General features: G+C 38.0%; 1 protein-coding gene and 2 non-coding genes across 3 annotated transcripts; 1 reads left to right on the top strand and 2 right to left on the bottom strand.

The window, feature by feature from the left end:
* Positions 580-84,695, bottom strand: GPR149 (G protein-coupled receptor 149). The gene is made up of 4 exons (XM_005675569.3): positions 83,578-84,695; positions 82,426-82,618; positions 76,643-77,097; positions 580-1,602 (listed from the first exon to the last, which is right to left on the bottom strand). The coding sequence occupies exons 1-4, from the start codon at positions 84,595-84,597 to the stop codon at positions 1,030-1,032; spliced, it is 2,241 nt and encodes a 746-aa protein (XP_005675626.2). The 5' UTR covers positions 84,598-84,695; the 3' UTR covers positions 580-1,029.
* Positions 11,986-12,058, top strand: TRNAE-UUC. The gene has a single exon. It is a non-coding gene; the product is annotated as a tRNA-Glu (tRNA).
* Positions 53,047-53,118, bottom strand: TRNAC-GCA. The gene has a single exon. It is a non-coding gene; the product is annotated as a tRNA-Cys (tRNA).

Here is a 121,896-nt window from a genome sequence, read left to right as displayed (position 1 = left end):
TGGACTTAGAGGATTTTTCCTCTGCTCTATCCAGAATTGTGTTACTCTACTTGGGTGTACCTCACAGAACAATCTTGGAGTGTTTTTTTCCTAGTTTCTGTTCAAATAAACAAAACACTTCTAGAAATGAGAAGTATATATTTACAACCTTTTCCAATATGTTTAAGAGCTACTTCCAATTCTACTTCTAACATACAATATATTTAAGAGCAGTCAACATACTGAAAAGATGAAAGGAGAACACTCATATTTAAGAGAGAAATAAAAAAGTCAGTAAACAATTTGTACTTTATAGAAATGAAGGGAACAACTAGGTATAGACTAGGGACATGCATGTTTCAGAGTTGGAAGCTTATTTGCTATTTTATGCAGGAATGTATTTCCTAGATATCAGTATGAAGCTAAAGCAGTAACTGTAATAAGCTTGCTTTGCTAGCCACATTTAGGCAAGCCTCTTCACATATAACCCACTCCAGTACTCTTACCTGGAAAATCCCATGCACGGAGGAGCCTGGTAGGCTACAGTCTACAGGGTCACAAAGAGTCGGACACGATGGAGCAACTTCTTTTTCATTCTTTCTTTCTTCACATACAACTCAGAGTTTTGCTATATTTCTTCCATTCCCCAAATGCCATTTTCCCCCTTGCAGTAAGGGCCAACATTATGTGTCAAGACACATGCATGAGAACAATATTTTCAATGACTTTCTACAATTTTCTGTTTACTCTGAGGTTGACAGATATAGGTGAAAACATTAGTAAACTATACCAGGGTTTTGATTTAGAAAAGATTTTTAGAAATCGTATAAGAAACAGAACCTTTTAATTGCCACAGTGAGTGATCTATAAGTAACACATCAAAAGCACTTAAGTGTTTGCACTAGTTTCAGCTGTTTGTGCTAAAAATAATTAACTGTTAAGTGTAAACCAACAAATAAAAAAGAAAATCAATAAGCCTCAGAATAAAGGTGTTGGTTTAGTCATTTGAAGTTGCAGAGCCATTCTTGCCTTTATCAGGCTAAATGATCACTAGTCACCCTTGCTTTCTTCTTCTCTTTTCCGGTAAGCTTTATTTAACAGCTGGATTTCCTCCTGGTAGCCAACAGTCTCGTGGCTCTGCCTTTTGCTGTTCTGCCTGTGTGCCTCCACAGTGTCTGGAATGGAGATGTTGATATCACCATCGGGATTAGTTGTGGGTAAAAAGAGAGAATATGAGGCTGTTTCCCCTAAATCACAGGAAACGAATCTGTTCTCCTTCCGTGAGTAGCGTAAGGAGGGCGATCTGACCTGCGTGGAGGACTGGCTGATGTTGCTAATGATTGACACTGTGTCCAGGGCCTCTTCATTATCACAAATTTCAAGAACCTCCAAGTGGATTTTCACACTGGTGTCCGCAAATGTGGAGGCAGAATCTTCTGAGTTTGGTTCATGGCCAACACTTTTGGATCGGTAGACTTCTATTTTCTTAGAGGCTGGGGTTATTTTTTGCCCTTCTGCGCTCACCTCATAGGTAGACAGAGATAGGGTTTTCCCGGTCGGGGCTTGGAGAGACACGGTCCCCTGGAATGCACACAAAGGAATGGCCAGAGCACCTCCGGAACGCTGGGGACAAAGACAAAAATGGTTATTATTGAAAACTAGTGTCTGCGAGGGGGCCATTTCATTTTTTCCTCTTTTTTTTTTTTTTTCATGATAATGGTAATGTTATTCTGGTTCAGACTCATTTCCATGGAAACCTTTTACAGATACGTGATTGAAATTCTGCCATCAAAGCTCTGTACTTAGTTTCTTCTAGGTCAAATACGACATCGAAATGAGGGCAGTCAGAAACCTACCTTTGAGGATATTTCTCAGTTGAAAGCAAGGTGTGTGTACTGTGGTCAGCAGGAGTTGGGCAGAATATAAGGATAAAATCAAATGTGTAGCTTTTATATTTTTGTTACATGTTCAGTTACATTAAAAACTTTTCATAGGTTGAGAGAAGTGCAGACTGTGATCTGAATGCACTTTCCCTCCCTTTGTATGCCAGTAATTAAGTGAAGTCACTCAGTCGTGTCCGACTATTTGCGACCCCATGGACTGTTTGTTAGCCTACCAGGCTCCTCTGTCCCTGGGATTTTCCAAGCAAGAGTACTGGAGTGGGTTGCCATTTCCTTCTCCAGGGGATCTTCCAAACTCAGGGATCGAGCCCGGGTCTCCCTCATTGCAGGCAGATGCTTTAGCCTCTGAGCCACCAGGGGAGCAGAGACAGTGACAATTGTGAAACTGTGGTTCAGATTAAATATAAAGAGTATTTCAACTGTAGATTTGAGCACACAGTAAAGGAACCAAATGTCATCAGAACTGTGTGGTACAGTGTGCTTACTTTTCCACAGAGAAATCACGGTCATTAAAGTAAACCTGGTAACAGAGAACTCCCTCACACCCCTACAAAAATTTATATTACATTTTTAAGTATTAAAATTTTGATTTTAAACTGTATTCACCACTGAGAACTGCATAAGAAATAAAGATTAATTCTTCCAATAGTGTGTACTTTATATTGTTGATTCATGCCTTCATACTTTTAATTGACTTTTTTGATTACATGTTCGTTTCAGACAGTAACAGTGTTAGTCACTCAGTTGTGTCCAACTCTTTGCAACCCTAAGGACTGTAGCCCATCAGGCTCTTCTGTCCATGGAATTCTCCCGGCAAGAATACTGAGCTGGGTTGTCATTCCCTTCTCCAGGGGATCTTCTCAACCCAAACTTGGTCTCCTGCATTGCAAGCAGATTCTTGACCATCTGAGCCACGAGGGAAGCCCAGTTAGTTTCAGAAGAAGACAGTAAGATGCAAACTTTTAGAGCATCGGTTCTAAAAGCTAGATCTCCAGAGCAGCATTATCAGTATCAGCTCATAACTTACAAGAAAAGCTATTTTTGTGTCTGACTCCAGGCCTACTGAAATAAACGCTCTAGGGGTGAGGTTCAATAATCTGTATTTAGCAAGCCCTCCAGGTGATTCTATCATTTGGGTAAGATTCACAACCCATTGCTGTAACTAAAGAAATGTTGCTAGTCCAGAAGAAGGTGGGGTAGGGGATGGTTAAGCAGACACTTTATATATATGTATGTCTGCATCTGTAGAGATTGGAATTACTCACTGGACTGGCTTAAATGTTTCTGTCACCAGGGGAATGGGCATGAGGGCTCACAACATTTTGTCAATTTAGGATGATTGCCCTTCCCAGTTTGCCTGTGGCTGTCTCAGTTCCAGCACTGAAATTCCTGCATCTGGAAGCCTCTCAGTCCGAGGGAAACAAGGACAGTTGGTCACCCTATTTGCCATGGACCTATGAGTGGCTAGGGGAAGCCTAGAACCAGGGTCCTCTATTAAGGAACAGTGTGGATTCTTATCTACTTAGGTAAAATTTTTAAGGGAGGATGCATCATGATCTTCATTCAGGGTAACTTCATGTCACACCCATTGAATTTAGGGACCAAGAAAAATACAGTCTAGCACACATGAGACACATCACTAGTCTTTCCCAGTTAAATACTAAAGAGAAGGCTTCAATTCTGTTTATCCATAAGGGAACCTGGGGACCTATATTTAAGGCCTTGTACCCTGAAGGACCATAAACTTTGAAAATTTACACCATAAAGTTAAGTTTGCTCTTCTACTGAGGCAAAGAAAAAACTTTTTCAATTTTACTTGTATGACTGAAACACGAGAAACAGAGAGACAATACCTAAGTTCAGTACTGCAGCAGAGCATCGTTAAGAGTGGTGGCCACTTTGGGTAACTTTTATTTATTATGTATTCATCATTCATTAAACATTTCTGAATACTCTCTGTAAGATTCTGAATTTTCACTACGTGCATCCAAAGACCTCACAGATGACTGAGTGGGAAAGATGTGTAAAAAATAAAAACTTCAGCTCTGTCTATCCTAATAGAGCAAGGAGGTGGAGATCAAGACCATCCCCAAGAAAAAGAAATGCAAAAAGGCAAAATGTTTGTCTGAGGAGGCCTTACAAATAGCTGAGAAAAGAAGAGAAGCTAAAGGCAAAGGAGAAAAGAAAAGATATCCCCATCTGAATGCAGAGTTTCAAAGAATAGCAAGGAGAGATAAGAAAGCCTTCCTCAGTGATCAATACAAAGAAATAGAGGAAAACAATAGAACGGGAAAGACTCAAGATCTCTTCAAGAAAATTAGAGACACCAAGGGAACATTTCTTGCAAAGATGGGCACAATAATGGACAGGAACAGTATCAACCTAACAGAAGCAGAAGATATTAAGAAATGGTGGCAACAATACACAGAAGAACTATAGAAAACAGATCCTAATGACCCAGATAACCACAATGGTGTGCTCATGATCACTCACCTAGCACCAGACATCTTGGAGTGCGAAGTCAAATGGGCCTTAGGAAGCATCACTACGAACAAAGCTCCTGGAGGTAATGGAATTCCAGGGGAGCTATTTAATCCCCAAAGATAAAATCCCCAAAGATAAAATCCCAAAAGATTATGCTGTTAAAGTGCTGCACTCAATATGCCAGTAAATTTGGAATACTCAGCAGTAACCACAGGACTGGAAATGGTCAGTTTTCATTCCAATCCCAAAGAAAGGCAATGCCAAAGAATGTTCAAACTACCACACAATTGCACTCATCTCACACGCTAGCAAAGTAATGCTCAAAATTTTCCAAGCCAGGCTTCAACTGTATGCGAACTGTGAACTTCCAGATGTTCAAGCTGGATTTAGAAAAGGTAGAGGAGCCAGAGTTCAAGTTGCCAACATCTGTTAGATCATCAGAAAAGGAAGAGAATTCCAGATAAACATCTACTTCTGCTTCATTGACTGCACTAAAGCCTTTGACTGTGTGGATCACAACAAACTAGAAAATTCTGAAAGAGACGGGAATACCAAACCATCTTATTTGCCTCCTGAGAAATCTACATGTATGTCAAGAAGCAACAGTTAGAACTGGACGTGGAACAATGGACTGATTCAAAACTGGGAAAGGAATATGTCAAGGCTGTATATTGTCACCCTGCTTATTTAACTTCTATGCAGAGTACATCATGTTAAATGCCGGGCTGGATGAAGCACAAGCTGGAATCAAGATTGCTGGGAGAAATATTAATAACCTCAGGTAAGCAGGTGACACCACTCTAATGGCAGAAAGCAAAGAAGAACTAAAGAGCCTCTTGATGAAAGTGAAAGAGGAGAGTGAAAAATTTGGCTTAAAACTCAACATTCAAAAAACAAAGATCATGGACCATGAGATCACGGGTCCCATCACTTTATGGCAAATAGATGGAGAAACAATGGAAACAATGACAGACTCTATTTTCTTGGGCTTCAAAATCACTGCAGATGGTGACTGCAGCCATGAAATAAAAAGACGACTGCTCCTTGGAAGAAAAGTTATGACAAACCTAGACAGCATAATAAAAAGCAGAGACATTACCTTGCCAACAAAGGTCTGTCTAGTCAAAGCTATGGTTTTTCCAGTAGTCATGTATGGATGTGAGAGCTGGATCATAAAGAAGGCTGTGAAGAATTGATGCTTCTGAACTGTGGTGTTGAAGAAGACTCTTGAGAGTCCCTTGGACTGCAAGGAGATCAAACCAGTCCATTCTAAAGGAAATCAATCCTGAATACTCATTGGAAGGACTGACGTGGAAGCTGAAGCTCTAATACTTTGGCCACCTGATGTGAAGAGCTGACTTATTAGAAAAGACCGTAATGCTGGGAAAGATTGAAGGCAGGAGGAGGGGATCACAGAGGATGAGATGGTTGGATGGCATTACTGACTCGATGGACATGAGGTTGAGCAAACTCCAGGAGATGGTGAAGGACAAGGGGGCCTGGCATGCTTCAGTCCATAGGGTTGCAAAGAATTGGACACAACTGAGCAACTGAACAACAATAGAGCTAGGACCTCTGATAGGTTTTATGTAGGGGTGTCATTTGAAATTGATCTTAAGAATCAAGAAAAGATTGACAGTTTTTAAAGCCTTGCTCTCTGAGTAATAAGTTGTGAGTTTAAGGTCCAAACTAAAAACTTTCCATCGTGAGAAAAATCCAGAAACTTCTTTTTCTTTTCTAAATCAAAATTGACTAACACATTATTTAATCAGAAAATTTGGCTGTCATTTAATAATGTGAATTGTATGTGCAGCCTTCTTTATTCTGAGAGCTAGTTAATACGAAAGCGACCCTTCTTACATTATACTTTATCGCAAGGAAAAAAAATCCCTACATCAGTACTCTAAAAATTGTTCCCAAGTTTTCTTATTAGCATGGTACATTCTATAAACAAACTCCTATGGAGCATGCTAGTTTAAAAAAGATGGGCTGAGAAAACTAAGTTTTCAGTGCCCAGAAGCACTGGCATGTCTCTTAAAAAGCATTTTCACTGTGTAATCAACAGTGTAACTCTATTTTTATATGTAACCAACTTGCATCACTGATGAGCAGTTACTACCAAAGCAAAAGCAAATATGATATTTTTTTTTGTATCTGATTGTATACATCTAAATACTGCAGATTTCAATAGCTCCTCCATGTTAACCTTATTTTCAAATGAGAAAACAAGCTTTACTGAGTTATCAAATGACAACTCATTAAAACTGGCATTTGAGAGCTGCATAGTGCCAGAGTTTAGCTAAGTATGAAGACTGGTTATCCTGAAATAGTACAGAGTCCCCAGTTATCGAAATTATTTTGTGAAATATTCCAAAGACCATGATTGAGAGTCACAGAAGTAAAAACACAGAGGCAGAGTATAAAGAAATATATCTGAGCATACTTTATACTCATAATTCAAAGTTGGAAGGTTAGTTTCAGGAAGATCGTACTGTTACTTTAAGCTAATTCAGTAATTTAAATTTTACCTGTTATGAAAGTAATGTATAAGTTGTTTAGAGTTTTATATGAAGTACAAGAGTAAGGAGTTTATACCAAATTTTGTTTGCATGTCTTTAAGCAAAATCATGAGGTTTATATAATTTTTTTCTTTTGTCTTTTATTTAAGTTAGAGAAACATTGCTCTAAGTGAGGGAAAATGGAACTTGAACTAATGGAGCAATAATAAAGATTCAAGGAGGGAGCTGAAAGAATTTGAATAGAACAGCAGGATTTTCCACCTCTTTTAGGATATGGAAAGTGAAAAGTGAAAGTGAAAGTCGCTCGGTCATGTCCGACTCTTTGCAACCCCATGGACTATACAGTCCATGGAATTCTCCAGGCCAGAATACTGGAGTGGGTAGCCTTTCCCTTCTGCAGGGGATCTTCCCAATCCAGGGATTGGTCCCAGGTCTCCCACATTGCAGGCAGATTCTTTACCAGCTGAGTCACAAGGGAAGCCCAAGGATGTGGAAGGAGGACTATGGTTTAGGAACAAGGACTCAGATGGAGACAGACTAGAAGTAGGAGAACAGACGGATTTGTATACTAGGACTTGATTAGTTAGTAGGTCTATAGTAATGGAATGAAGAGACTCTCTTAAGAGTCCACAGAATGCAGAGTACTGAAGCTTATAAACAACTGGATTTCCCTGTGATTAGCTCTACAGTAGACCCAGGCTGGAGTATTATGAAAATATGGGGAAAAAGCACCTAACCTGGGTGAAGTGAGGGAAAAGGAGGCCTGAAAAAAAAGTTCAAAATAAATAGGAGAGAGAAGAAACAATGTTTCCATATGGGAAAACTTTATGTTTAAATATGACAATTTTCTTTTACTTTATTGATTTAATACACTTTAATAAAAATTCCAATGGAATACCAATGGACTTTTATTTTAGAGTATGAAAAATTTCTTCTAAGATTTATTTCAAAGAGTAAATGCTTATGGATAACCAAGAAATTTGAGAGCAGATTAATGAGGGGACTTTGCAAACATAATATGAAGCTATGTAATTAATACAAGGTGTTAATGGCAAGATTTGATCTAGCAAGTCTGAATCAAGAAACCAGGCATAGTATGTCATGAAGATGGCATTTCAAAATAAGGATTCAAGTGGGCCTTTACATATTATTGGCTATTCACTACAAAATGAAATCAGACTCCCTTTTCAATATGCAAAAATTATTTCTTAAATCTTAGTAATTCTTTGAAAATCTGAGTGAAGAAGATCTTTCCAAATCTGGAATGAAAATTAGAAATGACAAAGTCCAAGATGGGCAGATTTGATTGCAGAATAATTAAAAATGGGTAGGGGGCCTCCCTCATGGTCCAGTCACTAAGACTCCAGACTCCCAATGCAGGGGGCTGAAGTTTGATCCCTGGTCAGAGAACTAGATCCCACATGCTGCAATTAGAACCCAATGCAGCCAAATAAATAATAAATATATATATTTCAAAATGTCTGTGTAGAAGTATATGCTGAAAGCAATGGTAAAGACAATTGGTAATCTTGGTGATAATATTTTTGTAGCACATTTAAGATAAAATTTGATAGTCATAAATATGACCTTATTTGGAAATAGAATCTTTGTTGTTGTTGTTGTTTAGTTGTTAAGTCCTGTCTGACTCTTTTGTGACCCCATAGACTGTAGCCAGCCAAGCTCCTCTGTCCATGGGATTCCCCAAGCAAGAATACTGGGGTGGGTGGCCATTCCCTTCTCCAGGGGATCTTCCCCACCCAGCGATTGAACCTATGCCTCCTGCATCTCAGGCGGACCCTTTACCACTGAGCCACCAGGGAAGCCTAGCATCACTGTAGATGTTCTCAAATTAGGATGAAGTCATACTGGATTGGAGTAAACCTTAATCCCAAGATTCTGGATATAGATTCACAGAGAGAAGGTGAACATGTAACGCATACAGCATTTGGAGTGATGCTGTCATAAACCAAGACAGAATCCTCCTCTAGAGCCTCAGAGGAGCATAGAGATATGAGTCAATAGATTTCTGTTGTTTTAAGCTATCTAAGTTTGTGATAACTTGTTACAGCTGCCCTAGAAAACTAATACAATATTTTATGCAAAGAGGCACAAAAATAAATATGCGTATAAACGTTTTGCAAAGTTGTATAACTGCCTATTTGCCTGTGGAGACTGGAACTGTAACAAGTCTGTCAAATGCACATAGAATGTAATCTCCTCAAGGGAAAGGAACATTTCCTTGTTGATCTTGATTTTCTCTGCTATCTCTAACAGTGGCCAGCACACGACAACCCCTCAAAAAATATTTGTTGTGTGAATAAATGTTTCTATGAATGAATGAATCCACAGCATTGACTTTGTAGAGTTTTTAGATTCCATATCTTTTCTTTCTTTTTATTAATTTGAAGTGTGGTTGATTTACAATGTTGTGTTAATTTCTGCTGCACAGCAAAGTGGTTCAGATATATATACATAACATTCTTTTAAAAATTCTTTCCTATTATGGCTTATCATAGCATATTGAATATAATTCCTGTCCTATACAATGGTGCTTTGTTTATCTTGACTTTCTAAAGCACAAAACATAAGATCAACTTTTAAAAATTCAGGTTTCCTTTGCTATCTGAAAGTAGAGCATTCCTATGAACCCTTTCATAAGCTGAAGTGGTGTAAAGTGAAGAAGCAGTTCCTCTAGGACACATCTTACCAATAGATATACAAAATAAACTGAGATAAAGCACAGATGCTCACAGATACAGTTCAAAGCTATGGCAGCTTGATGCTGAGATGCTGAGTATATTTTCCAGAGAAGGAGCTGAGTGGTGCCATTCCTGCAGCTCTGGGTGTGTGCTGCTTCTATAAAGGCTTGTTGCAAAACAAACACTGAATGTTATTTTCATTTTTTGCCTTTCTTATGAAAATAAAAAATCCTCTTCAGATTTCTTTCTGTTAGTGAAAAGAGGTACTCATGTAGGTCTTTCATAAAAGTGAAGTGGAATACAGTGAATTTTTGAAAAGCAGGGGATAACTGTATTGCTGTTTACAATATCTATTTTTATTTTAACAGTCGTATACAATAAATTATGATAGTTAAAGTGCATCAGAAGGTCATGTTAGACCATACTCTTTTTAAAAATCAAATAAAATATTGAGGGACTGAATTGTATGTGAAAGTTTATTGCATGATAAAAAATGATAGATTCAGAGAACATAAACCTACTCATTTCATAGTCTCTGCTTTCTTTTCATTTAAAAGTCTATGAATTAGCATATGCTGTCAGGATTAATGATCATCCATTATTTCTGTATTCCTGAGCGTAGGTGGCTGGGAGCTCTTTTATCTGAAAATGAAAAGCAGTCTCCTCAGAAATGCTTTAGGAGGAGCCAGCAAGTCATGTAAACACATTAGCACAAATAATCTGCTGTGATAATTGATTCAGACTAACTGACCTTGAGCATAGAGAACTTTTTATTTCTTCACTGTAAGCCTCTAGGTGAATCCAGGGTGAAATTATAATATAAAAGAGTTGCTCTAAAACATCCCTCCTAACAGGTGAAGTTTCTGATGATTATCTGAGTTGTTCAATTTATGAAAGCAGTATTTCAACACATCGGATCATAGGGCTCATAAGAGACCATTTTATAAAAGGAGAGCTGGCAGCCGGAGCAGGGAATCTGCCCAGGGCCACACAGGTAATAGTAGGAGGACTGGCACCAGGACTTGGGTGGTTTAACTCTGAGTTACATGCTCTTTCCACTCCACCATGTTGCCACTTTAAAAGAAATCTGCTTTAGCCGGAAGTGGTGGATCACAGATTTTCTGCCTTGGAAGATAGAATTCTATCACTAACTCATAAATAATCCAAGTGACTGACAATTTTAATCCAAATTAAAATTATGTAGATGGTCTTGAGGGGATTTAGGTGAATTTTAGGCATTTCAAAGCATAGACACTGAGGAATTAAGCAGTGTATCAGAGATTGGAGGAGAAGATACAGGGACACTTAAATAAATAGCAGGGAGAGTGAAAACTTTGTAAGAAAAATGACAAGCTATACTATTAATAATTTACATCTGGAAATTTATTTAAAACTATGTGATTGATATATTTTCATATATTTAAGTTGCCAAATATTCCTCGTGTCATCTCGTCACCTTCATTTAAATCTTTAGTAAGCCGAAATGAAGGAGACACATAATTGCTCGAAGAAAAGAGTAAGAGTGAGAAAGCAGGGCCTCTATGCTCCTACTATGTGGCACAGAAAGTGTTAGGTATTTTAGCATATTCCACTTTCAATTCTCACAGACCTTTGAGGTATAAATTAAGATTTGTCTTTATAGTGATGAAGAGTCTCATAACTGAGTAGCAAATTTGGGATTGATAATCACCATAACAAATATTTACTGATCTGCCAAACATCTATTAGACTTCTTACTAAAATACTTTATATATATTTTCTTATTTAATTTTCACATCAACCTTTTTAAATAAAGACATTCATCATCCTAATTTTATAGATGACATAACTGGCTCATGGGGCAATAACTCTAGTTAGGAAATATGTGTGTGTGTTAATCACTCAGTCGTGTCTGACTCTTTGTGACCCCATGGACTACAGCCCGCCAGGCTCCTCTGTCCATGGGATTCTTCAGGCAAGAATACTGGAGTTGGTTGCCATGTCCTTCTCCAGTGGGTCTTCTCTGACCCAGGGATTGAACCTGGGTCTCCTGCATTGCAGGCAGATTCTTTATTGTCTAAACCACCAGGGAAGTACCTGTTAGGAAATGGCATAGTCAAATTCAGATCCAGGACTATCTGTCTCAAACACTCTGTTTTTAGCCCTTTTGCTACTTCAAGGAGTAGAGTTAGGGATTAAAATATGAGTAACACTTTACTCTCCTAATCCAGCTGGAGCCTGTGATGTCTCATGGGAACAAGGGAGATGGAGGGATTTATGCACTGTAGGAAGAGAAGGGAGTATTTAGAGATCTTTTAGAAAATTGTTTCTACACTTTACTGTAAAAGTCCATTAAACTTTATAAACATTTTTCAAATAGAATCTATGCTACAATAAAAGAATTAACATTTTTTAAATGGAAATTCCCTGGTGGTCCAGTGGGTAGGACTTGGTGCTTTCACCACCATGGTTCCAGGTTCAATCTCTGGTCAGGGAACTAAGATCCTGCAAGCCACATGGTGTGACAAGTAAATATATAAATAAATAAAACCCCCTAATTATTTACATGTAATACTGACACATTTTGGCACTTACTGAAAAGAAACATACAAAACACTTGGTTTAAAAAGAAATTTAAACTTAGAAAACTCAGACCATTACTATTGTGCACTTTGCACATACCTCACAAGCACTTATGGCATAAGTAATTTTTAATGTGCTTCCAAAAGTTTATTGTAAACCCACCCAAACATTGTCAAGTATAAAGTCAAATGCCATTTTCCAAACTGGAAAAAAAAGGGAGAGAGAGAGAGTGATTTCTAAGTAGGACAAGTTAGCAGGAAAGTAGGAAAAATGTACTCCAGGATGAGGGAAGGCAAATTGGAATTTGGAGGAAATGACATTGCAGAGGGAAATAAGACTGAAAACAGAGGTTGGGCTTAGGGTCAAGAGCCCTGTCCATCAGGATAACGAGTTCTGACCGCATCTCATAACCAAGAGGGTACCACTCATTTTTGTTTGCAAAAAGGAAGGGAATTAAGATGTATGAAGGGCCTACTATGTAGAGGCCCTGCATTTTATACAGGCACTTTACATGCGAAATGTAATATAATGATCCATAAGGAAGGTAAAATTATTTTCATTTTATAGATAAATGAAATGAGAAGAAGTTAATTGACTTAGGTTAGATAGAAAGTTAAGTTTTGAGTTGTGGTTTAAACTCATCTCAGAGTTCATATGCTTTCTGCTATGCTTCTTCTGATCTAACATGATAACTGGGTAGCCTGTGAAAGGCAGATTGGAGGAAGAAGAGTGTGGTTTTAGGGAAACCAATTAGGAAGTTTTTTAACTCATTGTGACTGAGCATGCAGATGTACAAAAGAAAAAGAGATCTGAACTTCAGTACAGATAGTAGAAAATGCATATGTGGGATGGACTACAGGGGAATTGCAGAGGCAAAACTCTTGTGATTGAGGATGGTCCTGGGCAAATACAGCTGTGGAGTCATGTATACCTGCCTTTGAAATCAGCTGAGTCAGTATCTTTGTCTCATTTGCAAAATATGAAGAATAAATTAGTTAATGAATGTAAAATGATTAGCTGAGTGCCTCACACAAACTAAGTGCTCCATAACTATTAGCTGTTTTGGGAGGCAAGTAAAAGGGAGGTAACCACGATGTTTTTGAGTGCTAATATCGAGTACTAAAAGTTGAGATAAGGGGCTTAGGAGGATGTTGATAATTTAATGCTATTTTAACAATCTTTATTTCCTAATCATTTTATAAATGCTAATTTTGCTCTGAAACTAAAACTAAACAGAGACAATCCCTAAAAAGAAAACTCCAGAAGATATAACATTAATGTAAATGCAAACATTTTAACAAATATTAGTAAATGGAATTAAGCAAACAATAAAAAGAATTAAACTTCATGACTAAGTGGGGTTTATTTCAAATATGAAGCTAGTTTCACTACTCAGGAACAGGTTAATGTGACCCACCATATTAATAGGTTAAAGAAGAAAAGTCATATAATTAAATGAGTTGATGCAGAAAAACTATTTGGTTTAGGCAGAAAATCCCAAAGAATCTACAAAAACTCCTAGAACTAATAAATAAGCTAATCAAAGTTGCCTTCAAGTTAAACACGCAAAATCATTCTATTTCTATATACAAGCAAATGACTGTATAGACATCAAAATTGGAAATTACAATTGCTCAAAAAATGAAATACTTAACTGTTAGTCTAACAAAGCCTATATAGAATTTATATGGTGGAAAACTATATGATGCATGAAAAAAAATTAAAGAAGCTCCAAATAAATGGACAGACATATCATGTACATGGGTTGAAAGATTCATTACATTAAATATTTCAGTTTTCCACAAATAGATATATAGATTTAATGTGCTGCTGCTGCTAAGTCGCTTCAGTCATGTCCGACTCTGTGCGACCCCATAGACGGCAGCCCACCAGGCTTCCCCATCGCTGGGATTCTCCAGGCAAGAACACTGGAGTGGGTTGCCATTTCCTTCTCCAGTGCATGAAAGTGAAGAGTCAAAGTGAAGTCGCTCAGTCGTGTCTGATTCTTAGCGAACCCATGGACTGCAGCCTACCAGGCTCCTCCATCCATGGGATTTTCCAGGCAAGAGTACTAGAGTGGGGTGCCATTGCCTTCTCCAATAGATTTAATGTAATTCCTAATAAAATATCAAGTTTTTTTTGCAGATACAGACATGTTTATTCTAAAATTAATATGAAAAGACAAATGAACAGAAATATTAACTTATTCTGAAAAAAAGTTAATATAGTGAGAGCAGTCAGTCTACCTAATTTCAATGTAGCTGCAAAAATCAAGACTGTGTTATTGGTGCAGGGATAGACGTGTAGATCAATGGAATAGAATAGAGAACCCAGGAGTAGTAGACCCACACAAATATGCCCAACTGCTTTTTGACAAAGGTGCAAAACCAATTCCATAGACTTTTCAGCAAGTGATGCAGAAACAACTGACATCCATAGGTAAAAAAATTAACCTAGAACTAAGTTTCATATATTATCCAAAAATTGAATCAAAATGGATCACAGACTTAATGTAAAATGTAAAACTATAAATATTTTAGTACAAACATAGGTGAAAATCTTTGAGACCTAAGGCTAGGCAAAGAGCTCTTAGATGTGGTATCAAAGCACAACTTGTAATAGGAAAATTAATAAATTAGACCATCAAAATTAAGAACATTTGTTCTGTTCAAATGCAGGTTCTGATTCAGTAGGTCTGTGGAGGTCTGAGATTCTGTACTTAAAAAGATTTCTCAGATGATGCTGATGCTGCTGGTCCATGGGCCACATTTTAAGTAGCAAAGGACATACCCCTGTAAGCCTTATGGTTCTAAAATTATATGATTTCACAAGTGAACACATTTTGTTATTTTCTAGTATTAGCAGTTAAGAGAAGTAGAGGAGAGAATTCAATTTCAGTTGACAGGTTAATAGAAAGGCCCCAAGAGCCAATTTATAGCTGAATGTGATGAGAAACAAACTCTTATCTTTTCACATGCCTTTTATCTATTCTAATAATTATTCAAATGACATCTATTATAAATGAGTAACCATCTAATGAAAAATGATCATGTTTCAGCATGAATCTTAATTTTACATTGATCTTATGACCAAAACATAAGCTTCTGAAATGAATATATCTTTGCATTTAAACTGCTTTATTTTTTATTTATGGTAATTATTATTCTCATATTTTCAGTTCATACTTTGGGACTTTATCTGAACCCATTAGCACAATCATCACAGGCTATAAGAAATCCTGTGGGTATTCTGAATTTAACTGTGTTGTAGCTCTTGGGATTGTTGGATAGGTTTTCCATTCTCTAGTCTAATAGAAACTGAATTTCTTGTTGTATCTCTAATAATGACATTTTGGTTTAGACATGGTGTTGCAGTCCTTTAATGGACTGGAACCTGGTGGTCTGGAGTTGATGGTAAGAAGATGAAAGAGAGAGACAGAGAGAGAAAGACACAGGGACACAAGCTCTGATGGAGCAAAGGTGCTTTAATGATCTTTCTGTGAGTATATATAGGCTGTTGTACAAGGAATTTCTTTTGACAATGATAAAGATCAGAATATCAAACATACAACAACTGTTACCAAGGGAACAAGGGATTAACAATGGTCATAAGGTCAAGAGACAATTCATATCTCAAGACAGAGGATCGAGACTAAGCAGTTTTGTTGTAAGGAGAATGTTTACTGAAGGAGATTCATTTAATTCTCATGCTATGACCTCAGTCCTGGGAGTGGCGTGCTGTTCCACTTGTTTCTGTTGCCAGGAACTGATAAGGAGCAGAGGTTTTATGAGAAACAGCACATAGGAATCCTCCTGTTAAACATTCCCTGACAACATGGTATGTATCCAAATTTATTTCCATGTGCTACCAGCGCTTTCTGTTCTTCTAACAAATAGAGAATAGACTGTAATTTGAAAGAAAACATCATGATTCTAAAAGAATCAACATGCATTGATTCTATTTAGAATATACAATTTTATCAGGATTAATGAATTATAAGAAAAGAAATGGTTTTTCTCATCTAAATGCTAAACACCATTCAACTGGGTGTTGTATCACTTAGGGATATCCTACTAAAAACTGTTGCACAAATTTCTTTTCTCATACTTCATGAACCTGAATTAGGTCAAGAATGAATGTATATTTTCATTCGTAAGATAATTCCAAAGGATAAATACATTTTTTTAAATAAGATGACTATACTTTAGAAAATGTGTTAAAATTCATGTTGATGATATTCATAAAAATTTAGTAGACAAAATATTTTTATCAGACTGCATAATATAGGAAAAAGAACCAAGAAACACATGGAGATAGATAGCAGATTAGAGGTATCCTGGGACAAGGATGGTTATATGTTAAGCATAAATGGGCACAGGGGATCTAACCAGTGTGATGAAAATGTTTGAAACAGATTTACTATAAATCATTGAATTGTACATTTGAGATAATTATATATTATATAAAATGTTCCTCAATTAAATTTATTTAATTAAACTATTTCATTGGAGTATGATTGCTTTACAAAGTTGTGTTAGTTTCTCCTGTACAACAAAGTGAATCAGCTACATGTATACATATATCCTCTCCCTCATAAGCCTTCCTCTTACCACCTCCCCATCCCACCCCTCAAGGTTATCACAGAGCACCATGCTGAGTTCCCTGTGCTATATAGCAGATTCCTTGTATCTATCTATTTTACTCATATATGTCAATGCTATTTTCTCAGTTCATCCTACCTTCTCTTTCCTCCCCCACTCAAGACACAGAGATGGCCAACAGACACTTGAAAAATTGGTCAACATCAATCATCATCAAAGAAATGCAAATCAGCACTACAATGAGGTATCATTTCTCATGGTCAGAATGGCCACCATCAAAAAATCTATGAACAGTAAATGCTGGAGAGGGTGTGGAGAAAAGGGAACCCTCCTGCATTGTTGGTAGGAATGTAAATTGATACAGCCAATGTGGAGAACAGTATGGAAGTTCCTTAAAAAAACTGAAGTATTTTTATTTTTTATTTTTTTAATTTGTATTTTTACTTTATTTTACTTTACAATACTGTATTGGTTTTGCCATACATTGACATGAATCCACCACGGGAACGCATGAAGTATTTTTAAAAGAGCATTTTCAGGAGACCCTGAAATAAGCCACTGTTCTCCAATAAATAATGACTATGTGACTCTAGACAAGTAGCATATTCACTCTAGGCCTTTATTTCATTATCCATATAAAGAGGGGGTCAAGGATATGACCCCCAAAGTATATTTTGGTTCTTGCATTTCTATATTCTTTGACTCTACTTTGGCAAAGCTAACCTCAAAGATGGAGAAGGCAGTGGCACCCCACTCCAGTCCTCTTGCCTGGAAAATCCCATGGATGGAGGAGCCTGGTAGGCTGCAGTCCATGGGGTCGCTAAGAGTCGGACATGACTGAGCGACTTCACTTTGACTTTTCACTTTCATGCACTGGAGAAGGAAATGGCAACCCACTCCAGTGTTTTTGCCTGGAGACTCCCAAGGACGGGGGAGCCTGGTGGGCTGCTGTCTATGGGGTCGCACAGAGTCGGACACGACTGAAGCGACTTAGCAGCAGCAGCAACAACCTCAAAGAAAGCATTTTGTTCCTTGAAAAATATCTAAGCAGAGATGTTCTTCTGAAAGGAATTAAAATATAAAAATTTCCTTTAAAAATGTGCCCCCCAAATTAGGGATCTAAGACCCTTCAAAGACACCCCCCCTCCTTTATTAATACGACATTGCTATTGATGGAACATTTTTTATGCTTTCAAAGTATATTCAATCTAGGCTGCCATGCTTTCTCTTCATTGAAAATGCCTGTGGTGGGAAAATAAAACAGCAAGGAAGAAAATGAAGCAGATTATAAACCATTGTTTAGAAATAAACCTGTAAGGAGAGTTACATGATGCTTATATAGTTCCAATTTAAATCTTCAACCATAGGAAATAGCTATTGAACACTAGATATAGTTAAAAGACCATGTAGAATCCTACATATATGAGTATATATGTGTTTGTGTATGTGTGTATTATATATGTATGTATAATAATTTATCAGAGAAGGCAATGGCACCCCACTCCAGTACCCTTGCTTGGAAAATCCCATGGATGGAGGAGCCTGGTGGGCTGCAATCCATGGGGTCGCTAAGAGTCAGGTACGACTGAGCGACTTCACTTTCACTTTTCACTTTGATGCACTGGACAAGGAAATGGCAACCCACTTCAGTGTTCTTGCCTGGAGAATCCCAGAGACGGGGGAGCCTGGTGGGCTGCCGTCTATGGGGTCGCACAGAGTCGGACACGACTGAAGCGACTTAGCAGCAGCAGCAGCAGCAGCAGCAGCAGAATAATTTATAGTTAACTTTTTTCAATGATAAGAATAATACATTACTGTAAATTTTTACAATTATCTTAAGAATATGCACCAAATAGCCCTCGGGTCATAGAAAATTAAGGATGACTTCCATGTGACTATAATTTTAAGAATTTTAATCCTTTTGAATAAAAGAATCATTCAACTCTACAGCCTATGTAGATATTATGAGCTACCTAAATTAATGGGAATTTCTCCTAATATTTTGCAAAATTATATTTTTGTAAAACAGTGGCAAAATTCTCTGGAAAGTTTTCTATACATCTTTATCTAGATAATCATTTGATAAATCTAATATTTATACCTTAACAAAAGACAGTGTATGTCATCAAACTCTGCTCTATCTGTGTAGCTAACTTTAGAATTACCTTCTCTGTATCTTCCTTGTATGCTTCCAGGTTAGAACTGACCAAGACAGGGCTTGCTCAATATTTGGAAGGTAGAGAAAAGGTAGTGGCCACAATCATCTGGAACTCCTTTCACAAGCAGGCACAGAGACAGACAGAAGCAGAGATACATAGTATGTGCCACCATGTCATCTGACTCCCTTGCTCCACATCTAACTTTGCTTCCTGATTCCTGGCAGTAGCTTCTGACACCAACAGTGGCTCAGATACACCCTTGGATACTTGGCTGTGGACCCACAGAAGCTGTGGCTTATTCATAGGAGCAGTTTTTCTTAGTGAAAAGTGAAAGAGTTTAGTTGCTCAGCCGTGTCTGACTCTGGAGCCCCATGGACTCCTGGCCCTGCCAGGCTCCTCTGCCCTTGGGATTCTCCAGGCAAGAATACTGGAATGAGTTGCTATTTCCTCCTCCAAGGAATCTTCCTGAGACAGGGATTGAACCCAGTTCTCCTGCATTGCAGGCAGATTCTTTACAGTCTAACCCAGATCTTTCACAGGCAACAGTTTTTCATAGAACTCTGCACAAATTCCCCATTCCTGTTCCTACTTGGGGACAAGACATACGTGGCTTCTTAAACTGACTGATTGTTAACTCTGGATCTGAGCCTCCAGCTTCTCTTCTAAACTCTTCTCTTCCCCAGATTTCCCACAATTCTAAATAAGTCTCTTATCCAATAACTATTGTGCTTCTGCTCCCCTGACTAAACCTTATCTGATCAAAATCCCATTCAATGGAAGAGAAACTCCAACCTTAATAGTTAAAAGAATACAATTATTTATAATTAACTCAAAAACCAAAATATATTTATGGATGAAGGTGGTCGAATGCAGTCCAATCACAGAATCTGTCTCATCCAGTAATAAAATGAGGTGAAAAAATAACATCCATGAGTTTAGGCAACAACCAAATGAAGGGATCGGCCTCATGAATAGTAGTGACCCCAAAAAGAAACAAAGGAGATACCCACTTCCAAAAGCAGTTGTACAGAAAGAAGATGACTTGAAAATATCCTGAGAATTCTGGCTGTAAATTTTATTTTGGCAAGAAGTAGTTATTGAAATGAGGGAGATCTGTATAGTCAAAACTAATTTTTATAATAATATGAAAGCTTTGTTTGCTATTTTCATTGTGCTGACATGTTCATTGCTGGTACAAAAACAATGATTGGTAAAACTGCTTGCACTTTAACAAGTTTCATGGCAGTCGGCCCCAAATCTACTAGTAGGCATGGTGCCTTCCACCACCGTACATGTAATTATATGCACACACACACACACACACACGCACACACACACACACATGCACACACACACGCAATCCAGTATCACTTAAGAATGTCATTGATTAAGGTGAGTAGTATTATTATCCCCACTTTACAGATGAATTAACTGAGTCGCAGAGATGTTAAGTGTCTTTTTCAAGGCCAAACTATATTAAGTGGTAGAAGTGAGATTCTAATTTGGGCAGTATGGTTCCAGAAGAAAAGCTAATTTATTTTATTCTATTATTCAATACAATTCATTCACTTACTGTGTTTTTACTGAGTATCTACTATAAGCTAGATAGTATTCCAGGGAGGGTATAAAATGATTTTCCACCCACCCACCACCCATCCATCCATCCATCTTTCCCTCTGTATATGTGCATGGAAAACAATGGTTCTTCCTTGGTTGCATAATTTAAGGTTAGTTGTCTTTCTCTTTTTGATACTTTTCTGTATTGCTTGAATTTATAAAATAGAATCATATGTTATTTTTATTAAAACAATAAGGTCATTATTCTTAAGAGAAAACCTAATGTGACTCATTTCTCTTTTGAAGAAAACACAAAGAAAATTTTCAAATCTTAAATTCAAAGGAGTATGAAAAGACTGCTTCATTCTTTCTTTTCACTCCATGCAAAGCAATAGAATATGACATGTGGAAATTGTTTTCTCAGTCTGATTTAGAAGTCAAGGTCTCCAAATCCTTTCTATTCCACACAGAAAATACTAAAGCAATTCTTTTTAAAAACATTATTACAAAGGATCTTTAGAAAATATTAACTAAAAAGCCTTAGTGATATTATTAGATCTCAAAGAGGAGAACGCTAATGATGCAGTTATACATCACCCATTTGAACACTTCTCAGAAATTAACCACTTGCTTTCAGAGGACATGAGTCTTGTGAAAGTGGAAAGGGCATATCTGACACAGTGTTTTTATTTCTGGGAGAGAATAACATACACATATATAACAACATCAGGAATAGATTAAAGTCTTTGTGTTAATAAAATCTACATGTTTTAGCCAGACACTATTCCAGGGAGGATATAAAATGATGGAATTACTCAGATACTTAAGTTTAAACTTTTCCTGAATTTTTGTTTTATGTGAGTTATTTGTGTAGTGGGCGATAAGACAGCCATATGCACTAATGCATGTTTTTGACTTCACAGGGTGAAAATTGATGATGTTCCAAAGTCTTTAAAAAAATTTTAGGCCAATTGATAGTGTTTTTTCTCTCCTCACAATCAATTAAGGTTTCAGAATAAGTTGGCTATCCTAATGTGGCAGTCCTAGAAATCTGCAGTAGAGCATCTAGGTTCTGAAAACCGATGATTCTCTGTATTATGAAAGTGTTTGAAGAAAATTTAATTTACTGATTGGCCCTATTGTTCTTCAGTGAGTCAGGCCTTCCACTTGCCTTCTTCAGTTCTTTAGACCAGTGGTTTTCAAATGCCAAGACTGGTGCTGAACTGACTACACAAGAATTGCCAGCATATTTTGTTAAAAAATATAGATATTTGGTCTCACTGTGGGAGAATCTAACTAAGTAGGTTTACAATCAGAACCAAGAATTTAATTTATAAAGAGCTCTCCCAGTGATTCCTATATAAAGCCTGATTTGGGAACCAGAGATACAAGAAAATGAAGATAAAGCTATGATGTGACACAAAGTAAATAATTCCTGGTTAATCTACTGAACACTTCAGAAGAGGATGCTAAGAAATATCTTGCTACAAGCCCCTAGTCTCTGATTTTAAAGCTTTAGTCAGAATTACAAATTTTTTAAAAAGCAAACGAGTATGTGCGTTGGTTGTGACATGTAAAAACCTATTAAAAATATCAAAACTTCAGGGAGGAGACGAATCTATCATAAACTTAATGTTCCAGAGCCACTCACAAGAAGTGGGCTACTCTGAGAACTGATTTTTGTTGGAAGTACCCAGAGTGGGGAATGAGAAATGAGGTTACAATTAGAAAGCATTTCTAGGTAAGTGTGCCTGGGAAATGGCCTAAAAGAGATCTCAGAAAAAAAGATGCCTGAATCTCCAGGGTAATGATACATTTGTTGTGATTTCTTCTCTTATTCTAAATAAATATTAATTTTCATGCCTTATTTTTATTCATGATTTGAATACTTAAAAATATATCTCCTCCAAATATGTAATAGTCAAGTCCCACATAACCTGTATACATGTCTTAAGTGACAGTAGTGAGAAATCATAGAATGAAGATCAGGCTTACTTAGTGGCTCAGTGGTACAGAACTTGCCTGCAGTGTAGGAGATGCATGCTAGATCTCTGGGTCGGGAAGATCCCCTGGGGAAGAAAATGGTATCTCTCTTGAATATTCTTGCCTGAGGAAGTCCATGGACAAAGAAGTCTGGCAGGCTAGAGTCCATGGGGTGGCAAGAGTTGCACATGACTTAGTGACTAAAGCACCACCACCGGTGAAGCATTAGACGTGAGATCACATACTAGCATGCAGTACTAGGTCATCTTTAAAGGATCCTCTAAAAACACTTCTTAGAGGGAACACTTGACTAGGGGGTTCAAAGGTCTGGTGGAAAGAAAAAGCATGGACACATTCAAAACGTAAAATGATTAATAGTCAGAAAAACTGGAGCAAGGAGTTTAAGAGAGGATTGAGGAGAGATGAAAACACAGTAACCGATCACTTGAGCCACATTAAGAAACACTGTTCTGAATGATAAAGGAACCATAAAGTGTTCTAAACAAATGGTTGATATGATGAAAATTGCATTTTTGCAAATTTATTCTGTTCCATGGTCAGTAAAATATACTGGAAGGGTTCAGGCTTTGCAGGAGGGCCAGAAAAGAGGCCATCAAAGGAGAGAGAATAGTGATCTAAATCAGGGGAGAAACAATGGCTATGGTAAGACATGGAAATAGCAAGATATATTTATGATGAAGGGCTTAGAGACTGCTTTCATAGGAGTTGTGACACAGAAATAAGAATCAAGAAGGTATCTGGCTTAGTCAACTAGATGGATGGTAGTTTTATTTCCAGAGAAGGAACACAGAGGAGAAGCAAGTTTGGAGGGATGGGATGTAAGGGTCAGGAGAAAATTAAGAATTCAGTGTTGGAAAGCTGGAATTGAGGTTCTTGATGAGTGTCCAACTGGGGAAATTCAGGAGGAAGTTGGATATTGGGACTTGGGGTTCAGGAGAGATTTGACCTGAAAAATACATTTGTTTGGGCTTCCCTTGTGGCTCAGCTGGTAAAGAATCCACCTGTTTATATATTTGGATGAGACTGAATCAGGAGAGTATGTGAAATGAGAAGAGGAATCTGAAGAACATGAACATTTAAGGAATGGGCAGAGATAAGAGAGATCATAAAGGACTCCATGAAGGGGAAGCCAAAGAGCGAGGAGAATAATCAGAAATGTAGAATGTAATGGGAACCAAGGGAAGAGTTCAGTTCAGTTCAGTTCAGTTGCTCAGTCGTGTCCAGCTCTTTGTAACCCCATGGACTGCAGCACACAAGGACTCCCTGTCCATTACCAACACCCGGAGTCTACCCAAACTCATGTCCATTGAGATGGTGATGCCATCCAACCATCTCATCTTCTGTCGTCCCCTTCTCCTCCTGCCCTCAATCTTTCCCAGCATCAGGGTCTTTGCCAATGAGTCATCTCTTCACATCAGTTGGCCAAAGTATTGGAGTTTCAGCTTCAACATCAGTCCTTCCAGTGAACACTCAGGATTGATTTCCGTTAGGATTGACTGGTTGGATCTCCTTGTTCTCCAAGGGACTCTCAAGAGTCTTCTCCAACACCACAGTTCAAAAGCATCAATTCTTCAGCTTTCTTTATAGCCCAACTCTCACATCCATACATGACTACTGGAAAAACCATAGCCTTGACTAGACGGACCTTTGTTGGCAAAGTACTGTCTCTGCTTTTTAATATGCTGTCTAGGTTGGTCATAACTTTTCTTCCAAGGAGCAAGTGTCTCAATATCATGGCTGCAGTCATCATCTACAGTGATTCTGGAGCCCCCCAAAATAAAGTCTGCCATTTTCCCCCATCTATTTTCCATGAAGTGATGGGACCAGACGCAATGATCTTAGTTTTCTGAATGTTGAGCTTTAAGTCAACTTTACACTCTCCTCTTTTACTTTCATCAAGAAGCCCTTTAGTTCTTCTTCACTTTCTGGAATAGAGATATAATAATGTCAAATGCTGCTGAGATGCCAGCTAGGATAAAGACCCAAAAGTCCATTGATCCAGGGACAGGTAAGAAATGAGATGGGGAATCAGGTCAATCCAGATGGAATCAATGCAAAGAGGCACACATATACTCTTCCTACTCAGGGCCCAAGGTGGGGACAGCAGCTTATGGAATCCATTTTGAGGAGCTCTTGGGAATTTCTTCCTCTTGAGCAATCTGTATGCAGGTCAGGAAGCAACAGTTAGAACTGGACATGGAACAACAGACTGGTTCCAAATAGGAAAATGAGTACATCAAGGCTGTATATTGTCACCCTGCTTATTTAACTTCTATGCAGAGTACATCATGAGAAATGCTGGGCTGGATGAAGCAAAAGCTGGAATCAATATTGCCGGGAGAAATATCAATAACTTCAGATGTGCAGATGACACCACCCTTACGGCAGAAAGCAAAGAAGAACTAAAAAGCCTCTTGATGAAAGTGAAAGAGGAGACTGAAAAAGTTGACTTAAAGCCCAACTTTCAGGAAACAAAGATCATGGCATCTGGTCCCATCACTTCGTGGCAAATAGACGGAGAAATAGTGGAAACAGTGGCAGACATTATTTTTTTGAGCTCCAAAATCACTGCAGATGGTGACTGCAGCCATGAAATTAAAAGATGCTTACTCCTTGGAAGAAAAGTTATGACCACCCTAGATAGCACAATAAAAAGCAGAGACATTACTTTGTCGACAAAGGTCTGTCTAGTCAGACTATGGTTTTTCCAGTAGTCATGTATGGATGTAAGAGTTGGACTATATAGAAAGATGAGCACTGAAGAATTAATGCTTTTGAACTGTGGTGTTGGAGAAGACTCTTGAGAGTCCTTTGGACTGCAAGGAGATCCAACCCGTCAATCCTAAAGGAAATCAGTCCTGAATATTCATTGGAAGGTCTGATGTTGACACTGAAACTCCAATACTTTGGCCACCTGATGCGAAGAACTGATTCATTGGAAAAGACCCTGATGCTGGAAAAGACTGAAGGCAGGAGAAGGGGACGACAGAGGATGAGATGGTTAGATGCATCACTGGCTCGACAGACATAAGTTTGAACAAGCTCTGGGAGCTGGTGATGGACAGGGAAGCCTAGCATGCTGCAGTCCATGGGGTCGCAAAGAGTCAGACACAACTAAGACAGTGAACTGAACTGATGTAGGAAATGTTTCCTGAAAAAATTTTAAATGGTTTGAGAACATTTTATCCTCAGCAGTTGCATGCCAAAATATTACATTGTGTAAATATTGTATTTTTTCAAGTGACTTTCATCTCTTTCAACAGTTTTTTTTTTCTCCCCAGTGAACTCTCTTCAATACTATCATCAAAGCTTGCCACAGGGCATCTTTGTTGGTATTAAACATGTATAAATTCCTGTCCAAAACACCTTTAGGCTATTTTGTCAACTTGAAACTGGGACATTATTTTCACCAGAGGACTAGATGTGCCAGAATGTTAATTTTTTAACATGCTGAACAGACCCTACTAGTGAAAATTTTCATGAACCAAATTATATTTTGTCATAACTCATAACCCATTGTGGCAGTCAATCTTAAAAAAGTTATAAAAGATGAGCTATACTGGAACTAAGTGTATGTACATATCCCTGATTAAAAGTATAAAACAATTCCCTTGTTTTCATCATTAGTACTTTAATTATTCAAATTTTAGTTGCTAAAAGAGGCTTTTTTTTTTTTTTTTTTTTTTTTTTTTAGCACTACCCATCAAATTGTTTAAAAAGAAGACTTAGAATCAGGGCTTTGATTTTCTTAAAGATACTCATTTCTTCTGCTACAACTAAAGTTTCTAAAACTGCATCTATAGTAGCTTTGTTCTTTTATAAGCCAGTTCTCTCTGTGCAAGTTATTCCTTGTTATGTACATTGTACATTTCAGGATGAAGCAATGTGTACAAAGAGATTAGTTACTGGGATTAAATTCAAAGTTCTACCAGAAAGTCAAATAATGTGTGTATATTCACAACATATATATGCATGTGTATACTTCTTCCCAATTACTAATTCCAAACAGATGCTATTTCAGCAGTGAGTGTGTGTGTGTGTGTGCTAGTTGCTCAGTCGTGTCTGACTCTTTGCAACCCCGTGGACTTCAGCCCGCCAGGCTCCTCTATATATGGATTTCCCAGGCAAGAACACTGGAGTGGGTTGCCATTTCCTTCTCCAGGGCATCTTCCTGAGCCAGGGATCGAACCTGGGTCTCCTGCACTGGCAGGCTGATTCTTAACTGTCTGAGTCTCCAGGGAAGCCCATTTTGGAAGAGTGGACAACAAATTCCCTAACCCACACACTGTTTGTCTTAGGGAAACAGGAAGAAAGGAGCAGCATACACTCAGGACATTCCTGTCTTAGAGAGTTTTATATAAAAATACTCAAGAAAACAAGGCCATTATAACAGAGGTGCATGCATAAGCAGCTGCTCAGTCGTGTTCCACTCTTTGTGATTCCATGAACTATGGTCTGCCAGGCTCCTCTGTTCATGAAATCTTTCAGATAAAAATATTGGAGTAGGTTGCCATTTCCCACTCCAGGGTATCTTCCTGACCCAGGGATCAAACTTGTGCCTCTTGTGTCTCCTGCATTGGTAGGAGGATTCTTTACCACTGTGCTATCTGGGAAGTCCATTGTAACAGAAATGGAGACTGTAAAACACTCCCTACCTGGCAACGCTCTTGAGAGACATTCAGCTCAGTGGTTAAGAGGCTGGACTCTGAGTCATATCTGGCTCTATCACTTTAAACAGGGGTAACACTGGGGGATTTCCCTGTGCTTCCCTCTCCTTTAACATATTATAAAGGGATTTACAATAATGTCTGTTTCATAGGAATACTTTGAGAATTAAATGAAGTAAGGTAAGAAGTCTGACTCTTTGTGACTCCACGGACTATTCAGTCCATGGAATTCTCCAGGCCAGAATACTGGAGTGGGTAGCCGCTCCCTTCTCCAGGGGATCTTCCCAACCCAGGGATTGAACCCAGGTCTCCCGAATTGCAGGCGGATTCTTTACCAGCTGAGCCACAAGGGGAGCCCAAGAATACTGGAGTGGGTAGCCTATCCCTCCTCCAGCGGATCTTCCCAACCCAGGAATCGAACCAGGGTTTCCTGCATTGCAGGTGGATTCTTTATTAACTGAGCAATCAGGGAAGCCATAAAGCATGTAGAAGAGGCTATATTTCCAAAAACGTTAACTATTTTTGTAAGCACCAGATGTACAAGCTGGATTTAGAAAAGGCAGAGGAACCCAGAGATCAAATTGCAAACATCTGTTGGGTCATTGAAAAAGTGAGAGTATTCCAGAAAACCATTTACTTCTGTTTCATTGACTACACTAAAGAGATGGGAATACCAGACTCCCTTTACCTGCCTCCTCTGAAACCCGTATGCAGGTCAAGAAGCAACAGTTGGAACTAGACATGGAACAACAGACTGGTTCAAAATCAAGAATGGAGTATGTCAAGGCTGTATATTGTCACCCTGTTTATTTAACTTATATGCAGAGTACATCATGTGAAATGCCAGGCTGAATTAATTCCAGGCTGGAATCAAGATTGCTGGGAGAAATATCAACAACCTCAGGTATGCAGATGACACCACTCTAATGGCAGAAAGTGAAGAGGAACTAAAAAGCCTCTTAATGAAGATGAAAGAGGAGAGTGAAAAAGCTGACTTAAAACTCAACATTCAAAAAACAAAGATCATGGCATCTGGTCCCATCACTTTATGGCAAATAGATGCTGAAACAATGGAAACAGCGACAAACTTTCTATTCTTTGGCTCCAAAATCACTGTGGACAGTGACTGCAGCCATGAAATTAAAAGATGCTTGCTCCTTGGAAGAAAAGTTGACAAAACTAGACAGTATATTAAAAAGCAGAGACATTACTTCGCCCACAAAGGTCCATATAGTCTAAGCTATGGTTTTTCCAGTAGTCATGTATGGATGTGAGAGTTGGACCATAAAGAAGGCTGAGCAGTAAAGAACTGATGCTTTTGAACTGTGGTGTTGGAGAAGACTCTTGAGAGTCCCTTGGAGAACAAGGAGATCAAATCAGTCAATCTAAAAGGAAATCAACCCTGAATATTCTTTGGAAGGACTGATGCTGAAGCTGAAGCTCCAATACTTTGGCCACCTGATGTGAAGAGCCAAATCACTGGAAAAGACCCTGATGCTGGGAAAGATTGCAGGCAGGAGGATAAGGGGATGACTCAATGGACATGAGTTTGAGCAAACTCCAGGAGATGGTTAAGGACAGGGAGGCCTGCTACAGTCCATGGGGGTACAAAGAGTCAGACACGACTTCGTGACTGAACAGCAAGGAGAAAGCACCACTAGCCCTGAATTTTAAAACAGAAGATAATAATAAAATACAGAGGGTAAATGGGGATGGTAGATCATGGCTGGTATTTAGAAAGTAAAAAGATATGAAATGGCAGTGAAACAAAATAATTCTAAAGTGTGTGGGAAGAAAATATGCTGTATTGTTGTTGCTGTTTAGATGCTGAGTCATATCCGACTCTTTGGGACCCCTTGGACTGTAGCCTGCCAGGTTCCTCTATCCATGGGATTTCATAGGCAAGAATACTAGAATAGGCTGCTATTATGTTTCTCCAATGTTGTATCATTACTTACTGAATATTTGATAGTATGGTCCTTGAGCGAGAATAAAATATTAAAAGGAAAGAAAGGTTTAAGGTAAAGGGTGTTTTGGTTTTAAATCTATAAAACATATTTGTGTAAGCCAGTATGAGCAATGTGCTCTGGGGTAGAACATCTTGCTCTACAATTATTTTTTGCTTTTACAAACAGCTCTAGTAAGGTATAATTTGCATACTGCTAAAGTCACCCATTGTATATGCACCATGCAATGATTCTAGTAAACTGAGTTGTACAACCATCACCGCAATCTAGTTTTATAACATTTCCATCACTCCTCCTACCACAAGATGTTTTCTCATGACCATTTGCAGATAATCCCTATTCTGGCTTTCAGCCCCTGGCAACCACTAATTTGCTATTTACATAGATTTAAATCTTATGGATATTCCATATAAACGGAATTATACAGTATATAGTCTTTTGGGTCTGGCTTCTCTCACTTTGCATACTTTTTTGAATTGGTTTCATGTATCTATCGGTAGTTCATTCCTTTTCATTGCTGAATAGAATCTTGTTTTGCTTGAGTATATCACAACTTTTATTCATTCTCTACTTGATGGATATTTGGATTGCAGTTTGGGGCTCTCATAAATAGCGCTGCTATAAACATTCATGTACATGTCTTCGGGTATATGTTTTCAGTTCTCTTGTGTTATAATCCTAGGATTGCTGGATTGTATAAATTTATGTTTACCTTTTTTGGAAACCATTGAACTTTTTTCCAGAGTGGGAATACTATTTTACATTCCTACCAGCAATGTGGAACGTGCCATTTTCTTTACATCCTCACCAACTTTTATTATTATTTTGTTTAAATTGCAGCAATTTTAGTGAATGTGTAGTGGTATCTGATTGTGGCTTTAATTTGCATTTCTCTATAATGTTAAGGATCATTGCTTATTAATCATTCTGTATCTTATTTAGTTAAGTATCTTTTCAAATATTATGCTCATTTAAAAAATTTAGTTGTTTTTATCTTCATAATGGTTTGTGAGAGTTCTTTGTATATCATGGATGCAAGTTTCTTAATCAGAAGAATAATTTGCAAATATTTTCTCCCAGTCTGTGGCTGTTTTACTAATTTTCTTAGTCTTGGCTTTTGGAGCACATGGTTATCTATTTACTTTCTTTTATAAATTTCAGTTCAGTTCAGTCATTCAGTCGTGTCTGACTCTTTGTGACCCCAGGGACTGTAGCACACCAGGCTTCTCTGTCCATCACCAACTCCTGGGCTTACTCAAACTCATGTCCATTGAGTTGGTGATGCTTTCCAATCATCTCATCCTCTGTCATCCTCTTCTCCTCCTGCCTTCAATCTTTCCCAGCATCAGGGTCTTTTCAAATGTGTCAGTTCTTCACATCAGGTGGCCAAAGTATTGGAGTTTCTGCTTCAGCATCAGTACTTACTATGAATATTCAGGACTGATTTCCTTTAGGATGGACTGGTTGGATTCCTTGCTGTCCAAGAGATCTCAAGAGTTTTCTCCAACACTACAGTTCAAAAGCATCAATTCTTCAGTACTCAGCTTTCTTTATAGTCCAATTCTCACATCCATACACGACTACTGGAAAAATCACAGCTTTGACTAGATGGAAAAGTACTTTGTTGGCAAAGTAATGTCTCCGCTTTTTATTTATTTATTTTTTCAGTTCCATTCAATTTATTTATTTATTTATTTTTTATTTTTTAATTTTAAAATCTTTAATTCTTACATGCGTTCCCAAACATGAACCCCCCTCCCACCTCCCTCCCCACAAGATCTCTCTGGGTCATCCCCATGCACCAGCCCCAAGCATGCTGCACCCTGCGTCAGACATAGACTGGCAATTCAATTCTTACATGATAGTATACATGTTAGAATGCCATTCTCCCAAATCATCCCACCCTCTCCCTCTCCCTCTGAGTCCAAAAGTCTGTTATACACATCTGTGTCCTTTTTCCTGTCTTGCATACAGGGTCGTCATTGCCATCTTCCTAAATTCCATATATATGTGTTAGTATACTGTATTGGTGTTTTTCTTTCTGGCTTACTTCACTCTGTATAATTGGCTCCAGTTTCATCCATCTCATCAGAACTGATTCAAATGAATTCTTTTTAACGGCTGAGTAATACTCCATTGTGTATATGTACCACAGCTTTCTTATCCATTCATCTGCTGATGGACATCTAGGTTGTTTCCATGTCCTGGCTATTATAAACAGTGCTGCGATGAACATTGGGGTACATATGTCTCTGCTTTTTAATATGCTATCTAGGTTGATCATAACTTTTCTTCCAAGGAGCAAGTGTATTTTAATTTCAAACCTATTTAATTATTTATTTTCATGTTCAATTTTATCAATTTTTTCATTTATGAATTATGCTTTTGATATCATGGCTAAGAACTCTTTCCCTAATCAAAGGTTCAGTTCAGTTCAGTTCAGTTCAGTCGCTCAGTCGTGTCTGACTCTTTGCGAACCCATGAATCGCAGCAAGCCAGGCCTCCCTCTCCATCACCAACTCCCGGAGTTCACTTAGAGTCACGCCCATTGAATCAGTAATGCCATCCAGCCATCTCATCCGCAGTCGTCCCCTTCTCCTCCTGCCCCCAATCCCTCCCAGCATCAGAGTCTTTTCCAATGAGTCAATTCTTCGCATGAGGTGGCCAAAGTACTGGAGTTTCAGCTTTAGCATCATTCCCTCCAAAGAAATCCCAGGGTTGATCTCCTTCAGAATGGACTGGTTAGACCTCCTTGCAGTCCAAGGGACTCTCAAGAGTCTTCTCCAACACCACAGTTCAAAAGCATCAATTCTTCAGTGCTAAGCCTTCTTCACAGTCCAACTCTCACATCCATACATGACTACTGGAAAAACCATAGCCTTCGCTAGACGGACCTTAGTCGGCAAAGTAATGTCTCTGCTTTTGAATATACTATCTAGGTTGGTCATAACTTTTCTTCCAAGGAGTAAGCATCTTTTAATTTCATGGCTTCAGTCACCATCTGCAGTGATTTTGGAGCCCCCCAAAAATAAAATCTGACACTGTTTCCACTGTTTCCCCGTCTATTTGCCATGAAGTGATGGGACCAGATGCCATGATCTTAGTTTCCTGAATGTTGAGCTTTAAGCCAACATTTTCCCTCTTCTCTTTTACTTTCATCAGGAGGCTTTTGAATTCCTCTTCACTTTCTGCCATAAGGATGGTGTCATCTGCATATCTGAGGTTATTGATATTTCTCCTGGCAATCTTGATTGCAGCTTGTGTTTCTTCCAGTCTAGCGTTTCTCATGATGTACTCTGCATAGAAGTTAAATAAGCAGGGAGACAATATACAGCCTTGACGTACTCCTTTTCCTATTTGGAACCAGTCTGTTGTTCCATGTCCAGTTCTAACTGCTGCTTCCTGATCTGCATACAGATTTCTCAAGAGGCAGGTCAGGTGGTCTGCTATTCCCATCTCTCTCAGAATTTCCCACAGTTTCTTGTGACCACATAGTCAAAGGCTTTAGTATAGTCAATAAAGCAGAAATAGATGTTTTTCTGGAACTCTCTTGCTTTTTCCATGATCCAGCGGATGTTGGCAATTTGATCTCTGGTTCCTCTGCCTTTTCTAAAACCAGCTTGAACATCAGGAAGTTCATGGTTCACGTATTGCTGAAGCCTAGCTTGGAGAATTTTTTGCATTACTTTACTAGCATGTGAGATGAGTGCAATTGTGTGGTAGTTTGAGCATTCTTTGGCATCGCCTTTCTTTGGGATTAGAATGAAAACTGACCCTTTCCAGTCCTGTGGCCACTGCTGAGTTTTCCAAATTTGCTGGCATATTGAGTGCAGCACTTTCACAGCATCATTTTTCAGGATTTGAAATAGCTCAACTGGAATGCCATCACCTCCACTAGCTTTGTTCATAGTGATGCTTTCCAAGGCCCACTTGACTTCACATTGCAGGATGTCTGGCTCTAGATGAGTGATCACACCATTGTGATTATCTGGGTCATGAAGATCTTTTTTGTACAGTTCCTCTATGTATTCTTGCCACCTCTTCTTAATATCTTCTGCTTCTGTTAGGTCCATTCCATTTCTGTCCTTTGTCGAGCCCATCTTTGCATGAAATGTTCCCTTGGTATCTCTAATTTTCTTGACAAGATCTCTGGTCTTTCCCATTCTGTTCTTTTCCTCTATTTCTTTGCATTGATTGCTGAAGAAGGCTTTCTTATCTCTTCTTGCTGTTCTTTGGAACTCTGCATTTAGATGCTTATATCTTTCCTTTTCTCCTTTGCTTTTTGCTTCTCTTCTTTTCACAGCTATTTGTAAGGCCTCCCCAGACAACCATTTTGCTTTTTTGCATTTCTTTTCCATGGGGATGGTCTTGATCCCTGTCTCCTGTACAGTGTTACGAACCTCATTCCATAGTTCATCAGGCACTCTATCTATCAGGTCTAGGCCCTTAAATCTATTTCTCACTTCCACTGTATAATCATAAGGGATTTGATTTAGGTCATACCTGGATGGTCTAGTGGTTTTCCCTACTTTCTTCAATTTCAGTCTGAATTTGGTAATAAAGAGTTCATGATCTGAGCCACAGTCAGCTCCTTGTCTTGTTTTTGTTGACTGTATAGAGCTTCTCCATCTTTGGCTGAAAAGAATAGAATCAATCTGAATTCGATGTTGACCATCTGGTGATGTCCATGTGTAGAGTCTTCTCTTGTGTTGTTGGAAGAGGGTGTTTGCTATGACCAGTGCATTTTCTTGGCAAACTCTATTAGTCTTTGCCCTGCTTCATTCCGCATTCCAAGGCCAAATTTGCCTGTTACTCCAGGAGTTTCTTGACTTCCTTACTTTGCATTCCAGTCCCCTATAATGAAAAGGACATCTTTCTTGGGTGTTAGTTCTAGAAGGTCTTGTAGGTCTTCATAGAACTGTTCAACTTCAGCTTCTTCAGCGTTACTGGTTGGGGCATAGACTTGGATTACCGTGATATTGAATGGTTTGCGTTGCGATCGCATCCAAGTACTGCATTTCGGACTCTTTTGTTGACCATGATGGCTACTCCATTTCTTCTGAGGGATTCCTGCCTGCAGTAGTAGATATGATGGTCATCTGAGGTATAAGATTTTTTTCCCGTGTTTTCCTTTACAAGTTTTGTAGTTTAAGTGAAGTGAAGTCGCTCAGTCGTGTCCGACTCTTTGCGACCCGCGGACTGTAGCCCACCAAGCTTCTCTGTCCATGGGATTCTCCAGGCAAGAATACTGGAGTGGGTTGCCATTTAAGTTCATTTATATCGTTGACCTGTTTTAACTTGTGTATATGGTATAAAGTAAGGGTCTAAGCTTTTTTTTTTTTTTTTTTAACATATTGATATCCAACTCTTAGCACCATTTGGTGAAAAGTCTATCTTTTCCCTATTGAATTGTTTGGTTTCTTTGTCAAGAATCAATTGTCCATTAATGTGAAGATTTTTTTTTCCTTGACTCAACTCTGTTTCATTTAACTATATTTTTATCCTTATGCTAGCACCACACTGTATTGACTACTGTGCCTTTATAGTAAGTTTTGAAATCAGTGAGTGTATGACTTATGACTCGGTTGCTCATCCTTTAACACCATCATAGCATTCTTTATATTTAAAAATCTAAGATGTAAATGTGGGGTGTGTATTTTCTATTCATCTTTTTGGTTGAAACACTGAAACAAACAAACAAACAAAAACAACAAAATACTCCCAACCTTCACATATATCCTATAAAATCAAAGGTTTAAGATTGTATGGTAAATGAATATAAATATTTTTGTTGTGGCACACAGTTTTTACATTAGCTAGTCCTTGTTCATTAACTCCTCTGATAAAGTGAGTGTGTGTTTTCCTATTGGTTAAACTTGTAAGCATCAGTGATATACCATTCCTCATGGGGCTGAAATTTTATTCTGAAAATCCACTGCCAGGGAGTTAACTGCATGCATTATTTTGTACCAGAAAAATCCACATAATTATTGCTTGGCGGAAAGACTTTTTTCCTACTGTTTGAACTGATGCTCATTTCCCAAACCCCCACTGTTGCCATTTAACACAAACATGGCACAAAACAAAACTAGGTAAGCTGGAAAACTGTCCTTTCTGCAAGAGAATTGTTTCTACATTATTTATTCCTACATTTATGTAACTACATTAAATTATTATTCACATAATTTATAGAAATAAATCAATATTACTCCATGTAATGCCCCATTTAAATTTCCTTTTACATGAAGAATAATTGAGATTACTATGACACGTTCTTTGACTTAGCTGTTGTCCTTTCTTCCACACCTCACCTTAGGGCTCCATCTGCATACAAGACGCCATGCTCAGTTTACTGTTACAGGATCACACCAGCATGGTGCTGACTGCTCTCGCAGAAGGGAAATATTAAAAAAGATAATTCACAAAGGTAGTGATTTTTATTATCTAGATGTCTGATTTCATTAATATCAGGTGTGTTCAAGGAACCACCTTGAAGTGTCACTTAAGTGACAAATATATTTGCTGAATCTTCTTAAAGCATTTCGTGATTCTCTTTGTATCTGATTTCACTAAATGTAGAGATAATTGCTCATTAATGATTAATCTTTATACTGATGAGAATTATGTGAGCCTTACTATGACTAAGAAAAATGGAGATCATTCTTTCATCAGGTGTTCATCAAATAGGCTCTTTTATTCTGCAAATAACCCTTTAATACCACCCCAAATTAATCTCTCTCTTTCCCATCTTTCTTTTAGAAATTACCATGCTTCAAATTTAATATTTAAATTAATAATTAACACTAAATTTTGACTATTTCAAGGTCAAAACTGTTGTGCCTAAATAAATTAAATCCAAACTGTCAATATCCAATTTTGAGGCCTGGCGTGCTGCAATTCATGGGGTTGCAAAGAGTCAGACACGACTGAGCGACTGAACTGAACTGAAAGCACTTAAGGCTAAGATTATTCACATAGAGTAAAAAAGAAAAGGACACTTGTTAGCTTAACTACATGCTATTAGGTCATATGTCCAAATAAATTCTGAGCAAACCCAAGCACACCACCTATTGAGCTACTCTAATGTCATATACAGGATTTTAAAAGCAGGACCTTGAAAGCTAACAACCAAGCCCAAGGGCTGAAAAAGCAGGTGGAAAAAATCCTATAACTAATTTACTGTTTGCATTTAGCAGATATTATACTCTAAACCAGTGGTTCCCAAATCTAGATAGGCACCAGCAGTTCAGGAAAATAAAAAAAAAATACAAATACCAGGATATCACACTCAGAAAATTTTAATTAATTAGCCTAGTAGGGACTGGGCATTATTAGGTAATTCTAATGGTCAGTTAGGCTTAAGAATCACTGTTCTAGGCAAAACCTCAAAGAGGCAGTTAAGTGCAACAACATAATGGATGCAAGAGAGATTTTTTTTCCCTGGTTAAAATATACTGAAAACAACCTGGATGCCCTTGGGAGATGGTCTCTGCAGACTATCCAGGTGCATTCACTAGACCTCAAGGGATGTTGCTATTCATGTGAGCTTGTCTCTTCCACTCATGTGGCCACAGTGTGACAGATAATACTCTAAAGAACTGGTGTTCTTGTTGCTCAGTGTATACTTGCTTTTCAGATAACTGTACATTATAAATGTTGCAAATCAACAATCACTACAAATTTTGATTTGAGAAATAAAGATTTTTCAAGTAGCATTTTTCAAGAGTGCTGACAAAATAAAGTTTTATTGTTTGAATTGCAGTATTTTTAAATTCAGTTCTGTTGGTCTCCAAATATTTAGAATTTCATTTTTCTTATAACTAATGTGTGGATCACAATAAACTGTGGAAAATTCTGAAAGAGATGGAAATACCAAACCACCTGACCTGCCTCTTGAGAAATCTATATGCAGGTCAGGAAGCAACAGTTAAAACTGGACATGGAACAACAGACTGGTTCCAAATAGGAAAAGGAGTACGTCACCCTGCTTATTTAAACTTCTATGCAGAGTACATCATGAGAAACGCTGGGCTGGAAGAAGCACAAACTGGAATCAAGATTGCCGGGAGAAATATCAATCACCTCAGATATGCAGATGACACCACCCTTATGGCAGAAAGTGAAGAGGAACTAAAATGCCTCTTGATGAAAGTGAAAGAGGAGAGTGGAAACGTTGGCTTAAAGCTCAACATTCAGAAAACGAAGATCATGGCATCTGGTCCCATCACTTCATGGTAAATTGATGGGCAAACAGTGGAAACAGTGTCAGACTTTATTTTTGGGGGCTCCAAAATCACTGCAGATAGTGACTGCAGCCATGAAATTAAAAGACGCTTACTCCTTGGAAGAAAAGTTATGACCAACCTAGATAGCATATTGAAAAGCAGAGACATTACTTTGCCAGCAAAGGTCTGTCTAGTCAAGGCTATGGTTTTCCCAGTAGTCATGTATGGATGTGAGAGTTGGACTGTGAAGAAAGCTGAGCACCGAAGAATTGATGCTTTTCAACTGTGGTGTTGGAGAAGACTCGTGAGAGTCCCTTGGACTGCAAGGAAATCGAACCAGTCCGTCCTGAAAGAGATCAGCCCTGGGATTTCTTTGGAAGGAATGATGCTAAAGCTGCAACTCCAGTACTTTGGCCACCTCATGCAAAGAGTTGACTCATTGGAAAAGACTCTGATGCTGGGAGGGATTGGGGGCAGGAGGAGAAGGGGACGACTGAGGATGAGATGGCTGGATGGCATCACTGACTTGATGGACGTGAGTCTGAGTGAACTCCAGGAGTTGGTGATGGACAGGGAGGCCTGGCGTGCTGCGATTCATGGGGTCTCAAAGAGTCGGACATGATTGAGCGACTGAACTGATCTGAACTGAACTGAATGACTGTTTTGAAATTTTCCCTACCATACCAGAAATCTCTAGTTGCTGTAAGATTTTTAATATAAAGTCAATATATTTGGTGTTAGTGGGAGTGAGAAGCTTCAAGATTAAAACAGACTTTTTTGTTTTAAGAGTTTTGATGTGGGAGTTTCCTGGTGGTCCAGTGGCTAAGACTCTGTGTTCCCAATGTAAGAGGCCTGGGTTTTATCCCTGGTCAGGAAACTAGACCCCACATGCTGCAACTAAGAGTCTGCAAGCCACAACTCAGGCTCTGCACAGCTGGAAAAAAATAAAATAAGATATTTGATGTGGGACTAACACCTTAACTAAGAGCTAATCAGAGAAATAAAGATAATGATTTGATGATCTGAAGTCCTTTTATGGAAGAGCGTGGAGTCATATGTTATTGTGATAGCACTTAAAATTGAATGTCGTGATATGTACTATGTTTTAAAAGATGTGATTACTTCCTAGCACAAGTTTCTTAGAAATACTCATTTGTCTTTAGAAGAGAGTAAGGAGTAATTCTCAACCTGAATGAGTCCAATTGATGTTACAATTACCTATTTTCCTGCCCAACTACTTCCATCATACTCCAAACAACAAGACACCTTCCAACAGAGCTTATTCTGTTAAATGCAGGAAAGTTTTTTTCAACACAGGAAGTTATTTCCTTTTGGGTTTCAAGATTTCTTAGGACTCTGGCATAACTATGAGAGACAAGGTAACATTTAAAAACTTCAAGTTTGAAAGAAAAAGAGGACAGATCTTTGGCTCTGTTGCATCTTGAAATTTGCCAGTTAGGCTGAGCAGGAGGGAGTGAAGAGAAAGGGAGTTGAGTACATTGATGATATAAGATAGCCAGCAAAGGCATTTCAGTCACATGAGTAAATCTCAGCTATTCAGGAAGTGGCATCCGTTCTCCCATCAACACCTGGGGCCAGATGTAGCTGAGTTCAGCCACAGGTGGGTGGTGAAGGAAATGGAAATCCAGGAAGGTTAGTTATCAGTCTGTCCGTGGAAACACAGACACAGCGCAGTGGTCAATCTAGATTCTTTTACCAAAATTTATTTTGCAGAAAGCCAGTTTACTAAAAGATCAATTTGTCAAATTTAACCATTTAATCAAGCTGCTGATTATCAAAAGCTCAGACAGATTAACAGTTTTTTTGAATTTATTAATGTTTCACTATAGCTTTATTTTAAATAATGCTCAATTTATTAAATGGTGGGAGTCATATGGGTCATTCATTTTTCTTATGAATATTTTTATGAAGAATAAGTTTATAAGAAATATATTCCATGGGGTCACAAAAAATGTTGGACATGACTTAGCAACTAAACAACATATGCTTGATCATATTCAACTAAAATATATTTTCAAATATATATTCAAAAAGAATATATCCAAATTCATTTAATATACTCAAAAGGAAGTTTCTCTAAAAAAATTGTTGGTATGTTGATAAATGTATTAAATTCAGTGAATTAGTCATTCAGAAAATTGCTTCTTCAGAGAATTGATTTTTGATAAATTGCTGCTAGCTGGAATTTGGGGTAGGATTAAGGCTGAGATAAGGAAGTCAAGATCTGGAAATAGTAAAAATGGCTCTGGTTTAGATCATAGCAGGGGTAGCCCAGGACATACCGCCTATGCCCCATATCTGAAAAGGGCTGTTATAATAATCCTGGATGAATGGAGGCATTGGGCCAGAGGCCACTTATTTATAGCCTCTAAAACTCAAATTGCTCTGAAAATAAATAGGCTGGATCTGCAGAAGATGAAATTAGTTGACCCAGCTGTGGGAGGACTGGGGAAAGAGGAAACTCAGAAAACAGGCTTGGGGCTGAGAATCTTTACTGAGCAGGTCACAGTTAAACCATCTTAGAGCACACACTCATCTCTGCTTCCTTTAAGTCATGGGTAGTCCCAAGATAGGAGATAATTTAAATAGGGTTTGGCTGAGTCTGTAGGCACCTACTTCTATGTGGATTTCTCTCCTTAAAAAGAAGCAGTATTTGAAAAAAGATTTTTTTGCTGTTGAATGATGATGTTGAGACTTTTTTAAAAAATCATTTATATATTTTATTATTGGCTGTGCTGGGTCTTCTTTTTTATCCGGGGGCTTTCTCTAGTTGTGGCGAGTGGGGGCTCTAGAGTACAGGCTTCTGTAGTTATGCTGCCTAGTTGTCCCACAGCATGTGGAATCCTCCCTGACAAGGAATCAAACCTATGTCCCATGGATTGGCAGGTGGATGCTCAATCACCGGGTCACCAGCGAAGTCCAAGAACCAGTATTTTCAGTTCTTATGTTGTTTCAGTCCCCAGCAGTGAATATGAAAGGCAGTATTGGCCCACTGAAATGGGTTAAAAAGTGCTTGTTGACTTGATATAGTTATATATAGACTCTTGAAAACTCAAGTCAAATCATTTATGGGTTTTCTCCTGACAAAGTTCTAATTTATGCCTTGTTTGGCAAATTTCCCAGCAGGAAGAGTCCCATATTTCACAGGCATATGCTTGAGACACAGTGATGCTACAGTTTTACTTTGACCTTTGAGGAAGAAAGTTACATACAGATGCTGAATTGAAACCAAGCCCTCTGCACTTGAAAGTTCAGAGGAGATTTAGAAAACTGAAGATTTTAAAGCTCCGGGCATTTTCCTGAAGCCTCAGATGAGACTTTTTTCCGGTAAACCAAACTTAAAAGAATAAAAGTTATAAACAGCTATTACTAGTAAAGCAAAGGTCTAGTCATTTTCTCATGTAGAAACATTTCCAGACCCTTTTATCACATAAAGTAATTAGGAACTGCTCAAACATGGACAGATTTATTCAAAACGGAAGTCTGTTTGCTTCGCCAATCACTGCCTCAAGGTGCACAGCTCAATAGTATTAATAGATACAAGCACCTTCAATAAGAAATATCAAGGCAATAATTCAGTTGCCATGTGCGTGTGTACTATACTGTGTCCAACTCTTTGTGACCTCATGAACTGTAGCCCGCCAGGCTCCTTTGTCCACAGTATTCTCTAGGCAAGTATACTGGAGTGGGTTGCCATTTCCCTCTCCAAGAGATCTTCCTGACCCAGGGATTGAACCTTGTGTCTCTTATGTCTCCTGTATTGGTAGGTGGGTTCTTTACCATTACTGCCACCTAGCCTAGTGGTACCTTCCATAGTAAGCTGAGAAAGCCTAAAATTTGAGCTTACATAACTGGGATAGAGAAGCCCTACTACCTTGGGGAGAAGCTTTTTTAAGTGAACTCTGGGGACAGTGCAATGTGTGAAAGAATTATATACAATAGCATTCTAGGGCTGGGAGAGACCTGAGTTTACCTAGTTCCAATCTTTTCATTTTCTCAGACATCTCATTTTTCAGGTGTGATAAAAAGGCAAAGAGTTTGCCCCATGTCACACAATCAGTCCCCATGCCAGAGACAGAATCCAAATTCTGCCTAGCAACAAGAAAGCCAACCAATATCCTGGGACTTATGTGACTTTATGTGTAATTACTTTGTGTCAGGGTAGAGCATCACCGACTCAATGGACATGAGTTTGATCAAATTCTGGGAGATAGTAGTGAAGGACAGGGAAGCCTGGAGTGCTGCAGTCCATGGGGTAGCAAAGAGTCAGATACAACTTAGTGACTGAACAGCAACAACAGAGCTAACTTGGGGATCATGGTTGAAATTCCATCATCAGGATGACTACTCCTTTTTGGTCATTGAATAACTATAGAATATCTATTAGTACTTCTATGCAGAAGAGGATGATGTATGAGTCACTGCTGATTCTTCTTCACCTTCTCTTCTACCACTTATCTGATGGACTTCCCCCAAATGGATATGTAAGTAAGCTATAGCTGTGAATGCGTATTATTTGCTTTGTGAGTATGATTACATGTATGCCTATGTTTTGAGAAATACTATTTCTTTAATTATTTGAGTTTATAGTGCATATCTGAGCTTATGGATTGTATATGAATCAATCTATGTTTGAGGTCCATCTAGTCAAGGCTATAGTTTTGCCAGTGGTCGTTTATGGATGTGAGAGTTGGACTGTGAAGAAAGCTGAGCACCAAAGAATTGATGCTTTTGAACTGTGGTGTTGGAGAAGACTCTTGAGAGTCCCTTGGACTGCAAGGAGATCCAACCAGTCCATCCTAAAGGAGATCAGTCCTGGGTGTTCATTGGAAGGACTGATGCTGAAGCTGAAACTCCAGTACTTTGGCCACCTCATGCAAGGAGTTGACTCATTGGCAAAGACCCTGATGCTATGACGGATTGGGGGCAGGAGGAGAAGGGGACAAACAGAGGATGAGATGGCTGGATGGCATCACCAACTCGATGGATATGAGTTTGGGTAAACTCGGAGAGTTGGTGATGGACAGGAAGGCCTGGCATGCTGTGATTCATGGGGTTATAAAGAGTTAGACATGACTGAGCAACTGAACTGAACTGAACTGATGTTTGAGGTCTTGGGTTTTTAGATGTTAGGCGGAAAACTTGTTCACTGCAAAGAAACTTGAAGTATGCCTGCTATAGGGCAAGCAAGGACAGTGAGTTTGGAGGTTATTCAAACCCTGTGTACCTTTTGGAGTTGGAAAATCCAGAGTAGACACTCAAACATTTCTTTGGACTGGTGGTAAGTGCAGTGTGTGAATGAATTATATAACATAGCATTTTAGGGCTGGAAGACACCTGAGTTTACCTAGTTAAACTTAAGAAGCTTAAATTCAGAAGAGGAACTCTTACCATAGGCATGACAGCCCTGGGTACAAATTTCTCGTAAAATTTCAATAAACCAATCACTGTCCTCATTTTGAGCAACTGTCTAGTCCTCTCGAGGCTACTTATGGAGCAGAGTAGGACAAGAAGAGAGGTAAAAGAGAACCCTGGAGTCTGACACTATGATTACAATCTTGTCCAGGTACCTACCAGCTATGTGATTTTAGGGAACCTCCTTTTGGTCTGTTTACCATCAAGTCTACAGATGAACTATATACCCTTAAGAACTTGTTGAGAGACAGGCATAAATCCAAAGTTCTCTGATGTGATAACTTGCAAATTTCTGTAACCTTCTGACTCTTTGGTACAGATTAGGGGACTGACTAATGGCTCACAACAAATATTAGTTAGGTGAATACATGAATAAGTAGATATTTAATCAACAATAAACACCTAGTATTTGAAAGATGCATCACACTTTTAGCTTATTTCACATCAATACCCTGTGAGGTGAATGTTTTTATCTCCCTTCACAGTTAGAGGAATTGTGTCAAGTCAAGGTTGAAAATGGTCATAAATCAGAACTAGAAAGTGTCAGCTTTTGTGCTTCTGAGACCACAATTATAACTTACACACCTGCAAAGAACTAGACATTGTTCCTTATGACTAAGAGTGCCTCTCTACCTTTGTCTGCACCGTATAGAATCAGCCTGACAGGTGACTTTCCCATGCCCAAATTCAAGTGAGTGAAAGTCTCTCAGTCATGTCTGACTCTTTACGATCCCATGGACAATACAGTCCATGCAGTTCTTAGGCCAGAATACTGGAGTAGGTAGCCTTTTCCTTCTCCAGAGGGTCTTCCCAACCCAGGGATTGAACCCAGGTCTCCCGCATTGCAGGCAGATTCTTTATCAGCTGAACCACAAGGGAAGCCCAAATTCAAACATGACCTTAACAGAATAGTCTACTGAGGTAGAAGGATGATGATGTCTCATGGTGTGACTCTGTGATCATAGGAAAGGGCTGTATGTACAGATGTTTTAAAAGAGGTCATATTTCCACAGTGGAGCCTGTATCCATCTACCTGACTGAATAGGAAGCCCTTTGTAGTATAAACCAGTTCCTTAAAGCCACATTCGTCACACCTTCAGAAGAGACCATCTCTCACTCTTTGAGTCCACCCAGCCACTTGCCTTAGACAGACTGTTCATTCTCTATAGGCAAGAGACTCCTGTGAAAGATGCTGCTGAAAAAAACACAGGACTGGGGACAAAAAAGAAACACAGCCACTGCAGATTTAATTCTTGCAGAGCTGACACTAAGATTTGGTCATCTAAAAACTATCTTTTTCTTGTAAAGACATATCTAATTAATAAAGTTAGGAATGTCTAAATAGGAGAGTCAATATTTTACAAATATTACAATATTTTAAAATATTGCATTATTTAATATGTTAAATAATATATTAAGCATGTATTTCCTTTCTATTCATCTGTGGTGAATTCAGCTTTTCTCTCTGGAAGAAGGGTTGAAGTATATTTTTCTTCTCTTTCCCCCTTTAAAAGAAATATCCAAGAAAATCTCAGAATTATGGCCACCACATGCTCAATTTTAAAATGCATAATTGAATATATATAAACAATACCTATCAGTGCAATTTTTTAGTAGCAATTTTGTACTGAAACAAAAATGTGGAAAGTTCCTGGACTTTTCATGCCTCTGCGTGCTCTCTTCTTCCCACTCTTTCTTCAGGATGAATTATTATTCCTTTCAAAGCTGACAGAAAGCTGTGATTATTTTAGTTTTCTCTTCAGTAGAATTAAGTGTGCCTGTAGCAGTTTTGCCCAAACGATAGTAATCAATTATCTTGAATCATTATCTGTGCCCTCCTCCCTTCCTGATCCCTTTTGAGAGCAAGGGCTCTATTTTATTGCCTTTGAATAATAATACCTAAGTCCTGGACTCAATGATTTTTCTTTTGAGTGAATAATATAGTCCCAATCGAATGTACCTTGACATTCTCCCCATAAGGTCAAGATGCAGTGACCTGACATAAACTCAAACCTGACTGGACCCAAGCATACATCAGGGTTCATTGTCTTCTTTACTTTTGGTAGAGCAGGAGTCAGTGAGCCCAAACGATTTTCCTTTCAATTATATTCTATATCTGGATGTCTTATTAAACCTCAGAAAGCTGTACCTTCTCCTACCTCACAGGAATGGTGGAAAATAAATAAAACCACATTTAGAGAACCAGGATTTCTTATTATAGAGTCTATTATCGCCACATCAAGCAAGCCCCTGGCACTCTCCAGAGTGCTGAAAAATTTACCCTGAGAAGAGAAAAGAACCTGGAAACATTTTCACTATACTTGTGCTTTCTATTATTAAACAGTACACATCCTGTGAACCCCTATGGTATGGCTCTAGAAATATGAAGCAAAAAATAAGACAGTGAGAAAAATAAGCCTGAGCATTACTTTTGTGGAAGACCAATGATTATTTATAATTTGCCTCAAGAGGCAAAGGCTTTTAAAAGAAATAATATTATTTTGCCTACTTTGAGTTAGAGGAAAGCACACTGATGTGTGAACCATACACAGTTTCTAATAACATCTACTTTGAAAACAATACCACTGTTTTTTCAGGTTGTTTTGGAAAATTAAGTTTTAGTTAATAACTTATTTGGAAAATACCAATGATTCTGTTACCTTACATTTTAAGTACATTTACATTTAGATTTTCTCATCTACAAAATGAACTGTGGAAAATAGCAGCATTTCAAAGTCTATGGACTGTTATGAACTGTAATTTGTGGGAAAAGTACCAATTTGATATTAAATTTTCCTTTTGTTTTTTCTGTGTGTATTAGGAGGACTTCAAACATCTGTCTGTCTTTGTCCCTCTATCTCCCACCCCCCATTTTGCCATGCATCTAAACTCTTATTTTGAGTCTATAAATACTTGAAAGTGAACCTGAAAGTCGCTCAGTCATGTTCAACTCTGCGACCCCAAGAATTCTCCAGGCCAGAATACTGCAGTAGGTAGCCCTTCCCCTCTCCAGGGGATATTCCCAACCCAGGGATTGAACCCAGGTCTCCTGTTTGCAGGTGAATTTTTTACCAGCTAAGCCACAAGGGAAGCCCAATACTTCAGCTTTTAACTATATGCGCTTACCCGAGGACTGACTAAGCAATGGCTTTTTGGTTCCTTGAAAGCAGTATCCAGAAAATATATGGGACTTCCCTGGTGGTCCAGTAGTTAGGACTCTGTACTTCCAAAGAAAATACGACTATAGCAAGGTCTGTAGAGCTAAAAGGCAGGAACAGGGCAGGCAGGCTATAATTACTTAAGCATCCTGTGACTCTATTCCATTCAACTCTATTGCTCTGAAGACTCCAATCCACGAGACCTGCAGGTGGACTACAAGAGCACAGAACCATATTGTTCATGGCACAGGCAGAGGAAGAGCAGAACTCTGACTCACGAATTGGCCGCTGTCAGGAGAACCAGGATCCCACTGTTATGCTAAACACTTCACGAATGCAAATCCATATTCAAATAAAGCAAAGAACCACTTTGTCTGTATGAGGACACTTCCTAGTGACTGTGAGCGGGAACTAACACAGGAGAGGAGAAGGAACGAATGGATTACCTCAGAGTTTTGAGAAAAGGTAACCACTTGTAGAAAATCTGGGAGCGGTTGAGTCCCAGATAATTTATTCATCCATTTTTTTCATCATTATGGAATTCATGCCAGGCTTATGCCAGGCACCATATAAAGACTCTAGGAGGCACAAAGATTCCATCACCATCTGGTGGAGGCAGCAGACACGCAAATACATAATTACAAAAGCACATGTTTAAAGACAGGTTAGATGCACCTGGGCTTTATAATTGATGCTAGTGGTAAAGAACCTGCCTGCCAATGCAGGAGACAGAGATGTGGGTTTGATCCTTGGGTCGGGAAGATCCCCTGAAGAAGGAAATGGCAACCCACTCCAGTATTCTTGCTTGGAGAATTTCATGGACAGAGGAACTTAGTAGGCTACAGTCATGTGATCACGAAGAGTTGGACACGACTGAAGCAACTGAGCGCAGCTGCATTTAGGCTTCCTAGGGGGGCAGGAGGAGAAGGGGACGACAGAGGATGAGATAGCTGGGTGGCATCACTGACTCGATGGACGCGAGTCTGAGTGAACTCCGGGAGTTGGTGATGGACAGGGAGGCCTGGCGTGCTGCAATTCATGGGGTCGCAAAGAGTCGGACACTACTGAGTGACTGAACTGAACTGAGGTGGTTCAGTGGCAAAGAATCCACCTGCCAATGCAGGAGACACAGGTTCTGTCTCAGGGTTGGGAAGATCCCCTGGAGTCGGAAATGGCAACCAAGTCCAGTATTGTTGCCTGGAAAATCCAATGGACAGAAAAGCCTGGTGGGCTGCAGTTCATGGGATCGCAAATGAGTCGGACCCAACTTAGCAACTGAACACAAGCACAAGATGCATTTACAAAGGCACAGAGGAAAGAACCATTGCTTAGGCTGGGGGCGGAGTCCATCCGAATTACTGAAGCCACCTGGGAGATAGGTCCAAATCATCGCTGAACATGACCTTATCTCCTATGAGACTTCCAGATCAGAGAGAGCAAGGGAAACATATGTCTCCTGGGATTAGTATTGTTGTTGTTCAGTTGCTAAGTTGTGTCTGACTGTTTGTGATTAGTATATACAAAATCAACTGTTTTGTAGGTGTTTTAGTGCAGACTGAAGCCTCCTGAGTTTGGGCTGGCAAATTTGTGCCAACTCAAATAGCTAAATGCACTGCAGCTATTTAAATAAGCTTTAAAACATGGAAGTTGTAGAGGAGTTCCATCCAGTAGAACTTTCTGCAATGATAGAAATGTTCTGACTTCACTCTCCGCCAGTGAAGTAGCCATAGACACATGAAGTACTGAGCACTTGGAATGTGACTAATGATACTGACAAAACGACTTTTTAAATTTTCTCTAATTTTAATTAATGTAAGCTTACTCCTTGGAAGAAAAGTTATGACCAATCTAGACAGCATATTCAAAAGCAGAGACATTACTTTGCCGACTAAGGTCCGTCTAGTCAAGGCTATGGTTTTTCCAGTGGTCATGTATGGATGTGAGAGTTGGACTGTGAAGAAGGCTGAGCACCGAAGAATTGATGCTTTTGAACTGTGGCTTTGGAGAAGACTCTTGAGAGTCCCTTGGACTGCAAGGAGATCCAACCAGTCCATTCTAAAGGAGATCAACCCTGGGATTTCTTTGGAAGGAATGATGCTAAAGCTGAAGCTCCAGTACTTTGGCCACCTCATGTGAAGAGTTGACTCATTGGAAAAGACTCTGATGCTTGGAGGGATTGGTGGCAGGAGGAGAAGGGGACAACAGAGGATGAGATGGCTGGATGGCATCACGGACTCGATGAATGTGAGTCTGGGTTAACTCTGGGAGTTGGTGAAGGACAGGGAGGCCTGGCGTGCTGCAATTCATGGGGTCACAAAGAGTCGGACACGACTGAGCGACTGCACTGAACTGAACTGAACTGTGTCTTGTCTATAGCCAATTACATTATGAAAAGCACAGAAAATTAAAAAGTGTTATCTGATTCAATGAAGTTTTTCTTATATCATTGACAAACAAAGGACAACACATCTTTGTTGTTTTACTTTACTCATTAACATATGAGAATGCTAACCAACATTCCTATTAGAAATACAATTGAGACTTAAGTATGAATTCAAAATTTTGGCAGAAATCAATGAAAGTATTCTCTGAGAATCAAGTGGCTATATGGAATGTACAATTAAGAGTAGCATCTGTTTTATTTGTTAAAGAATTGTTTGCCATATATGCTTTATATCAGCAAAATTTATAATCTCATGTACTTATAGTGGAATCTTTACCATCTGAGACACCAGGGAAGCCCACTTATATCCCTAGGTATATATTTGCACCACTGAAATATTAATCTCACTTCAATTTATTTATTCCTCAAACAGATGAAAACATTTGTTACTGTCTAGGGGAAAGATAAAATTAGGCAACATATGTGAAAGTTCTTTGTACACTGTGAAGTGCTATACAAATTCCCATTAAGATTATGATTAGAGAAGGTAAAGCACCCTTTTTTCTTTTCATCCAGATTTTCTCAAAGGCTTTAAAAGGAAAGAAACTTTATGAAATAAAGACTCACTGGGGAAGAAAATTGCTTTATTGATTAGATGAAATGTCAATTTCATCCATCTCTGATATTTTTCTTGCTTATTTTTATAGTCTTTTATCCTAAATTAAAAATTAGACCATTTAGAATGATTATTTCTAGCTGAATTGAAACCATTATAGTTTCTCCATATATGCAACTGAGAATAGGAAGCTTTGGGTGTAATTTTAAAGAGAAAAGACCAGAAGAAAGAAGAAAGAAAGAAACAATAACCTTGAAAAATCATGGGGAAATGATGTAAGCAGAATATAGTTACTATAATTGAAATTTGGGTAAAATGACAAGTTCAAAGTTCATTTCCATATATGCTCTTGGATCTTAAAATAATTAAAAGTGGCCATGATTCACTTCATCAATGTAGGAACTGATTCAGAGGAAGCAATGTCATTTGTTCAGTGACATAGTTACTAACACCTGATTGACTTGGCCGATTGAAGAATGACTGGATCAAGTCAACCTTGTTTAGTTTTCACCACTGAAGTATGATGGCTCATCCCATTCATAGAGCTGAACATGATCCAGTAAAAATAAGGGGCAGAGGAAAGGATTAATTACAACTGGGGCAGTTTTTCCTTTACTTTGTAACTTTGGTTTATAAAGTACAGACTAGTCGTACTAAATCTAAGCTATTCATTGAAATCAACAGCCTAAAAAACATTGAATACTAGAGCTAACTGGTTGAGATTCTCAATCGATTGGTTGGAAGTGGGGACTGAGTATTGGTATCTCTTGAAAACACCTCATATAATTTATCAGCTCAGACAGAGTTGAGAACCACTGGATTTAGGGTGCTTTTCTTTATTAAGTATTTCTCCAGAGATTAGGCTCATTAAACATAAAGCAAAGTTTGTATTCATAACATGAATATCTTTTCAAATATTCAGACTGCAATGATTTTTTTCTAATTTTTGTATAAAACTATACTTTTCATGTAAAAGTTGATCTTAAACAGCATTCAAAAGTGAATAAATGCTACTAAAAAGTTAATATTTTGAGAATAAGAAAAGCAAGTTGTAACCTATATTTTTCCATAAATGTTTAAAAATTGTCAAATATTATTTTGTGTAATAAATATCACCTTTATCCTTTGACTGGTTTTGGACTCCTCCTTTCTGTTCACTTCTATCTTTAAAACCCAAATCTATCTCAGAACTTGAAACAAAAATTCCCATAGAGTGTTTCAAGAGTTGTTGGCAGCTTTCCTCTGGCCCAAAGACAGATGGTCCGTTTACCTGGACAGGACTGTTAGAAGTATCTGAAGATATTACCTGAGGTATATTTGTGGCACTATTATTCAAAAGTCTTTGTCATTTGACATCCTGAGTTCTCCTTACCAGAGAGCAGGAAAATAATTCTTTAACAAACACGTAAGTCATCTTCATCATCCAGCTTGAAATACATAATTACTTTCACTGACATTTATCCATTAACTCAATAGCATAATATACTATTATTATCCTATCTATATTATTCAGTTCAGTTCAGTTGCTCAGTCATGTCTGACTCTTTGCAACCCCATGAATCTCAGCACTCCAGGCCTCCCTGTCCATCACCAACGCCCGGAGTGCACCCAAACTCATGTGCACTGAGTCAGTGATGCCATCCAGCCATCTCATCTTCTGTCGTCCCCTTCTCCTCCTGCCCCCAATCCCTCCCAGCATCAGGGTCTTTTTCAATGAATCAACTCTTCACATGAGGTGGCCAAAGTATTGGAGTTTCAGCCTTAACATCAGGCCTTCCAAAGAACACCCAGGACTGGTCTCCTTTAGGATGGACTGATTGGATCTCCTTGCAGTCCAAGGGACTCTCAAGAGTCTTCTCCAACACACTTCAAAAGCATCAATTCTTCAGTGCTCAGCTTTCTTCACAGTCCAACTCTCACATCCATACATGACCACAGGAAAAACCGTAGCCTTGACTAGACGGACCTTTGTGGGCAAAGTAATGTCTCTGCTTTGGAATATGCTATCTAGGTTGGTCATAACTTTCCTTCCAAGGAGTGAGTGTCTTTTAATTTCATGGCTGCAGTCACCATCTGTAGTGACAAAATAAAGTCTGACACTGTTTCCACTGTTTCCCCATCTAGTTCCCATGAAGTGATGGGACCAGATGCCATGATCTTAGTTTTCTGAATGTTGAGCTTTAAGCCAACGTTTTCACTCTCTCACTTTTTCAAGAGGCTTTATAGTTCCTCTTCATTTCTGCCATAAGGGTGGTGTCATCTGCATATCTGAGGTTATTGATATTTCCCCTGGCAACCTTGATTCCAACATGTGCTTCATCCAGCCAGCATTTTGCATGGTGTACTCTGAATTAAAGTTAAATACAATACACAGCCTTGTCATGCTCCTTTCCCAGTTTTGAACCAGTCTGTTGTTCCATGTCCAGTTCTAACTGTTACTTGATGCTGTGCATACAGGTTTCTCAGGAGACAAGTAAGGTGGTATGGTGTTCCCATCCTTTTAAGAATTTTCACAGTTTGTTGGGATCCACAGAGTCAAAGACTCTAGTGTAGTCAATGAACTGGAAGTAGATATTTTGCTGGAATTCCCTTGCTTTCTCCATGATCCAATGTATGTTGGCAATTTGATCTCTGATTCCTCTGCCTCTTCAAAACCCAGCTGTACACTTGAAAGTTCATGTAATAGCTTGAAGGATTTTGAGCATAACTTTGCTAGCATGTGAAATAAGCATTGCCCTTCTTTGGGAAGGCATATATATGTAATATCTTAATCATATACATGTGTAAAAGGTTTCATGTATTTGAAATCATTTTATATTACAGTAGTAAATCCTCATAGCGGTAATCTCCTTGGTGGTCCAGTGGCTAAAACTCCATGCTCCCAATGCAGGGGGCGAGGGTTTGATTGCTGGTAGGACAACAGAGATCACACATGCTATGGAGCAACTAAGACCATGTGTGCACATGCCGCTAGTAAAGCCTGCAGACCACAATTACCACAGTCCATGCACTGCAACAACTAAGACCCAATGTAACTAACTAACTACTACTGAGGATTAAAAAATCCTTGTAGTAGTCCTATGAGTTTACTAATGGCCAGAGATTACATTACTTGTCTTGTACAATACTTCTTATAGCATATAGTATTTGTGCCAATGGACAATCTAGGGGAAGTTCTTCCTATCCTCCTCAATATTCTTCAATGATGCTCCCAAAGTTACTTCAATATATTTGCTCTCCAATGGAAAACAGTGAGCTTACTACCACTTAACATAATCAGTGAGTTAAATACCACTTTAATATAAGTCCCTTCTACAAGGAGATTGTCATTTTGATGCTCTGCTTATATAAAAATCCCAAAGCCTCCCCTCGTAATATAATACTATATTCTATTGAATTAGGTGATATCATTTCTGGAGTGATTCCTGCTTCATTGTTACTGCAATGAAACAGAAGTTGTAAAACTATCTTCCTCAGTTCTTGGAATTAAGTTGATAAGCATTTTATAGGTAACCTTGAATATCTTCATAGGAAATTTAAAACTACTCAGTAGACCTGGGGAAATGTATCTAGAATGTATATCTTCTACTTTTATTTGTTATGAAGTGAAGTCGCTTAGTCATGTCTGACTCTGTGACCCCATGGACTGTAGCCTACCAGGCTTCTCTGTCCATGGGATTTTCCAGGAAAGAATACTGGAGTGTGTTGCCATTTCCTTCTCCAAGAGCTCTTCCTCTCCCAGGGATTGAACCTGGGTCTCCCGTGTTGTAGGAGATGCTTTACCATCTCAGCCACCAAGGAAGTCCTTCATTTGTTATAGGATTGTAGAAATGAGGAAATTTTCAAAGAAGATAAGCTTTCAAGCCTGACAGATCTTTTCCTGGATGTGTTCTCTCCCATTTTGTATGGCTAAATTCTACTTGTCACTGGGTCTCTGTTTAAGCAAGAGCCTTATGTTTTGGCAAGTCTTTCCTAGATTTTCAGTTAGACACTCTTATTATACCCAAAAGTGAAGTTGCTCAGTTGTGTCCAACTCTTTGGGACCCCATGGACTGTAGCCTATCAGGCTCCTCCATCCATGAGATTTTCCAGGCAAGAGTGCTGGAGTGGATTCCTTCTCCAGGGGATCTTCCCGACCCAGGAATCGAACCTGGGTCTCCTGCATTGCAGGCAGATGCTTTACCATCTGAGCCACCAGGGAGGAAGCCCTTATTATGCCCTCTACTTATTAAATAGTCATTAATTTAATTTTTCTCTTGTATATTAAGAACTACCCCACAATGAAAGAGAGGATTCTGTTTTGTTGATTATTCTACCATCAGCACCAAGCATAGTGCCTGGCACCTAGTACACATTCATTGACCAGCTGCTAAATGAAAGAATGAATAATATAATAGCATCAAACATTCTTATATTATTATGCATTAAACACTGCCTGGCACTTAGTATGTATTCATTGACCAGCTGCTGAATGAAAGAATGAATAGTATAACAGCATCAAACATTCTTATTATATTATTATGCATTAAACACTGAAATAAATATTTAATATGATTATCTAATTTTTTCAACATCTGTTTTATTATTTGCCTGTATTATCTGTGAAGATACAGGAGTACAGGGAGGTGGAGGCAAGACAACTCAGGCCTGCCCATTTTCAAAGCTCATGCTCTATCTGCAATAGTCCATCAAAGACTAGTCACTGCTAGAGTGAAAATACATTATAACCCATGATTACAACCTAGTATTAAATTTCATTTTGCTTAGAGTAATGTTTGCTCCAAAATGAATGGATGTTCATAAGATGCTTGCTGGACTTTTACACTAAAATATGACTGAATTGTTTCACAGGATGACCTATGTGTTTGAGCCTTTGTTTTACCACTTCTTGCTATAGGATTCATGGGAGGAGGGGATTAGTTCAAAAGTTATCTTTCTTTGAAAGATGAAAGGCAAAACACAATTAGCTATTTTCTTAAATTCTTAAAAGTTTTTCCCCCTTTTATTCCTGTAGCTGCTTAAAATCACTTGTTACCATGAATTGGCCATAAGTGGAATTAGTTTAGTGGTTATTTCAAAACTGTTCTGGCTTTGCAGATGGTGTCCATGAACTGAATTTACATTTCTAGATCATAGCTAAAGATACAGGAAAGATGGCTCTTGAACCAGAGATATGTTCAGGAAGGCGGAGTGTATATGTTCGCCCAGAGGCAAGGCAATGTTTTCCAAAGATTTGGCTTGAAGGTATTTTTAAACATAAAGTAGGCCACCTAGCGTGCTTTTGCCTTGATTTGCTCATGGTTTCACCTCAAAGAGATTATAGGCAGTAATAGGGTACAGTATCTTCGACTCTAATTCTGACCAATAAGGGAAGTGATTGGCAAATTGGAAGAGTTGGACATGTAAGGAGAAAAATGTTTATTTCTAGAATACATGATAACTGGGAGGGAAAGCTTGGATGTAGCTTGTACGTTGGATGTAGCTTTAAACTTTCATAAGCCAACTTTGAAACGAAAAACTGAGACGCAAACATAGATATGAGCATCAAGATTACAATTCTGGCTATGTAGTCATAAGTGATCTAGTTGAGGAAGAAGAGAAGATTGCATATTAAAAATTCAGTGCAGGTCAGGCTTAAAGGACCTCTAGAATAAATGATTCATCACCAAAGATGGGAAGATTGGTCTTTGGAAGGATAAATGAAGAAAATTATCTGTGGCTTGTGAAAATATTGAGGGCAACAAACTATGGAAATATGTTCAGATCAAAAGATCAAAGAAAGGGGTAGGCCACTGCTTGCAGTCAATGTCATCAAGTGAAGGATGATACAAGAAAAGAAGATATCCCCAGATCCTAATTTGCTTATGTGTCCTTTGTAAAGGAATTTTAAAATGTAAAGCAAACACCTGTGAGAATAAAGTAAGTACAACTTGAAATAAGGACTAATAGGGGAGAATCTTGCAACTGCAAGGGTATAAGATATATCCCTGAAAATAATCATATTCAAAGGTACCAGGAAAAGTTGCTGTATAAACATGGTTGATGACCTTTAAGCAAATGAGAATTTGAGCATTGGAAATGTGCAAATGTTTCTCCTTTGTCAAATGGAAAAAAGTGATACTAATAAACTAGACCGGTGATATTTCATTAACTCCGCGAAAATTTCAAAGATTTACTTGATGAAAAAATAAAGTTTGAAAGTCAAGAAAAAAGATTTAAGATAATGACACAGTATGAGTTTACCAACACTATGTCTCACTAGACCAATTCATTTCTTCTTCAGCATTACTGGACCTAATCATGGCATCCTCTATGGTCTAAAAATGTCTGTGCTCTGTCCATTCTTTTCTCACTGAGGTGCAGTTATTTGCTCGAAAGTCTATTTCCTAACTTGAAGGCAAGAAGCTTACATGTTCATATCCATGTTTGTGTGGATGCTCCGTCATTTCCAACTCTTTGTGACCCCTTAAACTGACTGTATGGACTGTGGCCCACCAGGCACCTCTGTCCATGGAATTTTCCAGGCAAGAATATTGGAGTGGCTTGCCATTTCCTACTCCAGGGGATCTTCCCAACCCAGGGATTGAACCCATGTCTCCTTAGTCTCCTGCATTGGCAGGTGAATTCGTTATCAGTGCACAACCTGGGAAGCTCTTTTATATCCATAGTGTTTCTATTAATACTAATTGTTGAATAAACAAACTAACTAATGGCAGATAAAAGAGATGCAATAGAAAATTTTATATTTGTATTTCATTATAGCATCATACAATATCCTAATGACACTCGTGAAAAAGAGGGAGTAAAAATATATTCATTGCAAGGGTAATGAAGGAGATAAATACCTATTAGAACCACAGTACCAAAGGTATTTTTAAATAAACCAGACCAAAGGAGGGACTTGTTTCTGGTAGTATACATTAGGCCTCTTTCTTTAGCTCTGCCTTGCTCCACAGTTTTAATCAACAGTTTAATGAAAAATATGAAGGGTGATTTATTAAATTCATGGGTGGTACAAATTTTGGAATTATAGTATAGAAGTAAGGTCTTAGAATCGGCATCTGAAAGCATTTTGATAGCATTAGAAAAGATTGCTGAAAAAATGGAAGAGTGAACTAAATGGAACTAGATGAACTTGAACAGTTCAGATAAGATATGAGTCTTAACAATAGACTACAAAGGTACAAGATGGCTAAGCAGCAGCATGAGCAAAAAGGGCTTAACAGTGTCAGCTGATGTTAAACATACCAGCAGTGTGATATGGCTGCCGAATAATTGAATGTGACCTTAAGATGCATTAAGAGAGGTATAGCTCATAGAGTGAAGAAGACAGCCTGAACATTCTGTTTGATTCTATATGCTTAGTCGCTTAGCTGGCTATGGGCTAATTTAAGTGAATTTGTCACACAAAAAAAGATTGAGCAAAGTAATTATATTTAGATGAGAAAGGACAGCAATGTGAAGAATAAGGTAACCATATTTCATTAACTTAACAGCAAGTCACAGGGACAGGGGAGCCTGGTGGGCTGCTGTCTATAGGGTTGCACAGAGTCGGACACGACTGAAGTGACTTAGCAGCAGCAACAGCAAGTCAGAGAGGTACCAGAATGGTTCTGGGTGGCCCAAGCAGCAGAAGCAAAGCAGGATGAGAGGCCTAGGGCAATGGGTGCTCATCAGAATCATCTAGACAAACTGTATTTATTTTTAACTTTAAAATTGTGAAATATAACACATGATCTAAAGAGCATTAAAGATTAATACACAGTATAAAATAGTATAATCATCACTCCCCAATATTAGAAATAGAGCCTTTTCAGCACCCACAGGGACCATGTGTACTTTCCAGTTTATTTTCTTTCTAATGACAAACATTGTTCAGATTTCTGTGATAACTGCTTCTAAACTCTTCTCTATGGTTTTACCATTTTTGTGCATATCCCTAAATCACTTAGCTGTGTCTACTTTCAAACTTTATTAAACACAATCATAAGTTACATGCTCCTGAAATTGAAACTGTGATCAAAACTCTCCCCCCAACTCCTAAGAAAGCCCAGGGCCAGATGGCTTCACAGATGAATTCTATCAGCCATTTAGAGAAGAGCTAATGCCTATCCTTCTAAAACTGTTTCAAAAATTTGCAGAGGAAAGAATACTTCCAAACTTATCCTAGGAGGCCACCATCACCCTGATACCAAAACCAGACAAAAACAACACACACAAAAAGAAAATTACCAGCCAATATCACTAATGAACATAGATGCAAAAATCTTTAACAAAATTCTAGCAAACAGAACTCAACAACACATCAAAAAGATCATAAATCATGATCAAGTCAAGTTTGCACCAGGGATGCAAGGATTCTTCAATATACGCAAATTAATTAATGTGATATACCATATTAAGAGACTGAAAGATAAAAACCATATGAAAATCTCAATAGATGCAGAAAAAGCCTTTGATAAAATTCAGCACCTGTTTATGATAAAAACTCTTCAAAAAATGGGCATAGAAGGAATCTACCTCAATATGATAAAGGCCATATATGATTAATCCACAGCAAACATTATTCTCAATGGTATAAAACTGAAAGCATTCCCTCTAAGATCAGGAATAAGACAAGGGTGCCCTCTCTCACCACTGTTATTCAACATAGTTTTGGAAGTCCTAGCTATGGCAATCAGAGAAGAAAAAGAAATAAAAGGAATCAAGATCAGAAAAATAGTAGTAAAACTCACTATTTGCAGATAACATGATATTATACATAGTAAACCTCAAAGATACTATCAGGAAACTAGTAGAGCTAATCAGTGAATTTAGCAGTCACAGGATACAAAATCACACAGAAATCACTTACATTCCTATATACTAACACTGAAAATTCAGAAAAAGAAATTAAGGAATCAATCTCATTCACCATTGCAACAAAAAGAATAAAATATCCAGGAATAAACCTACCTAAGGAGACAAAAGAGCTGCATACAGAAAACTATAAGACACTGATGAAATGAATCAAAGACGGCATAATCAGATGGAGAGATATTCCATGTTCCTGTGATGGAAGAATCAATATTGTGAAAATGACTAAACTACCAAATGAAACCTACAGATTCAGTGCAATCCCTATCAAATTACCAATGGTATTTTTCACAGAACTAGAACAAAAAATTTCACAATTCATGTGGAAACACAAAAGACCCCAAACAGCCAAAGAAATCTTGAGAAAGAAGAATGGAGCTAGAGGAATCAACCTTCCTGACTTCAGACTATAAAGCTACAGTCATCAAGACAGTATGGTACTGGCACAAAAACAGAAATATAGACCAATGGAACAAGATAGAGAGCCCAGAGATGAACCCACATACCTACAGGTACCTTATCTTTAACAAAGGATGCAAGAATAAACAACGAGGCAAAGATAGCCTCTTCAGTAAGTGGTGTGGCAAAACTGGACAGCTACATGTAAAAAAGAACAAAATTAGAACACTTCCTAACACCATACACAAAGATAAACTCAAAATGGATTAATGACCTAAATGTAATACCAGAAGCTATAAAACTCTTAGAGGAAAACACAGGCTTAAGATCCTCTACTACCCACCTGCTAGAGTGGTGGAAATAAAAACAGAAATAAATAAGTGGTACCAAATTAAACTTCAAAGTTTTTGCACAGCAAAGGAAACTATAAAGAAGGTGAAAAGACAACTCTCAGAATGGGAGGAAATAATAGAAAGTGAAACAACTGACAAACGATTAATTTCCAAAACATGCAAACAACTCATATAAGTCAATATCAGAAAAACAAATAACCCAATCAAAAAGTGGGAGAGACCTAAACAGGCATTTCTCCAAAGACATACAGATGGCTAATAAACACATGAAAAGATGCTCAACAACTCTCATTATTAGAGAAATGCAAATCAAAACTACAACGAGATATCACCTCACTAGAGTCAGAAAGGCTATTATTAAAACATCTACAAACAATAAGTGCTGGAGAGGGTGTGGAGAAAAGGGAACCCTTTTCACTGTTGGTGGGAATGTAGACTGATACAGCCACTATGGAAGACAGTATGGAGATTCCTTTAAAAACTAGGAATAAAACCACCATATGACCCTGCAATCCCACTCTTCAGCATATACCTTGAGGAAACCAAAACTGAAAAGGACACATGTAACCCAATGTTCACTGCAGCACTATTTACAATAGCTAGAAAATGGAAGCAACCTAGATGTCCACTGACAGATGAATGGATAAAGAAGCTGTGGTACATATATACAATGGAATATTACTCAGCCACAAAAGGAATGCGTTTGAGTCAGTTCTAATGAGGTGGATGAACATACAGCTTATCATACAGAGTGAAGTAAGTCAGAAAGAAAAAAACAAATATTGTATACTAACACACATATATGGAATCTAGAAAGATAATACTGATGAAATTATTTACAACCATGGAGACCCAGACATAGAGAACAGACTTATGAAGATGGAGGAGGAGGAGAGGAGAGGGTAGGATACATGGAGAAAATAACATGAAAACATTCATTATTACCATATGTAAAATTGATGGCCAATGGGAATTTGCTGTATGACTCAGGGAACTCAAACCAGGGCTCTGAAACAACCTGGAGAGGTGGGATGTGGAGGGAGGTGGGAAGGACATTCAACAGGGAGAGGACATATGTATAGCTATGGCTGATTCATGATGATGTTTTGAAGAAACCAACACAATACCGTAAAGCAATTATCTTTCAATCCAAAATAAATAAATAAATAAATTACATGCTCCTTTTCTGTTATGTTTCTTTCATTATATCTGCAAAATTCATTCACATTATGTGTTAGTTCAGTTCAGTTCTGTTCAGTCGCTCAGTTGTGTCTGACTCTGTGACCCCCATGGACTACACATGCCAGGTTTCTCTGTCCATCACAACTCCTATAGCTTACTTAAATTCATGTCCACTGAGTCAGTGATGCCATCCAACCAACTCATTCTCTGTCATCGTCTTCTCCTCCTGCCTTCAATCTTACCCAGCATAAGTGTCTTTTCAAATGAGTTGGTTCTTTGCATCAGGTGGCCAAAGTATTGGAGTTTCAGCTTCAGCATCAATACTGTCAACGAATAATCAGGACTGATTTCCTTTCAGATGGACTAGTTGGATCTCCTTCAGGCCAAGGGACTCTCAAGAGTCTTATCCAATACCACAGTTCAAAAGCATCAATTCTTCTGAACTCAGCTTTCTGTATATTCCAACTCACACATTCATACATGACAAAGGGAAAAACCATAGCTTTGATTAGATGGAACTTTGTTGGCAAAGTAAGGTCTCTGCTTTTTATTATGCTGTCCAGGTTGGTCATAAATTTTCTTCCAAGAAGTAACCATTTTCAAATTTCATGGCAGCTGTCACCATCTGCAGTGATTTTGGAGCCCCCCAAATAAAGTCTCTCACTGTTTCCATGTTTCCCCATCTATTTGCCATGAAGTGATGGGACTGGATGCCATGATCTTAGTCTTCAGAAGCTGTAAGTCAACTTTTTCACTCTCCGCTTTCACTTTCATCAAGAGGCTTTTGAGTTCCTCTTTACTTTCTGCTGTAAGTGTGGTGTCACCTGCATATCTGAGATTATTGATATTTCTCCCAGCAATCTTGTTTCCAGCTTGTGTTTCATCCAGCCCAGCATTTCTCATGATGTACTCTGCATATAAGTTAGATAAGCAGGGTGACAATATACAGACTTGATGTACTCCTTTCCTGATTTGGAACCAGTCTGTTGTTCCATGTCCAGTTCCAACTGTTGCTCCTTGACCTGCATACAGATTTCTCAGGAGGCAGAGAAATCTGGTAATCCCATCTCTTTCAGAATTTTCCACAGTTCATGGTGATCCACACAGTCAAAGGCTTTGGCATAGCCAATAAAGGAGAAATAGATGTTTTTCTGGAACTCTCTTGCTTTTTTGATGATCCAACTGATGTTGGCAATTTGATCTCTTGTTCCGCTGCCTTTTCTAAATCCAGATTGAACATCTGGAAGTTCACGGTTCACATACTGTTGAAGCCTGCCTTGGAGAATTTTGAGCATTACTTTGCTAGCATGTGAGATGAGTGCAATCATGGGCTAGTTTGAGCATTCTTTGACATTGCCTTTCTTTGGGAGACATTATGTGTCACTCTAGTTTATTAAATTACATGTTATTTTGGTTAGGGGTTGAAACAGATTTTGAGGGACTTGAAGCTAGTATTGGTGTTCATTAAGAGAAAAGACAAGAAAAGTTGTTTTTCTTAATTTAATAAAATGTATGTCCATATGAACACATTGCTAAGGCTACTGCCAGCCTAGGAAGAGATCAGGGCAAGTCAAGGACTTAAAGTTTAGCTTCTTTGGCTTTATGAAAAATATACTCTGGTTGTGGTATTTTATTGTAAAAAATTCAACAACTTATTTACCTATTCTGATGTTGATGGACTTTTGGTTATCCCTAAACACTGTGGTTATTATGAACTGATTTTCCAAAAACACAAATGTGTTCTAAGGTAGCATTTGAATGCAGAGTTACAAAGAATAGTAAAGAGAGATAAGAAAGCCTTCCTCAGTGATCAGTGCAAAGTAATAGAGGGAAACAATAGAAAGGTAAAGACTAGAGATCTCTTCAAGAAAATTAGAGATACCAAGGGAACATTTCATGCAAAGATGGGGTCAATAATGGACAGAAATGGTATGGACCTAACAGAAGCAGACGATATTAAAAGAGGTGGCAAGAATACACAGAAGAACTGTACAAAAAAGATCTTCATGACCCAGATAATCATGATGATGTGATCACTCACCTAAAGCTAAACATCCTGGAATGTGAAGTCAAGCAGGCCTTAGGAAGCATCACTATGAACAAAGCTAGTGGAGGTGATGGAATTCCAGTAGAGCTATTTCAAGTCCTAAAAGATGATGCTGTGAAAGTGCTGTACTCAACATGCCAGCAAATTTGGAAAACTCAGCAGTGGCCACAGGACTAGAATAGGTCAGTTTTCATTCCAATCCTAAAGAAAATCAATGTCAAAGAATGCTCAAGCTACCACACAGTTGCACTCATCTCACATGGGAAAGGAAATGGCAACCCACTCCAGTATTCTTGTGAAGAGAATCCCATGGACAGAGGAGCCTGATGGGCTGCTGTCCATACGGTTGAGCGGAGTCAGACACAACTGAAGCGACTTAGCATGCATGCATGCAGTGGAGAAGGAAATGACAACACACTCCAGTATTCTTGCCTAGAGAATCCTAGGGACAGAGGATCCTGGTGGGCTGCCATCTATGGGATCTCACAGAGTAGGACATCACTGAAGTGACTTAGCAGCAGCAGCAGCAGCAGCAGCAGCAGCAGCAGCAGCAGCAGCACATGCTAGTAAAGTAATACTCAAAAAAATTCTCCAAACCAGGCTTCAACAGATGTGAACCATGAACTTCCAGATGTTCAAGCTGGATTTAGAAAAGGCAGAGGAGCCAGAGATCAAATACCAACATCCATTGGATCATCAAAAAAGCAAGAGAGTTCCAGAAAAACGTCTATTTCTGCTTTATTGACTATGTCAAAGCCTTTGACTGTGTGGATCACAATAAACTGTGGAGAATTCAGAAAGAGATGGGAATACCAGACCACCTGACCTGCCTCCTGAGAAATCTGTATGCAGGTCAACAAGCAACAGTTGGAACTGGACATGAAACAACAGACTGGTTCCAAATCAGGAAAGGAGTACGTCAAGTCTGTATATTGTCACTCTGCTTATTTTAACTTGTATGCAGAGTACATCATGAGAAACGCTGGGCTGGATGAAGCACAAGCTGGAATCAAGATTGCTGGGAGAAATATCAATAACCTCAGATATGCAGATGACACCACCCTTATGGCAGAAAGCAAAGAAGCGCTAAAGAGCCTCTTGATGAAAGTGAAAGAGGACAGTGAAAAAGTTGACTTAAAGCTCAACATTCAGAAGACTAAGATCATGGTATCCAGTCCCATCACTTCACAGCAAATAGATGGGGAAACAGTGGAAACAGTTACAGATTTATTTTTTTGGTCTCCAAAATCACTTCAGTTGGTGACTGTAGCCATGAAATTAAAAGACACTTATTCCTTGAAAGAAAAGTTATGACCAACCTAGACAGCATATTCAAAAGCAGAGACATTACTTTGCCAACAAAGTTCCATCTAGTCAAGGATATGGTTTTTCCAGTAGTCATGTATGGATGTGAGAGTCGGACTATAAAAAAAGCTGAATCCCAAAGAATTGAAGCTTTTGAACTGTGGTGTTGGAGAAGACTCTTGAGAGTCCCTTGGACTTCATGGAGATCCCACCTGTCAATCCTAAAGGAAATCAGTCCTGTACATTCAGTGGAAGGACTGATGTTGAAGCTGAAGCGCCAATACTTTGGCCACCTAATGTGAAGAACTGACTCACTGAAAAAGACCGTGATGCTGGGCAAGATTGAAGGTGGGAAGAGAAGGGGACGACAGATGATGAGATGGTTGGATGGCATCACTGACTCAATGAACATGAGTTTGAGTAATCTCCAGGAGTTGGTGATGGACATTGAGGCCTGGTGTGCTGCCATCCATGTGGTCTCAAAGAGTTGGACACAACTGAGCGTCTGAACTAAACTGAGGGTAGAATTGTCTAATATATCTGCAGTCAAGGAAATGTTTTATATTTGTGCTGTTCAATACAGTAGCCACTAGTCACGTTTAGACACTGAGGACTTTGAATGGTGGTCAGTACAAATGGACAACTGAATTTTAAATTTAAAAAAATTATATAAATTTAGATTTAAATGGTTACATGTGGCTAGTGACTACTGTGTTGGACAGTGCATTCTAGAGTGTATATCCAAGAGTGGAATTGCTGGGTCGTAAGGCTTGTACATATTTAACTTTTGTAGCTATTATCTGTTTTATAGAGTGATTTTAACAATTTACTCCACAGGCAGTTCATATGATTTACTGTTTTTCTACATTTCCAAACTCTTGGCATTGTCAGATTGTTTAATTTTAGCTATTCTTGTGGGTGTGCAGTGGTATCTCATTGCTTTTTTAAATGAGATTTCCATATTATTCATGATGTGGTATACCTTTGTATATGCATATGGCTATTTGAATTTCTCTTAGGAGAAGTATCAGTTTAAATCTTTGGCTTATATGCTACTGTGTTATCTGTCATGTTCTTATCAATTTATTGGTGTTCTTTATGAATTATATATTCCAAATACAAGTTCTTTGTTGATTATATATTTTGCAAATATCCACCCACAGAAAGGTTTACACAATGCTGATATCCAAATCTGATTCCAGATCAATTAAATCAAAATTTCTGTGGGTAGAGTCAAGACACTTTAAAAAGTGTCCCAGGTGATATTAATCTGACTATGTGAGAGGAATAGATTAGAGTTTAGTGTAAGAAATGATGTGTTAACTGTCAAATCGATCTCTCTGGAGCAGTTATGTTAATGGATATGTGGACCATCTCTGGAGTCACATGGTCTGAGTTTGCACCCAGGCTCTGATGGACTTTAGACTTAACTTACTTCAGTTTTTTTCATTTATAAAATTGAGTAATGATATCTACCAGATACCACCCTTATGACACCACTCTTACGGCAGAAAGTGAAGAAGATCTAGAAAGCCGCTTGATGAAAGTGAAAAAGAAGAGTTAAAAAGTTGGCTTAAATCTCAACATTCATAAAACTAAGATTACGGCATCTTGTCCCATCACTTCATGGCAAATAGATGGGGAAACAGTGGAAACAGTGAGAGACTATTTGGGGGGACTTCAAAATCACTGCAGATGGTGACTGCAGCCATGAAATTAAAAGATGCTTACTCTTTGGAAGGAAAGCTATTAAGCAGAGACATTACTTTGCCAAACAAAGCCTGTCTGGTCAAGGCTATGGTTTTTCCAGTAGTCATGTATGGATATGAGAGATGGACTATAAAGAAAGCTGAGCAGTGAAGAATTCATGCTTTTGAAGTGCAGTGTTGGAGAAGACTCTTGAGAGTCTCTTGGACTGCAAGGAGATCCAACCAGTCCATCCTAAAGGATATCAGCCTTGAATATTCATTGGAAGGACTGATGTTGAAGCTGAAACTCTAATACTTTCACCTCATGGGAAGAGCTGACTCATTTGAAAAGACCCTGATACTGGGAAAGATTGAAGGTGGGAGGAGAAGGGGACGACAGAGGATGAGATGGTTGGATGGCATCACTGACTCAATGGACATGAGTTTGAGTAAACTCCAGGAATTGGTGATGGACAGGGAGGCCTGGTGTGCTGCAGTCCATGAGGTCTCAGAGTCAGACATGACTGATCTGAATTGAACTGATCTACCTGATAATCCTTATGAATTCTAAATAAACAATTATATGTACTGTGTATGACACATAGCAAGTGCTCCATAAGTGTTAATCATAGTCGTCATCATCATCACCAAAGATTAAATTAACTGCCTTAGAGAAAGTAACAAGAGCCAGTATTTTCCTCAATGGGACAAAATCAGTAATCTTTCACTAAGACCAGAAACAAGGCAAGATTGATTTCCCTGTCTCTTTCCCTATTCAATATTATTCTAGAAGGATCAGCAAATACAACTAGAGAGAAGAAATTAAACAGAGGCATAAGTATTGATAAAGAAGAAGTAAAACTATTCTATTTGTTGATGGTATGATGGTACACTGAGAAAATCCTAAATAATTAATGATAACCAATTATTTTATTTAAACAATAAAATAATGTAGTATAACAGATATAGTACTAAGGGGCAGGAATCAATATCTTTAATACACACAGACAATAACCAGTTAGAGTACCAGATATTAGAGAAAAACCTCATTTACAATTAAAAAATATCAAATATTCAAGAATAAACCTAACTAAAACGTGTAAAGGTTATAGGAAGAACATTTTAAAATCTTTTATAGGAATGATACAAGTGTGACCTAGAACAAATGAAAAGGATAGGACAACTTAACATGATAACATTTTCTTTGGACCAACATAAACTTAACAATATCCTGATAAAGCTTTTTTAAAGGACGTAAACAAGTTGAAATCAAAGTTGTAATGGAAAAGCAAACATACGAGAATAGCAAGAAAAATACTGAGAAAGAAAAAAAATAAGGGGAATGGGGAGGTCGGGACTACTAGACATTAAAATTTATTATAATCTAAATCTCTCTAATTGAAACAGTGAGATGCCAGTGCATGAACAGACAAATAGTGAATAGAACAGAAAGACCTGAGGTAGACCCAAGTAAATATGGAAATTTAGTGTAAGATAAAGATAATGTCTCAAAACACTGTGGATAATATTTGAGTTTTAAATAAATGACTCCCTTTAGTAAATAATGAGTCAGTGCAGTTCAGTTCAGTCGCTCAGTTGTGTCTGACTCTGCGACCCCATGAATCGCAGCACGCCAGGCCTCCCTGTCCATCACCATCTCCCGGAGTTCACTCAGACTCACGTCCATCGAGTCAGTGATGCCATCCAGCCATCTCATCCTCTGTCGTCCCCTTCTCCTCCTGCCCCCAATCCCTCCCAGCATCAGAGTCTTTTCCAATGAGTCAACTCTTCGCATGAGGTGGCCAAAGTACTGGAGCTTCAGCTTTACCATCATTCCTTCCAAAGAAATCCCAGGGCTGATCTCCTTCAGAATGGACTGGTTGGATCTCCTTGCAGTCCAAGGGACTCTCAAGAGTCTTCTCCAACACCACAGTTCAAAAGCATCAATTCTTCGGTGCTCAGCCTTCTTCACAGTCCAACTCTCACATCCATACATGACTAATGGAAAAACCATAGCCTTGACTAGCTGGACCTTAGTCGGCAAAGTAATGTCTCTGCTTTTGAATATACTAACTAGGTTGGTCATAACTTTTCTTCCAAGGAGTAAGCGTCTAAAATATTCACATGTTATACCAAACACAAAAATAAATTCCAATAGACTGGAGATAAAAATGTAAAACTAAAACCATACAAGTAAGAAAACTCAAGTGAACTCCATTTAAAATTGGCTTTCTACTCTGGTCATCACGGTCATCATCAAAAAGTCTACAAACAACAAATGCTGAGGAGAGTGTAGAGAAGAAGGAACCCTCCTACACTGTTGGTGGGAATGTATACTGAAGCCACTATATACAGCCATTATGGAGAATAGTGTGGAGATCCCCTAAAAACTAAAAATAGGGTTACTGTTCAATCCTGCAATCCCACTCCTAGGCATATATCCAGATATAACTATAATTTGAAAATATGCACCCCAATGTTCACTGCAGCACTGTTCTCAGTAGCCAAGACATGGAAGCAACTTAAATGTCCACTGACAGATGAATGAATAAAGATGTGAGATATACATGTGTATGTGTATACACACACACATATACATACACACAATGGAATATTACTTAGCTATAAAAAGAATGAAATTATGCTATTTATAGCAACATGGATGGACCTGGAGATTATCATACTAAATGAAGTAAGGCAGACAGAGAAAGACAAATAAAAATTACACAAATGAACTTATTTACAAAACAGAAATACACACACAGACATAGAAATCACACTTATGGTTACCAAAGTGGAAAGCCAGGGAGGGATAAATTAGGAGGTTGGGATTAACATATTTATACTATATAAAACAGATAACCAACAAGCACCTACTGTATAGCATAGGGATTCATACTCAACATACTCTGCTGCTGCTGTTGCTGCTGCTAAGTCGCTTCAGTCGTGTCCGACTCTGTGCGACCCCATAGACGGCAGCCCAGCAGGCTCCTGTCCCTGGGATTCTCCAGGCAAGAACACTGGAGAGGGTTGCCATTTCCTTCTCCAATGCATGAAAGCGAAAAGTGAAAGTGAAGTCGCTCAGTCGTGTCCGACTCTCAGCGACCCCATGGACTGCAGCCTAACAGGCTCCTCTGTCCATGGGGAAGAAAAGAATCTGAAAAAGAACATATAACTGAACCACTGAGTTGTGCATCTGAAACTAACACAACATTGTAAAACAACTATACTTCAACAAAATAAAATAAAAACCTGACTTTCTAAATCCAGAGACAAGTAAATAAAAGTTGATATTTTTACTATAAAAATATTAAAAATCATACATACTAAAGACAGAGTAAGTAAAGTTAAAAGACAAATGGAAAACTTGGGGAAATATTTACAACATATGTCACAAAGAACTGATATTCACAACATGTAAGGAACCTTTAAAAATTAAAGGCTAAAGGGACAAAAATCCAATAGAAAAATGGGAAAAGATAAAAACAATTTACAAAAAACAAAAAAGATAAAGTGAAGTCGCTCAGTTGTGTCCGACTCTTGGCGACCCCGTGGACTGTAGCCTACCAGGCTCCTCTGTCCATGGGATTTTTCAGGCAATAGTGCTCGAGTGGATTGCCGTTTCCTTCTCCAGGGGATCTTCCCAACCCAGGGATCAAACCCGGGTCTCCTACATTGTAGACAGACGCTTTACCGTCTGAGCCACCAGGGAAAGGCTCTTAAATGAAAACAATTTAAACTCATTTACAATTATATAACTATAATTTGAAACAACCCTGAGATAGCATTTCTCTACTATCAGGCTGGCAAGAACTAAAAAGCATGATAATATATTCTATTATTGAGGAGGTGGTGGAAAGGGTCTTCTGTTACACACTGCTGGTGGCAGTGCAAACTTGTATGACCATTTCTAACAAAATTACACTTAATTTTTGACCTAGAAATTCTAATTCTAGGCATTTATCCTAAAGATACGCTTCCAACAATATGAAAATGCATTTGCATAAGGTTATTCACTGCAATATTATTTTTAATTGCAAAGTATCAGAAATAATCTAAGGTGCATGTAAGAGAGCAGTGGAATTAACTATAGTATATCTACACTATAGATTATTATGTAGTTATATAAAGAATGAGAAATATCTCTATGACTGATATATAGAAACTTCTAGGACATATTACTTAATGAAAACAGCAAAGTATGAAAGAATATATGTAAGGAAGAAGAAGATGTAAGAACATGTGCATGTATCTTCTCTTTGCACAAAAAGAAATACAGGCTGATTAAACTAGAAAGTATGATACTGATTATTCACAGGGGATAGGTGGGAACAGGAGGTAAGAACGGGAAAATGAGAGTAGGAAAAAGGAATGCAGGCAGATGGTCTACCTTTTCAATAGTTCTGACTCTTGTTAACATGGTAATAATTTCACATGCTGCTGCTGCTGCTGTTTAGTTTCTAAGTTATATTGAACTCTTTGCGACCCCATGGACTATAGTCTGCCAGGCTCCTTTGTCTGTGGGATTTCCCAGGCAAGAATATGGGAGTGGGTTGCCATTTCCTCTTTCATGGGGTCATCCTGACCCAGGGATTGAACCTTCATCTCATGTCTCCTGCATTGGCAGGCAGGATGTTTACTACTACTGAGTGACCGGGGAAACCCAGTAATTTCACATACTTAAACATAAATAATCAAAATCAAAAAGAATGTGAGAGAAACTCAATATGTAATACAAAATGAAGGGAATGGAAATGAAAATAACTAACCTAATTAAAAGTGGACAACTGTGTCAACTCTAAGGTTTAAAATAAAAAACAATATACACAACTATTATATTCTAGTTAATGTTTTTTCCCACACTAGTATGGGCTAGGGGAGAAGGCAATGGCAACCGACTCCAGTACTCTCCCCTGGAAAATCCCATGGACGGAGGAGCCTGGTAGGCTGCAGTCCATGGGGTCACACAGAGTTGGACACGACTGTAGTGATTTAGCAGTAGCAGCAGCAGCAGTATGGGTTAGTAGTTCTTTCTCAAATATTTATTTATGCAGTTGGCTGTATTGGATCTTAGTTGCAGCACATAGGATCTTCAGTCTTCACTGCAGTATGTGTTTTCTTTTAGTTGCAACATGGGGGTTCTTCAGTTGAGGCGTGTCAACTCTCAGTTGCAGCATGCGGGATCTAGTTCCCTGACCAGTGATCAAACATGGACCCCCTGCGTTGGGAGCCCTGGATCTTAGGCACTGGGCCACTAGGGTTAGCATTTCTAAAACTACTTTATGTGTATATCAGGATTGAGCAGATAAGTAAATAAATCTGTGGAGAATGAGAACCAGTTTTCTCACTATCAGAAAAAGAAAAAGGAAGGGTTTGAATAAATGCTGGGATATTCGATTGGACTTGGAGCTGTCAGTTTAAACTCATAGTTATAAATGATTTTTAAAGAGAAATTGATATTAAAAATATATATACACATACACACATGAGCATACATACATATATTAATGATCTGTCCAATGGTAGAGTCTAGAAGCATGACATCTCAGTAACAATAACTAGTAACAATAAATAGAACCCAGATGTTGGTTTCTAAATCCCATTCTTTAACAGAAGGAACTAGAACTCCTCAGGAAAATGATTGATTCTAGGAATGGGTCAGGAAAAATACAAGATGATACTGACTAATACCTTGTATTGTTAGAAAGTAAGGAAGTGCTAAAAAGAGATGAGAATGGCATGTTGAATGGATAAAGGCATCAACCTGAATACCTCAGAATAGCCCAATGGCCAAATGTAGGCTAACTGGAGTGATAAAATAAATAATAGTATTGCTAATAACATATAGATTAAAATAAGTATCTATGATCTCATCCTAACACAAATAACAGGAGAAGAGATCACTTTTTTCTTGCAGGATAATTCCAATAATAAATATAGAAGAATTTATAGAAATAGAAAATCACTTTCACATAATAATTGTTACAGACAAGATTCATAAATTAATGCTAAAATTAGTGGGCAAAAGTATGATAGGAAACAGAATATTTGCATAGCATGGCCTCAAAAATATCTCCCTACAAAATAGTTATAATTTACAAAGGGAAACATAGTAACTTTACATAAAGAGATCTGTCAGACACCACCAAGTGATCAAAGTTTATATCATTGTCATAGACATATCAATATTATGAACCTCTTGATATGGTGTGTTGGGGAAGGCAAACAGCACTTCTGTGTTATTCTTGTCAAAAATTTACAACTTCAATTTGATTAATAGAAAACGTGTTAATTACAAACTCAAGGATATTCTAGAAACAGGCAAAATGAAACACTGGCTGGTTGTCTTCGGAAGTGTCAAAGTCATCTGTAATAAGACAAAAAGACTGTGGAATTGCTAGAGACTGAAGACTCTGAGGAGGCATGACAGTAACTGCAGTAATGAATTGAGGAACAGGTTCTGGACCAGAAAAGAGGACATAAACAGGACACGAGTAAAACTGAAATAAGGTCTATAAATTAGTTATTAATTCCCTAATAATTATATTATCATCATGTAACATGTTAACATTAATAGAAGTGGATGAAGGATATATTAGAACTCTCATACTATTTTAAAAACTGTTTTGTAACTCTAAAGTGAATTCATAATAAAAAGATTTTAAAATATAGTGTTTCCAGCTACTTGAGTTCAAATAAGGGATAACAATTGGAGCTGTAGAAGAGATCTAAGCCATAACTGGGCCGTTCCAACACAAAGCCTTTAAGGTTTATACCATAGCATTTTTTGAGGATATTAACACAACCCTTAGCTTAAAAAGTGAATAAGATTCTACATAAGCTTTGAGCCAATGCTAATCCTCTTGAATCCATAGAAATTGAACAGTTCGCTCAATTTTATTTCGTTTCAGCAAATGGTACATGCTGTGAGGATCACAAAATAAGTTTTGAAATATTCAAATTAGTTTACAATGAAATTTCCTTAGTTTCAACTTTCAAGACTTTAAATACTTGAGATCAAATTTACATTTGTGAACAAGTTTTTAAACCACACTCTAAACAGCCATTCTAAACTATACCAGATAATCACACAAATGGCTCAAACAATTTAAATCAGGTGAAAATTATACTCTTACGTGGAAAAAAGCAGATTTCAAAACAATATGTGCACTACAATCCTATTTCTGTCAAAAGTGAAACTATATGCTTAGGAAAGAGCCTAAAGTTTTATATGATAAAATGTAAACAGTGATTAACTCTGGGTGGTTAAAAGTGAGTGTTTTTCTTCACTTAGCAGCAAACTCTAAACTTTTTCTACAATAATTATATTACCTTGTAATCATAAAACAAAAGAGATTATAAATGTTTTGAAAAAAGAAAGCAGTGTAACAATTTTCAGATCTCTGAATAGTGAGTGGAGTTAACCACTCCAAACAAACAGATGTAGCTAAATATAAAAAAAAATCTATATTCCAAACACTCATTTTGTGTTCAGATGAGGCTACATCTTTGCCTTGAAGCTACAAACAGGAGGTGATATGTGAGTTTTCCCCTTATGTCACTTCAGTTTAAAAATGTCAAAAATTACTCAGAGAACAAGTTTAAGCATTTGCAATTATCAAGGTGACCGTGTCAGAGGAACACTAACATCTTATGCTTGATTTAAATTTTTAATAGTTTATTTTTTAAAATGAAAAGAGAAGATGCACTTTTTTAGGGAGAGGAAAGAGATATGTATACTGGGATATTCAAGTCTTATTTCACTTTCGGGGCATATATTAAGTGACAAGGATTGATTTTGCCCCATCCTATTTTTTTTGCAGTGTATTTCTTTATTAGAGTTTTGATATTACATCACTCAAATGTTTTATCTCCACATTCTTTTTTCACTTTTAGAAAATTAATTAATTTGTTTTAACTGAAGGCTAATTACTTTACAACATCGTGGTAGCTCTTGCTATACATTGATATGAACGACTTTGCCCCATTCTTTAAACTAATATCCATCTCTTGGTGATTAGATATTAAAGCTCTACTTAAATATTACAAAGAAGTACTTAACTTTGATTTGTAAAACTATTTTTAGATAGTTAAAACATTTTCTTTAAAATTAAAATTTCTTTGATTTCCCCAGTGAGTTTAAGTTAGTTCTTGCTGGTTTATTCTTCATTATTCCAAATGGATGGTATGGCTAATTCAAAAAGCAGTCACTTCCAGCACTTTTGAGGATTGTTTCAGAATCTATTTTTCTATATTCTACTGGCGTAGTAGAGGACCTTTCATGTTTTAAATGCTATGATGATATAGAATTGTAAGTGGGACTAAGTGCATGATAACAGCATATCTTTGTTGCTAATTCATAGTAATAAATGAATTTCTAGGGCTCTAAGACAACAAATTAAAAGAAAAGAAAATGAAATCCATGGATAACCTGATGAGATTAGTATTAAAAGAGAAAAAGTGAAAGTGAAGTCGCTCAGTCACGTTTGACTCTTTGCGACCCTATGGACTGTATCGCCTACCAGGCTTCTCCGTCCACGGGATTTTCCAGGCAAGAGTACCAGAGTGCATTGCCTTTTCCTTCTCCAGGGGATCTTCCTGACGGAGGGATCAAACCCAGGTCTCCCGCATTGTGGGCAGACGCTTTACCCTCTGAGCCACCAGGAAAGCCCAAAGTGATCTCCAGTAAGCTACCAAGTTATTTTATAAGTACAATTTTCTTCATTCAAAGATGACAAAACTTTGAGGTTCTAGAAAACTGTTATTTCATTTGAGGGACAGTCATACCATGGCAACCACATTAAAACTTTGTAACTGAATACCTCTGATATTTCCACTTTTTTTCCTGAACTTTAAAACGATAAACTGCTTAAGATTCAACCTACAAGGGGTTCAAAAAGAAGCAATTGTGTGGCTCAGTATAACACTGAAGTTTAGTCTTACAAACGCTCTCACCTCTGATACATTTTATGGGACAGCATTTAAACCTACTCAAGTCATCCTACTACCATTTTCTTTGTAACTTAACTTTGATCTGACACTCTCACGCCTACCAGAATTTCCAACAGGATATACTGAGAACTTGTTTACTTGCATAAATGCTAAAAAAAAAAAAAAAAAAAAAAAGCAACGTTTATTGTATTCTAAAAAAAAGGGAGGGGGGTTGCTGCCCAGGTGGTGAAGTGATAAAGAATCCGCCTGCCAGTGCAGAGTGCAGGAGACACGGGTTCGATTCCTGGGTTGGGAAGATCCCTTGGAGTAGGAAATGGCAACCCATTCCAGTATTCTTGCCTGGAGAACCCCATGGACAGAGGAGCCTGGCGGGCAACAGTCCATCAGGTTGCAAAGACTCAGCCACAACTGACTGATTGAGCACATTGTAAAAAATACGGTAGGGACAGTTAAATACGTTTTAAATCAAACCTGTGTTTTTTATATCCCCATAACAAAGAACATGGATAATTCAATAAACTGATAAATTGAACCTAAATATTAGAAAATACAACCATAGAAGATAAAAAGATAATGTTTTCATAACTACTATAATATCTACCAAAGTTTAATGTATCACTATAATATATGTAAGTTAAGTTGATTTCAGAGCGAAGAAAGAACTTGGAAGGAGAGAATGAAAAGAAAGTGCTTTTCAAGTCATTACCTTTTCCCATGAAACATCTGCTGGTGAAGAATAGGTTAAGAGTTAAAACCAATCTTTGGTCAGAGGAAAAGCTTTTCAACCCTAAAACACATTTTGGTTATAATGTTAACCTTAAAGTCCATAGGTGATATGCTAAGGAAAAGTCATACCAATAACATCAGCCTGTAGCTTAAGGATTTCTTGCTGTTGTTTTAAAATTTATGATAGTATTTCATTTAATTTTAATTAGTCTCTTAAAATATAAATTTACCTTCCCTAAGCATTGTATTATCTATTTTACCACTAAATATTTTTAAAGGATCATTTAAAATCAGTTTCCTGAACTATTTGCTCTTCACAGATGTTACAATATTAATACTTAATAAGAAATCTTTGTAGTTGAAAGATACCTAGATTGATCAGCATTTTGTGCTTTCCATATATCATTTTGGTTTTTGATTTACAGAGGTTTGTAAGTTGCACATCACTATTCTCATAAGACAATATACTTAGATGTAAGCAGTGTCTGATCCTTTTACATATTCCCCCAATTCTAGGAGAACGGATTATATTCTTCAAAAATATGACTAAAGGCTTTTAAATAACAGCTGTAAGTTCTGATAATTGAGGCAGCATTTCCCATTGTTTTGACAAAATAAATTAGAAAATGAAGTCATTTAAAGTAAGGTAGTATGGAAAAAAACACAAGTCCCACCCAGATATGTTGCTATCTTTAGGAAACTCAAAACAAACAAAACTAAGGAATATATTATGCTAGAAATACACTCAGTTGTGATAATACAGTAAAACCAAAAAGCATGAGCAAGAGTCAAGGTAGCTGTAACCGATAAGAGGTAAGCATGAGGATGGGACAGACGAATAGCACAGGGTACTGTAGCTCCAAGGTACTGGGGTGAACATGGGTGCACACTGACACATATACATACTCACTTCATCATGAATATTACTTAATTTTTAAGTGCAAGAAAACCAGGAGGTTTAGATTATTTAGGAGCAAATTGATGATGATATTATAGGGAAGCCCCTTTTAGCTGGGATACCACATTGTTTTTAAAATGTGTGTGTCCTGTCAGTGTGTCCACACTGACAGAACAATGTGTCCTATTAGTAATATACTTTTTATTATATTTGTCAATTTACAGTAAATATTTAGTGATTTTTTTGAGATATCCAATCACTGAACACTATGTGTAATTATTTTTAATCATATGTTTTGTATGCTTTGTTTTATTATCCAACTTTTAAAACTGATGATATCAAAGTAAAACTAGTAGTTTTAATTAATTAGAAGAATAAAGGAAATCTCAGATTATTCTGTTCATATTCATACTTGGTGCTTTATGGTCATATTTTTGATCAATGATTACATTATTACTAGTAGATATTTGAAGAATTGTATTTTTAATTTCAGAGACTATGGGCAAGTGGATTTTGATCTATACGGTCAGGTAGAAGAAGGTATCTTTTCCTAGTAAATCAATTGTGTGGAAAGCAAGGCAACTTTAATTATCATATATGAGCATTTAGAGGAAAGAACAATCTTATATCAATATCACACTATGATTTTAATAGAATAAGTACTCCTCACCATTATAGGCCGGCTGAAATCTAGGAAAGAATGAGATGAGCTTAAGGTACAAATTCTTCCATTAAAAACATTATATAAACATTCTTCAATCCTTAAAAAGATGGAACATTATGCAGGGTTTTTGTAAAGGTTCACTTGGGTATATTCTGAAATAGATCTTTTTTTCCTTGCTGAGTATTAGAAGGACTAATTTCAGCAAGGTTAACAGGTGAGCTATTTAATACAGTTGCAATAGGACTATTTCTTCATCACTAGTTGTATAAACTTTTGCCCCCAAGCCTCTTTCAGGGACTTGTGTAAAGTTTTCAGGTGAAGAAAAATAAACCTGTAAGTTAATTAACTTGAAATAAGTTTCAAGGGTCTAGTCTGAATTTATGCAGATTACATGAAGTTAGAATGCTCTACTCTTCTCAAAAAGCATATTTAACTCTGCTAATCCCCAAATATATAGAATTTGAATGAAAGTATAGAACTAACTAAAAACATTTAGAAGTCCTTCAAAAGACACTTTGAAATAAATCTAATATTATGGAAATTAACTGAGGAAAGTGAATACTATCTTGAATGAAATAAACAACTGATAATTTTTTTGCATGCTGTCATACTTGGTCTTATTTTTACTTTACAATAATAGCAATCTTTACTGTACCTGACGAGGGGTTCTTTCTGATTTACTCCTACACCATTCCCAGTCTGAAAGGTCTGGTTTCTGACTCTCTTCATGAGAAAGTCTTCTTTCTGGCCCTTCCAAAAAGGTGGTTTCATCGTATTTAATATCACCTTCTGCTTTTTCAGAGAGTAGTGGATCAACACCTCTTTCATTGTGGGACTCCTCTTCAGCTTCTATAATGTCAGTGTTTGTGCATTTGTTGATGCTTGTTAGTGTGGAGCTGTCCAGAGAGGGTGTGGTGCTGATTTCCACCTTTATGGCACTGAAGATATGAGTGTCTCTCTGAGAGTCTTTTGTAGTTGTGCACTCATAATTCATGAGATTGTGACAGGCTGTAGAATTTTCATCATCATCATAGTAATCTTCATGTGCTATTTTATAAATTCCATAACTTTGCTGAAATGATAGATTGAATTCAAAGCATCTCCTCTTGGCTATGTAAAAGCAAAAACAAAATTCCATGATTAGGAAGGTAGATGTAAACAGCATTTGAATATACAAAGTGAGTAAAAATAAGAAAGTGAGTTAAACCTGATTAGTATGAAATCTTAAAATGATCTTGTCAATTATGCAAAAAAAATAGTCCTTACAAGTTCAAGACATCATATCATTCTGGGCCTAACTGTTGTCACTTACACAATGAAAGCCTTGACATACATACAGCTCCAGAATCCTGAAGTCTTTTAACAAATTTTATTTAAACCTTTAACTATAAATTTAAAAAGTGTCATATACTTTCAGTTTTAGGGTAGCTATATTGGTCTACCAATTGTGCATTTCTTATTTTAGGATAAAATACATAGTTTATAAATTTAATTTTACTAGATATTAACTAAGAAGCTCTTAATAGAGGCTTCCCTGGTGGTCCAGTGGTTAAGAATCTGCCTTTCAGTGCAGGGGATGTGAGTTCTATCCCTGGTCTGGGAACTAAGACCCCACATGCATCAAGGTCACTAAACTTGCACACCACAAGTAGATTGTCCACGCTGCCACAACTACTACTGAACCCATGTGCCACAACTAGAGAAAGTCTGTGTGTTCAACAAAAGATCTGCATGATACAGTGAGGTTCCCGCGTGCCACAACTATAAACGAATACAGCCAAATAAATAAATAAACATAACAAAAGCAATTTATCCTTAAAATAAAAAACTCAAAAAGGAAGCTTTTAATATACTTTGAGCTATTCAGCTGACAATACCAACAATAGATATAACTGCTTTCAATATTTTAATGTATATCATTGCTGACATTTATGTTTATAAATGAATACATTAAAAATTAGATAATGCTGAAATAGTTTTTAAATGCTTAAAAATAGCATGAATAATTTGAAATGAATTGTAAAAATGTGCATATATTTATATTTCTGTGAAATGAAGCATTTTACAACATGTTTATACCTTATTAATTACAAGATGAGTTTGGCAGGAATGCATAAAACTTTCGATGGTTTTGAAATATGATGATATCCTATATACACTACTACTATTTGGTGAATACAGTATAAAGTTTTAGTAAAATAACAAATAAGAATGTGATGAAGTGATATAATTGTTTTGTGTGAATGTCATTAAATACTAGATAATTTTTGAGTATTAAGAATGAAGCTATATCAAGATGGTAGACAAAATACCATGTAATATTTTGGTTTTCATCTTTCAAATATCGCTCATTTCAAAACTTTTTTCTACTTGGATAGCTCTGTGTTTTATAGCACACACTTAGCACACATTGAGAGATCCTTGGGGGAAAAGTTTATTAGAAACTATAAACTTTCTATGAAAACAACAGGTAAAGTTTGATTTATTTCATAGTACATCCTTGTGTCATTCATATGCTGATTCTATTACTGAAACTGTCTCAGAACTGAAGATTTACAAACCAATTTCACTGACTGAAAGATAGAATTTATAGTCATCATTCATTATTTGAGCCAAAAACACTCTTTGTTTGAACCAGGACACAAACAAAAATTTCTATTCAAAGAAAATAGAAAAGTAGAAACAGATGATAACACTATCCACTGTCTCATTTACAGTACTACTTAAGTTTTTCTAATAATATAGTTCAGTAAAATTAAATTAGAATTTTTAGTTTGTTTTAATAGTGTGAAAGCTGAATAAAGGGATGTTTCAATTATTGATAGGTTTTCTTTTTCTCTAAAATAAGATACAAAGTGACAAGTGGTCAATTCAAGGATATCAAGCAAACAAAAACTGTCATAAAACCCCAATTTTATCATGTAAATTGATATCTGTAGCTATATATCTTATTAGCTACACATCACAACTATGAAGTATAGAAAGCAAAAATGAGCAAGATTTTTAAAGAAATAGTTCAATGGACAATCTACCTGCATGTTGTGAGGTGCAAGAGGCAATCTGAGGTAAGCTTCAAGAAGGAAGTCTGATTGTGAAAGACACAATGGGGAACTAGAACATTCCAGGGCCAGTTAGGCACATGGGTCATGTCATTTAACAAAACAACAACCCTACATAATAATAGGCAAATTGGTTCTATTTTGCATTTGAGAAAACTGAGGCTGATAAAGGAAACATTAGATTACTTACTTAAAGAGATTTTAATTTAAACCTGACTCCAGAATTGGAGTTATTAGCCTCTATGGGAAATTGCTGTACTGCTAATCAGACCATTGAGAGAAATATGTTAATAAAAGCAGAATGTCTCCAATATGCTATCTTTAAGTTAACGGAAGTATGTTAATTATAAAATGTAACCAATAGAAATAGTTCTCGTTAGTTACTTTTCCTTAACACTAGAGGTAAATTCTGACTAACTAATGAAGATAATAGGCTATAACAATATAACAGGGTGGACAATAACTGACTGGTAACTTACAAGAAGCTTAAGGACCATCTGGATAGAGTCAGGATCTTTTGGAAATCAATACTACACTTATGAGAAATAAGTACACTGTTACATTTGTTCTGGGGCTTCCCAGGTGGCACAATGGTAAAGAATCCGTCTGCCAATGCAGAAGACGTGAGTTCAGTCCCTGGTGGGGAAGATCCCCTGGAGGTGGATAGGTTTGCCTGGAATATTCCACAGACAGAGGAGCCTGGTGGGCTTACAGTCCATGGGGTCACAAAGAATTGGACACAACTGAGCACACACACTCATTTGTTCTGAAAAGCAAACTCCTATTTAGGACGTGAATTAGCTCTAGTCTTCTGATTTTAATCACATCTTGCCAATGACAATTTTAGACATAAAATAAGTAATTTTATAAGTCAGCTTATAAATACAATTCTTCAGCGTAATATGCCACCAGATACTTTGACTTCATCAAAAAAAAGGAAGCTGAAAATCTGATTTTTATACTTAGAAAGTGTTTTACTTGAACTGTCTGTTTAATTTTAAAACAAAATGGGTGTGAAAGCCATATCCAACCCATATGTCTGCCACCTGAGACCTCTGTATTAAAACCATCTTGTTTTAAAACCACTTTTGTCTTGAGACAGTAGTAATACAGATTATTGTTGAAAACAGGAGAGAACTATTATCCCTGGAAACTTCATTTTCTGGTTGCATGTCTCAGTTTCCATATAGTGAAGCTGAGATGTAGAATCATGTTTATATCATATTTACGGTAAGTATGAATTAGGAAAAAATATGTTCCTTTTCTTGTTCCTGGAGTTTTCAACAAAAACCAAAACAACAGCAACAAAAAAACATTAAAGGGGGGGGGCATTAATTTGTTAGGGAGAAAAAGCTTAACTGTGAAACTGGAGCCATCAAAGTACTATAACTATATAGAATCAAAGTACTATATCAAGTAACTGATCAAGCTCCTGCCCACCTGAGGATGAGCCATCTTTGGAGTTTCAAACTTGTGTGTCATCCTAGCAATAAGAAAATTTATGGTGGGTCAGACAGTGAAAATACACCATTCTTATAATTTCCCTGTGGCAGAGCCTGGGATCAAAAGAGAATGAAGCCATTTTAAATAAATGTTTGTCACGTTTTGTTTTTGAAGCTGTGCTTCTCTAGGCTTACATTTCAACATCTTCCTTGAATTTTTACATCTCTCCCTGTATTGCCCTATACAAATAAAGGCAATGGGAATTTTAGAGGAAAAGTATTACTTTGATCTTGAAAGGTGTGGTTCTAATTTCAAACATGAGATATTAACTTGATTATTGAATCTACCAGCCTGCTGTAGGTTCTTCCGTTTTGTGCAGTACCAGAGAGTATTCTTCCTAGACGATTTACAGTGATAGAAATGTTGTACTGCTTTGTTTTTGACTTTGATAGAGGTGTCCTTTAGTTCTGAAAAAGACTGCTCTAAATTCTTCTTGTCTCTCTTACAATTTTAAATACATAAAATGGGATTATTTCATTAATTTAGTGGCAAAATATTAATGTTTGATAGAATGGTAGAACTTTCAGGTCTGTAAGTAATTTTTATATGTTCTATGTTCTTCTGTGTTTTCTATCAAAAAGATTTATTATTCATTTTCTATGTCACTGTTGCTCTGGATATTAATCTCCAGAAGCACATACTTATTACAAGTTCTGTGGTTATTGTATTTTAAGGGCATAGACGAATTTGGCATCTATTGACAATAAAACTTTATGGCACCCTTAACACTAAAAAAATCTTCAGGTTATTTGAAAATTATATAGACATTAAATGTCATGAATACATGGAAAATGAGCAGTTCATGACTATTGGATGTTATAAAATAGCCCTGTTGAAGAATTGATTATAGAATATTCTTTAATAGCCTCCAGTTTTTATAGCCCTAATATAGTCTGAGATGGACTGTTTTCATTCACTCTTTCTTTGTTAAACAAAAATATACTTGCTTATTCTGAGCAAAGGACAATTAATGGAAGAGTTAATTCAGCATACACTAATGCATTTATTAGTGTATTGAATTTATTAAATGTAGAACATCCTATCTTTTTTTCTGGAATGACAAAAAAGATATCCTTTTCCTTCCTGACAGAGCAAAAACATACAGGCCATTCCTCAACTTTTCCTGTCTTAGTATAGGAACAATTACACTCTAGTGAGCTTTATAATTGATTCCATTCCTGTTAAAGATGCAATTTTTAAAACATATTTTTTAAAAGTAACTAATGATGAGATTTATACACGAACAACTCTGCCAACCTTTGTCCTTTCTTGAAATTATAGGTATTTGGGGGGGATGTCATTTGTGTATATATCTGTATGTTTTCTAAAAGCAGAGGCATATACTTAAAATTTGTTTTGGAAATGTTTTTAGGTGTTCCTATTGCTTATTCTGAAAATTTTCCAACACCCTGGAAGAATACAATCTGTAAAATAATGGAAATGCTTTTCATTACTGTTCTATTCAATAATAATAAACTTTAACATAATGAATTTTAACTTTTCAAAGATGCAGGCTTCTCCTACGTAGACTTGGGCGGGGGATTTATTTTCTACTCAGAGCTAAGAGTTATGGTGGATATAACATCTAAAGTCCTTTGTTGATTTCATGCTGGGTTGAATGAATTCTCTCTCTTTTTTTAATCACCTAAAATAACCATTCAATGTACATGCAGTTCACAGAGTTGTTTTAAACCTGCCTCATTTAAAATTTACTCCAACACTGTGCTGATAATTGTTTAACATTTCTTCCTTTTATGTACCATTTAACTTGTCCTTGGACTCTTCATCACCTACTAAGGCAGCTTTCTCAATAGACCACCTTTCTGTGTTTGACCCTCTGCATATTGTTCTCAACTCTGCACTATCCAGGACTTACGTTTTTTCCCGTCCGATGTCACTGCATATGGGTTCTGCTTGCAGTTGATGATGCAGCCACAGGGCAAGTGTGTCCAATGTTTGGACAAGACAAACACTGGAGTTACAGTGGTGGCCAGGAGGGTTAGCATAAAGCTGAGCATCTCAAAGGGAAGGCTCTGAAACCCCGAGATGTGCTGGACCGCCATGTGGATCTGTAAAAGCAGAGAGCTTCAGACCTACCCCAGGAAAACGTTTTCCACTTTGCCAAGCCTTTTTCCCCCAAGCATGCTGCCTCAGCTCCCTTCTCCAGGCCCCTTTCCTATCTGAGAGCTAGAAGCTCTGCTCCTGAGCTGGCATCATTGGTTTGGGGCTACCAGGATCCCTTGGGAGGAGGCCAGCTGCCCCAGACTGCACAGGCTTTTGAGGGTTTCCATTCTTGAGTGCCTGGTCTGTGGTGGCTGCCAGCTCAAGTTTCCACCAGGAAAGCACAGTTCACCATATGAAAAAACGCTATCCCAGAACACAGGCCAGCATCTGGGAAACCTGTACCTGGTACTCCAGATGTCCTTTGTCATATCCCTAGCCCCTCACCCCTGCCAGGCCATGCTGGTCACACTAGGGCACCACCTGCCCCCTCTCTCCTCTGGCTCCCTCTTGGAGGCGTGAACAAAAGCCTGTTTTGTCTACTCTCTGTTCTCTGTACTAGTGGTTATGCCTCTCCTCCCTTCCTGATGGGGATGGGCTGCGACCTTCCTACGGAGGAATGGAGCAAAGACAAGCGCAAGACTGAAGACTGGGGGAATAACAGAGGCGTACGCTGTTTTCCTTCACTGTCTCCCTCCTTTTCTGAATACTCCCAGACACTGCTCGGAGAGAAAACACCCTTGACCATGACAGATCTGGGAAAACTAAGTCTCCCGCGCCTGAAAACGCTCCCCGCCCTCCTCTCTAATTTTGAACCGAGAAGCACTTAGCAAAGGCTTCGCGGCTGCTAGTCCTACTCGTGAACTGCTTTCCTCCAAGCGCTTCTTTAAAACCAACCGAGACAGATTTGTAAGCGGACTAAACTGCTCATCTCTAGCTGACCCTCCAAACCAGGGGCGCTGGTCTCAACACGCACTCATACTGTCTGGCATACACATCCGCACACCGTGAGCAACCGCACTTTTACCATCATGGGCAGCCAAAGGGTGACTTTTATCAGCGCTAAGATCAAAGAAAAGCGCTTCTGCGCTACGCTCACGGTGAAGCTCCTGGTGCCAAAGAGAGTGCCCCGGTTCTCGCGCCTGCAGTCTCCAGCCACAGCGGCAGCACCGTGCCCCGGCTCCTGCCCTGGCCCTCCGCTCCTCACGGGTGGACCCGGTCCAAACACGGTGTCCGAGCTCGGGGAGCATTCTCCAGAGCACCGTGGGGCCGGACCTGGAGCATCATCTGGGGACAGGGAAAGCACTCTCCCTCCAGTTGCAGGGGTCCCTGGAGTGGAAGCGCCGCGGGAAATTTCCTGGTAGTTGGCGTGAAGTCTCGGCGGCTGCTCGGAACACAGCAACTGGTGAGTGAGCGGGACCGAGAGGCCGGCTAGTAGCCCGAAAGCTGAAGTGTACACAGCGAAGAGGAGCAGCACGTAGGAGCTGGAGCAGTCGGCCAGACAGCCCCAAGGCGTGCGCACGAAGGCGCCCCAGCCGCACAGAGGGAGCGCAGAGAGCCCCAGACTGGCTGCCCACACGGTCAGCGCCACGCCGAGCACCTGGCCAGATCTTCTGGAGGTTGCCTGGCTCCCCACAGCCCTGTGCATCGTGTAAAAGTTGTAGGAGACTAAGAGAGTCGCCTTCAAGTTGCTCGAGAGGCCCTGGCATAAATAAAGTAAGGCAGAGATGGTGCACAGAGACTGGAAGTAGTCAGAGACCCCATTTGGCCACTGCAAAAACATGAAGATGGTCACCGACAAGACGCTCATGAGATCATCCCCAGACCAGGAAGCCACAAGCATGGACACAACAGTTCTGTTCCGCATTTTCAGCAGAGAAACTAGTGAATAAATGCTGCCTGCCAGGGCTGCCAGAGTCATTAGGCATGTCAGGCAAAAAAGATAGATATTCACGGTTCCTGGCGGATTTAAAGGGTCTGTCGAATTATGGTTTCCTTTCCACAGGTTAGAGTCATTTGTTGATAAGTTACTGAGAAACACAGACATTATTCTTGGTCAATGTTCAATTTCTTTTTCAGTAGGTCTGTAAATAGTCTCACAATTAATAAGCATGGCTGTTAGTTGCAAATCAAATCTCATTTTCTCCTACCAAGTTTCCCTCAAGATGTTCCACGGTCATTCCTGCAGAATACGGTCAGACAAGTCTCCGTTAGACCTGACTCAACTCATATTTGAAAAATGGGTTCCACTTAAAGCAGCAATAAGACACTTTTCAACATTTCAATTAAAAAGCCAAAAACTCCCTCCTGAAACCAGCAAGTTTCAGGCATGAAAGCAAAAGCTCCTCAAGTAGACTGGAAAACAATGATGTCTGGATCCTTTTGGGTCCTTCCTGTGGAGCAAAGCAGCTTTGGCTTGAGGTAATCAAACTGTATTCACTTTTTAAGAGCAGTAAAATGATGCATTTGGTTCCAGAGCTGGATTCAAAGGCAGATTATCAGCTTGGCCGGTTCACAGACAGGGAGACAGAGAGAAAATGAGAGAGAGTCACTGAGCACAGCTCCCCATCAGAACTGCTGTGTTCTTCAGTCAGCCTGTGATCCTCAGAGCTGCAGGAAGGAGGAGTCAGTCAGCTCTAAGCAGGAGAGAAGCAAGAACAAAAGAGAGGGGAGTTCTGTGTGTGAGCGAAATGATGTACATCTCCTCAGCTTGCCTTATTTGAAGCAAGAGACAATGTCTTTGCTAAGCCTACCCTTTTGGTTTTGACATATAAAACTAACCCAAATACTTGCTCAGGCTTGATGTGAATGAAAAATAGCATCTTGTTTTCATTTCAGAGGTCCAAGCTACTCTGCTAAGGGGCTGCTTTTATTCTTATCTAGACCTCTCTGATCTATAATCCACTGGAGGAAGAATATCATCAACGCTATTTTAAAGAAAACAGGAGGTACTGGCTTTGTTTGTTTTTAAAATATCTATTGTACTTAAGAGGTCCTCACTACACTAAACAAGATTTTGGAGACTCTTCGGGTGGAGACATTCTGACTTTAGGCATGTAACTGTTTTATGCCAATGTCATAAAGTAAGCAAGGTGCTATTTGAATAAATAACAACTTCTAGTTGTTAAAGTTAGATAACAGTATATAGGGCATAAAAGGGAGGTTACCTCACAAAAACATTTCTATCCAGAGTATTTGGGGTGTTTTGTACAATAAGTGAATTTCTGAACTCATTTTAAGAATCATCAGTTTTGAAAGATGTGGGGCTTAACAAAGAAGTAACAGCAATAGCTCTGGTCCAGTATTTCCCGGATGCTCTAGGGTAGTGTTCCTTCACAGCTCAGCCTCGTGACATGAGGCTGCCTTTTCACACTCAGTGCTGGAATCCGAAGGAAAGCAGGGAAAGGGAAAGGACGAGGTTCATATGGTAATGATCTAAGTACATGGATGTGATAATAGAACTCTGATCATTCCTTTCATATTGAAGATAAGTGAAGCTACATTTTGAACTTGACTTTGTGCAAGTGAAAAGTGACTGTATTAGTCACTGCCGGCCATACCCTTCAATAGACACAGTAGACCCTTCCCTAATCTTGACATACTGTTCAGTTTCTCTTTCACTCAGCAAATGGAAACAAAAGCCACCTGTGACGGCTAGCTCAGCACTCTGACTCTTCCTACTGGTAACAGTGGACCTTGCAGAGTAGTGTGAGTAAAAATGTTCTCGGTTAATTTTCAATATGGTGTTTAACCTTGGCTTTGTAGTTGGGTTGGATAATATGTATCACATTGTTAAAATGCCATGATTAGGAATAAATAATAAGTGTCACAATAACATTTGAGACCTGCAGACATTCTCCTTATCATTACCATCATTGCTGGGTTTTCTATTAAACGTAATTTTAGAAAAGAGATAGGATACCTAAGCATCATGTTGCCCTGGTCTCTACCATATGACAGAGGGGCAAGAGTGTTACTACATTTCCAAAGGTTAGTGGTGGAATTTTCAGCCAGGAGGGAGCTAGGAGAGAAATCTGGATTTCATTCCAGACTGTGCTATTGCTGATTGTATAACCTTGGGTAAACGTTCTTATACTTTCTCTGGTGTCTGTTTCCACATCTGTAAAATACAGGGTTTGACTGGATCATTTTTAGGCCCTTTCAAGTTCTGAATTTTGATGATATGGTTTTTAAATAGTTCAGGTTAACTTTGTCTTAATTTTCTTTTCTGCCGACTTCACAGTAATCCATATTGAACTGATGCTTGGGTTCTCCATGCTTTCTCTTTCCCTGTTATGATGACATGGATGCCCTTGCCAACATGAAGAATGTATCAGGTTCAAGCAGTCTGGAATGTTAGGCCAACTGAAGGATCATAGCTGCCCTGGAGGGCTGTGAGAACCTATAGTAAGCTTTGTATGAGTAAGAAGTAAAGTTTATTGTATAAATCACTGTGTTTTAGGGAGGGTGTTATTGGACAGTAACCTAGCTCATCCTGATGCCATTAAGTACACCGTTGACCCCACACACTTAGAAAGTGATGGAGCCAATTTTTAAAATTGTAGCCTGGCTTTACATTGTTAATCACAACACATACAAACATTTTCTAATTGCCCACTTTTAGCACTGCATGATTGGGAACACTTCCAATGACTGTTGACAATTATAAAGTTTTGTTTGTTTTTCTTTCTCAGAAAGAATGTTTGATATGTCTAATTTTTCAAAGTTTTAATTTATAAACAACCTTTGACTAAGCTTTATGTTTTATATATATATACACATACACACATATATTGCAAGCGTGTTCAGTCGCTTAGTCGTGTCTGACTCTTTGTGACCCTATAGCTGTAGCCTGCCAGGCTCCTGTATTTTATATATATATATAAATATATAAATATAAAACATAAAGTTTGAGTTTGAAATCTGGGTTGGGAAGATCCCTTGGAGATATATATATATATATATAATATATATATAATATGAGTTTCTTGAAAGTTGTAAGCCTTCCACTTACCATAATCTCCATCTCTTTGCAATATCCTCCTGCACTTAAAAAAGAAATCACTCTAAACGCCTTTCAGCTAACCAGGATAACATTTAGGAGGCTGAGGAAAAAGATTTCTCAGTTCTTGTGAGTGAGCCTTGTTCCTCTGTCTCAATTATGGCAAAGCTTATATCTCAATTATTTAAAATCCTGTCTTCAAATTACTTAATAATGCAAATTTATATTGATTTAAATTAAAATTATGATTATGGCAGAATAGTTTAAGTGAAGATGCATTTATTGTTCCAATGCTGTTTTGGTTACTTTAAAAATGTAGCACTACAGACTATAAAACAACCTAGAGAGAATTACATGGAAAACATTTCATTAGGCTTTTAGTTTATGAAGTCTTATATATGTTAATGTAGAACATTAATATAGAGAAATAGAATTATTGTTAATGCTTGCTCTTTTTACTCAATCTGGGCCATGCCCTTGACCATGGTAGTTCTGAATGTCTACCTTGCCATATAATAAAGATAATATTTGGAGGAGAATTTTAATATAGAGCTCTGTGAAGCACTGAGTGGATTGAGAATGACCGAATTTATCCAATAGAGTAAAAACATAAATAATATATAGTTATTCTAAACATAATTGTATGGGCTTCTCAGGTGGCACAGTTGGTAAAGAATCTGCCTGCCAATGAAGGATACACAAGAGATGTGGGTTTGATCCCTGAATCGGGAAGATCCCCTGGAAGAGAAAATGGCAACTCACTCTAATATCCTTGCCTGGAAAATTCCATGGTCAGAGAAGCCTGGTGGGCTATAGTCCATAGGTTCACAAAGAGTAGGATACAACTGAGTGCAGACACAGACACTCCAAATATAACTATACAGTGCAAATGATCATTCATTCATTCGTTCAACATCTGTCTGGGCATCTAACGTTCAGACAATGTACGTTAATGGTTAACAGAACATTAGAGTTCCTGCCTTTAAGAAGCTTATGGTCCAGTCATTTTTCAAATTATCTTCTTCCTTAAATTCCTTTCGAAAACCTCTCATCCCAAGGGATTCCATACAGTAAATATTTAATGCTTAGGATGAGAATGTCCTTATGCACAACAAATTGACCAAGTGTTAAATTAGTAATGAAGTAATGCAGGAGGAGCCTTCATCTTATTTTCCCTAGGTCCATTTGGGCTGTTCATGCCTGCTCAGTCGTGTCTGACTTTCTGTGACCCCATGGACTGTAGCCTGCCAGGCTCCACTGTCCATGGGATTCTCCAGGCAGGAATACTGGAGCAAGTTGTCATTTCCTTCTCCAAGGGATCTTCCCAACCCAGGTTTCAAACCCACAACTCTTGTGTCTCCTTCATTGGCAGGCCGATTCTTTACCAGCTGAGCCACCAGGTCTACAAGGTTTCAATGAAATTATTTCAATATCTCAGTATCTTAGGAATAGAATTCTTTACCGTCTGAGCCAATAAAGAATCTGCCTGCAATGTAGGAGATCTGAGTTCAGTCCCTGGGTTGGGAAGATCCCCTGGAGTAAGAAATAGCAAACCATTCCAGTATTCTTTCCTGGAGAATTCCATGGACAGAGGAGCCTGGCAGACTACAGTCCATGGGGTCACAAAGAGTCAGACACAACTGACCGGGCATGGCTACTGTCCATGGGGCTGGCAGGCTACAGTCCATGGGGTCTCAAAGAGTTGAATACAACTGAGCAACTAATACCCTGAGGACAGAATAATATCCTCAGCTAAGTACTAAAACTGTAAGTGACATATGAAGCAGCTATGATATTATTGTTTAGCTTCTTTTCACTACAGACCTGGTAAAAACTCTTAAGTAGCTATGAGAATAGTTCTTGGTTCTGGTCTGGTCCAGATTTCTCTTCATCCTGCATGACTTGTGTTATGCTGGATCCTTAATTTTTCTGTGATGCCCCCTCACCCCTGCCACCTCCACGTTGTTCCTGACCCACACCAATGTGTGCTGGGATCTGTGTGTTGTTTAGTTGCTCAGTTGTGTCTGACTCTTTTGCTTCCCCACAGTCTGTAGCCCGCCAGGCTCCTATGTCCATGGGATTCTCCAGGCAAGAATGCTGGAGTGGGTTGCCATTTCCTTCTCCAGAAGATCTTGCCAACCCAGGGATCGAACCCTGTCTCTTATGTCTCCTGCATCAGCAGGTGTGGTCTTTACCACTGAGCCACAGGGGAAGCCTTTTAAATAAAGTATTTCTTAGTGTTTCAGAAAGTTCTCAGTCTCTACATCTAATAAGGCTCAAGACTCATTTTAAGTACCAAAACTTCATCAACCATGTTCTCAGAGATGATTATTTTTCCTGATTCTTTACAAAATGCATCCTACTCCTTGCTCTAGGAGTGGCTTCTCCCTCAGTGCTATGGCCTTGCTCTCTAATCTGAGCACTCTGTCCTGTAGGAGTATCATCGTTTTGCCTTGAGGTGATATCTGGGGCATAATAATGGGAAATATGCTTTATCTCATGTCTTTTGGGAGGAAGAGTAATTTCCTTCTTGAGGTCCCAAGAGGAAAGGTCATTGGTTTTCTTCACTAAGTAAAACCAATGACTATGAAAGGCTTCTCAGTTCATTTTAGGGGCTGGCACGCTATGATTTGCTTTTAGAAGTGAAGTTTTACTGGAACATAGCCACACCCATTTGTTTAAATCTTTTTATGGTTATTTTCAAGGTACAAAAACAGCTGAACCCTAAGTAGTTGTGACAGAGACTGTGCCAAAAATATTTACTATCTAGCACTTCACAGAAAAACATTTGTTGATCCTTGGCTCATCTAAAGCAGGAACATTTCAGTGCAAAGTAACTCCAATTAATAGAATGACTGGGTCATTTGTGAGATTTAGACAAATCCACATCTCATGTATTCTAACATATGTAACAATAGTATAAAATATATATTATATTATATAAGAAATTATATATCAGTTCAATTCAGTCACTCAGTTGTGTCTGACTCTTTGTGACCCCATGAATCGCAGCACGCGAGGCTTCCCTGTCCATCACCAACTCCCGGAGTTCACTCAGACTCATGTCCACCGAGTCAGTGACATCATCCAGCCATCTCATCCTCTGTCGTCCCCTTCTCCGCCTGCCCCCAATCCCTCCCAGCATCAGAGTCTTTTCCAATGAGTCAACTCTTCACATGAGGTGGCCAAAGTACTGGAGTTTTAGCTTTAGCATCATTCCTTCCAAAGAAATCCCAGGGCTGATCTCCTTCAGAATGGACTGGTTGTATCTCCTTGCAGTCCAAGGGACTCTCAAGAGTCTTCTCCAACACCACAGTTCAAAAGAATCAATTCTTCAGCACTCAGCCTTCTTCATAGTCCGACTCTCACTTCCATACATGACCACAGGGAAAACCATAGCCTTGACTAGACAGATCTTTGTTGGCAAAGTAATGTCTCTGCTTTTGAATATACTATCTAGGTTGGTCATAACTTTTCTTCCAAGGAGTAAGCGTCTTTTAATTTCATGGCTGCAATCACCATCTGCAGTGATTTTGGAGCCCCCAAATATAAAGTCTGACACTGTTTCCACTGTTTCCCCATCTATTTCCCATGAAGTGATGGGACCAGATGCCATGATCTTCGTTTTCTGAATGTTGAGCTTTAAGCCAACTTTTTACTCTCTACTTTCACTTTCATCAAGAGGCTTTTTAGTTCCTCTTCACTTTCTGCCATAAGGGTGGTGTCATCTGCATATCTGAGGTTATTGATATTTCTCCCGGCAATCTTGATTCCAGCTTGTGTTTCTTCCAGTCCAGCGTTTCTCATGATGTTCTCTGCATAGAAGTTCAATAAGCAGGGTGATAATATACAGCCTTGATGGACTCCTTTTCCTATTTGGAACCAGTCTGTTGTTCCACGTCCAGTTCTAACTGATGCCTCCTGACCTGCATAAAGATTTCTCAAGAGGCAGGTTAGGTATAAATATATAATTAATATCAATAACAACAATAACAATGGCTAACACATTTTTAGTTCATATAATGTGCTGGACATTCTTGTAAGTTATCTGTGCATATTAACTAATTTAATTTCACAATACTAGGATGTTGATAACAGTTTTAGACCCCTTTCTCCAAACAAAGGAACTGAGGCACAGTGAGTAAATAACCCACCTAAAATTACACTACCTGTAAGTGGATTTGACCCAGGTTATTCAGAGACATAACAATGGCTTACAGAGGCAAAGTTGTATGTGGTTTATTTTTCTACCCTATTCTCTAGATTTCTTGCCTTTGCAAGCACCCTGTGAGCTTTAATAAATCAGAGGGATTGCTGGGGAAGACAACTTTCTGAAGCAATACAGATTTCTGAGGTCCTAACTCAGGAATAGAATGATACAGATGGCCTCCTGTTCTTCCTTTTCATTTAGTATCATTGAGCTCCAAGGGTTTTAAACAAATTATCTCAGTAGCTTTTAGTTAAGGAGAAGTAAAGTTTTATCCAAACTCTGTAGCTGAGAAGTCAGAGCATACAAGCAAAATCACTTGTTGAAGATGCTGTAATTCAGTGACTGAGGTGGAAATTAAATGTACTTTCTTCCTTTTCTCATTTGTCTCTACACCCAGGGGCAGCAGTGTCTCTGGGCTATGTAGTGAGAAATACCCCAGGGTTTGGGGTGTATTTGAAAAGAAAAGGTTATGTATTTATGAAGCATTTTAAAAATTTTGCATGACAGAGAGACACAGTAAAGGCTTAGAAATTGTAGTCCTGCAGAGGTGAAAAGTGATATTGATCCTCTGATCACTGTGGTAGAGAAGCTGGGCTCAACAACCAGAATGATTTCTAACTCTTATCAGGCTTGCTTTGAACTCTTACAACAAGCCACTTAATCTCACCTATGGCTCAGTTCTTCTATCTTCATAAACAGAAAAATGATACCTATCCAGCAGAATTTTAAAAGCTCAGAAGAAAAGCATCATAAAAGTTTAGAATATATAATGATGAGTTTCCATGTATTTCTTTCTGTAACTGGCAGTTTTCTTCATAGTGAAATGCTACGCCAGCACCAGCTCTGTGTTCTCTAGTGAATTGAAGTGAAGTGAAGTCTCTCAGTTGTGTCCGACTCTTTGGGACCCCGTGGACTGTAGCCCACCAGGCTCCTCCGTCCATGGGATTCACCAGGCAAGAATATTGGAGTGGGTTGCCATTTCCCTCTCCAGGGGATCTTCCCAACCCAGGGATCGAACCCAGGTCTCCCACATTGCAGGCAGATGCTTTAACCTCTGAGCCACCAGACGACAATAAAGGATAAGCTGTTGTGATAGAACATTTATTCTTTCCATTCCATTCTATTTCTACATCTGATGCATATCACAACCATAAAAGTCACTGAACACATCATGTTATTTCTCATTTGATAATCAAATTAATGAACTGTGCAATGGAGAGAGGATAGAGAAAAAGGAAAAATGATGGGGAGAGCAAGGCAGAGAGAGAGAGAGAGAGAATGAGGATAAATGAATGCCTAGTAGATTGAAAGTATCTGGACTAACACATTGGGGTACCGCTGGTGACAGGCATTGGAGTTGGAGGGAATATGGCTGACCTAGCAAGGTCAGGATAGACGATAAAGAGAAACTGATAGACACAGATTCTATATTTTAAAATTGACTTGTTCCAGAAAGGACTGGAGTTGAGACCCAGTAAGTCAGACATGAAAATGGGTTAAATGTAACTGTAAAGATATGTCAAAGGGAAAAAAGACATACAAGACTACCAAAGAAAACCTTGCTCTCAATGTGCAGAAGTGATGACTATCAGCAGCTTCATGTGTACACACAAATGGAATTGATACATAAATGGAATCACACTTACATCTTGTTTTTGTTGTTGTTGTTAAATGTATGAAATCATCTTGTGAATCACTTTATGTAAGCACTTATTTCCTATTATGTGTTGTTGTTGCTGTTGTTCAGTCGCTCAGTCATGTCCGACTCTTTGTAGCCCCATGGACTGTAGTCAGAGGCTCCTCTGTCCGTGAAATTCCCAGGCAAGAATACCGGAGTGGGTTGCCATTTCCTTCTCCATAAGATCTTCCTGATCCAGAGATCGAACCCACGTCTCCTGCATCTTCACAATGGCAAGCAAATTCTTTACCACTGAACCATGGGGGTGGGGGGAAGCTATTTTATGTTTGACTACATTGGATACATTGTTGTTGTTGTTGCTTAGTAAGTCAGTCCTGTCCCATTGCAAGAATACTGGAGAGGATTGCCATTTCCTTCTCCAGGGGATCTTCCCAACCCAGGGATCAAACCCGAATCTCCTGCATTGGCAGGCGGATTCTTTACCACTGAGCCACCAGGGAAGCCATTTAGCTGCATAGATGAACTAGATTTATTTATTTAATTTCTTATTAAAGAGCATGTAAGGATCCCCCCCCCTTTTTTTTTTTGCTCTAAAACAATATTTAGTGAACATCCTTGTATACATGTCAAGGCAACTTTTTGCAAGTACATATACAAGGTAAATTCCTAAAGCTGAAATTGCTGGGCCAATTTTTTTTTTCAGTTTTGACATATTTATAGCTGTGTGCTTACCAAAAATTTGCACCAACAATGGTAGTATAAACTCAAATATATTAAGACTGCTTGTTTCTCCTACATTCTCACCAATACTGAACATTATGAAAGTTTAAAAGTTTTTTTGGTCAGTCTGCTAGGTTAAAAAATATTGATTTACAAAACTACAATGATATATCATTTCACACTGGTCAGAATGGCCATCATCAAAGAGTCTACAAATGATAAATGCTGGAGAGGGTGTGGAGGAATGGGAACGCTCTTGCATTGTTGGTGGGAATGTAAATTGATACAGCCATGATGAAATACAATATGGAGATTCCTTAAAAAACTAGGAATAAACCACCATATGACCCAGCAGTCTCACTCCTTGGCATATACACTGAGGAAACCAAAACTGAAAAAGACACATGTATCCCATTTTTCACTTGCAGCACTATTTACATAGCTAGAACATGGAAGCAGCCTAGATGTCCATCGACAGATGAATGGATAAAGAAGTTGAGATACATTTACACAATATGAATATTACTAAGCCATAAAAAGGAACACACTTGAGTCAATTCCCATGAGGTGGATGAATCTAGAGCCTATTATACAGAGTGAAGTAAGTCAGAAAGAGAAAGACAAATATTGTATACTAACACATATATACAGACTCTAGAAAAATGGTACTGAAGAATTTATTTGCAGAGCAGCAGTGGAGAATCTGCCTGTAGTGCAGGACACCTGGGTTCTATCCCTGGGTTGGGAAGATCCCCTGGAGAAGGAAGCTAAAAGTTCAAAATTGTCATTCTCTCCTTTTGTTCAAAATAAATTTTGTTGCTGAACAATATCAGTTCAGTTCAGTTCAGTTGCTCAGTCGTGTCTGACTCTTTGTGACCCTGTGAATTGCAGCACGCTAGGCCTCCCTGTCCATCACCAACTCCCGGAGTTCACCCAAACTCATGTCCATCGAGTCAGTGATGCCATCCAGCCATCTCAACCTCTGTCATCCTCTTCTCCTCCTGCCCCCAATCCCTCCCAGTGTTAGAGTCTTTTCCAATGAGTCATCTCTTCGCATGGCCAAAGTATTGGAATTTCAGCTTCAGCATCAGTCCTTCCAATGAACACAAGGACTGATCTCCTTTAGGATGGACTGATTGGATCTCCTTGCAGCCCAAGGGACTCTCAAGACTCTTCTCCAACACCACAGTTCAAAAGCATCAATTCTTCGGCGCTCAGCTTTCTTCACAGTCCAACTCTTACATCCATACATGACCACTGGAAAAACCATAGCCTTGACTAGACAGACCTTTGTTGGCAACGTAATATCTCTGCTTTTGAATATGCTATCTAGGTTGGTCATAACTTTCCTTCCAAGGAGTAAGCGTCTTTTAATTTCATGGCTGAACAATTTAGAGGTAATCAAATACTTGGTAAGTTGGAAGAAGCAGGGTCTAAGAAATAGTCTCTCAAGGGTACTTGTTAATCTTATTATGGTTTATTTTTAAAAAGAGTTTTTACTTTTTAGGCAAATTGATTGACATTTTCCTTTGTATCCCACAAAATATTTCACATCAAAAGTGTAAAATAAGTTATGTCACTTTTTATACTACTATGGAATCATGTATTGCATTTGAAAGTTTTCTGCTAAATGCATTTTGGCACAGGGATTTAGAAAAGGATTTTTCTTGATTTTTATTTCCTAAGTCATTATCCATTTGCTTCAATGTAATTTTATATAGTCTATCTTTTCTCAACTGATTTGATATGACACCTTTAAGGTATAATCATTTCCCCTATGAACTGTGTCTATTTTGATACAAATTATTTTCTGTTGATTCCTTTTATTGAAATAATATATATATATAATTATAACTTTTGTTAGAGTATAACATGTATACAAAAAAGTGTGCAAGTGATAAATACATCAACTTTCACAAAGCGAGTTCTTTGTGTTATAGCACCTAAATGAAGAAATACATGGCCAGAATGTTAGAAGCCCCCATGTGTCTCTTCTAACTATCACTTACCACCTCTGCAACAGTGCATGCCAAGGATAACTAGTGTCCTGACTTCTAATCTGTAGTCAGATACTAGTTTTACTTGAAAAGAAAGTATGTGCTCCTTTGAGTCTAGCTTCCTTTGGTCAGCATCATATTTGCAAGATTCTTCCATGCTTTTTAATACAGTGGTTCTTTTTTTTTTGATTTATCATGCTCCAAATTTATGAACAGCCTACAATTTATGTACCAGTTCCATCATAGATGAACATTTGTGTCATCATTTTGGGGTGATTAGAAACAAATGATTGTAGATTTTATCCTTGCAAGCTTACAAGTTAATTTGCTGCAGTTTCCTAGCAGAATACAGGGGATTGCTGGTTTAGAAATACAGGACTTTATTATTTACAACAGCAGAAATCAGTATTTTTTTGTGCCAGTTTCCCAAGCCCAAATTCCCACAAGGTTACATGCAGAGGACTCAGTGACACTGCATACACAATGAAGGCTGTGTTATAGGAGAGAAACCCTGAACTAATTTAGGAACACAAATGCTGTATCATGAGAAGTATGCCTGTCCTTTTCTCTGGAGAGAGACACTATCCCTTACTCCTAAGGCTGTAGCCAAATCTGCCTTTTACTTTGGATACAAGCATCTCTAAAAAGAGAATATAGAAGCAGTCAGCATTTCTGCTTGTAAGACATGCAGAAATGCCAGATATGCACAGATAATTATCTCTCAGGAGAAACAGGACAAATAAGTCCACAATTATTGTTTAACATTTTGCCTGGGGTCCTAGCCACTGCTATGAAGAAAAAAACAGAAGAGATTGGACAGGGTGGAACTTCAGGAAGAAAATTATCATTATGTGCAGATGCTATAATCATATACCAGGGTAGCAAAAGAACTCACAGACTAATGATTACAACTAAAAAGGGAATTCAATTGCTGGTCAAAGGATCAATTTTTAAAATCAATAGCAGTAAAAACTAACTAGAAAGTGTAATAAAATATATATTTTTTCATAATTTAAATCCTTGAAGTGATAAAAATCATGAACTATCTGAGGAACTATTTTAATCATAAACACTCAACCCCTATTTACAGAAAACTTAAAAACATTAATAAAAGATCATGGAAGATGATCTAAATAAATGGAGAGGTATTCCATGATTCTGGATAAAATATTTACCATTAAAATGATTTAAATTTGTTCTAAATTTATATTTTCAATATTTTGTTGTTGTCTAGTCACTAAGTGGTGTCCAGCTCTTTGCAACTCCATGGACTGTAGCCCATCAGGCTCCTCTGTCCATGAGATTTCCCAGGCAAGAATACTGGAATGAGTTGACATTTCCTTCTCCAATATATTCAACATAATCCGAATTAAATTTCTAGTTGAATTTCTTTTTTTTTTAAAGATGCTTAAGTAATTTTTATTTTTATTTATTATTTAAAAATTTTTTTTAAATATAAAATTATTTCTTTTAATTGGATTTCTTGAAAAATTCAATAAACTTAAACTTATTTGGAAGGATAGAGGTCCATGAAGAGCTAAGTCAGTGTTATAAAAAGCAGTAATTCATGCAGTGAAGCCATTGTTCTAAAAACAGTGTAATATTAATACAAAAACATATAAACTACTAGTACAACAGAACAGAGCGTTTGAAGATAGGCCTATACATTTATATACCAACATATTACAAGCATTTCCCCATGAAATATAATCACCTAACTTTATGGATAAAAATAAAAATTGATCTTGATCCTGTATATACAGATAATCATAAGTGGATCAAACACTTAAACATAAAAGGCAAACTATTACGTTCTTTTTAAGCCAGGGTAGTGAAGGTCTTATTAATTAAAACTGAAAACTTACAAATCGTAACGAAAAAATTTTGATGTAACTTTTTACTTCAAAATTAAGAATGAAGAATTTCTGCTAAAAAAATGAATACCATGGACATGGTTTCTGGAGAGACAATGAAAGGAAATTTTTGAATTGCTAAAACCTGAGAAAAACAAAAGATGATTAAAATCAATTAACAGGAAGAGCTCCATCTCTAACTGGCTTATTTCATTTAACATAATATCCTTAAAGTTTATCCACATTGGCCCATATTACACAATTTCCTTCTTTTTAAAGGCTGACCAATATTCCCAAGTGGCGCTAGTAGTAAAGAACTCAGCTGCCAATGCGGCAAACATAATAGATGTAGGTTCAATCCTTGGGAAGATCCCCTGTAAGAGGTAATGGCAACCCACTCTAGTATTCTTGCCTGGAGAATTCCAAAGACAAAGGAGCCTGGGAGGCTGCAGTCCATAGGGTTGCAAAGAGTCAGACATGACTGAATCAACTTAGCATGCACACATATACTGTATTTTCTTTATCTACTCATCTATCAACAAGCATTTTATTGTTTCTACATCTTGGCTATTGTGAATAGTGTGTCAACGAGCATGAAAATGCTAATATTTCTTTGAAATAGCTAACAATGCTGAATTGCATATTTGAAGAAATTTCAGAGGGTAGATAGACCTCATGATGTGTTCTTGCTACAATAGTTTTAAGTCAACATTCAGAAGACAACCATCCCCTAAGAAAAATGGGCAAGGGGTATGAGTTGGCAATTTATCAAAGATGAAGAGATGCAAAAAATAGAGAAATTCAATTTTAAAAAGTGATGAGATGCCATTTTGCACCGAGTGAACCGACAAAAATAAGAAAGCTGGATGATGCCAGTGTTTAGCAGAGCTATGAAAATAGAGTCTCATTTTTGCATTGCTGGTGGGAGTGTAGACTGGTGCAACCACTCTGAGAAAACACTCTCCAGAGAGATTAAGGAAATTCATCCTATAATCTGATATTTGCATGAAGTTTTCATCCATACTCATGTGGACATGCCACAGTGTGTTCATTGTAGTCTTAGCAGTGTGGTAAGTTGGTGGTAACCTGGGTGCCCATAGCTGGAAGAGAAGATAGGCAAAATGGGGTGGGTACACACAAGCAGCCATGAGGAGTACTGGTGTTGCACGCAGGGCAACATGGATGGATCTTAGAAACTTGTGTTTTTAAAACAGCACTAAGTAAAAGAAGGGAAATGTATGGTACAATGCTATTTACATGTGTTAGAAAGAAATGCACATAAAACATCGACTCACATTTTGTAAAGACATTTTACAAATAAAAGTGTCAACAGTAAAGACAAAGACCCCTTAGATCCCTAAGGGGTAAGGGAAATGGGAATGGGGTATAAAAGAGAAAAAATAAAAAATAAAAATCTATTTTATGGGAGTTTTCAAGTATCTCTGCATAGAGTTGAGCAAATAATTCTTAAAATTTACCTGTGTCTTGGCTGCCTCCATCGAAGTTCTATTTGGACTATTTGTGTTTTGGCATTTTTCTTCCTTGGTTTGATTATAATGGTTTTTCCAGTGGTCATGTATGGATGTGAGAGTTGGACTGTGAAGAAAGCTGAGAGCTGAAGAATTGATGGTTTTGAACTGTGGTATTGGAGAAGACTCTTGAGAGTCCCTTGGACGGCAAGGAGATCCAACCAGTCCATCCTAAAGGATATCAGCCCTGGGTGTTCTTTGGAAGGACTGATGCTAAAGCTGAAACTCCAGTACTTTGGCCACCTCATGGGAAGAGTTGACTTATTGGAAAAGACCCTGATGCTGGGAGGGATTGGGGGCAGGAGGAGAAGGGGATGACAGAGGATGAGATGGCTGGATGGCATCACCGACTCAATGGACGTGAGTCTGAGTGAACTCCAGGAGCTGATGATGGACAGGGAGGCCTGGCATGCTGCAATTCATGGGGTTGCAAAGAGTCAGACACGACTGAGCGACTGAACTGAAATGAACTGAACTGAACTGAATATATTTTGTTGCTTTAGGTATATTTATCAGCTCACTGTTTCTCTTCTTTTTAATTTGCTGAATTTAAAAAATCAACTTATTTTTATTTTTTAACTTCTTAGATTGCATAAAAGTGTTAGTCACTCAATCATGTCTGAATCTTTGGGACCACATGGACTGTAGCCTGCCAAGCTCCTTTTTCCATGGAATTCTCCAGGCAAGAATACTGGGGTGGGTTTGTCATTCCTTTCTCCAAGGGATCTTACTAACCCAGGGATCGAACCCAGATCTCCCGCATTACAGAATGATATTTTTACTAGCTGAGCCACCAGGGGAGCCCCACTGCATAATTATAGTTAATACTATTTATTCTTATTTGGTAATATGAATGCTTGAGGATATACATAGTTGGTGATGGACAGGGAGGCCTGGCATGCTGAGATTCATGGGGTCGCAAAGAGTCGGACACGACTGAGCGACTGAAGTGAACTGAACTGAACTGAAATATATATATTATTTTTAAAAAATCTGTTTTCTATTATAGCTAAACCCCATAAATCCTAATTTGGAGTCAGAATGGAAGTATTTGTCTAGAACCAGATGGTGTTTTCTAATTGTGACTATATTGTTGCCAATGGGAGAATAATTCAGGAGTAAAGTAGCGTTTTTCTTGCGCTCAAGAGAATCTTGCTTCTGGATTTTTAACTGTGTGGATGTGTTTATTTCATTGAATGACTGACCATCAAGTTAGAATCTCACTCTAATCTCAATGGCAAATCCTTTCAATTACAATATGACTTGCATGCTGCTTGATATAACTTTCTGTTTGGGGTTTTGATTTTTCCTTACGCTTTTCTCTGGTATGGTGAACACTGAGGTCTTCTTAGATGCCTTATTACAAAAGAGAAGATTTACATGGAATAAGCAACAGAGGAGAGGTAGATGAAGGAGAATATAGGGGTTCATATTACTTTCATTATCATTATTTTTTAAATCACATGTAATTTGGACTGTTTTTCACTTTGATCCAGAATTGTTTGAAAGAGTTTTCATTTTAATTTCCAGGTAGGTGAATTAAAACTTTTTAAATTCTTTCTAGTTTTTATTACATTGGATGTGAGAAAATGGCCAACATTATTTCTAAATTTTGGAATGTTTAGGTTTCCTTAGTGGTATAATGTTTGGTTCACTTCAATGACAGATTTTGAATATTTAAAGAGAAGACATATTCTCTGTCTCAAAATATACAATTTAACAGATTTTTGTATAACTCTGTACTGGACTACAGTATTAAAAGATAAACTAAAGCATATTAACACTTTTTAAGAATTCATTTGAGTGAGAATTGATTGGAATTTGGCAGCCTCAAACCAGAAGTGTTTAGGAATGCTTCACCACCAGGAGCTGGGAGAATTACTAATATAGGAAAGGTGCAGAAGCAAAGAAAGAAAATTATTGGTTGTCTATAGCATAAAGCCTGGTTGGCTGTTTGTGATTGGTTGTCCTTAGGTTTCAATTTTGTAAGCTTGAGGCATTTACAGGTTTAATTTTGGTTTGCTTATGTATGCTGCTATAGCATGGAACCTCCTATAGCTAATGGACTCCTTGTTTAACAATAGAGGCACGAAGAAACTAGGTATAGGGAGTCTGAGAAAGAAATATTTTTTATGACTTTGATGATAGAAATTATAATAGCTTGCATTTATTTGAATACAAGCTGGAGTGTCTTCCAGGTGCTTTACTTATGATACTTACCTCTGAACATTTGTGAAGTTTTCATATAGAAGTGGGATTATTCTTTGGTTCTTATGGAGAACTGGAACTAAGCTATGAAATTAGCTGTAGAAAGAGCAGATGTAAAGTAAATATATGAATTTTTAAAAGAATCCATGGGAAATCTCTGAAATTTAAGTGAAGATCTCCTAAAGTAGTGAGATTCCTCATTATGGGAGGTCTCCAAAGAGAATTTGGGTTTCTAGTGGCTTGAGATATTTTAGAGATAATTCAGAATTTCAGTTTCAAGTTATATAGGTGACATAGAAAGACTCTCCAATTCTGAAAAATACTGTTCTAGGATTCATTTTTTGGATCTCACTAAAGACAGCAAGGCATCTTTCAGTTTAGTTCAGTCATTCAGTTGTGTCCAGTGCTTTGCGGCCCCGTGGACTGCAGCATGGCAGGCTTCCAATCACCAACTCCCAGAGCTTACTCAAATTCATGTCCATTGAGAGGGTGATGCCATTCAAGCATCTCATCCTCTGTTGTCTCCTTTTCTTCCCACCTTCAATTTTTCCCAGCATCAGGGTCTTTTCCATTGAGTCAGTTCTTTGCATCAGGTGGCCAAAGTATTGGAGTTTCACCTTCAGCATCAGTCCTTCCATTGAATATTCAGGACTGACATCCTTTAGGATGCACTGGTTGGATCTCCTCGCAGTCAAAGGAATTCAAGAGTCTTCTTTAACACCACAGTTTAAAAGCATCAATTCTTAGGCACTTAGCTTTCTTTATGGCGCAACTCTCACATCCATACATGACTGCTGAAAGAAATGACTAGACAGACCTTTGTTGGCAAAGTAATGTCTCTGCTTTTTAATATGCTAAGTTGATCATAGTTTTTCTTCCAAGGAGCAAGCATCTTTTAATTCCATGGCTGCAGTCACCATCTGCAATGATTTTGGAGACCAAAAAAAAAAAAAAAAAATCTCTCATTCTTTCCATTGTTTCCCCATTTATTTGTCATGAAGTGATGGGACCAGATGGCATGATCTTAGTTTTCTGAATGTTGAGTTTTAAGAACAACTTTTTCACTCTCCTCTTTCACTCTCATCAAGAGGCTCTTTAGTTCTTCCTTGCTTTCTGTCATAAGGGTGGTGTCATCTGCATATCTGAAGTTATTGATATTTCTCCCAGCAAAATTGATTCCAGCTTGTGCTTCCTCCAGCCCAGCATTTTGCATAATGTACTCTGCCTATAAGTTTAATAAGCAGGGTGACAATATACAGTCTTGACATACTCCTTTCCAGATCTGGAATCAGTCTATTGTTCCATGTCCAGTACTAACTGATGCTTCTTGACCTGCATACAGATTCTCAGGAGGCAGGTCAGGTGGTCTGGTATTCCCATCTCTTTCAGAGTTTTCCAGTTTGTTGTGATCCACACAGTCAAAGGCTTTGGCATAGTCAATAAAGCAGAAGTAGATGTTTTTCTGGAACTCTCTTGCTTTTCTGATGATCCAACAGATGTTGGCAATTTGATCTCTGGTTCTTCTGCCTTTCCTAAATCCAGCTTGAACATCTGGAAGTTCATGGTTCATGTACTGTTGAAATCTGGCCCAGAGGATTTTGAGCATTACTTTACTAGCATGTAAGATGAGTGCAATTGTGTGGTAGTTTGAACATTCTTTGGCATTGCCTTTCTTTGGGATTGGAATGAAAACTGACCTTTTCCAATCCTGTGGCCACTGCTGAGTTTTCCAAATTTGCTGGCATACTGAATGCAGCACTTTCACAGCATCATCTTTTAGGATTTGAAATAGCTCAACTGGAATTCCATCTTTAGAAATAAAATATAGGCTTTTACCATAAACAAAATAAAAAGACAACCTATGGACTGGGAGAAAATATTTGCAAATGATGTGCACACAAGGGCTTTTGCCAAAATATACAAACTGTTCATACAGCTCAATGATAGAAAAGCAATCCAATTGAAAAGTGGCTAGAAGACCTAAATAAGCATTTCCTCAAAGAAGAAATACATATGGCCAATAGACACATGATGCTCATCACTGCTAATTAATAGAATTCTCTATTAATTTAACAAATAGACAAACCAAAACTACAATGAGCTATACCTACCTCACACCAGTTAGAATGGCCACCATTAAAAAGTCTACAAATAACAAATGCTGGACAGGATGTGGAGATAAGGGATCCCTTTTACACTGTTGGTGGGAGTGTAAATTGGTGCAGATACTATGAAGAAGCAGATACTATGGATGTTCCTCAGAAAACTAAAAATATGATCCAGCAATCCCATTCCTGGGCATATATCCAGACAAAAGTATAATTCAAAATGATCCATGCTTCTCTATGTTATAGCAGCACTCTTTTTAGATATAATAACCAAGACATAGAAGCAATCTAAATGTCCATTGACAGATGAATGGGTAAAAAAGATGTGGTGTATATATTTATACATATAAAATCAAATATTACTCAGCCAGGAAAAGGAATGATGATATCTGCAGCCACATAGAGATTATCATACAAAGTGAAGTAAGTCAGAAAGACAAAGACAAATGCCATGTGATATCACTTGTATGTGTAACCTAAAATACAACACAGATGAACATATCTACAAAACCAGAAATAGACTCACAGATATAGAGAACAAACTTGTGGTTGCCAAGGAGAGGTGGGGGGAGTTGGAGGGAGGAAAGATTGGGCATTTGGGATTAACAGATGCAAACTATTATATATAGGATGAATAAATAACAAGGTCCTACTGAATAGCACAGGGAACTATAGTCAATATCTTGTGATAAACCACAATGGAAAAGAGTATGAAAAAGTATATATATATATGTACAAGTGAATCACTTTGTACAGCAGAAATTAACATAATATAGTATATCAACTAATATAAAATTTAAATGGGCTCTCAATTGAGGTGTTGATGTTATCAGTAGATTTAAACTTATTTAAGATTTAGGGACACAAAGTAATAAATTTTCAGGTTGGTTAATATTTGACTAATATAAACCAATAAAACACACTTGTCTCTCTTAAATACTTTCTCAGAAGGGAGTTTTACCATACTGTTAACATAGCCAATAGCAAACACACCTTGCATTAGTTTATTGAGAAGACAACACACATTGAATTATAAGATGTTATTTTTATAGTTCCACTTGTCCATCATTAAATACACACAAGGTATAAAACTTCTAACTCTAGGTTCTCTCTCTTTCTCTGTTTCTCTCTCTCTTTTTGTTTTTCGTGTAGCTCTTCCAAACACAGGATTCCCTTTCAGGAACTTGTGGAAGTATGAAAGATATCAAGGCAAAATACAACTAGGAGTTTTTATTTTTTCATAAAGATTACAAAAATGGTCTCATTTTTTATTTATTACACGCCAGCACCTTAAATGATCATGCATCTCAGTATTTTTCTCTGTGTAACTCTTAATTTTTTCTCTTCCTAAAGCGATTTGCAGGTTACTAAGCAATTTCACCTACATTGTGATCTTGTTTACCCTTAATAATCTATAGTTGATTTAACAAAGAGTTACCAGTGTTCACTATCATTTGCCTTTTGCATAGGAAAGCAGAAATGTAACACTTGCAATTGCTGCATTTCAAAAATTTTAGCATGTACGTGACAGTAATTTACCACAGCATATAATTTCCTCCACAGAATTTCTTTCTGGTTAGGAACTATGGGGAGCTTTGGTTCTCTGCATTTTAATCACCTTTGTGAGCATTTGACTGTCCTTCAGAGGAGATTTTTAATAAGGAACAGTGTTTTATGATTGCAAGTAAATAACAATAAAACTGTTGTAGAGTTTGAGGTGCTGTGTGTTTAGCTAGATTTACTCACTAGCTTAATGTCTCACTCTCATGTGAGAGACTTGTCATGTACAACTGGGCAAAACTATTGATAAATTGATGTGTGGCATGAGCCTTCTGGATTGCTTAGACGTACCCAATGCGATAAATGTTGCATTGAGAATGACAAGCTCCACTTATACATCAAAGCAAGAACTGAATTACAGTAGCTGGGAACTACTTCATGTTTGGACTATTTGTCTGAAGTTGGTGTTGAGGAGAGCATGGTATTTTGTGGGGCTTTAGAGATCCCCAAAACAAAAAAGATTCCTTATAGAGTTAGCAGAGCAAAGACATGGTTTCTACTTTAACTCTGTGGTACTGAGGCTTTGCCTTTTATGACTTCAATAGTGGTTGAGCCGTGAGTAATTTTTCAAGGAGACTCTGGAGGTTTGCCTGTATTTTGGAGGTATGGCTTGAGTGCTTTAGAATTCAATAAAGTATTTCTCTGAAGCTATGAAGTGCCCTAGTATGGTGAACTCTTCTGCCAACTGAGACTTCATTTAACAATAATAAGAGATAGCACTTTGGGGGCATAATAGGTTTTGAGGTAGAAATCTCAAATAACTTATGTCTTGCTGCAAAGAGTTAGATTGATTGCCTAGAGGCACTGAGCCTTTCTGAACCAAGTAAATAGATAAAACGGTTTCCACTGTTTAAGCCTGGAGTTTGACACAAATCCCGAGGTATGTTACACACAACTTGTATTGAAACATAAAAGTGATAGAATTTTGACTCATTCTTATCTACATGCCTCAGAGTTAGTGGCTCTGTTTTGTTTTATTTTTGTAAGCCTAAAAGAGCAACTGTAACTCAGATAAAGGGTATAGCCTTTTAAGTTTTATTAATAAATTGTTCAAGAACTAAATACATATTATAATATTTTCAAAGACTCTTTAGAGACTGTTATGAATTTCATAGCATATTGCTATTATAGACATGATGGATGACTCAAAGTTAAAAATAAATTTGGTCTAGTGTATTAAGCTCTATATTTTGGTAATTATTCTAAGCTGGGTGTCAGTCCATATCATTACAAATGGAAGTCTAAAACACAGAATGAATTTTAGGAGGAAATAGTATTATTGCCCACAGAAAAGAGATATAGAGTCCCCGCAATACCTCCATGAATTAGAAGAAAGCATTTTATTTTTCCTTGAAGAGCTTAAATTTTCAGTCAGCTGTTAGAATCAAAGAACTACAGGACTATAAAGAACCTTTTGAATCATTAATCAATGCCTTATTTTGGAGAGGAGGAAACTGAGACTTCGAGAGGCTAGGTGACTCATCCAAGGTCAGGAGCTTGCTAATAGCAAAGTTGGCCCTGATTCCAAGTCCATCAAGTCTTAAATAATGCTTTAATTTCTTTGTCAGAATTTCTGAGTTTATAAAACTGTGCTATTCTTCTGCTATGCTAATGAAAACTGCTTCCGAATGATTTTCTGATTGTCTTAATCTTTTTTCCCCATCCACTCCAAATGTTAGCCCTAGGTCCATTTCCCTGCTTCTGCCCCTCCCAGAATCTCTGATAGATTCTTCTGCAGGCCCAGACCCACCTGATTTTTTGGCTAGAGCTGAATGAAGTAAGGTATGTAGAGTGGTTCTCTTTATCTTCTACCTTTGTCTTTGGACACTTTGGCTTCAATCACCATGCCCAAATGGTTATATCCTCTTGGAAGATACCATATGAGATCTTATTTTCTACATAGAGTAAAAATTAATGACTGAAGTGAATAATCCATTTTTAGTTCCTTTATTCAATGAATATTTATTAATTAACATCGGCTAAGCTTTGTGATAGAAAGTGGGAATATAAGGTGAGTAAGCCATGACGCTGTCTGTAAGGATTTGGCAGTCTAGTTACAGGAGTTACAATGTTGAATGTGTTTCCTGGAGACACAAATGAGGCTCACCTGATGCAGATTACCTCTCTTGTACTAGGAAGCCCTTGAATTGCCTCTTGGTTTATATACCAAATGGTCCAAGCTAATAAAAAAAAATTACTTAATAGTATTTACATGGCACTTACCATGTGCCAGGCATTGTTCCAAAAACTTTTTGATTATTAATGCTTTATTTTTAATTTAATTTTACTTTTAACTGGAGGATAATAACTTTACAATATTTTGTTGGTTTTTATCATATATCAACACGAAACAGCCATAGGTATATATATGTCCCTTTCCTGTTGAACCTCCCTCCCACCTCCCACTCCATCCCAACCCTCTAGGTTGTCACAGAGCACCCAGGTTTGAGCTCCCTGAGTCAAACAGCAAATTTCCACTGGCTATCTATTTTACATATGGTAATGTATATATTTCAATGCTATTCTCGCAAATCATCCCACCCTCTCCTTCCCTCACTATATCCAAAAGTCTGTTCTTTACATCTGAGTCTCTTTTGCTGCCCTGCAAATAGGTTCATCAGTACCATCTTTCTATATTGCATATATATGCATTAATATGATATTTGTTTTTCTCTTTCTCACTTACTTCATTCTGTATAATAGGCTTTAGGTTTATCCACCTCACTAGAACTGACTCAAATGCATTCCTTGTTATGTCTGAGTAATATTCCACTGTGTATATATACACCACATCTTCTCTATCCATTTATCTGTTGATGGACATCTAGGTTGTTTCATGTCCGAGGTGTTGTAAATAGTGCTATGATGAACATCAGGGTGCATGTGTCTTTTCATATGGTAGCTTTATTTCTAGTTTTTTTAAGGAATCCCCATATTGTTCTCCATAGTGGCTGTATCAATTTACATCCCCACCAATAGTGCAAGAGAGTTTCCTTTCTCCACACCCTCTCCAGCATTTATTATTTGTAGACTGCCTTATTTTAAAAATAATTTTGTTTATTTATTCTGGTTATGCTGGGTCTTTGTTGCTGTTCGGGCTTTTCCCTAGTTGCAGCGCATGGGTTTCTCATTGCAGTGACTTCTCTTGTTGTGGAACACAGACTCTAGAGTACATGGGTTACAGTAGTTGCAGCACATGGGCTCAGAGTTGCGGCTCCTGGGCTCTCGAGCACAGCCTCAATGGTTGTGTTGCACAGGTTTGTTGCTCCATGGCCTGTGGAATATTCCTGGATCAAGGATTGAACCCATGTCTTCTGCACTGGCAGGTGGATTCTTTACCACTAAGCCACCAGGAAGGCTCTATTAATGCTTTAAATCCTTGGTCAATACTAACAGGTTCTATTGTTGCTGCTGCTGTTGCTGCTAAGTCACTTCAGTCGTGTCCGACTCTGCGCGACCCTATAGATGGCAGACCACCAGGCTCCCTCGTCCCTGGGATTCTCCAGGCAAGAACACTGGAGTGGGTTGCCCATTTCCTTCTCCAATGCATCAAAGTGAAAAGTGAAAGTGAAGTTGCTCAGTCGTGTCTGACTCAGCCACCCCATGGACCGCAGCCCATCAGGCTCCTCCATCCATGGGATTTTCCAGGCCAGAGTACTGGAGTGGGGTGCCATTGCCATCTCCGGGTTCTGTTATTATTCCCACTTAAAAATGGAGAAACTGAGGGACAGAGAATTTAAGTTGGCTAAACCCCCAGAGTTAGCAATGGTAAAGCAGGGATTTGAATCATGTGTACTTACGTACTTCATTAAGGACCAATTGTTGACTAAATGAAGAGGGAGCACTGATGAGTTCCATATTTAGCAATAAAAGGAAAAGGAGAGTAAAAGAACATTAAAGCTTTTGGAGATTAGTTGGCAAAAGATTCAGAGAATGAAAAGGGTTTTATTGAGAACTTTTGAAGTTTTGATACCCTTGTAATGTGCCCATGTTTTGATACTGCTGTTTCTTTTTCATCTGTTGGCCTAGAGTAAGGGCTTCCCTCATAGCTCAGTTGGTAAAGAATCCACCTGGAATGCAGGAGATCCCCATTTGATTCCTGGGTCAGGAAGATCCACTGAAGAAGGGATAGGCTACCCATTCCAGTATTCTTGGGTGTCCCTTGTGGTTCAGCTGGTAAAGAATCTGCCTGCAATGTGGGACACCTGGGTTTGATCCCTGGGTTAGGAATATACCCTGGAGAAGGGAAAGGCTACCCACTCCAGTATTCTGGTCTGGAGAGTTCCATGGACTGTATAGTCCATGGGGTCCCAAAGAATTGGTCATGACTAAAGAAAGCTAGTTAAATAAGGTCTTGTGTGCTTATTTCGAGATTCAATATCAAATTTCCTCTTAAACCTTCTCTCCTGCCTTGGCATTAACACTATCTACCCAGCCTCCCAGCCAGAACCAGCAGTCTACCACGAGTACACATACACTGAAATCACCTGGGAGAACTTTAAAAAATCCTGATGCGTAAGAAAAGATGCTCATCATTGCTAATTATTGCAAATCAAATGTAATGAAAATGCAAATCAAAACTACAATGAGGTACCACCTCACACCGGTCAGAATGGCCACTTTTAAAATAGTCTACAAATAACAAATGCCAGAGAGGGTGTGGAGAAAAGGCAACCCTCCTACACTGTTGGTAGGAATGCAAATTAGTGAAGCCACTATAGAAAACGGTATGGAGGTTCCTCAGAAAACTAAAAATAGAATCATCATATGATCCAGCAACCAAATTCAAGAAGGTACATGCACCAGTATGTTCATAGCACCCCTATTACAATAGCCAAGATATAGAAGCAACTTAAGTGTCCATTGACAGATGAATGGATAAACAAGAATTGCTCCATATATACAACGGAATACTACTCAGTTACAAAAAGAATGAAATAATACCATTTGCAGCAACAAGGATGCAACTAGAAATTATCACACTAAGTAAAGAAAGTCAGAAAGAGAAAGACAAATACAAGATCTCTTACATGTGGAATCTAAAATAGGTTCACAAATGAACCTACTGATGAAACAGAAACCAAATCATGGACATAGAGAACAGACTGTTTCCAAGAGGAGAGATGAGGAAGGGATGGGGTAGGATGCTAGCGTTAGCAGATGTAAATTTATATATATATAGAATGGATAACAGAGAAGGCGATGGCACCCCACTCCAGTATTCTTGCCTGGAAAATCCCATGGACAGAGGAGCCTGGTGGGCTGCAGTGCATGGGGTCGCGAAGAGTTGGACACGACTAAGTGACTTCCCTTTCACTTTTCACTTTCATGCATTGGAGAAGGAAATGGCAACCCACTCCAGTGTTCTTGCCTGGAGAATCCCATCTATGGGGTCACACAGAGTCGGACACGACTGAAGTGACTTAGCAGCAGCAGCAGAATGGATAAACAATAAGGTCTCACTGTACAGCACAGAGAACTATATTCAATATCCTATGATAAACCATAACAGAAAAGAATTCAAAAAAATGTATATATATATATATATATATATATGTGTGTGTGTGTGTGTGTGTATAACTGACAACTTCCTATTCCATTCCTCTCCTAGGTCTTATTGTTTAAGCTACCTTTACTCTTTAACTTTTTGTGCCCCATAGGAAATAGCAGGAGGACAATGAACAGCTCTCAGTGAAAATCTGGCCTACTCATATTGCTTCCTGAGGCTTCCTAGGAAAGTCTGAAGGGTCCCTGCACCAGGATCTCATGACCTAGATGTGAAGATTATTTGTGGACCCATCCATAGTCATTTGGGGCAAATGGTTTGCAAACAGCAGTATTTGGCCATAACCTGAGTAGGGGCCCTTGAATTTAGTGGATGTCCCATGGCAAAATTGAGATTGCTGTCTTCTGAGACCCACCATAGGAGCTGTGTGTCCTGAAGAAAAAAATCATGTAGGTGTACGTCCATGGACTTAAGATCTAAGAAGGCCTAGGGTGGGAGCCATATTGTGTACAGAAACAGTGACTGGGTTAATAGGGACTGGGGGAGGTTGCAGCAATGTAGAATGGATAAGCCCCTTCCAAATGGGCATGTTTTCCAGTAACTGGCTAAATGGGAAGAGAGTGTATAGCATTAAGGACCTAGAGTCCAGTCCATGAAAATCTGGGTGCATCCCCTTTAAGAAACCTGAAAGCCACAAGGCTTCTCTTGTAGCTCAGTTGGTAAAGAATCTGCCTGCAATGCAGGAGAACCAGGTTTGATTACTGGGTTGGGAAGATCCTCTGGAGAAGGAAATGGCAACCCACTTCAGTATTCTTCGCTGGAGAATCCCCATGGACAGAGGAGCCTGGCGGGCTACAGTCCATGCGGTCGCAAGAGTTGGACACGACTTAGTGACTAAATCACCACCAGTAATATATAATAAATCCTGACGTCTAGGTTACAGTTTGGCCCAGTGAAATGAGAATTTCTGGGATGGGAATTTTCTTTTTCTAAGATTCCTGTGCAATTTGCAGCTGATTTGAGAACCAACTGTAGCTGAAAGTGCTTTTCAAACTGTAGCATGCATCAGAATTGCCCAGAAAGCTTCTTAAACATGGATTGTTGGGCCCCGATCCCAGAGTTTGTTATTCAGAAGGTCTGGAGTGAGGCTAAAGAATATATATTTCTTAAAAAGTTCCCAGGGGCTGCTACTGCTGCTGTTCTAGGTATCCTGCTATAAGAACCATTGACTTAATGCTTTTCTTATTCCATTTCCCTCTTTTTGCTCACTCACAAAGTCTTCTGAATCCTACCTTCTAAATATCCTCACACATAATTTTCTCATCTATTTACCCATCTCTTAATTCTTCCCTCTTGAAATATCTTTCTTCTTGTGTTCCTGTTTCAGCCTCACTCACTCTGATCTATTTTCACATTGTTGCCAGAGTAATCTTTCTAAAAATATGTGTATTATGTGCCCATATCTCTACAAGTTTGAATTATTAACCTGGAATATGTAATCTAATGACTTTTTATAGTCTCCTATCTGTTCTACAACTTTCCTTAGTCCCAGCCCTCAAGAAAACCTTAGCACTTCTTTTCCATCCTGCACAGCACTGAGTTTTTGCCTCTGCCATGGCATTCATTCGATCATACCATCATTCTGTAGACAGAGGTCTTCTCTTTCCGTTCAGTTCAGTCGCTCAGTCGTGTCTGACTCTTTGCGACCCCATGAATCGCAGCACGCCAGGCCTCCCTGTCCATCACCAACTCCCGGAGTTCACTCAGTCCATCGAGTCAGTGATGCCATCCAGCCATCTCATCCTCTGTCGTCCCCTTCTCCTCCTGTCCCCAAGGAGGTCTTCTCTTTAGTGTGCACTAGAGGAGGGGATGGTATTTTACTTTATCCATCATTGTATGCCAAAGATTTAGAACAGTTCTTAGAGAAAGGAAGAATCTGATAAATATATGCTGCATTACTGTGTTGTATCTTTCAAATAATTTCCATGCCCCCCACCCCACCAAGTTCCTCCTATATCTTTTGAACAGTTTTTTAGTGAGGCCTTCAGTAAACAAGTTTAATTTCACCATTACTAGTGTAATGATTGCTGTAGTGATGTTTTCTGATACAGACTGACTTCTGTAAGAAATTAAGCACTTTTGAAATCTTAACCATGTAAAACAGTCAACATTTTTTTCCAAATCAGATTAGAAGCCATCATACGAACAAAATTTCAAATATTGAGGCTTTTTTTTTTTTCACTGTAGTCAGACACTTTTTAAATGTGCATGGCAGGGTAAATTGTAGTCTTTCAATAATGGATTTATAATCTTAGGCATTTTGTTCAAAAACTTATCCTATAATTTTGACAGTGAAATTTTCCTCAGTTGATATAAACTGTGAGAAATTGATACATTCTCAAATTGACATTAGAAAGCAGATAATGATGTATATTTTTAGGAACTCAAAACTTTAACTTGTTGTGTGATCTGACTAAAAATTAATCACCATTACATATACTCTAAATCTTTGTATAAAAATTTAGTTTGGATTTAGGATGTAACTTACATGTTACCAGTGTTACCCTATTAGTACTCAATCCTTAGTTTATATGAAGTCAAGTATTAGGCTTAAAACAGAAGTTTCCTGTTTTCTCCAAAGGGTGGATATTTGTTTCTTTGCTACTCAGGCTCTGTTCTCTCACCTGTGTTGGAACATTCCAATTTTCCTGTTTCTTTTGAGGAACAGCTTCTCCTCTGTTTTGTTCAGAGATGATGCTTCTGGCATAAGCTCAATTTACCACATTTCCAGGAAGATTCTACTTTGTCTTTTCAGCAGCACTCACTTTGGATACCACAATGATCAAACATATAATAACCACTATTTATTAGTTTCCCTGGTGGCTTAGACGGTAAAGAATCTGCCTGGAATGCAGAAGATGTGGGTTTGATCCCTGGGTTAGGAAGATCCCCTGGAGAAGGGAACAGCAACCCACTCCAACATTCTTGCCTTGAAATGCCATGGACAGAGGAGCCTTGTAGACTCCAGCCCATGGGATTACAGAGTTGGACATGACTGAGTGACTAACACTTCTTCCTTTTCACTTTCATTATTTATTGAACAAACTTGATGTGCAGGAAAATGGATAGGCACTTTTTATGTGTTATTTGTGATTTTTTATGTGTTGTTTGTGATCCATATCAAACTGTAAGGAGGCATTATAGCAACATTCATTCCTTTTGATAACTTTTAACATATTTAGAATTGTGATTCTAACAACAAAATTCATCCAAAAAGAGTGCCATCAAGTTCAATAATTTTAAAAAATTTTATAGAAAGTTTTATGTTTAAAGTAGAGAAAATATAATAACAAGTCCCCATCATCTACCTTTAACAAAGATCAACTCACGGTCAAACTTCTTTGATCTATGTTCCTCCAGTTCTTTCCAGATTCTTTTGAAAGAAATTCCAAATATCGTGTCTTTCCACCTGTAAATACTTCGGTATATATCTCTTAAAGATAAATAGTGCTCTTTAAAACATAAACTTAATATTATTATCACACCTAAAAATACTAGCAGCAAGTCTTATTTCATCTAGTTTATAGACTGTATTTATGTTTTTCCAATTGCCCAGTCTCTCTCTCTTTACCCCAAATCTGTCTCTCTCACCCCTTTTCTTTCTTTTTAGTACATTGTTTAATCAGGATCCAAATAAGATTAGGTTAGCATTTAGATTTGGAGAAAGCAATGGCACCCCACTCCAGTACTCTTGCCTGGAAAATCCCATGGATGGAGGGGCCTGGTAGGCTGCAGTCCATGGGGTCGTGAAGAGTACGACACGACTGAGAAACTTCACTTTCACTTTTCACTTTCATGCATTGGAGAAGGAAATGGCAACCCACTCCAGTGTTCTTGCCTGGAGAATCCCAGGGCCGGGGGAGCCTGGTGGGCTGCCGTCTATGGGGTCACACAGAGTCGGACACGACTGAAGCGACTTAGCAGCAGCAGCAGCAGGAGCATTTAGATTAGATTAGTCTCTTAAGTATCTCTTAATGTATAGATTCTCCTTCAATCTTTTCTTCTTTTTTTGAAATTTATTTGTTGAAAAAATGCATTTTTGTCCTGTATACCTTTTCCACAGGTTGGATTTTGCAGATCAGATTGCTTCCTATGCTGTCAGTTTTAAGTTCCTCTGTCCTCTGTGATATGGAAGTTAGACTGAGAGGTGTGATAAGATTCTTATTGCATAGTTGATGCATACTTCCATCCTGAGACATATAATGTCTGGTTGTGATGCTATGAGCCATGTATGGTCACTCCCCAGATCCATTAATTCATCAGAGGTTGAGGAATTCCATCAACTCATTCTCATTTATGAGCTCCCTCATCAACTATTGAGTTATCTTGAGGTACAGTATGGTTTAACAGAACAAAAGATTTTTAATTCTATTCCTTTTTTTACCAGTTTCCAAAATAATGAGTTCAAACCCTAAGACCCTCCTAGGGAGGAGAAGGATCTTAGGATTTTATTAGTATTTAAAAATATTAAATATTTTATTTAATATTATTATTTAAAATAAATATTATTTAAGATAATAAGTAATATTATTTATTTTAATAATATTAAGTATCCTAATTTTCCAACTAGTTATTATTATTTTAAAATATTATTATGAATTTATGTGTATAAAGTATGTTTTTTTCTATTAGTTGCAGTTTTCTTTATTTATACTCAAATATTCTCATCTTTGGCTAGTGAGAGCTTCTTAAAGTTGACCCTTGAGTGCTTTTGATACAACTCCAGTAACTCCATAGTTTCCTAGCATATTGGTATGACAAGAAATAATATTCTAGACTCTTCTTGTGTGTTTTTGCCCTGGGTCTGGCAATGAATTGCTTTTTAGTAAAGGTAAGTTTTATTGTCAGCTTGAAGTGACTACAGAAAGTCACTTAGTAGATCATCTTGCAAGGACAAGTTCTCAGAACATTTGATGAAGGCAGGACTGAAAGCTCTCTTTTAAACTAATATTTGCCAAAGTCAGCTATTGAGGGGATGATGGTGTCTCCTATTTGTATCTTTGGACTAATTTAACACCTTTAAGGGCTTCATATTCACGTCCATAAATAAGACCACAGACAATTGAAAAACTAGTCTGTGGCTCTACTTACAGGGTCTTTATCAGGCTCATCTTATCAGTCGTCTTTATATATTTACCGCTATTCACAGACCTAGTGCCTTGGAACAATTTTCGTCTCTGTGCTTGGCCCTTTGGGACTGATTGTCTCTGAGGGCAGTTTTATCAGCTCTTGAGCTGCCCTCCTCCGTGGAAACTTGCCTCTACCTCCGCCTAGGCTTCTTACTGCACTTGGTAGGTTTGGGCCCATCTTACTTGCCATTTAAGCTGCTCTCCCAAAACCCTAACCTGGAAAGACCTCTGTTCTCTTTTATTCTCATAGAGGAGTTTGAACTTTTGTCAACACTATGAAATAATAGTGAAGTCAACTGAAAAAGTGACTATCACATGATTTTGCTAGTGTGTGTGTGTGTGTGCGTGTGTGTGTGTGTGTGTGTGTGTGTGTGTGTGTGTGTGAGAGAGAGAGAGAGAGAGAGAGAGAGAGAGAGAGAAAGGAAACATATTAACCTGAACTAAAAACCTGTACTTGGGTATTTTTAAAGACTAATTTTAACACAGAAAAAGAGAAGGTTCCCGCCATCCCCTGAAATTTAAAAACCTCTGATTTATCTACCAGTTTTAAAGAAGAGGTACTATATCTTACCAAATATGCTGTTGAGATTTTATACTGTATTCCACTGTTAGCTTACTTTACTGTACACAAGGATGAACAAAAATTTATCATTACCTCACCTTAGATGAAAATAAAGCATCTGTGGAATCATTTCCTAAGTATGATTGACCCTCGAAAAACATGGGTTTGAATTGTGTGGGTCTACTTATATGTGGATTTTATTTCAATAAATATGATGGAAAAAAAATCTGGAGACCTTTGAGAATTTGAGAATACTTGCTGATAAACTGTATAGCCTTGAAATGTTGAAAAAATTTAAGAAAAAATTATGATAGGAATGCATAAAATCTAAGTAGATGCTATTCTATCATTTACCACCATAAAATACGTACAAATCTATTACAGACTATTAAACTTTATAGAAACTTATGCACACACATTATACATGGTGGCATTCACAGTTGAAGGAAATATAAACAAACATAAAGATGAAGTACTGATTCTTTACCATCTGAGCCACTAGGGAAGTCCAAATAATGGAGTGGGGAACCCATCCCTTCTCCAGGGGATCGTCCCAACCCAGGAATTGAACCAGGGTCCCTGCATTGCAGGCAGATTTTTTTTTTACCAGCTGAGCTACCAGGGAAGCCCAAATCTTAACTACATAAAGTTAAATAGTACATGTTGTCATACTGTAATAATTCTGTAGCCACCTCCTGTTGCTATTGCAGAGAACTCAAGCGTTGCAAGTATTTTCTTGAGACACTTTGTAACTCTAATCATCTCCACATGAACAGCTCATCTCTCCAGGAAATTGCATATTGCAATAAAAACCATGCTCTTGAGATTCGTGTGTGGTTTTCATAGTGTTTAGTGCAATACCATAACCTTGAATAACACCATGGTGCCCCAGTGATGCTAGAAGTGCTCCCAAGAAACAGAGAAAACTCATGGCATAACAAGAAAAAGTTTAATTGTTTAATATGTACTGTAGATTGAGGTCTGCAATGATGGTTGCCCACCATTCCAAGATAGATGAATCCAGCAAAAGGACAACCCCCCCCAAAAAAAGTAAATTCCTCCATGAAACTGTTACTCTGTCACTGCAGCCAGGACAGAAGGCATGAAAACCTTGTACTTTTCATGAAATACCTTTTTATCTCTTATTGAAAATGCAGCTCTTATGTGGGTTCAGGTTTGCTCTAAAAAGTCACATCTGTAGACTCTAATATGATTCAAGAAAAACCAAAGTCATTATATGACAACTTAAAACAAAAAGAAGGTGAAGGATCTAAAACTGGAGAATTTAATGAAAGTGTAGAATGATCTGATCATTTTATAAAGTGGTTTGGCTTTAAAAATGTCAAGATGGCAGAAGAAGTAGCTTCTGCTCACCAAGAGGCAGCAGACGAGTTCCCAGACACCATTAAGAAAATTACTAAGCTTATGATCAAGACTACCTTTATCTATAAAGCCACAAACTCCTGGGTCTTGAAAGAAAAAGATAAATACCAGATGCCAGTCTTTTGGTTGTACAATAAGAAGCCCTGAACAATGAGATCAGATTTTCTGGATTTATTCCCTGATTCTTTGTCCCTGAACTTAGGATGTATCTTACACGTATAGGGCTGCCTTTTAATGTTCTTTCACTATTGTACATGTTTCTGGCCACCCTGAACCCCATGAGTTCAACACCAAAGGCATCAAAGTGGTCTCCTTGCCCCCAAACATAATGTTTCCAATTTAGCCTGTAAATCAAGGACCTTTAAGGCTCATTACACATGGTACTCTATGGAAAAGATCGTCAGTGCAATGGAAGAAAACTTCAACAGAGAGAACACCATGAAAGCTTGGAAAAATCACACCATTGAGGGTATCATTTTTGTAATAGAAAATGTCATGAAAGCCACCCAGCCTAAAACAATAAATTCCTGCTGGAAAAAATGTGTCCAGCTGTTGTGCATGACTTCACAGGATTTATTACAGAGCCAAACAAGGGAATCATGAAAAAAGATTATGGATATGGGGGAAAAAGATGAGGGTGAAAGGTTTCGAGATATGGCTCTTGAAGTTAATAGACACCACACCAGAGAAATGCACAGAAGCCCATGTGATTGAGATGAGTACTTCTGAACCAGTGCCACATGATAAGAAAGAAGACATAGAAGAAGCAGTGCCAGAAAACAAATTGACGTTAGGCAATCTGGCAGAAGGGTTTTGATTATTCAAGACTATTTTTGACTTCTTTTATGACACAGAGCCTTCTGTGATATAGGCACTGAAACTAAAGGAAATGGTGGAAAAAGAATTGGTACCATACAGAAACATTTTTAGAGAAATGGAAAAGCAAAATGTTCAGATGGAAGTTACTAAGGACACTGAGTGTATCTGTCTCTCCTGCCTTCCCTTCCACTCCCTCTGTCTCTTCTGCTTCTGCCACCTTGGAGACAGCAGGACCAGCCTCTCCTTGTCCTCTTCCTCCTCAGCCTACTCAGTGTGAAGACAACAAGGATGAAGGCCTTCATGATGATCCAGTTTCCCCGAATGAATAGAAAGTAATCATCATGCAGTATAGTTAGTCAACTTGCCTGTTGTGTATGTCTGTGGGTGTGAAAATGCAATACTATATGGCAAGAACTGTATGAGATGTTTGTCCCTATCATCGTCGCCTAAATACTCACCATGTAGAACGTTGTGTGCAAGACTTGTATTGAAGTGGACAGCCTATCCCTACACAGGTGTTGCTGCTGCTGCTGCTAAGTCACTGCAGTCGTGTCCGACTCTATGCGACCCTATAGATGGCAGCCCATCAGGCTCCATCGTCCCTGGGATTCTCCAGGCAAGAACATTGGAGTGGGTTGCCATTTCCTTCTCCAATGCATGAAAGTGAAAAGTGAAAGGGAAGTTGCTCAGTCGTGTCCGACTCTTCGAGACCCTACGGACTGCAGCCTACCAGGCTCCTCCATCCATGGGATTTTCCAGGCAAGAGTACTGGAGCGGGTTGCCATTGCCTTGGGGAATGGTATTTAATACAAACTTGGTAATGTGTTAGTTTTTTTTTTTTTTTTACTGTTTTATTATTTTACTTTCAAAGAATTACATTACTGTAGAGCATGCCCCTCTCTCATAATGAGAGAAACTGTGTATTAACCTGTCATCACAAGTAAGTGGTTTTCTAAAAATATAACAATGTTTCCAATGTTGTCTTATAAATATGAATGTAATATTGTATACCATAACATTTGTATAACAATTTATCCATTAGTGTATAAGGTAGGCTACTGTGAAGCAATCTTATCGATTATATCAGGCTACCATAAAGCCATCATATTGCTGTTTCTTCATTATCAATGCATGAACTGTTGCATCTGTAAATAAATATGATTTTCTTTATCATACCACATTTTCATTTCTAATGTCTAGTGTTAGTAATATGTATAACATCTACAGTGTTTTAGTATTTCAACATTCAATACTTTCAATGTTGATGTAGGTACTGACAGATGATATAAACAGATGACATAAAACATGATTTCCATAAATACAGTACAGTGCTATAAATGTATTTTTTTCTTATGATTTGCTTAATAACATTTTTTCTAGCTTACTTTATTGTAAGAAAATATATTATAGAGTACATAATAGAGCATGCCCAATACTAACAATAGAGTATGTGTTAACTTATTATTTATATTATCAGCAGGGCTTTCAGTCTATAGTAGGTTATTAGTAGCTACGTTTCTGGGGAGTCAAAAGTCATGTGCAAATTTTCAACTGTGCAGGAGTCAGCACCCCTCACCCCTGCATTATTCAAGGGTCAGCTGTGTATTTTTTTTCATTTATTATGGATTCTATATCTCTTAAGTGCACTTGGTTGCCTAAAAATATTAAGAAGTCACATGATAATGATACAGTCAGTTGTGTAAGACATCTCAAATTTATGATTAATTCTCAATAATAGAATCTATACGCAATAGGGTAAATATACAAAGAAATGGTAATAGAATCTGAGAAGAGACATTGAGAAAAGGAATGATAAGAAGACTCACAAATCATGCAGTTGTTCTGTCAGTGCCTCAGATTCTAAAGGTAGATTCAAAAACAACAACACTGTCAATCATGTAATGATTATTTACTATCTGTCAGTCATTACTGACTTCCTTTCTCACTTGCTGGATTCAGTTTTCACATTGACCCAGAAGTTACTAGATACTCGCCCATTATACAGGTAAGAATAGAATGTCAGAGAGATTAATTACTATATGCTGAATTGCTTAGTGATTTAGTAGTGAGGCAAAGTTTAAAAACATATCTATTTGATTAGAAGGCTCATGATCACATCACAGCACCTTGAAATTACTGTAAGAGGGTAAAATTGTACTTATTTTTAATGAGCTAACCGCATCTCCTAGTCCTTTTTTGTTTATGATGCATTAAAATAAAATGTAATGTCTGCTATTTATCTCACTATTTGTTAGATACTAGTATAACATGACTAATCCTCAAAATAAATGACTTCTTTTTCACTCCAATGTGTGTTGCTAGTAAAGAAAACATTCATTTTAATATTATCTGCACTTGCTTGAAGCATTAACTAAATTAACACAGTCACACTTATCTTATGAATGTTTTCAAATCACAATGAATAATGTACTTTTCAAATATAATGCAGCAAGCTATAAAATAGGGCATAATTATGTTGAGTGAATTATGGTGTTTCAAATCAGGATCTGCTATAGTGGTAAATAGTAAGAGGGAATGAAGCCATGTATCAAAGCCACTTATCCTTTATAATCTGGTGAAAGAATAATGTGAGGTCTCTAAATTACCTTTGGAGAAGAGTATGTATTATCTTTGGTGATCCATCAAAGAGAATACATTAACATAGAGAAAGAAGTTATAATAAATTTGAAAGTTTTAAAATAGAGATTTCCTCCTTTATATGCTAGAAATCTTAAATTTGACTCGTTGAGAAAATATTGGTCAGGGATCACCAACATATATTCTAATAGTAAAGCTAAAGACAGTTTTACGTGATAATACAGTATCTCACTGCTGTTGAATAAATGATTTTTTCTGGGAAAAATTTAGTTAAATATGATTTTAAAAGACAGTTGATTACTGCTATAAAGTACTAAAATATTAGAAAATATTCTGTTTTTTAAAACAATTGTTTTTAATAGTAATCAAAAGCTTTAGTTGAAAACCATTGTTTTGATGCTATTTTATAATATTAGGAGGTTTTGCTCCACCAATGATATTAAGTTCAAATGATAAAAGACCT

The sequence above is a fragment of the Capra hircus genome, chromosome 1 (genome assembly GCF_001704415.2).
Source record: "Capra hircus breed San Clemente chromosome 1, ASM170441v1, whole genome shotgun sequence".
NCBI classification, from domain to species: domain Eukaryota; kingdom Metazoa; phylum Chordata; class Mammalia; order Artiodactyla; family Bovidae; genus Capra; species Capra hircus.
Note: the sequence above shows the minus strand (reverse complement) of the source record. Positions and strands in the feature narration are given on the sequence as shown.

Bases quoted from the DNA above. Each gene is read 5' to 3' on its own strand.
- GPR149 (XM_005675569.3), bottom strand. From the start codon at position 84,597: ATGTCTGTGTTTCTCAGTAACTTATCAACAAATGACTCTAACCTGTGG. The intron at 77,098-82,425 runs GTAAGTCCTGGA...GCTTTTACATAG, and splicing joins GACATCGGACGGGAAAAAAC to CCAAGAGGAGATGCTTTGAA. The intron at 1,603-76,642 runs GTACAGTAAAGA...CTTTGTCCCCAG, and splicing joins CAGAAAGAACCCCTCGTCAG to CGTTCCGGAGGTGCTCTGGC.